Source organism: Fringilla coelebs, assembly GCF_963513975.1.
Source record: "Fringilla coelebs genome assembly, chromosome: 3".
NCBI classification, from domain to species: Eukaryota; Metazoa; Chordata; class Aves; order Passeriformes; family Fringillidae; genus Fringilla; species Fringilla coelebs.
The window spans coordinates 29,893,246-30,014,569 of NC_140030.1; the positions used below are offsets into that span (position 1 = coordinate 29,893,246).

General features: G+C 38.1%; 2 protein-coding genes across 6 annotated transcripts; both read left to right on the forward strand.

The window, feature by feature from the left end:
- Window positions 1-18,365: 18,365 nt before the first annotated feature.
- On the forward strand, window positions 18,366-98,450 carry FAM135A (family with sequence similarity 135 member A). Of its 4 annotated transcripts, none has more exons than XM_084203330.1 (23): window positions 26,908-27,455; window positions 30,606-30,684; window positions 33,323-33,420; window positions 37,136-37,237; window positions 57,017-57,096; window positions 61,282-61,424; window positions 61,540-61,610; window positions 61,921-62,094; window positions 64,377-64,503; window positions 64,865-65,018; window positions 67,803-67,880; window positions 70,064-70,113; window positions 71,866-72,021; window positions 77,673-77,746; window positions 78,037-78,191; window positions 78,436-80,749; window positions 82,723-82,883; window positions 84,520-84,611; window positions 86,679-86,776; window positions 91,986-92,137; window positions 93,102-93,212; window positions 96,208-96,321; window positions 97,063-98,450. In XM_084203330.1, the coding sequence occupies exons 4-23, from the start codon at window positions 37,161-37,163 to the stop codon at window positions 97,266-97,268; spliced, it is 4,587 nt and encodes a 1,528-aa protein (XP_084059456.1). In that variant the 5' UTR covers window positions 26,908-27,455; window positions 30,606-30,684; window positions 33,323-33,420; window positions 37,136-37,160; the 3' UTR covers window positions 97,269-98,450. The 4 variants fall into 4 exon arrangements, with proteins under 4 accessions (XP_084059454.1, XP_084059457.1, XP_084059456.1 ...); XM_084203329.1 differs by having other exon boundaries at window positions 33,323-33,402; window positions 37,117-37,237; XM_084203328.1 differs by lacking the exons at window positions 26,908-27,455; window positions 30,606-30,684 and adding an exon at window positions 18,366-18,764 and having other exon boundaries at window positions 33,323-33,402; window positions 37,117-37,237.
- A 3,555-nt stretch (window positions 98,451-102,005) lies between these two features.
- SDHAF4 (succinate dehydrogenase complex assembly factor 4) lies at window positions 102,006-112,020 on the forward strand. 2 transcript variants are annotated; one of them, XM_084203742.1, is made up of 3 exons: window positions 102,006-102,115; window positions 104,452-104,604; window positions 108,355-112,020. In XM_084203742.1, the coding sequence occupies exons 1-3, from the start codon at window positions 102,076-102,078 to the stop codon at window positions 108,462-108,464; spliced, it is 303 nt and encodes a 100-aa protein (XP_084059868.1). In that variant the 5' UTR covers window positions 102,006-102,075; the 3' UTR covers window positions 108,465-112,020. The 2 variants fall into 2 exon arrangements, with proteins under 2 accessions (XP_084059868.1, XP_084059869.1); XM_084203743.1 differs by lacking the exon at window positions 102,006-102,115 and adding an exon at window positions 102,143-102,269.
- The last annotated feature ends 9,304 nt before the right edge of the window (window positions 112,021-121,324 follow it).

The window sequence follows — 121,324 nt, forward strand, 5'->3', positions numbered from 1 at the left end:
GAATAAAAAGATTAAACCCAAAATAGATATGCTGCTGGCCAAAACAAAACTGAGGAAAAAATCCATAAGTAGTCAATACAACAGATATCTCTTGCACTGAAGGTCAGTCGTCTGTGACTCTGATGGCATGTCAAGAAGAGTGATTTGCTTCAGCTGAAAAGAAGTCTGACCATAACTGAAATATAGCCAGTCTGCATTAAATTTAGATCCCTTTTTTCCCTCAAAAAAAACAGGAGACAATCTGTATTGTGTACCCACAGGCATAATAAAGAACACAACAATTGAGCATGAATTAGAGAGCTGAAATAGCTTTAGGCTACCTATGGTTGGACTACAAAGACATAGCAGTGGTTCCTAAAACCGTTCAAAACAGTCATCATTAAATTACAAGCTGCATTCTGGACTGGTGTATCACCTATAGCACTATGTCAGCACTGCAGAACAAAGAGATGTCTCTCCTTTACCTTGGCCTACTGGCCTCCACACCAATGCTACTTAATGCCAACATCACACACGGCTTTTTGGGTCCTCTGAATCCTCCTTCAGGATGCTATTAGTGGTGCCAGAGTTTGTGTCTCTTTAATGTAATGGAATTCTTCCCCATAATTGCAGAATATACACACAGATCAAACACAGCATCAGCACTGAGGTGATGCTTCAGCTAAAATAATTTCCTGTGTTGATGAGAGACTCATACTGTATTACCTACATCCTTACTGAAATATGTGTTAATAGAGAACAAGGGAAAACATGGTGATAAAAAACAATGTCTTTCACTAAACTTTTATTAGAGGAAGTTTCAGAAGAATATGCCAGGTTTCCTTTTTCAGTAAGGATGTTCCCCTTTCCCTTTAGCAAGCAAACATCAATTATACTCATCAAAAAAGGGATCTAATGTGTCTGCACCATCTTGTTCATTGTATCAGTTTGTCTGTGGTGTAGTAATTACTGTAGCATCTGAGCACAGCATCAGCAATGACAGCTTTAGCCTAGTGTGATGAACAGCACATTGATCCTCCTCACATGAACCTCAGCCCAAGTCCATTTCAAATGTTTACTCACATCTTCCTGGTCACCAGCCTCAATTGTTAATTCTATTTTTGTCACCACAGAAGTGACCTCCAGCAGGCACTGAATACTTTTCAACAAATAACCCTATCCTGGTCCCATAGGATTCCTGAGTCTGAGTTTGTGATTCTTTTTTCAGTTAAAACTCTGAAAAAGTTTTAACTGAAGCTGAGTGGAGCTGCCAGAAGGAAAACATAGCTGGCCACCAAGAGCCATGGTATTTACCTGTCTACTGACAACATGTTTTTCCTATGGGAAAATCAAGTTTCAGTAATTGTTACACTATCAAACTGTTCTAAAGAGTATTAAAGAAGAAGACTACGCCCTGCTTCAGGTTTAATCCTGTTTTTGTTTTGTTTAGTTGTAGTTTCTAGGCATAGCTATTTTGAAACGATGTTTTTAAAGTATTTGGAAAACAGTGAAATATCTTCACTTTCTCAACTTACCGTGTTGTTTTCCATTCCCCATCAGTCTACTCAGACTTAGAATAAAATTTCCTTTGGAAACTTCACTTGTGAAACATCAGGAAGATTGAATGTACCCAGCTACTCAAGAGAGTAAGATTAAACCATCTCCACTAAGCTGGTGCAACTCCAGTTGAAAAGTTCATCATTTCAAAACCAGGTGTCTTATTGAACAATTTTACTCTAAAATGCTGGATTAATGAGTTTGATATATGATTTCAGTGACTAACTAGACCCATGGCTCCTACCAATATTGCATAAGAGTAATTGTACATGAATGGCACATTTTTCTGATGTAGTTTTGTAGTGTTCCAATTTATTAAACTGCCAAATGATAGAAAAATAAAACTGGGGATATGGAGAGGAGAAACTGAAATGGGTATTTAAATCCCTTGGACTGTATTATCATTCTGACATTTTAAGACAATGTATAATTGCGAAATCTGAATTTCATGAATGTTACAAGAGTTTTGCAATTTAATTTAATCTTTATAATAAGTGAATGCAAAGCATGTTACCAAATATATTTAGTTGTCAGTGATTTATATTTTGTGACTTCTCTACAAGAAGTAGACATAAATTGTGTTTATGGACCTGAAAGAAAAATTCCTGTATTTATCATGAGAATAAAATACACTTGAGGCTATTTAACATCTATAATTGTTTAAAATGGCTCTATATATTATCTCTTTTGTATTATACCTTTACATAATTTTGCCTCTGAAATTCATAATACATACAAATTTCCATTAAAAGTTTTATTAAAAAAATAGGATAATCTTTGTGATGGATAGCCAGTTTCTCTAAAAAGTATTAATGATTTTCTGCAGAAACAGATAGCAGTGCTCAAGCGTAATTTAAAAAAAAATTAATTAATCATTAGGAGTTAATCTTAACCGTGCAGAATTTGGACGCAAGAACTCTATTAGGGAAGTGCATTGATTTAATTGCACTTTTTATACTCTTAGTCAAAATGTCAAAGGTATGCTCTGAATTGTATATTATCTGATGGCTTGATTACTTGCTGGTTAATAATTGTATCACTCATCTGGAAATACTCTTCTGACATTTAGCATTACTGTTTGCTTTTAAAAGTGAGATGTGATTTAGCTGAGACAAAGAAAAGAACATGAAGTAGGAAGCATATGGAATTAATTATTTACTGTGTAAATCTACATTTACATTTGACTGTGTTAGACCAGATCAGCTGGGGTTTTTTAACTCCTACTGGCTATGGGTGTGGATGATGCCCTTTTTGGATTCATCTGCCCTCTGTCTGCCCTCTGCACTTGCTCCCACTGCTGCTGATCTGCCAAGAGACCTCCTCACATTTAGAAGTTCCAGCTCAGCCCTGATGGTTTGGATAGCCAGGCTAACAGTTTTGTCACCGTCATTTTTTCTGGAAAGATCCCCTTGTCCAGGATTCTTCTCCTGGGAAGCTGAGAAGCCTCAGAGAAAAAGGAAAACAATCTTATCTCATTTGCTTCTCCTGTGTTTTGCTGCTTTGGAATGTGGTTGAAGTTTGTTTATCCAACATATGAATTGTTTTAACTTATTGGCCAATGACTGCCAAGCTGTGTTGGACTCTGGAGAGAGAGTCATGAGTTTTTCTTTAGTATCTTTTAGCCTTCTGTCCCTATCCTTTCTCTATTCTTTAGTATAGCTCAGTTTAGTATTCTTTAATATAATATAGATTATAAAATAATAAATTAGCCTTCTAAGAACATGGAGTCAGATTCATCATTCTTCCCAAAGACAGGGGACCCAGAAAATACCACAGTTTAGGTCACCACATTGTCCAGACCAACAAAAAGATGCAGGGCTAATAACATATTACTGAAGCTAAGGCCTGCCACTGCAGATGAGAAGTGCTCACAGGAGCTCTTGCTGCAGAACATGGCAATGCCTTACACAGAGGCTTTGGAAAGGATACATACCCTCAGCTAAACTTTCATGTAGTCTTCAGGATTTACTGTGGGCAGGTCATAATCTGGCTGAATTGCACCTTTCAGTGATGATGTTCCCATCCAGACATAAAATGTTTTGGTCATAAAAACCCTGACAATGTTGTGCAAGATCTAGGTGGGAGCTAGCTCTGAATAGAAGAGCAGAGCACAAATCCTAACATGCTCTGAGTTCTGCACTGGATGGCTAACCATGCTGGATCTGAGTTAGAATCTGCTTTGAGCTGTCTAGGCTTGTTCAGCAAACAGAGAAACTGGCCTGCAGGCCTGCTGACAGCACAAAGGAAATTTCAAAGCTGAATTTGGTTGCAACAAATATTTTGTTTGGGGTAGTATCTTCAACATAATAACCAGTCTGGAGAAGACAAGGGTCTAGGATATCTTATAGAAGCCTTCCAGTACCTAAAGAGAGCATAAAAGTGAGCTAGAGGGGAACTTTGCACAAGGACATGTAATGATAAGACAAGGCAGAATTACTTTAAATTTAAAGACAGTAGGTTTAAATTAGATATTAGGGGGAAATTCTTTACTGTGAGGGTGGTGGGACACCAGAACAGGTTGCCCAGAGAAGTTGTAGATGCCCCATCCCTGGACGTGTTCAAGGCCAGGTTGAATGGGGCTTTGAGCAGCCTGGTCCAGTGGAAGGTGTCCTTGACCTTAGTAGAGGAAGTTGATGATCTTTAAGGTTCTTTCCAACCCAAAAAAATTATTCTATAGAATTATTATTCTATAATAATGCAGTTCCATTTTGTACTACAGAGTGGACTTTCAGCAGTTATTATTGGGCATGGATAGACAATTTTCCAAAACAATTTCCTATCAGGTTACAAATATGCTGCATTCTATTAATTTCACTGTTTAGTGGTTAAGATTAGCAAATAATTTCTATTTCCAAGGCAATTAGGGGGAAAAAAGTGATTGTAACATCATATTTCTTGTCACTGCTACTTGTTCCTGTATGGATGGACATAATAGGGGGAAAAAAAGTGATTGTAACATCATATTTCCTGTCACTGCTACTTATTCCTGTATGGATGGACATGATAGAGGAGAAACATTACATTCATGTCCTTAAAAATATTATGTCTAATATATTATGTTGCAAATTATAAAAATTAATAAATTGCCCCAAGTAAGTAAATCGAGAGTCTTCCAACTCTCTAAGTCATACCTCATTTCCCACAAGATCTCAGTAGATCAGGGATTCAAGTTTCACTGTGGTGCATGACATCCAAGTCCAAGCAGAGAGCTTGGAATTGCCACTGCAGAGCTCCTCGCCACAGCACCATGCCTCAAGATCCGAGAGGTGCAAACTAATGATCTGTTTTCCAGTAATGATGTGTTTTCCAGTATGATGTGTTTAGACACATCATAGTAAATGATTGCAATTTAAATATTTCCTATTGTTATACTGAACAGTATGTCAAGCAGACAACAGATCTGCTGATTCTCCTCCTCCAGCAAGCTGAATTAACATTCATCCCCCTCTCATTGCAAGAGACTGGTGCTGCATTACCACAGCCTAGTCAGATAATTTAAATGCAGAGCCAAGATAAGATAAGAAAAAGGGCAGAGTCATGTTTCCAGTTGCTGCTTTGCAAATCACGAAGTAGAATCTCTCATTCAAAAGAGAAAAAAAAAAAAAAAAAAGAAAAAACCCCCAAAGTAAAAAACAGCAAAGCAATTAAAATGAAAAGGGAAAGCTAGAGCAGGAACTGCCACATCCCAGAATTACTTACTGTGTCTGTCTGAGTTCAAATGTCAAATTTGCTACTTGAATGGTGTCTCAAAGGTGCTGTATATCACCGAGTAATTTCTGCACTGCTTTCTCCTGCCACCTTCTACCAAGAGGACGTGTCAGAAAATTAGGCCCAAGGTTTTATTTAGATAAATACAGGAGGATGCATATTAGGCTGATGACAGACATAATTTAATATATTGTTCTGTCTTTTCATCCATACTCAATGCACAAAAGTTATTGTGAAAGAGCTTGGATTAAACTCATCCAACATGGGTAAAATTTGTTGCCAGTACTGTGATGCTTGAGGATTTTAAAATATATTTTAGTTTCTGAAAATTTATGTACTTTTTGAATGCACAAAATAAACTTTTCCTGTTAGTGGACACTAACCACCACAGCAGAAGTAATTGAAAATACACTGTGATTATGATCCATGAGAAAACAAATACAACAATTAAAATAAACCATGAAAAGTGAGAAATTAAGTGGATATATTAATTTCTGTATGTTTTATATAAGAGTTTAACAGACCCTCCTCCAAGTAGTAATAGAAAACTTTCAGAAGACCTTTATCCATATTAAAAGCAAACTATGTTACTGGAAATTATATCCTATAAAATATAGAGACATAGAGTCACAGAATGGTGACTTTAGGTTGGAAGAACCTTAAATATTGTCTAGTTCCACCCCCTTTGCATTTTATGATCATCATAATCAAGTGGTTTGGGTTGGAAGGGGACCATCTAGATCCCACTCCCTGCTGGGGACAGGGACATCTTCCACTAGATCAGGTTGCTCAAAACTCCATCCTACCTGGCCTTGAAGACTTCCAGGGTTGGAGCATCCACAGATGACTGCTCGTTCTTAAGCATGCTAAGAAAAATGTAATTTATAATGGAAAAACCTATAATTCCCAACAGTTTGGATTTATTATTAGGAGTTGCAGAGGGGAAGTCCAGCAGAGGTAAGGCTGTCTCAGTCCCACATCCATGGGGGACTGCTGTCAGTGGGACTGAGCATATACACCCACGTGCTTCTAGGTGTGCATGCACATTTAAATGTGATAACACGGCATCAGAGGAAAAGAATTAAGTAATTAAGTAACTGGTACTTGAGTGTGTATTTCACTGACTTGGGTTCACTATGTGAAATGCCAAGGTGCTCTAGCTGGCACTTATGCCATTTTCACTCTCATCTCTTCTGGTACCTTTTCTGATCTTTTTCTCCTGTCTTACCTGGTGGTTTCACCCATGAAGTCATGACAATATCGTCTTCTACTCACAGTACATAATTTTTGTGGCTTTTGTGTTACAGATGCAAGATGGAAGAAGTGACTTCAAAAGGTTCCAGACCTGGGGGAAAAGGTTAATATGGCAATAGTTTATTTTGGTAAAGCCTCAGCATTTTTTAAAGCTCAATAATGGTAATTTGGAAAATGTACTTCAGGAAGAAAACAAAGGGGTTTTGCTTTCCTTCCTCACTATTTCCATATATAACAGGCAGTAAAGAGGCTGAAAGGTATAGCATACATGAGGTATAAGAGGCTGAAAGGTATAGCATACATGAGGTATAAGAGGCTGAAAGGTATAGCATACATGAGGTATATTTTTCATAGGCACGGAACAAACCGTAGCACTCGGTCCATTTCCAAGGAGCAGACATCAGAAAATGAATTGAACTGGTAGGAGAGGCAGGAGAGAGGGAACACCTTACAGAATAATTAAATCTCTGCTAATAACTGCAGGCCATATATATTTGGGTGTCTCTTCTCCTTTGTTTTGTAAACCTTGTCTTCTTGGTCACCTCACTCCAACATGAAGAAGACCTTACACAGTAGGACACAAAGAGGGCATCAGCTCTGAAGAGAAAGTAATTGATAATTTTATCCCATTCTCTCCCCCTCCTTCCCTCCTTTCTCCCTTTCTTCCTCAGAAGACATTTTCCTGCTGTATCTGAGTGAAGTTCTGATAACTGGCCTCCCCCTCAGAACTTCACTGATAATGTATGCTAAATCTTATTTAATACTAACTGCAGATTATTTAAGGCACAGAGGCCTGATCCACTGCAGCAGCATCACATCATTAATGTAAGTGCAGTGATTGATATCTGCACTCTGTATCTGCATTTGGCTGTAACAAGCAATTCAGCTAAGAGAATGCATGCACTCTAACCCTTGGTATCATCACTCACTGCTCTGTGGAATGCTCTCAGCCAATGTATAGTGAACATTAAAATATGAAACAGTTTAACACTTGGAAACATTTCCCAGTACAACTCAAGCTGACGTGGCAGGGAAGGCACACTGAAGGCCTGTATTCTTTCCTGTTTCACTCCTTTCTTTCAGAAATGCCGCAGTGAAAATGGGACACAAGCAGCAGTGGGGTCATGAAATTTTTGCCATGCTGAAACTTTTGAGGGGGGTTTAATCATTGTGTCATCACTGCTCAGAACTGTGCTAGTTTTGCTCTGGAGCTCAGCAAAACAGAATGAAATGAATTGGCCAACAATTGAGTGTTGGTAATTCAACCATTGGCCCAGCCGTCACAGATGTTTTCAAGGCAGCTCATGTTGTGCTGCTCACCAGCATAGTCAAAACTAGAAATATTCCCCCAACAGTTGTCTTTAATTGGGTTAAAATGAATGGGTTATGGACTGAATGCATATGTATCACCACATATGAAACTAGCAAGCACAATAATAGAAGAATCCTTCGGAAACTTGGGGGCTACTGTTCTGTGTGAAGGGATTAACAGAATACAGGATGCCTACAATATCCAGAGATCTGTTATTAGGTTCATGCCAATACTTTGTTCTCTGCAGCATCATAAATGATGTGTCATGCCAACCCTGATTCTAGGCAACCCAAAGAACCATCTGCTGCCTTGATTGCAGACACCTTGTCCTGACTTGTGCCAGCAGGACAAGTGGCAGCATAATGGTGCTCAGAGTACTGTGCTGGAATGTGATCCTGGACAACTGACAACAAACTGGGTCTGTTTGCTTTCTTGTTTGGATACTGAGCATGATTTCCCCTTCACAATACCTTTGTGAATAAAGAAACAGCTTTGCAGCCACCAAATACTTAAAGCTGTCAAAGGTGCGTTGTCTGTCTCAGCAAAGATGATAAGGAACACCTGTATGTATTTTAATTCCCCATCTTATCAGTAACATGTTGAAACACATTCAATGATCTTAAAGTTCACTGGTGCACTTGCCTTGTATTTAAATACAGCATTTTTGCAGGCATCCAATGTGAGTGAAATAGCTGTCTGACTGTGGTGAAAAATGAAAACATTGCATATAAATTTGTCACATCCTGATTTTACATTACTTTGACCTTATTCTTAGAAGAATATCACTCGCATTGAAGGAATAAATCCTGTTGCACATGAACCTGATAGGGGAAAATATGGTTTTGTAAAGTATAATGCAATTCCCTGCTTGCAGTACACAGCCATAACTGAGAAGTAATGACTCTTATCTAAAAAAGGAATCCATTGTGCTAGCTGAATCTCTGAGACAGGCAACTTCTGCATATAGTAAAATTCTGGAATAGAATTGCTTTCCACAGGAAAGAAATTGGAAAGTTGATTGCTAATTTTCTGTTCATTATCTTTCAAAAATGTATATGAATGTACAGACAGGGTCCCAGCAGGAAGAACAGTGTTTTAAACCTTTTTCAATAGGCTAAAACTTCATAAATACTATGATGTTCAGACATAAGCATGGAGAAGAGATCTTCCTGAAGAAAGGAGGCCATCCACCTGTGCAAGCAAAATGTTCCCATCTCTTGTAATATATTGCATTCAAACACTGTCTGCTGCTAGGCTGAAGGGTTTTCCCATCACTACAAGCAGAGTAATAGCATGAGCAAGGAATAAAGGCTGAGCAGAACTTGCCTGTAGCATGAGAAAAACATCCTCAGAGCCTGCTGCAGAAGTAAGGAATTGTATGACAACACCCACCCACAAATTTCACATTATTTGTGCAAAAGAAATGCAGGCAAACCAATCATACCCCATGCTAATGATCAATTTCCTCTTTTCCCACAAACTCACTTTCATCCTTCCTTGTCCAAAGTGAGGAGAAGGTAATTTGAACTAAGAATGATCAGCCATATGAGGGGTTGCATGAAAGGGACTGGCACGTGATGTACCTTGGCACACACGTGCCAGTTTTGAACACGTACCCATCCTTACATGAGGCTCATTGCTCACAGTGCAGTAGAGCCCGTGGCCCGAGCCAGGCTGCCAAGGCTCTATGGGGTTTCTAAAGACAGATCTATTGGCAGCAGTGCTGAGGGTGACACATCCATGTTGACTCAGAGCACAGCACATTAATCCCATCAATACTAACTCACAGCTCTCTGCACCGCACAGCAGCAAGCAGTGCCACTGGACCTATTGACTGTCTCATACTCTGCATCCTCTTTACCCAATTCTTACACTCGTGTCTAGCTATCTCAGCACCATGATAAGCCCCTCAGTGTGTAGACTGGACAATTCAGTATTGCACAAAGTGTTGCACTTTGAAGAATTAAAACATTTTCTTTCTTACTGTTGTCCAAAGTTGTATCTCAGGATCATTTTGCATCTAAGCAGTTGCATGGTATTAGTCCTGGTTCCCTATACCAGTGCACAGGATGGATGCACAACAACTTGTGTAAAACACCATTTTGATCTGACTTTAGCAGTAGTAAATTTGATTTAGCAGTGACAGGAAAAGCTCCTTTGGTGTTTGGTTTGTGTACACAATGGCAAAGTATCTCTGCAGGCATTCAGGAAAAGCTTTGTTAATGCAGACTATTCTCTGAGATGTTAATGGAAGCTTGGTTTGGACAGACACCTGTTTCTGCCTCTGTTGCTCTGGATAGGGAATGGGATGGGGAGAGCCAAGTTATTGCCTGCCATCCTTGAGCCAAGAATGACACAAGAACAGACGAGAGATCCAATTGCAAGAGGAAAAAGAGAAGTTTTATTACAAAGGATTTTTTTGGTTTATATAGACCGATACAATACATTCTACTTGATTGGCTAGTTAATAAAAAACATCTTTCTTACACACCATCCTTGAGAAGAACAGGAAAACAAAGTGGGAAAACACCACCTGCAGATTGTTTATACTAACAAGTTATCACATTCCTACAACTCCCTAAAATTCTCACAAGCCACTGTGAGAAATGAATGCTGTTTCTCTCTCCCTGACCAGGCTGGCATCCACAATTGCCCATTTCAGCTCCACTTGTTATGATGAAACTATAAAGATTACCCCCAATATTCAGGCAACCACAAACAGACAGAAAACCAACTACTCTTACTGTCTTGACCAGACAGTAGTAAAAGCCATTATCTTGACTGGAACTCTTTTGTTTACCTGAATAAATATACTGTTTTTTCCACAGCAACACTTCAATAATCCAAAAGATCCGGCAGTTAAAAAAACTGAATTAATGGATAAGTTTCACTTGCTTTGTAACTGTCTCAGCTTCTGGGTCTCCTGTTTTCCAGCCTATTTTTATAAGTCTAAGAGCAGCAATGCAGCATTTCAAATCCCAGACAATGTGAGACTTAAAATAAAATAATAAGAAAGAAAATATTTTATAGCAGACATGGTAGATGACGAGGACTTTTCTTTCATTTTATTAGTGAGTTGCAAAATTTATTTTGTGCCAGAGCTGGCTGAAGTAATACAGTAGCATAAAATTGAACAATAACTTGAAAAATATATTTTTTTTCTGTCCATGGCAGTACTTGTATGACTTTTGGTTGTGAGTAGAATTTGTGATGCCTTTGCTCATCCTTCTTTATAAAAAGAGTATTACATCTTTCCACCTTGGCAGATACCTGAACCAGCTCATATGTGAGGTAGCTGAAGAGAAAAACAAAAAAATGTTCCTCTGTTGGAGATACAAAATGGCCTAACCTAGACACATCATCTCGCTTTTCTCCAGGGCAATCAAAACCTAAAACACTTTCAGATTCAGTGGAGATGAGATGGCTTCAATGGTTAGTGAAATTTGGAAGCAGACTGCCTGTAGTAATAATGAAAGTATTTGCCCTCAGATGCAACTTTCTTTTCACCTTGGAACGACATTTAATGCTATGGAAGGGCCAGAAACCTTCAGAATATTATTTCTCATATATTAACTCAGAAAACCACAGTATTTTATTGCAGAAGCCCTTTATTTCCACTGAGTCTGTTCAAATGCCTGCCTGATATTAAAAAAACAAGATTTGTTTTTGGACTTTGCTGTTTCAGAATGGCATTTCACCTGTGTATTTCCATTTTCATACCTTTCAAATTATTATGATCATTAGGATCTTGAAATCTCAGCATTTCAGAAGTTCCTATCTAAGCAATTGTTTCTCTTTCAAGACAGTATTTTTCAATCCAAAACATGGATAGAGCTGTGGTAGATTTAAACAAATGATCTGACAGTATTGAAATTGTGCAGTATGATTTATATTTTGCAAGGATGCATTTTTTTTAACAGTTGAGGTTGTAAACTTAACAAGTTTTGGAAAGAATCCATGAAAAGACCATCAGGATATCTTAGTGATTTTCAAATTCCAACTAAATATGAAATACAACAGTTTAAATAAAAAATATCACACAGTTGTTTGTATTACTACTAAACTCCTACCAATATATTGAAAACCAAAAATATCATAGATTTGAGATGATCTACATTACATACTTTTGTACTCCCATGCTTTAGAAACTTCATTATTGACTGACACCAAAGACGTATGCGAAGCTTTTAAAACATTTCTGCTAACAGATGTGCATTTTCAGGAAATCAAGTAAATAAATGAGACTTATACTTTAATTCACCTTCAGATCTCAACAAAGCCTTTTTGCCCCTCTATTCTTCTTGGGTTTTGTTTGATTTTTTTGGGGTGGTATTTCTGGTTTGGTTTTGGGGTTTTTTTTCCTTAATGTGATTGCAATAACAGTGGTGGGGATCTCTTGTGCCATTGCTATAACAAACCAGTACAGGACTCATGCTCTTTAAACTCCAGCCTCAGGGCATACATGACTGTTTATGTCCTTGACAAACACAAAAGAGCAAAGGAGTGAGCAAAGCAGGGTTGAATCCCAAAAGGTTTTTCTTCTCTTTCCTTCCATCTTGTCACACCACACTTCTCTCTCTCTCTCCTCTTTTCAAGCTTATTATGAGAGCTGAGTGCTCATTTGAACCATCAGTCACATGCCTTAGAATAAATCCATATGGATTTATTGTATTGCTGTGCTTCCCAGCTCTCAGAAGGATATACTCTTATTTTAAAAAGAATGGTAAATCTTATACTACATAATCAAACAGAAGGTTGGGAAAGACACTTTACACAAAAGACAATGATAAATAGCAACATAGAAAGTGGGGGAAAAGCATCTAGTTGAATACTTTACTGTTGTATTAGGTTTAGTCTCAACAATTTTCATTTGTATTTCAGAAGCAAAATCAAACAATACAATAATTAATCTTAGAAATTATATCTGAATTGTGCAAAAAAATTCAACAGAAAGACAGCATAGCTCCAGAAAAACTAGATAAAATAAACTGCCCCAGACCTTAGAAAAATGCAGCCAAATTACACAAGAGAGAAAATACGGCAAAAGATTGTGGAGTTGGTATTGGATATAAAATTGTTGTGGGTATCTCATTTCATATTGCCAAAACACAAATCAAAAAGTTGTGGGGCATTTGACTTGAATATTCAGACTGACCTATCAGTACATACAGTGGCCTTGCTCCATCTGGCACCAGCCAGGTTATACTTCAAGTACTGTGTTTTCCTCCACACAAATTCTACAGAATATTAGAATTTATTCAGAAACCAGTTACCAAGTGAAGTTACCTTATGGGAAGAGCTGGTAATCCTAAACTTATGAACATGCTAAACAGAGATTTCTGGTGCAAACATCAGTGTATGGTGCTATTCAGAGAAGCAGGCTGCCCTGAGAAGTCATGAAACCCCCATCCGTGGAAGTGTTCAAAAGATGTGTAGATGTAGCACTTGGGGACATGGTTTAGTAGTGAACATGGCAGTCCTGGGTTAACAGATGGACTCGATGATTTTAGAAGTTTTTTCCAACCTTGACAATTCTACGATTCTATGATCTAGTGCACTCAATGCACAGCATAAGAGAATTGTTAATGTTAAGTGCAACCTAGGATAAAGTAAAATGTGATTTCAGTATAAGAAAATACTTAGCATTAAGGTCTGATCTGCTGGGCTATGGAATATCCTTCCAACAGCCAGGGCAGAAGGGCCCAAGGCACAAATCACTTGACACAAGACCTGACCAAAGCTGGGTGTTAGCAGGACCAAGCCCTGGGCACCACTGAGAGGAGAGTGAAATTTCAACGTGGGTGTAGCTGTGACCAGAGACGCAAGGTCCCAGCCCTCCCATCACAGGGCAAGGGAACAACTTGGAGAAAACAGTTTTCAGACACTCCACAGAAGAGTCCACCCAATACCCTGCAAACAGGGCACTTTTTTCTCATCACTGCCTAGGAGAACTTGCTCAAACAGTATTGCTGCTGCACTGTGTGATTAGTTTCTATTGCTGCCTCCCAAAAAGGGCAAGAATTGAAATTGTTAGATGTTGACATGATTATGAAGTATTACTGCATTGAGATATTTAGGTTTGATACATGGGAATTTGCTAAAGAACAATGACAGTAAATGCAAAGTTATTTCCTGTAACTTCTCTGGGCATTAGAGTTTTTAAACAAATCTTTAAATAGATTACCTTCTTAAATCCTAGCCAAAGGACTCAGAATTTTTTTTTTAATTTCCTTCCCTTATTCTCCTTCCCTTCTGCCTTTCATTTGATGAACACTAATATCAAATGAAAGCACTTATGCTGTGCCCCTGACGCTTGCAGTTCTTTCTTATGTAAAGAAAAACAAAACCAAATGCAGTTTTCTCTACAGAATCTGTCTTTCTCAGCATTTCTAACTGACTATTGGTGCTTTGTTCCAACATCCTATAGGCTATATTTCCTCCATATCTTGTTTCTTTTTTTTTTTTTTAGAAGAGTAATTAACATGCTGCATTTAAAATCCTGGTTTTTCTCTGCAAGCCTGCATTGCAGTCTTATAGTGGGTTCTCTGTTTCTCTTTTTCCTTTTGAATGTGCTTCCACCTTTGGGTCATCACCTCTACAACTACAACTTCACAATTGATCAATTGATCTCCTTTCATTAATTCTGTTCCCATCTTTACTTGCACAGTTCCAACACCTAACCTGTGTCCATTCATTTAATCCCATCTCCAGCCACTTCAGAGGTCCCTTATTTAAAGTCAAGAACTCTAAACCGAAACTCCTGTGGCTCTGTCTGAAACCACTGACAACAGCAATGGTATGAAGGTTTCCCTATATCACTGTTAGCATGCTGGGTGTCAAAAAAGCCAGTTCCTTATTTTTGCATCAACCTAATACCATGCAAGCTGAAGGTAGCTATAGCATTGAGTTCCCAGTCTTGAGCAGCCTTTAGAGAGCCTCTGCTGTCAAGAGGAAGCTGACCTTTTAAATTCTATTGCCGCATTTTTATATCTCTCATTTATTCTCCATACACAATTTGTTAATTTTCCCCCATTTGCTTTGCAATTCCCAAACAACCAAAAAATTATCACTATTTGTGATATGAGGAAAAGCAGCTTTTAACCAATCTTCTGTGAATCCTGTAAGTACTGAATTAATTTATTAAGTAATAAAGTTTAAAAGCTACTTTAGATTGTTTTGACCACATTATTTAAAGCAAAAAGAAATTTGTAAGTGAAATGCTTTCTATTTTAGTAACATACTAGCTTAATTATGATTTTGTAATTATATATTCTAATTAGAACTTTGCATTCCCTTGCAGTACACAGAAGCATCTTTTCATCCACTGTTTTCAACACACAGTTATCAAAATAGTCTCGAAATGTAATTAGTTTCTATGTTTTCTTATGATTAAAGCCATTGCAGAGGATGTTTCACACAAATCTGTTATCCGAAAATGAACGTGCTTAGTGCTGTGTATCCTATATCTGGATATTTATTTAGGGCACACAGCCAAATCTGGCAGTTTTCTAGAACTGTGTTTTTATTGAGCAATCAGTTGAACGTTCATTCAGAATTTTTCCATATTTTGACAGTTAACAAGCACAATCAACAGCTGCTTCTCTGACAGGAATCGTTCCTCCACTCATACTTACCAAGTTTTAAATCCTAGACACAATAATACATGCACCATCCCTGTGATACAATGTTCACTCCAAATCTGGCAATCTTTATTGTCCTACTCTACCCCCTCTGTTTTCTCCTCTGACAATTTTTCTGAGATTCAAGCTTTCTCTTTGTCCACCTATATAAACTTCTCAGAAGAACTGTTTATTTACACCACACTCTTCTTGAATGGCCTCCTGATACACACTTCTGCACAGTTACCAAGCTTCCTTGCCAGATTATCTACTGTGGGGCTTTTTTTTCCAGGAATCAGGATTAAGCCTCACAGAATATTCCCAGACTGGTGGTTCCACTTGGCTTCACTAGCCCTTTAGCACATTATTTCCACAGTGTGCCTGTCTATACCACACACAGGAGCAGTGCAGGAAGAGCCCCAGGCTATCACTGGAGAGGCTGGCTCTGAAACTGGAAGCTGTGCAGTTGATTTCATGTGGCTTTGCATCTGGATTCCAAATCCTGCTTCTCAGTTCAGCGGCTGGTGGCTCCGCAGCTTTTGTTTCTGAGTCTGCACAAATTTGATGCTAGCTAGAGGATACAGACCAGTATTAGTGCAATATTGAACCTGACAGACATATCCATAAATCAATAACCTATTTTTTAACAAAATCCTGGACTAGAAAAAATGTTCAGCCCAGCCATATGAACTAAGGATTTAAATTCATTTCAGATGGAAAAGGCAGCTTCATCAGAACTCAAATTGCAGAAGTGGTTTCTAAAGTCTCCTACATCATACCTAATCAATCAATTACTTCCAGGCTTCCCTATGTTAGTTATTAGTGAGAATAATCCATAAATTCATGATGGGTATCTCTAATAAGCAATGCTCATCAGTGCATCCAGGCTTGACAGGATACCCTTTTTGTGGCAGTTCTTATATACAGCACCCAAACTTTAAAAATCTCCTGAAAACAAAGACAGCTTTGGATTGAGGGAGCTGCTGTTCCCCAAGGTTGTCTTCGTTCAGGGCTGTCAGATCATGCCTCTTTACATGGACAAACAGGGAGGCAGCAGAAATTACATGGGATATGTGTGGATGTTGGTGTACCCCATCCCTGGCACTTAGTGGCACACACAGGGTTGGCAGCTGGGCTGACTGATGATACATCTTTACAAGTGGATTTTTGTGAGGGATGAAATTAGATTTCTCTAATGGCAGTTCTGCCATTTATAGGAACAAGCTGCCAGTTTTCTGCTCATATAAGTGGACAATACAGTTACCAAGAAATGCTTCCTCCATCTAACAGGAAAGAAGCCTGCAAGATATATTCTCCTAATAGCAGAAGTCCAGCCAAGGTAAAGAGAGATAAAATAACAAAAAAATTACAAGCCAGACAAGAATTTATCTGTGTGGATATATAAAAGCCCATCCAAACTGCCAGGCCAGCTTCTGGACTATTCAGCAATCACAACATCTTCAATAAAATCTGGCGTTTGAGATCCACAGGCATTATCTGGTGCTGAGCATCTTTTAGTACAAAGCTGCTGAATTTCTGAGGCAGGTCTGAGGCATGTTTAGGTGAGACCTTGTGTCAGCCATGCACAACTACTCCAGTATTTTTTTGTTATTAGAACTGACTGTGTGGGACCACAAAGCAGTTACTAAAGCCTATCGCAAAATAACCAAGGACAAAACCAAAAAATGGCAGCCACTGATAATTTCAAAACTGCCTTGAGACATTCATATGCTCCTGATAAAACAGATGCAAGTTTCATTTAAATCATTAATCTCCCATGAACTGAAATCTCTTTCACAAAAATTAAATTTCCAATGGCCATGGGTTCAGCCTGCAATAAATTTCTGCCAGCAGTACAATCTCAGTCAGATTTAACAGAAACAAAAGGTGCTGAGAACTCACAGGGATGTCTCTCAAAGCTGGTTTTGGTACTTCATGGCAATCAGCTTCTCATCCCTTTGTCACTTGTCCCAACCCAGCATCAGCCTGGCTCCCTGCCTCCACAGTCAAATTTCTGTTTGCATGTCTGGATGCTAAATCAATAGCTGACAAAATTATTGAAAGAATTATATGCAAACACTAACATAAAATTTAACATTGCTGCCACCTGACTGGACTGAAAGACCCCTTTAATTGAAAGCAAATTGCCTGCATTCCAATTCCTCTCTCTGCAAAATAGCTACAGGGTTAGGCATTGAGAAAGAAGCACACATCTGAAAAACTATTTTTATACAAATTTTCTTTACATCCAAGATTTTTTTTCAGATAAAGGCAGACAGAAGGGGAAGAAAAAGAGGATTTTTCTTCAGACAAACAATCATCATGCTTGCAATACTTCTCTGAACTAACTCATTTTCAAGCTACATGTCGCACTTGTTAATGAGATACTAATATCCAGCATCACTCCTTCTCAACCTTAAAGACTAATAGTTTTATTAGCGCCGTTTACAGCCGATTTACTTCTATTTTGGTAGCACGTACTAATAAAAAGTCTTACTACAGAAACGAGAACTTTTTCTCAATAAAGGCTCATTACCTCCAGTCCTGCACGGGCCGGCAGGTGCCCCACAGCCCGGCCCGGCCCGCCGCTGCCCCCCAGCACCCCAGGAGCCTTTTCCCCGCGGGCTGCTCTCTGCTCCGTGCCCAGGCCGGGACAGCGGGCACCGGGAAGGCAGCGCCGGCGGCCGCGGCAGAAGGCAGGCCTGCCCCGCTCACAGCGTGCGCCACCGAGGGGTCTCCGGGGAGCGGGCCGCGGGGGGAAGCGCCGAGGGCTAAGCCCGGGGTGGGTCGCGTCCCTCCCGCCCCGGGGCTCTCCCGGCCCTTCGGGGCCGCCCCAACCGGCCCCGCGGAGCCGCGGGAGGGGCCCGAGCGGCGGCCCGGCCCGGCCCGGCCCGGCGGCAGGGGGAGCACGAGCGCGAGCCGGGCGCGCCGCGGGGACAGCGGGGCTCCCGCTGCCAGCAGCGGCCGCCGCGGGAGCCGCACGGGAGACTCCTCGGAGCCGGAGCCAGGCGGCGCGAAAATCCCGGCGCGGGAGCCGAGGATGCGGCCGCTACCACCGGCCTCTGCTTAGCCGCCGGCGCAGCCCTCCCGGCGGTAGCTCCGGCGCCCGCCGCCCCTCGGCGCCGGGCAGCAGGAAGCGGCGCTCGGCCGGCTCCCAGCGCCCCCCCTCCCTCCCCGCCCAGCGCAGAGCGGGCGCCGGCGGCACGGGCCGTCGCGGGAGCAGCGAGCGCTGGCGTCGGATGCCTGCGCTACGCCATCCCGGTGTGCCGCGGCCTGGACTCCGCGGGGAGCACGGGCGATCGGCGGGCAGCGGCGGCCGCTCCTTTGTGTCCCAGGTCGGTGCCGGGGAGCGGCGAGGGGGTGCAGGGTGGTCGGGCAGAGCGGCGGGACCGTGTCCGTCCCCTCCCGGAGGGCTGGGGCAGGCGGGCACCCGTCCGTGGCCGGCCTGTCTCCGGGGCCGCGGGCATGGCGGGCGGGGGACCTGTTTGTGTCGGTGTTGCCCCCCGCTCCCCGGCAGGAAAACTGGGGGAGCCTTTCCGCAGCCCGACCGGGTGGGCGGCGAGGTGGGGCGGGGGCTCGGCCGCCTCCGCCGCGGGCAGGGCGCTCTTTCCGAGCCCCCGGTCGGGGGGCGGCTCGTGGCCGGAGAAGTTTCTGCCCAGCCGTCGCTGTTGATTGTTTATCGCTCCGAGGCGGCGCCGAAAATAGGTCAGAAATAATGTCTCGCTCGTCCCCGCCGCGAAGTGTCCGAGGGCCGGCCGTGGTACTAGGAATTGCTGGAGGCAGTGGTGCCTTTTCCCTCCTTCCTTTCCTGAGAAATACGGGAGCCTCACAGCGTTTGAAACAGAGTTGAGGGGGCGAGGAGGGGGGGTTAATTATTTATTTGTTTAGTTATGTATTTTAAATGTCGGCTTCTGCGTGCAGTGTGGAAAGTTGCTGGCCGAGCGGTAGGAATAACTCCCAGCTATTTCCTGGTGCGCGGAGGGCGGCACTGGCGGCTCCCGCCCTCCCGGTCCGAGCGGGAACAGCCCGTTCCCCTCGGAGCGCCGGCAGAGCGGGGCCGGGCAGGGCTGGGGGCGGCGGTGCCGTGCCTTCCGCAGATGCTCGTCACCCCCGTTACCGTCCCTGGGATCTCGTCAGGGCTCACTTAACCTCGGGGCGCGCTCGGCAGGATTTGCATGATCAGTAAGCGCTCTGGTGGAAATAATGTTCGTTTCTTGTATTATTTCAAGCAAAAATTCGAACAGAACCAATTGGAAAGCTTGATTTGATAATTATGCGTCGCAAGCATACTGCTTGGAAGAGAAGTTGCATAGCGTAACAGATTTTTAAAAATTGTAATAGGGGGATTTGCAATCATGTTGATGCTATAACCAAGGAGATATTTGTGCTGATGTGTTTAAACCCACTTCCCCTTTCTCCTGGTTGCAGAGAATTTTGCTGACTGAAACGTAAATAAGCTACTGTTTGAGATCTTACATTTTATCAAGTAGAGTGGACATAAATGCCTATTTTGTTTTACTGGGTTTTATTTATTTTTTTATAAGTGGTTCTTTCAACTTGCTTAATGTCTTATAAATCGGCAAAGCCTGAGGTAAAATCTACACGCACCACCTTTTGGTTTGCTTGACTGATAGCAAGTAGCAGATGCTGCAGAATCTGTATTACTCTAGAAGGGAAGGCATTACATTTTCATCCATTAAATAACTCCAACTTAGCAGCTTGATTGTGAAGATAAAATTGCTTGGCCCTTGCTAAGGGATAAATTGCACACCCCAAATCCAGTTCAAAAAAATCTCTGGTTTGCTGGAACGTTACAGCTTTTTTACAATTAAAGAATTCTGGATTTGTGGAGGAACAAATTAGGTACTCCAGCATAGTTTTTATTATTCTGTTCAACAGTTCATTGCCCATTGAATTGTTTTGTGGGAAGTGGAAAATAATCTGGGCTCTAGCTGTATCTTTGCATGTACTTTAAATGAGTGAAGCACAGAGTTGTGATCTTGTTCTCTTTCTTCCATATAACTGTACCAGTAGTTACAGTCTGAGTACCTGCATTTGGTATGTCAGAGCGCAGCTATAAATCTTAGTCTGCATTTTCCTTGGGTGGACCAATTGTTTTCTTTTTCCCCCTGTAAGTGGCATAAGTCAGTTCTTAAGCTTTCCTTTGGCAATTGATAAAAGTCAGAGAATACAAATTTGAACTCATTCTTTGGGGATGTTCTTTAAATATTCTTTAAATATCCCTTGTGTGAAATACAATCCTACACTACTGGTGAGAGTTGACTGATATGTGAAAATACTGGTTTTGGACTTAAATTAGCCCTTTATTAATAAAACTGATTTGTTACCTTCAATTCAAATTATGGTCCATTTGACCAGCTTGTATAAGGTTTGGCATGAATAGTAATCAGTAATAGTAAAGTGCACACAGCAACCAAAATCTGTCTTCAAAACTGTGATTTTGAAAATGTGCCAGACAACCCAACACAGTTGTTGATTCAATTTGATTCCATTGTGATAGAATTTACTTTTGTTTTGAGCTAAGCAAAACCTCAAAAATAACACATTGGGTTCTGTTCAGATTTCAGGAGAGCTAAGCCCTTGCAGCTCTTCTGAAGCCCCAGTGATGGATGTGACGCTGTTACCTGACACTGCAGTATTGTGGTTTTAGCATTTCCCTTGGCAGAGCATGGGTTTCATAGCTCAATTCCAGGACTGTCTCTGGTGCTTTTTTCTCACAAATACAGAATTAGTGAATTCAGTTCCCAAGCAGGGAGAGATGTGAAAACTGAGATCTGTTGCTCACTCCGACATTCCTGGTTGACTTTGCTAGTCAGTTATCTGCTGAGAAAGACACTGACAAGTTCTAGTGGACTTGGTTGTGGTTTTGAGATATGATAAGCACTCTTTGACAGGATGTTTTTATCAGTATCTCATTCTCACCAGGTTACAATCTGGTGTTTTGGTGCTCTCTTGCTGGAAGTGATTAGAATGGGATATGAATGCCACAGCCATCTGTCTGCCTGGGGAGGTGCATAGGAAAGCAAGGAATGAGGCAGATTACTTTGAGTGTCAGGGTTTTCAACTACTGCAGGTAAAGGTATGGGAACCCTTTATGAGCTCTGACTCTTGTACTGTTTTTTCCTTGAAGAGAACCTAGTTGCCTACACCAGCCTGGGAGGCAGGTACCCAAATGTTTATTAATGTAATGCTGAGAGTACTGGTGCCCGTGTCTCTCTCTTGGCCTGGTTGCTGTCCTGAATAAATTTGAAAGTTAAATCAGTACCAAAGATGGACCTCAGTGTGAGAATCAACAATCAAGGGTTGTGAATTCTTGTTACTGTTGACCTTGTTTCAGTGTTTGAAGTTGTTATTGTGATAAAGACTATTGTTACTCATCCTTGCTTGGTAACTGTTTCATCTTGTACTTTGTGTTTTCTGTCTTGAAGTCTTTTTTGTCTTTTTCATCTCCCAGTCCCTACACACTATAGGACAGTTTTGACAGAATATACTCTTGTTAGCCAACGTGGAAGAGTTGCAGTTTTTATTGTGTGGGTTTTCCTCTTCCCCTTTTTCTCTGTATGGAAAAATACAGTTTCACTAGTGCTTTGTTTTCATGACAGGAAAGATGAGTAGCACCTGTGTGTTGACCAGCCATTGTCCCTGATGGATATTTGTTTTGACAGCCTGTTGTTGTATGTCACTTACCTCTGACAGGCTGTTGCTCAGAGAACCCATAGCCTAAATAAATACTACTGTGTCAAGTACCAGCACATGAATTTATTTTGGTTAACTAAGAGCATAGCTCAGAGTTTCTTGAATTATTAATTGTTTAATTTTGTATTCAATATTCCTCCTAATGAACAAGCATAGAAGATGTGATTTTTTTTTTTTTTTTTTTTTTTTTTTTTTTTTGTTAACAAAAAGTTTGCAATCTTCAAAACTTTTATGAGTTCCTATATCCTGATAGTACAGTTCAGTGGTTACAGTGGTAGTGCTGGGTTGACATTTGGACTTGATGATCTTTAAAGGTCTCTTCCAACTTTCTTGACTCTATTCTGTGATTCTATAAGTCGCAATCCTGCTGCTTTAAAGGAATGAGAGATTGGTGAAATCTGCTCAAAAGTCACATTTTTGGTCCCTGTGAGCTTGTTACAATCATACAGTACTTCTGAAAAAATGCTAGTTCTATGTTTTTCTGCCACAGCTAGGCAAAGCAGTAAAGTATGTCCTTACATTCTGTTAATATTAATGCACCATATGTTTTCTCCTTGGCAAGACACGTGATTTTATGTTTGCTACACATCTGCTGATTTTGGCCTTCTCTAGCATTTTGCTAAGCACCTTTTGAACACATTAATTTGTTGGATACATGTCATTAAGTATTGTGTGTGGAAAAATAAGTTACTGTTGAAGTAGGAACATAATTAAATATTTATGCTTTTGTTTATAGCAAAAGCAGTTGGTATTTAGTAATGTGGTGCTGCTGATATTTGTAAAAGTCTGTTGTACAAACCGTCTTCCTCGAAGAACAATGCCTGAAACCTTTGTGGTAACAAGAGTATACAACAAAGAGTATACGAGAAAAAAATCTGAAAGGGAGGAAATAAGTTTGCCATAGTTTTGGGTCAGGAAGAAGTCAGGTGAGCAAATTGTGTTTACTTCAAGCAGGAAATTGGTGACAGTATTGTTCTTGGAAAGAACAGACAGAGAAATAAGGAACAGAATCAAATAGCACAGAGCTCAACTTACAAGTGGAACAAAAGTTGAAAATGCTAAAGCAAATGAAATGACATCAATTCTATTTTTTGTTAGATGATTTCAGTGCTTTTTTTTTTTTGTAATGGATTTTCTGTAGAGGTTTTGAAATTGGGAATATTTTTGTTGTGAAGAATTTTGAACTTTCTGTTGTGCAAGCAATTTTGTTGGAAACAAGATACAAAGTTTCACTTACCAATATTTCTTACTAAACCAAATAAAACATGTCCACATTTCTGAATTCCAAGTCTTGTATCAGAAAGAAAGAAAAGCATACAGATTTTGCTGTATTTAGCTTTCTAGTGAAGCTGTAAATGTGTTAGCTCTAATGCTACAGAATTATACATATATATACGTACGTATGTGTGCATATGGTTTGCTGAATCTTGTTTGTGAAATAAATCACAAACATGTACACACCATACCCCCAAATTAAGAAGAAATCTATAGCATTCAGCAGTTAATTTTGCAGGAGGCTTTACACTTGGCCTCTGACATTTTGAAATAACAAACTGACTTGTTTTCCAGACGCAAGTCTGCTTACTATAATCACAACCTTGTTCACGTGCTGTGACCTCATGAATTAATCCCTGTTACTGACAATGCCATAGGTCACTCATTACCTGTTGCATAAAGGATGTTGAGAGATAATGCTTTATCGTGCTTTCTAGCTATAAAATAAACTGAATTCTCTTTATGTCTTAGATTATTTTTCTAAAATTAATAAGGAAGGTTTCCCTTTCAATTTTCATATTAGAATGGTCTGCAGTACATTTTCTGTCTTCTTTCTATTGAAATTTACAAGGAAAATGTTGTAGTATGTAGAAGAAGCTGTACTTTCTCCCCAGGCTGTCAATTCTGTTATCACTTGATGATTTTTCTGCGTAATGATTGTATATTTACAAAAATCAGTCTAAATAATGTAATTAATGCTCCCGAGTTTTAGTAGTAGGGGTAGTAGTAGTTGCATATGTAGTGCTTTTAAACTTAATTATAATTGCTTGTCTGTCTATTTATAAGTGGCCCATCTAGCTTTCTGTAAATGCATATATATGTTTCTAAAAGATTTTCTGGGTAAATTCTGAGATTATACCAGCTATCAGATAATTCTAGAGCTGATGCTTTCTGGCACCTCTGACCTTCAGTCTGCCACTGTGGTGAAAAAAATCCAGATTGAAACATGCCAAGGTATTGATGATATTTGAAAGTACTGAAACAAGAAACCATAGATAGTAGAAAACATGTTTTACTGCTTTACATGTAAAACAGCTTAGAGAAAAAAACCTTGTAATGGGTGAGGTCAGTACTAGATCTGAATGTGGAAGTCAGGAGCTAGATCTCCACATTTGTGGCCATTCTTTCATGCTGGGCTTCTCTAAAAAGGAATTTAAATTTCTTCATGAATTCTTCATGCTTTTTCTAATGAAGGCCCTTGTTGCTGGGGCAGAAGCTCTGATCCATAGGGTTTTACTGGCTGTTAATTTTATTTTGCATGTCCTTAAGAGACAACCTGTGGACAGTGTATTGTGTATCTGTGAAATTGGTTTGAGTGCCTGCTAATGCTACTAATGTTAGAGCTGAATTTGAATCTGTGACTCAAAGCTCTAACAGATATTACCTGCCTTTGATGGAAATGTGTAAAAGCTGATGGAGTTTAGCTAGAGTGATGAATTTTCATGGCCAGTCACCTTGCTCTTCTCAGGTAGGAGAGGAAGGAACAATAACCTTTTGAAAACCAACCAGCCATGCTATCAGCAAGGTAGGGAAAGCCTCTGATGACTTTGGTTCCTAGTTGTTGGGCCTTTTTTTTCCCTGAATGTTTGTGCTATATTTAAGCAGTGGTACTTGCTCTAGTTTTAGCAAATTTGAAAGCAGCATGTAAGAGATTTAATGATTACAAAACGTTAGTACAAGAATTTCTAACTAAACATGACAAGTAAATGGTAGGAGAAAAGGAGTGAACAAAAACTGTTCCATACAAAACACTGTCAAAATTGTTTAAGCAGCATTGCTGATGGTTCAAGCTAATTCAGAAAACAGTTTTCTGGTTTGTTTTGATGTAACCCTGCAAGCCTACCCAATGAAGTTACTAAAGGTGATAATTAGATTTGTTTTGTTTCCAATGTGCTATTTTGGAAACAGAGTCTTGCCATTTTAGGTTTGTGTCAGTGTTTTTAACAGCTTATCACACGTCAGCATTGTTCTGTTAGTGAAATGCCATGTGGGGAGCGGGAGGTAAGAGGAGCATGAAGCCTTCAAGCTGCAACATAAACAAAAGCAGATCTTGAAACTGAATTTGTTAATGCTGCTCTACTTACCTGTTTCATAGGGACTCTTCAGTAAGATATTCTGGCAGTGTAGTGGGGGAGAAACCATGCCAGCGCTCTAAGGGAGGGTTGCAGCCTGTGGAGCTCAGATGGAGCAGGCTGTGCTGACTAGGGCAGCCCTGTCGCTCTCTTCCTCCACGACAGGGAGCAGAAGAGCTCTTCTTCAGCAAAAATGGTGCCTGTCTCCTGACACCAGATGTGTTGGTTGGTTTCTCTGCGGGCAGAGCATGTTTTTGGGCCTTTTGGGACAAAGCTGCTGGAAGCTGCTCAGCTTTCCATCCTTCTGTGCCTCCTTCTGTAAGGAAATGGCCTGCGGTGCCAAGGAGGGTTCCTAGGTGAGACGTTGCCTTCCTGGAAAACCAGGCCTGTGAGTAGAGAGCAGAACTTGTCCTGCGAAGCAGGGGGAGGTTAGACTGAGCTGCTGCTTGGGCTCTAAGGTCATGTCCATCCATGGGAGAAGTAGGGCGCTACTGTCCAGCTTTTTAGGTGAATCAAAGAAAGGAATGGAGGGTAAAAACATCACCTCAGGAATGGCTGCGAGAAGGGGCAGTTTCTTTCAGTGCTACTGAGACCTCTTTGCTTTGCTGTGCCAGGGCTGTGGCTTGTGGAGGCTGAGGGGACAACTGGCCAGGGAGCCGCTGTGTTGTGCTGCTGCACGCTTCCCGTCCCCTGCTCGATGGCACTGCTATTTGTGGAGCTGTGCTTTGAAACCGGATAAGGAAGTGATCTGATCAAGCCCTGCAAAAATAGATTATTCTAAAATGGTAACTAATTAATTTTAAAATGCTGTCCCACGAGCGCTGTGTTGGCAGTGTTAAGGGGGCGATTGTATTGATGCTGTGAAGATGTGAATGAGCACCTGAGGCAGAAACTTCTGAAGCTGTTTCTAGTGTAGAAGACTTAGTGTAGTTTCCCAGATAAAGTTGGCTTAAATTCTTGCTATGCCCTCACTCACTTCTTCAGGGTAAGGTGTTAATATAGGCATACTCTGGGGTAGATCAGTACAGCTGTTTGTGGATTCATGCTGTATTTAAACCAGTGAAATGTTGCTGTTTAAATTAAAAACTAAAAAAACTAACAACTGCCTCCCCTCCATAACCACCAATATCTTACAAAGTAACCTCCAAAATATCTGTAAAGGTTTGGTTTGGTGCTGTGGGGCTGTTTGCCTCCTACAGCTGCAGAGATGGCTGTTTGAGGCGCAGGTGTAAGCAAGTCTGCAAGGGTAGCAAAAGGATATAATTTAAAGACCTTGCTACTGATCTATAATGTGCTGCTTTCTCAGGGTGCTTACTGACATCTAGTCTTCTTATAGTGTGCATGCTAAGATCTGCTCAGTTTGTTCAAGCTACCATCACAGCTGTCCACTAGTGCTGATCAGTGTTATCTTTACTTGACACTTGTTTCTTCAAAGACTTTTTTTGCCTGAGCATTTCTCAATAAAAAAACACACACTCTGCATATTGTGTTTAGTCCCTTCTCTTCTAAACAGCTAAAAAAAGTAGGAAGTGATTAAATTTTATTGCATTTTTTTCCCTTGGGAGTAGGGAGTGTGGGTTAGTTGGTTTTATTTGTTTGTGGGGGTTTTGTTTTATTTTTGTTGTTATTTTCGTTTGTTTGCTTGGGTGGTGTGCTTGGTTTGTTTGTTTGTTTTCTGTTAAGTCAGATCTGTTTTGCTCCAGGCTTCAGTGACACAAAAAAAGAGTGTGGAACATTAAGGACAGAGCATTAAAATCTTGTGCTTGGCTGGTTTGGGTGATAACTAAGTGAACTTACTAGTTTAGATATGTTTCAGCTTAGTGCCCTTAGATTTGGAAGTGCACAATTCAAGCTGCTGGAAGTGCCATCTGAGGTTGCAGAGAAAAGTATTTCTTCCTCATCTGGTCAATATGAAGATAACTGAGCATCAAGAGATCTTAAAGCCTTGGGCCAAATTGACATGTAGGTATTTGTTTGCTACAGTTTGTTTTTGAAAAGCTTTAATGCACGTTCTGAAATACTTTCTATGACCTCATTAGGTCATGGCTTGCAGTGGCAGTCTACTAAATTGTCCTTCAACTTTGCACTTGTATCATTCAACCAGAAGTAAATTGCACTTTGTACTAGAGTAATATGGATTTGACTGTAAAATTAATGCATGTTTTGTATAGCAGAAGGTTACAGACAGCGTCTTAAAAGAGGGGTCAATTAAAGAGAGGGTCTGACACTCTTCAGTGTCAGATAATCATTAACAAAGGAAGAACAAAATAAGAATATATTACTTTTTTTCAGGTAGTATTGAATAAAAGTTGTGGGTAGTTGTTATGAGATGGTAAAAACAGTGTTTTACATTTCCAGTTTTTAGGTTTGGTTTTTTTTTTTGCCCTGAAGATCAGGGAGTTAAACTTTTAACCTAAATGTATGTGTTATAATGCTTACCTCAGTTTGTTTTGTTAAAATGGTAGGAAACTGGAAACCAAACCACAGGGAAATCAGCAACAGTGTGGCCAGCAGGACCAGGGCAGTGATTGTCCCTCTGTACTCAGCACTGGTGAGGCTGCATCTGGAATCCTGTGTCCAGTTCTGGGCCCATCACTACAACAGAAACATGGAGGTGCTGGAGCGAGTCCCAAGGAGGGCGGTAGAGCTGGTGAAGGGTCTGGAGCACAAGTCCTGTGGGGAGCTGGGGGTGTTTATCCTGGAGAAAAGGAGGCTCAGGGAAGACCTTATCACTCTCTACAACTACATGGAAGGAGGGTGTACCAAGATGGGGGTTGGTCTCTTTTCCCAAATAATAAGTGATAGAATGAGAGAAAATGGCTTTAAATTTTGTCAGGGAAAGTTTAGATAGGAAAATTTCTTCACTGGAACGGTTGTCAAACCCTGAAAAGGGGTGTCTTAAGGCAGTGGTGAGATCAACATCCCTAAACATGTTTAAAGAAGTGTGGAGTTGCCACTTGAGGACATGGTCTTGTGGTGGAGATAGCAGTGTTAAGTTAAAGATTGAACTTGATGATTTTAGAAGTCTTCTCCAACTTTAATGATTCTGTGAAAAAAGTGAAGTCAAGGATTATGTTTTTAAAGACCTAGTAGATATCCCCAAATCAGCTGCCTTTATATTGGGTTATTATGTGTTGAAAAATATAATAGTTTTTGATACAGTACTCCTGTGTATTTCTGAAAGAAATTATATTTGTAAGAATGTCCTGTCAGAGTCACTGTTTTTCTTTGTTGGCTGATCCAGCCTATCACCACCAATGCTATTACTGTAGGAACTACCAAGGAAGTGGTTTTGTGACCGCTGATCCTGGATCAGATTTACTATCAGATTATCCCCTAATGTAGCTTCGATCAGGCAGCCAAGCTATCACATTTCTTAAGTTAATAAGAGTATGCAATATATCATTTGTACTAACTTAATGCCTACTGTGGGAGGAAATACAGTAACTATTTGGCAGAAAGCCTTCCAATACAAAATCAACCTGTCAAATCTAGACTGTATTTACTGTCTTGTCAAAGAATGACCTCAGAGCAGGTATTGGAACAATGACTCAACTCTAAATTCTGCTGTTTTATTTACAGAGGACAATAATACAGAATTATTACCTATTAAAAATAATTTATTGATCATATATCATTAGATTTATTTATTCATTTCTCTTGAAACCAAGGGTTTATTTTTCTGAAAACAAGTTTACTTGTGGTGGGAGAGAAGTTGCAGCTTTCTTTTGGAGACTTTTGATTCTTAAAATATGGCAGAGTAATGACATTAAGAGTCGTTGGAGACATTTTAATCCATCCATCCCTATGAAAGTTATTTTTTATTTAATGACATTATTGGGACATGGAATTCAAAGAGAGAGAACTTTCTTCCTTTGTGCAAGTAGGAAAATTAAGTATGTTTTAAATACACTTAGACAGACCCTAAGGTTATATGAAGAACCTATTCCATTGGACAGAATCAAATATTTTAGTAAGCTTCCTTTTCCTACTTTATTAATTCTTATCTGATACATCCTTCATAAATTCAGTAGTTTATAAATGGTGAATGTAATAGGCTATGCAATTTGGCTTTTTTTAAGCCAAAATACTACAGCCTGCTATTTATTGGGTTTTTTTCCCATTTACTGTAAAATTCTTATATGCTTTTTATGTAAAGTTCCAAAATACTTTGCTTGGTTGTTTAGTATAAGCACTTTATTTTGGTTTTTCCTGTAATGCTCTTCTGAATAGGTTAGAAAAAGATAGATTGTGAGTTCATTAGTGGAAAATTATAAGCAAAACAAGTAATTAATTTACAGATTTATTTCAACATTTGCAGATGTATTTCTACATAACTACATTACTGCTGCTGTAGTTAGAGGTATTTATTTTCATCGCTGTATTTGAGGTAGCTCTGCTTCACTGCCGATTTTCATGGTCCACTCTCCATGGTTCTTGGCATCAGTATGTGGAAGTTCATTTTTCTCTGCCAGTGTGTGGGATCAAAGTGGGACAAGGTGGCTGGCATAATGTAGTAGCACATATCCTGAGCTGCTAGTGGTTATCATCAAAATGCTCCATTTTAGTTGTTTCTGACTCAAAAGCAGTCGCATTTGTGCCAGTTATTTCATACCCCTTTAATAATTTTTAAAATGTGGGTTTTATTTTTATGGGAGGTCTTTATAAAAGGCAAATAAAACATTCAGTTTGGTTTGTTCATGTTCTGTTTCTATTTTTTCTGTGCAAATTACTGTTGAAACCATTGCTCAATTCATTTTAACGAGAAAGAGGAGAAGGCATCTGAGACATGATGCTGTTTTTCTTTAGCGTAAATGTTGGCTGAAGAGAGAAGAATTTAGTGTCCATACTGGGAGGAAAAATACAGAAATCTGTAAGCATGGGGTCTGTTTTGTAGCAGGGTTTTTTGTGGTGGAGGGAGAACACATCAATAAGAATGAGAGCTTTTAGCTGTGCTCTCACAGAACTTTTCCTGTTAAAGTTTTTAATGAGGAAGCTTAGAAATAACATGTCATTTGTCAAACAGACAAAGACCAATGTTAGGATAGAAGGGAATAAGCCTAATAAGTGTTCAAGATGAATTATTGTATCACATGTATGATCTATTAATAGGGGAGAAGAAAAGAAATAAATGCAACATCTTAATGACTTCTGTGCTCAGTGGGAATAATCAAGTTGTCAGCTCAAAGTAGTGAGTATGTTGTTTTTATCAGTGTGCTGCATAAGGGATGAGATATTGGTGCTAAATTTAAAGCAAAAAGTATGAAAACTTGAATTTTAATGCCTGATTAAGTTGGTTGTTTATCTAGCCCATTAAAATGTCATCGGTATCTTGCATTAGCTTTGTTAGAATCAGACCTTATGGTTGGCTGGGAAGTAGTCTAGTCTTAGAGAACTGGGCGTGAAGAAAATTGTAATAGTTGAGTTTTGCCCTGAGCCCATGAAAATTAGGTCGCTGTTTAACTATATGTGTAGTTAGTTACTTCACCTAATTATTATAGCTATGAAGCTTTAAAAAAAATTAATTAGGAAATCCTGATGTAAAGCAGTCTGTTCTGATGTATTTTTCTAGTGATGGTGATGTTGTCTTTTTAAAATTGGGATAACGAATTGAATAAGGTATTCTCAATATTTCTGTGCAAGGATTTTGTTTGTTTGCTTGTTTTACAGCATGATGATTATGCAATCCAAAATTCAACTACCATTTCTTTTCTACACCCTCACCTTTTGAATTATGGAGAAGCAGGGTTTATTTCTAGTGCTGGGAAGCTCTAGTCTCAACCAGAACACTGTGATATTGAGTGCTGCATAGCTCTGAAAGGATTTCAAAGGACAGGGGAATTATGCTTGCAGTAGTCCAGTCTCTCTCTGCAGGGAATGCAGAGAGAAAGGTGAAATGATCAAAATAACAGACTGGTTCTTTGCAGCACCATGCTGAACTAATACATGCAGTGAATTATGCTTTTTCAGCCTCACAGTAATTAAAATAAAAGGATATTAGCTTGGAAGAGTTTTAGCTGTATGGATAGATGGGACATATTTCTTAATTGCATGCAGAAAAATTTGGCACATCTTCTGTACAGTCTTGCCAAAGTCTATGAGAACCCAGAGAAATTTAAATGAAAAACAGTGTCTAGGTTTCCAGTCAGATTGTGCTAGTATGCACACTCAGAAAGTAGGCATTAGGAATAGCCTTGTTGGTCAGGTCAAGAACTTTGTTTTCACCTCATTAGGTTTCAGCTGAAGACAGTGTCCAAGAAACAGCTAAAATTGGAATTGAAGGCAGTTCTCAGGTGGGGGGGACAAACCTGTGAGTCATCAGCACAGAGATAGATGGTGCCTGAGTTTGTGTTGGCAGGTGCTGGATCTCTGAGCATACAGGAGAAGAGGACTGGTAAAAATGCTCAGGGGTGGTGGTGTACAAGGCTCCTACAGCAACTTTGAAGAAAAATACTACTTGAATGTTAAATGAACAGCTAGAAACAGACTGGAGCAAAATGAATGCTTTGTTCTATTTTCATTTGTAGGTTCTTTAGTTTTACTTTTGATTTCCACTGAATATAAAATACTAAATCTAAGGCTACAAAAAATGCAGTTCCTCAGAATTTTGCATTTTTTCTCTCTCTCTCTCTCTTTCAAAAAAAAGAACTCAGTCCTCTTTAAAAGAGAACTGGTATGACACAGGTTGTAATGGATTGCTAAACAAATGTAATAAATATTGCTGCCGTATTTATGTGGCATTATGGCTTCAGGATTCTACTGTCTTATTATTGAAAACTTGAGGTATCAAAGATGTAATACCAACATGACATGCGCAAGTGAAATCTGTTTTAAAAAAATCCAGATAATGTTTTTTTATGTTCTACTTTCTCTGTTTTCTTCCCTCTGAAGCTAATGCAAAACCAGTTCAGTTTCACAGCTTGCCCGCACAAGCTGTGATAGATTTTTTCTTTGTATTTCTCTGAAATATACTTACAGAAAGATGCAAAGTTCCTTTAAGAGGCTAGAACTAAGTGTTCTCTTTTCTGTGTCTTTGAAATCTAAAGGTCATCAGATAAAAAAGAGATTTTGCAATTTTTTTATTGTTTTTTTTAAGTACCCTTATGGTTTCAGAGTGCAGGAGAGATGAACTGCTTCTTAATAAACAGTTTTAAGGTAGTGGTTTATCAGGAGCTCCGGGGAGAGTTTCAGAATATTAGGTGGTGTTGACCTGCCTGTAATGTTTGCTCTAAGAAAGTGGGTTCATGGTCTTCTTGTTTCCTGAATTTTGGCTCCTGTGGAGAAGGGACATAAGATTTACCAGGAGAATCTCATCAAACCTGTTCTTGTAAGTTGTCTCCTCCCTGGTGGGTACCATAAGGCTGTGTGGGGGCTTGAGCTGTGTTTGATGACTCAGGCCAGAATATCCTCCTACCTCTTTGGGACTGTGTTGCTCCTGGAGAGCTGAGAGTCTATCTGAAGACTGAGGAGGCTGTGGGGTGGCTAGAGGTGTACCAGAGTCCTCTGGGAGCCTAAAATTCCGTGGTGAAGACAGGGATAGTTTGGCTGGACAAAGCAATGTCAGCTTTGCCAGAGTATTGGCTTCATGAGAAGTTATATTTTTTACTTATTTTGTAAAAATACATATCAGACTGCTACACTTTAGGAGAGCTGAAAACTGCAGTGGAGGATCTAAGGTCATTTTGGAGAATGCTGGTAGGCAGTTCTTGTGTGACTGTTGTTAAAGGTTGTTATTAGAATGCAGGAAAAGAGAACGAAGTACATAAATACTAAAACTTTCTAGAGATGTTGCTCTTAGTAAAATGCTTGTTTGTTTGTTTGTTTTTCAGTTCAAGCAGTATGTTTTTGACAGCAGAGAACTGGAAGACTGGTTGATTGCCATACTAAAATGGAGTATTTACCAGTGCAGGTAAGACATTCTTTGAACGTCTTTTTGCAGTTTCATTTCTCATTTTTTCGTTTGCAGAAGTGTTGTTTTGCGGTTCCCAGTGCAAATAGCTAGATTAATGGCAGTGTTACACAATCATTGTTCTGAAAACAAAGCTGGTTTAGGAGGTTATTTATTTTCAGTTCACTCTCAGGTGCTCTGATGCCGCTGCTGTAAAGTAGACTAAAATGATCAATTTAGAAAAAAAAAAAAACAGAAACAAGAAACAAAAGAAATGTCCTTTTTCCTTCAGACAAACATTAAAAATATGTTATCCTGTGATCCACTTTGTATTGTGGCCTCAGGAAAGATTAGTTTGGATAACTAAAGAAAGTGGTGAGGTGATGTGGGGACAGCATGCACCAGCCAGGATATATAGGAGATTTTCCAACCTAGGAAAATAAGTAAACCCTCAGAAGTATGAAGAAAAGGAAGGGTTTGGCCCTCAGTGTAGGATCAAGTGGCTTTAACTGACCTTTTAACTATTGGAAATGTTAAGTCTCAGTGCTCTGAATACTTTTGAATATAGAAATGCTGTTTGGATTATAAAAGTTAAGTAGCTACCAAAAGTTTAGAACCCCCTGTTCTAATTTATGTATTAAGGTATTGTAATTTATTATCAGACCTTCTGGTATGGGTTTATATGCTGCATTAAACTCCATTTCTCATGTAGAGAGCTCCTACTAAAGGATTCTTTTGTTTCTTAATGCAGTTTATTATCTTGGTTTCCAAATGCTAATGATGTGCTTTAAAATACAACAGTAAACTCATTAAATATTAAATTGAGTTGTGGACTTTTGTTGTAGATGAACTTTCTGGAGTGCAGCTATAAGTTTGACAGGAATCTATGCAACAAATACCTCCACATAAAGGTATTTGTTGCATGGATTGGCTTTTGTATGATTAGTGTACAAGCTTAAGACATTGTCCAAGTTGAGTTTCTCCTTTAAAATATTTATTCACTGCATAACGCTTTCTATTACACAGTTCACAGAACTATAACTGTTCTGTACTGTTTTACTTTGCACTGGTATGAAAGACTTTGGCAGAAAAGTAGTGATGTGGTTTATGTCAGCCCAGGACAGTGAATGTTCCCCTTCTTCCACTTTAAGGCGCACGTGGGACAAGCTGAAGTTCAACTAAGCAAAAGCTATTCTCAGTGGTCACCCTGGTACCTGCAGTACACAGCACTGCTTGCTGGATGTGCTGTTCTGTGAACTGTGCCACAGTATTTCTTACTGGTTTTGCAGTTGCTACTGCAGCAAGGCATAGACACTGGTTTTTTCCAAGTGCTGTTTGTAGTTGAGCAAGAGCTGTGTTACTGGATTAAAATGCACGGTCTTGTGTCATGCAGGCCTGTGGTTGCTGGACCCTGTGCTTGGCCTGCAGGGAAAAATTGCCTGCTGGGCAATTTTTAGTGAACTGGCTGGGAGTGCTAAGTAAGCTCAATAGAGAAAGAAAGGAGGGAGTGGCCCCAGCTAGAGCCATATTATACACAGGAGGAATACCACGAGTTCACTGGACAGTCCTTTTGGCAGTCATGCAAGATATGGCTCTCTTAAGTTTTCGGGTTTTTTCGTTGAATTAACTCATTCATAAAATGGACCTTTGAGCTTACCTAATTGGACTGGGTCTGGGTTGTTCTGAGTGTTCGTGCTGGGGACTTGAGAGACCATGATCAAGGCCCAACAGCAACTTAAGGAACAGTCTTCCTTCCACTTAATGAAGGCAAACAGTTCAGGGAGTTAGCACCACCCATTGTGTCAGGACACCAGAGCCTTGTCATGTCTTCCTCTCTTGAGAATGTAGTTTCATCAAAATGCAAGTTGGGTGAGATTGCCCCATGGCATCCTTAAAAAGATAAAGATCCTTTTGCTTTTCCTTGAGTGCTTTAAAGTGGCTTCCTTTTGAGTACTGGACAGTTTCATCCATAGTGCACAGGGTTTGTTGCCCAGCAGCCAAAGGTCACAGTGGATCTAGGATCTCTGGATCTCTGCTCTGTGGCAGGTCAAGTTTCATTTGCAGAATATACACTTACATTTTGGTAGGTGATTCTCATGTGATAATGCAGTATTGCAGCCCCAGAGAATTACAGTGCAGAACATTTTGTATCTAGCTTTAAACCACAGAGGACATCCCTATACAGTACTACAGACAAAGCAGTGGAAGAGGGAATTGCTGCAAAGCCCTGTAGGCCGTCACTGCCAGTCCTAGCACTACAAAACTGTAGCAATACTTGTGGCATCATTCAGTTAGTCTGTTGAAGTCCTTTGATTGAAATTCAAATGATGACAAGATTTTTTTAGACAAGCTGGGTTAATAGCATCATCTAGATGCTGTAATTTTGATCTTGTGATAAGGGCCCTTGATCCAAGTTCTTCATGTTGTCCTAATGCAGCAAAATTCCTCTTCCCCTGCCCCTGTTACATCAATAACGTACTGTTCCTGTGTTTTTGTAAAGTGCATTCAGAGTCCCTGTATTGGCTGTTAAACCAAGCTCAGAATTAATGTCTTGTTTAGAATTTAAAATCTACACGTGTGTTACAGTGCTTGAAGTCTTCCAGCTCCTCTAGAGTGAGTACAGAAAGGGAAGTCTTATCTTGAGTCATATTCTAAGACAATTTAGTTGGTAGGCTAGAGGTTGTTCCTCTAAAGGTAGCTTTGCTTTCAGCTGACTAATACCTGCTGCAACCATGACTTTTTTTGCCACCTACTCTGTTTCAGTCTCAGTACTGCCTGCTACTTCACAAACACCCAAATGCATGTTCAAAATTTTAGAAACAAAAAAACCCATAATCCATTCAAGCTCCAGACAATGTCTACTGCTTCTACATCACAGCCAGAAAAATTGACTAATGTGCATGAAGTACAGCCTGCTCAAGTTGTTTTTTTTTGTTTTTTTTTTTTTTTTGTTTGCTTAGCCCTCAAGCCATACAGTGCTTGCAGAAACTGGGAAGTTTGAAGACAAGTGTTTGTGGAAGGTGTAGTCTGTTTCATTAATCTAGTGTTGAAGGGAAACCAGCAGAACTTAGTAAAATCTGTAGGATTTTAATGTAGGTATCAGCAGGCAGTTGTAAAGTAGCAGGAACTTGCTATTCTGTGGCTGTGAAGATGGCAATGAGAATTATCACTTTACTACAAAAAAAAAAGAATTACTCAAAATTGGCATGTTGCCTTCCTTAACTTCTGCCTTCCCCTAGAATCTCTCTGTCTAAAGCCTTACATGGCCTGGTCAGACACTTTCTCTTTATGGTTTGGCTACACTGTAATTCAGTTGTTGCTGTCCTCATGCAAGAGTTGAGGCTCTGCTGCCTGCCTGGACATTCTGCACCAACAAGGGCTGGAAGCAGCCCATGCTCTTTTTCTCCTTGTCAGAGAGTATTTTTCCCTCTCCAGCCAAGAACCCGAGCAGAGCTGCAGTGTGTGTACCAGTAAGTATGTAGGTACCAGTAAGTGCCAGGATTGTATTATGCTGACAATGTGTTGTGATGCTTCTCTGATAGCACTTGATTCCTTCACAAGAAAGGTACAAGTTACTGTGAGCTGGATTTGGTACATCCTATATTCTTGTTTACCTCAGGGCCTGCATATTTAAGGAAGCTGTGAAAAACTGTGTGTAAGCATTGTCCTTTTTAGGACCAGATGTGCATTATCCCTAGCTTGTGTTCTAAATATTTGTTTTCTCTTTGTTTTCAGTAACTAAGGTGCTGACAAGTTTTGACTTCTTCATCCTCATAAACATGAGTGAAGTTCAGGCTATGGTAGAATTCTCTGTGGAGCTCCACAAATTCTTCAATGTGGATTTGTTTCAAAGAGGGTAGGTAGAATGTTCTTTCAAACTTTACTCCTTTGGATGGCTATTGTTGGAAAGACCTTAATGGATACTCTGTCTTGCAGCATTGCTTCATGTATTACTGACTATTTTTATAGGGATGTGATTTTTGTTTTTTATTCTGTATTGGAAAGTCATATTCTTTCTAGGATTTAATTGTAAATATTGAAATAATTTTTCTTAAAACCTAATTTTTAATACAATTTTTGTCTAATTGGAGATGAGGGAAAACCTGTAGATATGGAGAGTACATTATATTCTTACCCAGGCCTTTACCCTTGCATATGTTGATATCTGTAACCCTCTTGTTTGAAATATGATAGATGTTTCTCTTCAATATTTAAAAAATGGTCTTGCCCCAGTTAACCTACTCGTTTATCAGTTTGGCAGGGGAGAATTTCATCAGCCTCTCTCCTCTCACTGTGCTGTGCCTCCAGTTACACGGGATTCCAGGCTGCCTCTTTAGACTCTCCTGACCTCCTCTTACTTCACCTTATCTCTATAGAAGTCTTTTCCACATTCCTTTCATTTGATATTACGTGATTGTCCTAGATTACTTTCTAAGGTCCTTGTTTCCCATGGCTATGCAGGAAATAATCCTTTGTAGCTTATTCTGGAGCTATTAAAGATTATTGGTCCTTTAGTGTTGTGGTACATTAGCCTTCTGTCAGTCCTTAAGTAGATGACAGTAAAAATGCATGTTAAGAGTTTAGGCTGTGTTAGTGTTTGCAGAGATGGAACAAGGTGTATCAGTGTTGATTTATGATAGCTGCTTTTTCCAAAACATTGTAGAGTAACTTTCCTCAGAAATAGTGTTAAGAAAATACATTTGTGTTTTTAGCTTTGTCTTAGTTCAAGACGGGGTGTGTGTGTGTGTGCATGTGAATATTGTTTTCAGTACAGTTAAGGGGTTTTTTTGACAGAAGTGATGACCCATTTTGTTTGCTACTACATGCAGTCAAAGTATATACAACAAATCAACGCCTTTTTAGGGAAAATTGTAACTTCACTCTTCATTGGAAGAGAAGGAGTAACGAAGGTTTAAGAGGTCTGTGAAAACACTGAGAATATTCTAATTACTTCAACAAAAAAGCACGGTGTTTTGAACTGTAGCCTTTTTTAATCTTTGAAATCAGTGGGCAAGGAGAGAGTAGAACATGGCAGCACATTTACTCTAATGGAGAACCCAAAGGGAAGAAAGTGTTTGGGTTGTCTTAACCTTACAATTCAAATGGTTCCTCAGAAAGGTAGTTGAGAAGCAAAGCACAGCAATATAATTACCAGTGCTTTACCTGGTGTATTTCTTTTTAGCTTACTCTTGCAGTAAGCTAAAAAGCAGTACATTCACAGGGCAAGTTCAGACAGGAGAATGCTGACATAATGAGAAAAGTGACATGAGGAGATAACAACTTCTCTGGTTTTGACCTGAACCTTAAACTCCAGGCACATTCCTGTAGAAATTAGTGTCAAGAAGAAGAGGGAACTTCCAGAATCATTTGACAGACCAAGAAATGTGACTATTGCAATTAATTCAATTTGGGTAGGCTGCAGTATTTTTCTAGGAAACTGTCTTTGTGTTTATTTGAGACCATATGTAATACTTCTGTTGCTGCAGGAGCTCTTGGATAATGGATTGAATAAGCAGAAAAGGAAATCTTTAGTTTCATTGTTAGCCTCCTATTTTTTAGCTATCACTGTGTTTAGCATGGTTTGTCTTGCCAAAATCAAGTGTAGAATTGATTGTATTGTGTGCTTTCAAGCCTGCCCAGCATGGCATGCTTGTCTCATGGAGTTAGAAACATCATGACCTTCTGAACTGTGTAGAATAAAATGTCAGCTATTGCAAGTAATCACATCAAGTTCCTTATTAGAACTTAGAAGATTTTGCTCCAAAAGTATTTGTTTGCAGAGTGAGTCCTGATTCTCGCTCATTTGATTACTGGAGATGTCATCATTCCCAACCTAAATTTCCTTCTGATGAATTTTAGTTGTTTTTCTTAACAGCTTTGTCTAGTGAATCACTATATCATCTGAAAGTGCACCCTTATGTATTTTTTATGTCAGTCTTTTGTCCCTTTTATTAAATATGAACTAACGTGAGTTTGGTCATTGGAATTTGTGGCATATTCCCCATCCTCCCTTCCTTTTCTGTAGAGCCCACATACCCTAATATCCAGTCAAACCCATTTTACTCTCTTCTTGCTTTTATACCTATTTGAAGAAATCTGCCAACTCTTGCATCCAAAGTGTCTCATATTTTCTTGGATTTGTATCTGTAGTGGCACTACAATTGCCAGAAGCACTTACGACTGTGTTTACACTAACAATTAAATGGGGTATTTAAGGAGCGAATTACTAAAAGCAGTGTTGGTGTCCATACATCTGTGTGGTTCCATGGTTACTTCAGACTAGATTTTAACCTCATCTTCTGATGAGGACCAGATATTTTGTAAGATGAGTGTAATTTGAAATTGTTTGTATCAGTAGTTGGCTCAAACTGTTTTGTGCCCCCAGGGGCTGAAGTGCATTTTGTGACAGGTAGATCAGAGTAGTTCGACTTCCTTAGGGGACATCCAGGTTCTATGACTAGAAAGCTCTCAGTGAACTGAACCAGCATGCAGCAAACTGGTGTCATTGGGAAAGTGCCTCAAAACCACTCTTTTGAACTAAACTGGTCTAAATAGTGCAGACTGAGCCAAAATTTCTCATAGTATTTTACTCAAGATCATATTTATATGAAGGGTTGTAACTATGTTATCCTCCTAAGTGACCCTCTAAAGCAGACTATTTTCTTTACTTCAAGATGACTTACTATTCCAAGAAGGGGTAACAGACAGTGCCTTGTAATAAAATATTTGTCATATGTATCCAATACAGCTATTTTGTTATGTTTTCTTATAACTGTGCCATTTGCTTTAGTCCCAGCTTGTTACAGGTGGCTCCATTGGTTTATTTTTATCTGTTATTACATTGAAATAAGGCTTCACACAATTTTTGTTTTGAGCTAGTGAGATGTGATGATAGGAATTTTTTCCCAAACAGTGATTGATACAGTGAGTATTTTGTGACAAAATGAATTAAAGAAATGTGTTTGTTTGGGACCTGTGAGAAAGATAGTCTGAGATAGTGAAGTTTCAGGCTGTTTTATCATCTTAGGTCATAAAAGTTCACACCAGTAAGGTGGGGGCTCAATAGTACTGATCTTCTATAAAGACAAAGGGAAATATAACATAGCTTGACTGCTATGTCAAGTGGAGAATGAGTTGAGTGGAAAATTGGTTGGATGATTCGGCTCAAAGAGTTATGATCAGTGGTGCTAAGTCCAACTTAAAGCTGGTGACCAGTGGCACCTCCCATGGACTGACACTGGGTCAGTAAGAATGACTTGGGTTGGAAAGGGCATTAAAGATCATCCAGTACTAACCCTCCTGCCATGGGGGAGGCACCTTCCCTTAGAACAGGTTAGAGCCCCATCCAGCCTGGCCTTGAACACTTCCAGGGATGGGGTGATCACAGCTTCTCTGGGCAGCCTGTTGCTGTGCCTCACCACCCTCTGACTAAAAGAATTTTTCTAATATCTCATCTAACCCTACCCTCCTTCAGCTTAAAGCTGTTCAATTTCAAAGACTTTGCTGTAAGAACAGGTTGCTTACCCCTTCATTTACATACATTTTGTATGTGTTGTCATACATATATATCGTGAACTGAGATATAAATGTGTTCAGAATGTCTCATTCCAAACAACTGGTTACTGAAAGTGCCTCAGTACTTTGTAGTGCTCAGTTGAAGTTCCCATGTTCCACCATGGGGTGAAGGGTCCTGCTGTCTAACTTGGGATGGTTACACCTTTTCTGTGGGTAGGAAGAGTTTCCTGGTAACCCTCACTTGTGAGATGAGATTTTAATTTATTGGAGCTGTGTATTGCTTTTTTACTTGTAAATGGCAAATCTAATGAGCTAAAGAGACTTAGCTAGTAGTTTGTAGTTTAGCATAGTGCACACATTGCTGCAAGATCTGATTTGAAAAGAGCTTTCACCCACATTTTCCCCATCTCTGTGCATTTTTATAATCCGAGTGTTAAGTTCTTACTTTCTCACTAATCTTTTGTTACTTCGTCACTAGTATGCATGCATACACAACTGGCCAAAGCTGGGTTTAGAGTACTAATAGACTTTGTCTCTATGTGTTTTGCCTTTTTTTTTTTTTGGTACCATTTTAATTTGTAAGGTACAATACCTGCAGTTTCATTGTGGGTTTCAGAAAAAGAACTTCCTAATGTTTTTTTTGGCAGTGTAAATTTGTTGTTACATAAACTATGAGGAAAGGAAGTAAAATAAAGTAATAACAATAGCTCTTTATTGCATATTTACTGCTCAGTGTGTCTTAGTTTTCTTTTATTTGACTTTGTTTTGGGTTAAAAGATTCTTATAAAACCTCATTAAGAACTTATATTAGTAATATATGTCTACCACACTTCTTTAAAGTCTTTTTTCTTTTCACTGTTGGGTAACAGATGGAAGAATAATACTAAATATCTTCCACAGGAGAGACTTTGGCAGATTTTAACCTAAAAGGTACTTTTGGAGATGTATCATATCTGAAAGGTTATTGGTAAGATCGCAACATAAGTTGCTTGTGAACCCAAATCCTATTAAAAGTCAAAGGAATTTAAGCTTTAGAGACTACTGAAAATTTTGCCTTATGATATTCTTCTGTTCCATAGATTTCTGGTTTTCCATGTGTAGATACTCACTGATGTGTCTAAGCAGCATTGACATTTTATGCTTTCATGCATGTGGTTGTGTAATGTAGCTTAAAGGAATCAGAGTATGAAATTTAATTAATCTTATTATGATTACTCAGTGATGTCTTGAGAAATAATGCAATATATAAAAAGTTGCATTGTTTTCTGGACCCAGTGAGTTGCCTACCTTAATTTTAAAAATTTTAACAGGAAATTAAAATTCAAAATGTACCCTTCCAACAGGACCACATTTCTTCATCCTGTTTATGTCAGAAATGAAAAGGTTTTGTCCTTAAATGAAGAAGTAGCCCTTGCTAATGGTTTGTGTTGCCAGCATACAATCAAATAACAAACTCTTGATGGACAGGGAACATTCAGGTTCACCTCTTTGGTTTTCTTTTTAATTCATACAGCTCAGACATACTTTTACTTTCAAACTATGTTTCTGTATGACATATTTTTCTGGAAATAAGTGTTGTGAATTGCCTTCTGACAGGATAGCTTATCTTTTGAAGTATTGTACTATGATCTTTACTTAATGTAATGCATTTTTGCAAAGAAAGAAGAAAGCTGTCAAATTTGTCTAACAGTTGTAAGATGAGCTCTGTTCTTCAGTTTATAGTTTTACAGTAATACAAATAGCAATTATACAGGTTTAAGATTTGGAAGGCTAGGATGTAAACTCAAGAGAATAATCTGTCCAGGAAAAATTATGCAAATATTTTCAGTGTTGGAATTTTGTTGTTTTGTTTTGGTTTGGTTTTAAGTGGATCAGTTTCTGATTCTAGTTTGTCAGTGGATGCTCACGTGCAGGTCCTGCTTGGTTTGAGGCAGGAAAGGGTAAGACTGGGAATGAGCAGTGGGAAAGTCTTATTTTAAATTGCCATTGCTACAGAAGTTGAAATTTAGTATCATCAATCATCCTATTAGCCCCTGGGATGCGGGTGTCTGAGACACCAATGACATGGTCTGGTCCCAAAGAGCAGAACAATTTAAAAGACAGACTCTTGTCTTCTAAAATATGATGTCTTATATTTGTTGAAAGTAGGGGTTAGAAAAGTAAGTGGAAAACTGATCACTATTTCCTTTGAGTTAACGGAGAAATTAAGGTTTTTTGAAGCACACTGGGTAGAACTGAAGACATAGGTAGGTTGTTCTGCTTGTCTTCTTCAGTTATCTGAAGTGCCATGCCTGTATTAGGAGACTTCCAGCCACACAGGGAAGCTTGTCTGGGGGTCACCTAGAGCCACTGTAAATTAGACTGCTTTTGAATCCTCCTCCTTGCTCTTCTCCGTGGTAATTCCTAGAAGTCCATACTCCAGCTTAAGAAACTAAATGAGATCCAGATGCTGCAGGTTTTAGCTGCATATTCTGACCCATAAAGATGACTGTACAGATGCTTGTTTCTTCAGTCATTATACATAGAGGTATAGCTAAGAGTTGGTAGTTGTAGTTGTCCTGAGGGTATATTTTTTTTCCTGTATCTCCCCATATTGCAAAAATATTACTTCAATGTTTTCTAATGTTCATGGGTACTCATTGCATCTTCTAGACTTCTCAGATATGGGGTACAAATTTCAAATCACCTGAATTTTATTCAGATTTTAGCTCTTACATTAAAGTAATACTTTTGGACATTTTAAAAATAACAACTTTTGCAATTGAAATTAGGATTTTGCAATGGAAAACATTTTCTCAACTCAGAATTAAAGCTGTCTAATGGCATCCCATCTCCTTCAGGCATTCAATTTGGCAAAATTCCATTTTCTAAGAACAAAAAAAAGAAGAGCTCAGATGCCTAGTTATGCCATCTTGCTGCCTTTCTGGACCTGACAGTGCTGTGGTAGGCACAGCTCTTTGGTGTGATAGTGATATGGCATATTTTGCTGTTCTTTGAGATTGCTTTTGGAGGGTCTCTGTAATTCCTTCTTTCTTTATGCAATTGAAGAAATAGGGGTCTTGTGTATGTAACACCAGGTACCATTTCAACACTGCAGAGTAACAATTGTACCTCAGCATGCCTTACCATGCAGTCTATCAAGAGAAACATGATCAATGAGTTTAGTTTAGTGAGGAAGTAAATGACAGGGTAAGACAGGAATGAGTATAAAAGGATTTTATCTGGAGAAGATCCATTCTTTTATTCTGTAGAACGTATAGCCCTCAGCTGTGTATAATATGAAGGTAGAATAGGCATCGGTGTTAGTTGAAGGCTTCCACAATAATGATTTCTTGAGTATGCACCTTCTTTTTCTAAACTGAGTTTTACTGAGTTCAGTATTATGGAGCGGCATGGGACAGCACTAACAGTTTTAACTTTGCATTGAATACTTATTTAGTCACTAACATTGCTACTTTTGAGGTTCTTTAAATTCTACCCTTATGTGTAGAAGCTTGTAACTTGTGCATAGGCTTACAGTTCGGACCTGGCGCTGTGAGGTGGTAGCAAAACCCAGAAAAATCTGTCATTCATAGGTATTTTGCCTTATTTATGTGTACTTGGTTAATACACATGATAGTTACAGCAGAAATATGATTCTTTAAGTTAGTTTAGCATCCATAGCTATCTGAGGGAAGAGAGAGAGAAAAAAATGCTTATCCTGTGTTTCAAAGTCTTGACTGCCTCACTACACAGAAGACATTTCTGGTATGATGTCTTTTTTTGCCTCCTTTACTGCTCATACCTTGATGTATACCGGTATCTGTAATCACAAACAGCACTTTACGGGATCATCACAAACTGCAGAGAGCATATAGCTTTGTTGAAATAGGGAACCAGGCTCAGTCCTACCACCAAATGCAGACTCAGACTTGCTGCCTCCACTTCAGTCAGGTGCTTGCTTCAAAATCTCTTCCTCTTTTACTTCTTATGCCTCCTGCCAATTACTGTGCTCCACATAAAGTAACTCATTAGATTTTTGAATATTTTTTTAACCTTATTTCACCCCACTCCACTTGTTTGCCCTATCCTAGGTTCTGACTCACATTGGCCATGGGGGAAGAAGCTTAAAATACCTCCAAATACTAGAGGCCCTCTAGACTGGACCATCGTGTTCATGTTTATGCATACGTAACTTCCTTTGTTGATTTGCAAAGTTTTAAAATTACTTTAAGAATTTGCCTCATATTTTCTCCAAAAATATGATTAATAGCTTAGATGAAGTGATCAAGATCTGCTGCTAATTGTTTTCTCTATTTGTGTATTTTTACTGCAAGAAGTAGCATCCAAGTTATTGGAGATGATCAGACTGGGGAGAAAAAAAGAGGTGTATTTTTCACTTGTGCATGTTTCTTTGATGTGGATGGTTGTGCCTGAGCTCCGGGGTTTGTTTTTGGTGGAGAGAGAGGGTGAGAGTATACCCAGCATGGCCCACTGTTGGTGTCATGAACCCAAATCTGTTTTGAAATAGCATTCTCATCTTACGCATTTATAGTTGGCCTGAGCATCCACCTGCCAAAAGGTGTGATATGCATTCTCCTGCTTTGTTTGCTTCTGCAATCAGGTCAGTCGGATGGGCTTGCTTTTGACAGCAGTATAGTCAGAGAGTGGGTTAAACTGGCAGGAACACAGGGTTAATGGTGTAGATCTTACAGGTATGGAGATCAGCTGCCTGAGTAGGGTGATCCTGCTTCTAATGCTTCCTGTGAGCCTGCAGTCATGCTCTTTCATCTTATGGTTGGTCAGCTCAAAGTGGTAAACAAGCAGAAAAAAAAATGGCAAAACCAGAATCATTCTGGGTTATATTTTTTAAAATCTCTGGTACACATCAGCATCAGATATTCTGTCAGTGGTGATGCAGGAGTATAAAGTACACAGGAGGAATGGGATGCCTACTTCTGTCACCTGCTAGCTTTTGGGTTGGTTTAACTGTAATCCTGGACTACATCCTGAGAGAAATGTCCATAAAAGTTCCAGCCTCTGTGTTAGGAAGATGTTTCTGGCATGGGAGAGGCCATTATGTCAGTTTGATCTGCTCAATGACAGCAGCCCAGAGATCAGTATGTTTTGAAACAAAACCTCTGTTTGAACTTTTGCATTCATCTCAGTTGGCATCCCTGCCCCTAGGATACAGAGTTATGACAGACGTCAGGTATGTCAATTCTAATTTCCCTAAGCCCTCATGTAGAGATACAGAGCTTGTCTGGCAATGCCAGTTTGCAGTTTCCACCTCCCTTGCTGCTGGCAGCTTCGTGCCACTGCAGTGCCCTGCCCTGTGGGTTGTGCTGGCTGAGCTGCTGGTTCTGACCAGTGTCCAAACTGCTCTGCAAGTGGTGCATTGGTGTAATTGAGAAAGGTGTCAGATGTCTTGCAGGGGGAAGAGTTGAGCACCTGGGAGGACAGAACAGAGGAAAAGGGGTAAATAGAATTCCTTAAACTTCCTTTCTTGCAGAAGTCTTTATATTGTAAAACTACAGTCTAAATTTCAAGACATTATTCTTGACATTCCTTTACTATAAGAAAGGATAGGGTTTCCCAGATGCCAGCTTACTTGACTGGCACAGAGAAGGAATCAGATTATTGCAGAAGTCAGAGAGATCCAGCTCTGGTGCTTGGCAGAGAAAGGGCCCCTAATCACATCCAGAATGCCAAGTACCTTTCTGTAGGTCAGCTCTGAAAGGGGGAAGGAGGAGATGATAGAAAGGCATCCAGAGCAGCAGAAACCCTCAGCTTCCAACTCTGCAAGGAGAACTCGGACTCTTCTTCAGTGGATTTTGCAGATCTCAGCTTACAGGGAGCAGAGCAGTGGTGGGAAGTCAGCCTCATAAGGGGAACAAAATGAGTTAGATACACAGAGACATGGAAAGTTTGAGGCCCCTCAGTGTATGTAGAAACTAAATCATACAATCACCTTGATGACCATCTCTGCACTTCAGTCATATCACTATGGTTAGTGCTTCTTCTATGGAGCTTTTCTCTTTTTCTGAGTATATTCTCAGTTTTCATCTCATAGGACTTTTGCATGCCTTCCTTTCAGCAATTTGTTTCCTACCTTTCCTGAATAGATTCCTACATAAAATTAATTTCAAAATATTTTGGATACCATTTGAGGTTTTCCACAGTGCTTGTTACAGTTTTCTCAAAACAGAAACCTTTGAAAAATGAAGACTTTAGAAAAACAAATTCTTTTTTTTTTTGCTTGCTTATATAATTTTTTTTTAACTTGTTGAACAGGTTCAGCAGGTACTATGTGTCGTCAGGGTATCCAGCTTGTGGAACCTGGCAAGAGAAAAAGGGATTTGACCACTTAGTGTGTTTGTTCTCCTGTAATTTGTTTCATTTATTTAAACTGGCATCAGAAGTTGATTTCTTGTGAGTGTACTGGATAGGGTAAGTCTTAGGAGATGGAAAATACTGTTGCTGTAGGAGGTGGCTCTATCATGTCAAAAAGTCTGTTCAAGAACAGTAACTCTTCTTTTTTATGAAGGGAAAAGAAGTGGAGTTTTTGCTTTCCAATCTTGAATGTTCACTTTACTCTTTGACATTCATAAGCTTTTAAGATCATCATAATTTAGAGAAACAGGTCTTAGCTTATGCAGCTAACTTTTCATTACTTGCTTGTGACATTGTTCTGGTAGTATTCTCTGAGGTTATTTCATAAGATTTATGTTAATAATAAATGTATAAATACAGTCTGCAGGCAGCAGTTCTGCTTCTCAGTCATTTTGGAGTTGAGACTCTTGAAGTTAAGGAACACTAATTTACCAGAAGTGGCAGTACAATTTCATATTATTTCTGAGTGCGGAGCCCCACCACTAGCTCAGCCTTTCTTAAGCCCCTGTCATGTCACTGGGGGAACAATTTCTCCTCTGGCTGTGTGATCCTGCCTTCTGTTAATAGCCCCTACTGGATTCTTCTTCTCCCTTTTCAGGTGGATGAGCATGTTGGTTTGTTTTACCATGGAGCTGATGGAAGATCAAAACTTAGTTGAAGTGGGACAAAAATATGCAAAAGAGATTTTAGTCTGCAAAATGCTTCTACCTGGGGCACTACTGACTTTAGGTGATTTAAATGAATCAAGAAAATGTGCCTTGCTTGAAGGAAAAAAGACACTTCTAAATCTGAGAGATTACTTTTCTTTCTTAGTATGCTAATAACATCTCAGAGCAGTATGTTGTATTTGAAACTACAGTGCTTCAATTTAAAAAATTAAATGACAGGAGCTAATATGACTTTCATGAATGACACAGTTTACTACAGGGGAAAAGATGAAGATGTTGGTAAGGGATGAAAGTGTCCTACCTTTCTTTGATGCATCTTACATAAGATACAGTAGTTCACAAGGGCTCTTTTGTCATGATTTTTTGCAACAGTTTTCTTTGTAGTATCTGATTAAATGTTATCTCTGGTTAAATGTTCGCTATTTGCTATTAAAACAGAGATTGCCTTTCATTAAAATAAGGTGCAAAGTGAATTACTGACAGATGAGAGGAACAGAATTGCACAGCTGCAATTCTTACAGCATATGAAAGACTAGTGAATGCCAGAAAATGAGTTATCTTCTGGCCTCCCATCTGCTGTGTTTGCTAAGCTTTGATTTCGAAATTAACATGTTGTGATATGTCTTAGTAAAAACTGATGTCAGTTTGCAAGGGCTGAAGTTATGAAATTGTGACCCTGTATACTAGGAAAACCTAGCATCCCAGTTTTCTCCCCAGAGAACTGAAAAGTTCCAAGCTACAAAGTGGTTAAACAATTGTGATATATCATTTGTAAGGCTAGTATGCTGAATCAAAAAGTCAAACAAAAAATACTTTCAAGCTAAATAAATATAGTTTAAAAGTTCCTATAAGAGAATATGAGAAATCATTATTCTTGAAGATAAGTTTTATGGCATTGTTGTACTTTAAAGATGTAAGGAAATTTGGTATGATTTCTTCTTCTCTTCAGTAAGAACAGGAAGTAAAAGAGGAACTGAAGTTATAAACATAGACTAATATTAGTAACATATATTTGATTAAATAAGAACTCATCTAGTACTGCATGTTTATGTGTCTCTTTTAAAAAGCAATACTTACCTGAGACTGTTCCCCTTTCAAGTTTTTTAATAGATGTTCATAACCATTGCAGGAATTCTGCCTGTGTGTTTTGTGGAAAGAACATGGTGAAAAGGCTTTTGTAATAATAAGGCAAAATCTCCAGTTGCATTTACTTTCTGCTCTCCTGTTTTACGTATTTAATCCTGTTTCATGTATTTAATCCTGTTTCATAACAAGCTGCTGTGACTTAGTTGAGGTATTAGTCTCCCAAATAACTCTCATCAAACTTTTGGACTAATTACTATTTTGTTTATATATAAGATTAATTTTCAGAAATGTGTGCTTTAGACATGTGAAGTACTTCAAAACAGTAATTAACTTTCAAGGAAACTTTCTTTCAAATGAATGAGAACCTCTTATCTATTTCCTGTAAGTTTGCCCATTGTGTTATTTATCTTAATAAAAGTCAGCTGGGAACTACATGGATTTTTCATTGAAGGGATTGCTAAAAGACTTTAAACATAGGGCATGAAAGCTTTCCTGTTACTCAAGTATCTGAATTAGAGTTTCTCAGATAAATCCCACAATTAAAGTGGAATGTAAATCTCATATTGGTCCCTATTAGAAGTATTTATTACAAAGTGATTGCAAGATACGAATCTTTCTGTGCATTCTATACTTGTATTAAATAATTCCCTGTCTAGATAAGCCCTGTAACTAGTTTGGTGTCCATTTGGTGTTCTGTGGGCCCCAACTGGGTTTGGTGGGATTAAATTTTTATAGATGACTGTGCAAGTCTCCTGGTGAGGAACAAGTCCAACCAATTCTGGTTTTAATTTTGCACTTCAATAATCAACATTTTACTGCCTTCATTCTGTCTTTCTCTATTCTCTTATTTCTGTTCCATTGCACCTTATTTTATTTCTGTTATGATTTTCCTCTTTGCCTGGATTTCCTTTTACAGAATGCTTAGGAGGCTACAAAAAAAATCTGGCAAATTAGTGGTAACGTTTAAGATAGAGTATTTGTGTTCCACAATCATATGGAATGCTTTAAATGTTACAGGTGTACTCAGATTGCCTAGAAAAGTACGTTGGTGTTTATCGCTATTGGCTTGTAACGGTGGGAAATGCTAAATGTCTTTACTGCTTTTAAGATTTGTTTTATAAATCTATGGAAGAATTAGGGATGTAGGGTCTCTCCAGTGGCAAGGGGCTTATCTTGTAGAAGAGAGGGGTGTTGAACAGAAATAAACTAATATTTTTTCTCATGGTTGGATCCTTTCAGTATTTTGCTGACATTGCTGACTGGCTGCAGTGGGAGTTTCTGTTAGTGCCCGTTTGCTACCGTGGGAAGAGGTGTGATCTGTAGGACACAGCTCTGCCAGGGTCAGTCTGAATCTGCCACCACGGGACTGCTGTCCCCAGAGCTGCCTGTTCCTCTGGAGACTCGCTCTTCTCTCTGTTTTCCTTGCAGTTCCTCATTTCACTGCCACATTCCATATTTGCAGAGCAGTGCTTCATCTCCAGCTCTGTTTCCTCCTGCACCAAATGAGTCCTGCTTGCCTGAGCCACAGCTCACCTTGGAAAAGGAGAAGTCTTAGTGGCGGTCTGCAGTGGAGGGTGTGTTTTTAATAGGGCCCTGCACTCAGTAGATACCAAGAGCTCTCCTGAGGTTTTGCATATACAGAGTCACAGCTGTTCTTCCATTTGGTTAACTGATAAATTTAGAATCTGCCCTGCAGGTGACCCAATGTGCATGTGAGTTTTACAGTCCACAACATTCAGTGCTTGCTCTTCTTAATGTGACTGAGCACATTTAAGTGTGCAGTGAGTGCAGTGGGATTTAGGGAAGAGGAAAGCTCAGACTCTGCTGTACACGCTTCTGTCTTTCCTCTTCCTGGTGAGAGGAACAGCAAAAAAGTTTTACCTCAATGATGAAGTGTGTTCTGAAGCTTTTTCAGAATGTACACTTGCCTTGGAATGTTCTTTAGCTGACAAACTAAATGGTTTTTCAAGTAAAGTCTTGTGCAGCTATTGCCATAAATACTCATATGATTTTTTTATGCATGAGATTTTTTTATTTTAATAATGGTTGTACTTTACTGCATTTGCATGCATTACTCCCTGTAGTTCTATATGGGAGCATTAAAAAGTCAAATCACTATTACTTCCTACATTTCTATTTTTGTCAGTAGCAAGATACATTCCAGTTATTGATAAACCTATTTCCTGCTCAGATTATAAATTACCATTTTCCACAAATGTGGTAAAAACTCCCTTAATGCCTATCTAAATGAAGTTCCCCCATTATGGGGATAAAAAGAGGAAACCTATCAATATTCCTTTGTGGGAAAGCATTTTCTGGCACATGCCAGATTTTTTAATCTTCAAGATTTCAATACAACTTGAACAAAATTTAATCCTTTATACAAAGGATGGACAGTAGAGATGTCCTCTGCCTACAGGAGAGCAGTAATTCTAGCTATTTATTTCAGAACACCTTTTCCTAAAAGGTCTATAGTAAGGACACTAAGCTCCAGAAATCCTTGAACCTTTATGGTTATATCATGGTTATATATTTGCATGTAATGACATTGAGGACCAAATGACGTAAACAGACACGAGCAGGCAGGTGCATATATTTACTAAAGAATGACTGCATAGGCTGGGTTTGACAGAAATCACTTGGATATTTATAAGCTGTCCACTTCAGCTTTGCTTCTATGCTGTCTCAGTAGACATCTCAAGTGTTTAGACTATCTCCCACATTGAAGCAAAAGCAAAGGTACCTTTTGGGGGATGGATATTAAACTGTTTCAGGATAAAGGTTTTTAAGTAGCACAACTTGAGCAAGAGATCTGGTATTCATCCTAGACCTCATGTCTGTTGCCAAGATAAGTAAAGTAAATGCTGTAAGCATTTAGAGAAGGAGAGGTTGGCAAATTTTCAGAGGTGATGTTGTAGGTCATCTTTTTTTTTTCCTAAGTCAATGACATTTGAAATTTTATAGGAAGTAAAAAATGCTGCCTTTCAGAGAAGCTGTTGAGAGGGATTTTGCCTGTGTAGACTTAGGAAAACGAGGAGCTGAAATATGCTCTATTTCCTAGGTGCGTCTGCAATTTGTTCTGTGTACCAATACCCAACCATATGTGCTTTTTACTGTGTTGTCTTGAAGTTATCAAGCTGGAAATTGCTGAACCCTGTTTTTCAGCATTCCATTAACTTCTGGGATCATAGACTGATTCAGGCTAAAAGGGATAGTAGCATATCATACAGTTCTGACCCTCTTCCTGCTGAAAGGAGGGTCAGAACTTGATACAAACCATGTTGCTTGGAGCACTGTCCCCTCATGTCTTGAAAGCTTCCATAAGGGGAGATTCCATAGCTCATCCATTCCAATGCTAAAGTTTCCTTAAGACTATTTTGAGTTTCATTTACTCAGCCTCCCTCTGGAGCCTGTCCTTTAAATCACATCGACACCCATGAACATCAAGGTGTAGCAAGCCACTTGTTGCCTTGAAAAAATGGTTCTCAAGACTCATTCAAAATCTGTTCTTGGTGTAGTCAGACCTTCATCCAGCTGTGTTCCCTACACTGCTTGTACTGCAGTGACTCATGTTAAGAATCAACTTCCTTAGCTGCCATTGCAACCCAGCCTTTTAAAGTGACAAACGCTAGCTGTGTCATCTAAGATCAGATTATCTTGCTGAATTGTCAGGTGCTGATTCTTAACATCATGGCATAGTCTGTCAGGGTACTTTAACAGTTAATGTATATCAGGCTCTTGCACATGATTAATTTTTTAGTGCATTTTCTGTCATACTGTAAATTTCTTGGTGGTATTTTTGTTGGTTTGTTCTTTGTTTTGTGAGATACAGGGTAGTCTTGCTTGAGCTAATGGCACAAATGGTATTCTGAAGGATATTACTGTTTTTTACAGGTGATTCTTACAGTATACCACCTTTCTGAATACCATTAATTCTTTTCTTCAAAACATAGTAGCTTTAAAGCGTCTTTGTCAAAATACTTCTGACTTTTTTGTTATCTTAAAAAATCAATGATGATGTGGCAATTTTAGTTCTTTATCTGAAATGGTGGTTTTTTTCATGCAATGCAGTCAAAATAGAGATTAAGGGAGAGATTGTAACTTTTTTTTCAAATTATTCTTTAAAAATCTTTATGTAAAAAACAGCTAGTCTATGCTTTAAGTACCCTTGCACTTTTCTGGAATCTTAATGCTGACTGCAAAGCTTGAGCTATTTTCTCTTTCTAGTATTTCTGCTCTGGAAAACAGTTTTACATAGAGCTTTATATGAATCTGAAGCCCCTGTCTCTGTTACCACCAGAGCATATGTCTAGGTTGCTCTCACAATCAGGAGTTGCAAAAGAACCAGACTGGTGCAGGATCAGTTTGATAATTCCCCTGTCATATTCCTGGGACTTAGAGATGCATGTTAGAGAAAATGTGCTGTACCGAGGTTGGGCATGTGAGTCTCACTGGCTTTGCTTCAGCACGGGCCATGCTCTGAGATGTTTGTACTGGGCTCTCCCTTCAGTGGCTTCAGGAAAGCAGTGCAGTATAGACGCACCAATGGACCCGGGCTGCTGTGTCTGAAAAGTTCTAGTGGTAAACCTGCAGCTGTGGGATTAAGTCTGCCATGTTCCACCATTTGGAAGAAGCTGGACTGGGGTTGGAAAGCATTGGTAGACTGGAGTTTACTTCATTGATTTGGGCACGTTTGCTGCACCTTTGGTTGTGTGATCTGTAGCATTGTTATCATATGGAATTTTCCACTACTCAGGATACCTTCATTCTCCCATTACATTAGATAGTGTGGAGTTGATACATGAGACAGTGGAGAGCTGATTGTATTCAGATCTTATTTATAGAGTGTTTTAAGGATATTTTGGAGAATTGAATGTGATAGGTGAGTAACAAGTCCTTGATACTGAATTGTTATGTGTAGGCCCAAGCAAATACCATAGATCAGGTTTATGTGTCAGTTGTCCCGATGAGAACTGAGCAATGTTTATATTACAGCCAGGAAATAATTGAAAGTGACTTGGTTTTGTTTTGGTTTTTAATAGAAGTGGAAGCATTGCAACACAAAGTGACTCCTGGGTTGAACAAAAGATGACAAGATGAGGAAGGCAAGGCTTGGGGAAAAGAGTGATGAAGCTTGATTCATTTTTTACATTACTTTTAAAATTTGCTGTCAGATGAGAAATGTGTATCATAGCTTTAAAGAAATATTTCCTTATTTACAAATTGCAAATATAATACCTTTGTGAATCAAGTATCCTGTTTCAGTATAATAGCTCTTCATTTGCAGATAGATCCTTAATGTATACAGCGTTTAAAGATGAATGACAGTGAATAATTCAGGTAAATACTGTGTAGGGGGCTGTCTTTCTTATTTAAATACCTTACTGCAGTTAAAAAATTTTGTCATCTATCTGGGCATAAGATTTTGAATTAGTGTTTACATATTTGCCCTTAGCTGAACTCTTACAAGATTTTATTATTCAGAGTAACAGGTGAATGTTTTATGTTCTAAACTGCTTAAAGTAAAAATCTGCTGAAAATCTAAGCCATCTGTCTCAAACAAGCAAACAAGACACCTTCATCTCCCTATGGAATCAAATAAAAACATCAGGCAGGTAAAGGGTTTACTGAAGAAAAAGGGTAGAATGGTCTGCTCTTGATTAATTGCAAGCAAACAATAATAAGAAAGAAAGGATGTCCTAACAGCCTTTTGGTTTCACAAATTACATTTTAAGCATGAACAATTCTATTGATCGTTTTCTTTGAGGCACAAACTGTAAACAGTCACTTAATAGTATCTCTAGGGTGAATGAGCCTTATTGGATTAAGTAATGGGAATATTCCATTGCACCTTTTTTCTGTTCAATGCTCAGTTTTTATTTGCCTTTCCTTTTACCTTGTTACAGTCCTTATTCAATAATCTATCCACACCTGATAAAGTTGTTAATCCTATGCTCTGCAGAGCTGTCACATGCTGCTAAACATCAGGTGAGAATTATGCAGATTTTGAATTTTTAAAATTCTAATAGAATGACAGTTTGGTATGAATAATTTGGTAGGCTAAAACCAAGGTGAATTAAAATATGTAGCATATCTCTGAACTTACTGAGTTATGGTTTAATAGAAAACTGCAACAAAATATTTCATGTAAACCATATAAATAATTTTACATTCTTTTAATACATGAAATAACAACAGTATGTTTTATCATGATAGGCTGGTCATTAGGGCCATGGGATGATGCAGCCAGTAGTGGTAAGGCATCAGGCTCTTGATGAATGTTTACTGTGGATCCAAAAATGACACTGTGAAGCTGGGGCTGGTGGAAAGTATCTCCTTGCTGAGGCTATTGTACATTATCATGTATCATGTTTCTTCAGTATCGGTGAAATGAGTCACTAATTGAACGATGGAAGTCTCGTCTGACCCAGAAAAAAAGGAGTGCATCACTGTACTATGCTGCATCCTCCTGGGTTACTGTTGAGAGGGCACTCTTAATCTTCTCAATTCTGTATACTCTTGGAGAATATAACAGTGAAAGATTAATGTTAATTCATATTTCTTTAACCCAATACAAAATGAATTATTTTACTATTTATTAATCACTTAGAGAGTGTATTTGGAATCATGTTTTACTTGTTGGTTTCAAAAAATGAAATATGTAACTAGTAGCTTGCAATAGTTTAAGTTTTGCTCTGCTTTTTAAAAGTAGGAATCTCTTAATCTCTTACCTCTAACAATGTTACTAGTTCATTATAAAGCATTCTTTGATATATAAGTTTTAACAAGACTAAAGTTGACTTTTAATTTTGTGAAAGAATTAAATTAAGGGATTTTTCATTGGCTGATTGTTAGGCTAATACACATCAGTCCCAGATGGGGAGCTTCAGTTGAAGTGTTAGAAGCCAAAATCAGAAAACCACAAACACATTGGTTTGGGTTTGGATTTTTGGGGATGATGCAAACCATGACTGTGATTGGGTGTACGCTGTGAGTGAAATATGAAGGGTAAAATTGTACTCCTAAGGGCATTTAGGACCATGCTCCTCCCAAAAAAGGTGGGGTTTTCTTCCTCTCTGTACCTGTGTTTGTGCTGCCTCCCTTTCACTGGTCCTGGTGTTTGTGGAGCTGTGTGGTAGGTCACATCAGCTCACTGAGGAGCTGGAGCTAACTCCTCAAACAAAACTCAATTATCTGAAATGGGATGAGATGGTTAGAATGTGTCATCTAAGGGTATTTGTGGGTGTTTGTGTTACGTAGATGCTTCCATTAAATCAGTCTGGTGACAGTTAAGGATTTCTTAGATGAAAATCAAAGTTGGAAATGGTATGGAGCTGAATAAGTTGAAAAGTGGTTTAGAGATGGGGTAGAGACCCCAAAGACTTGTGTTGGGGTTTTTCTCAATTTTAGGCTTGAAGCCTGCAGTTCCTGGCTTTGATAGCATAAAGGTACTGTCATGTTTTGCTTAGTGTGACACTTTATTGGCACTTTTGTATAGCTGGTGGCCACAAACCAAACAGGGAGTGTCTGGTAAGCGGTGTGTTTTCAGAGGATCCTGGAGGGGGGAGTTTTACAAACTGCAGTTTCACCTCCTTCAGTGTCAGAACTGATTATAGCAGTCCTGTAGATGTGGTACGTGGCAGATCCTTCTGAGATGACTGTAGTGCAGGTGATAATCTTGATTTTTCATTAATACCAGTTTCCCAGTGTAGTTTACTGCAGGTCTTAACAAGTATTTGCCCCAGCTCTGTGGGGTATGGAAAAGCTAGTGTTGGGACTTATTTTTATTCATGTTTGACTACTACTTTGGTTAATAATTTAAAAAATAAAATATAACAAGATAAGGGTCAAATAAGACAGTATTAAGCTGCCTTACAGACTTCCTTAATCTGTTCCTCTTTCCCATTATCCATTCCTGCCTTTACCAGTTTATCTGTATATGGTAAATGAGATGTACTGTAACACACCTGTTGGAAATCACTCTTTTGCTTTAGCTTTTACCAGATTCGTGCATCTATGAAAATTCCTCCAAGAATTCCACACATATTGGAAGCTAGTTTGTTACATGGAACTGGTAAGTGTAAAAACTTTTCAGTAAATTAGGTCATTATCTTGCCTTGCTAATTGAGGAATTACACTTTTTGTTATAAATTTTTAGAACTAGTACAGAAGTGATTTTAATTTTGTTACTAACACAATGCAGATATATCTTGTTCTTAACAACAGGACTTAAAAGTTGATTACAGAATTTGTGTTACTGTTTTTCATCTGTTGATTGTCTCTGCTGGTAACAGAACACGGTGATTCCTTTATATGAATGTCTTCTGTTTTTTTCCACTGACCAGCTCAGTCTTCTCCATGTTTCAGGCTAAGATGACCAAGGGCAGATCTAAGTAGATATCTGAAAGCAATGGAGAATTTCAGATACAGACTCTTACACAGATTGATAAGCCCATTCTTTTTCTAAAAAGAACACTTTGAAAGGATGCAGTTTTCAAACTTAATCTGTTGTTCTCTAGTGGTACACTTGAAAATTGATTTAACCTCCTGAACAGATTTTCCTTATCTTTTTTCTTTTTAAAGCCTGTAATTCACTTTTGATTTCTGTGTCCATGCAAACTAAATCCAGAGAAACCTGTTGGGGCTCACCTAATTCTGTGTAGGCCATACCTCAGCATGGTGTAAAAATGTGAAAAGTAAAGAATTAATTAAGTTTTCAAATCAAATGTTATGTGGAATTACGGGAATTTCAAGAAAGAAAAACCTGATACAGTCTGAGAAAATGTAACTGAATGTAGTCTGATAGGATGTAACTGAATCTGAATTTTTGAGGCTACTTTGAAAGTAGCTCTGAGTACAGCAACAATGTAGATACTGAGTTTTGATCAAGCTTCCTATATATTTCTTGGATTTTTATGAAATAAATGAATAGTTCTGATGAGCCAAGATTACTCCACTTCAAAGGCAAGTTTAATGTAGTTTAGAGAATTTGGGTCTGGTAAACATCCTTTAGTAAAACACACTTTTTGAGAAGTGACACTGAATAATATGATTGATAGTGCTGGAAAAAGGAGTTTTTCCATTTCATGGAACATGGAACCATCAAAAATATATTTTTGAATGGTCTTAGGTTATTTTTTCAGAAAGCTGCAGTCTTGTTAGCAAATTGTGGCATGTGTTAGCTCTTGTTTCCTGTTACTAGGCATAAAGGGTATAAACATTAAGACTGCAGTTTGGTGTGAGTTTAGATCAGCAGTTCTGACAAGATAAAAAAAAGCAGCACTTGATTCCCCTAGCCACTCTGTCTTACTCTCGTATTGCTCTGTGTGTTGTTGACACAAATGTTTGATTTGGTCTGGAAACTCAGCTGGGGAACTCATTCAGCTGACAAGCAGCTGTTTTACAAAAAACCCAAACCCCTTCAAACCCAAAAACTGGAGCCCTTTTTTGATCAGTTTCTCAGTTTTGTTTTTCAGGTAGTTACTGATAATGATTGTCCCACAACAAAGCAGAAGGAAGGGTACAGGCTGGTCAGTGAAAGGGGGTTAGTTTGTCCTTCTTGTGGACATGGTAGTGCTAGGTCTTGCCAAGAACCTCTGCTTTCCATTTCCATTTAGCCACTTGCTTGATTTAGCAGAGCTAGATGCTGTAGGCTCTCGTGCAGCCCTCCTGCTCTAGGAGGAGAATAGCTGATAGCAATTCTGAGACTGCTGCTGTGTATAGAAAATAGCTGCTATTGGTCTCAGCACAGCACAGTGCTGATTCACTGTGTGAAAATGTTGCTTGCTGGCCACAGAGGAGGCTGATCAGGATCCCCACTCTTGGGAATGGTGTCCTGTATTCATCAGGTGCTTCTTTCTGTACTTCCCTCTCTTTTCAGTCTTTCTCATACTTGCCTATTCTAAATCCTATTTGCTTTGTCATGTCATGATTTCCCCACTCCTGTCCAAGTAATTTTGCCTACTTCTAGCTCTCCCTGGACTCTGCACAAGTCATCTGCAGTTTCTTTACGTTGGCTCTGTTTTCCCCTCTTCTACAGACCATTAGTTTGATCTCTCTCCTCCTTTTATTTTCCCAAGTCAAATACACTATCTTAAGTTTTTCCTTTTTTCAGTTCATTTTTACCTCCTTTCACTCCTTGCCCAGCTCTTCATGCAGTCCTTCATTAATTTAAATAAGGGTTTTTTTCCATTTCTATTTCCCACATCTTTTAGTAGCTCATGAGAACTGCTTGGGACGCAGCATGAGTGTCATTACAGATATGATAAGGCAATTCACTTGCTTTAGCTCCAGTCTCGTGAAGGTCTTTTATTATTCTTGTAATTTAAAAGAAGATGTAGTTGTGCTGCAGAAAATGAAAAGAAAAACATATGTATTTTTAGCCTTTATGAGGTTGTTTCAGATTTGAGGATGTTCTGAATTCCTCCTTCTCTCAAAAATTCATGGCTGGTTTTCAGAGGAAAAAAAAAAGGGGAGGAAAAAACAGCAAAGGCAGGGTAGGAAGGAATGAGATGTCTGGTTTTATGATGCAAGAGTAAATTATCTTGTAAAGTATAAATCAATAAATATATATATGTAAATAGATATCTAGTAAATTTATATGCAAGAGTAATAAATATGTAAGAGGAAATATGTAATTTATATGCAAGAGTAAAAAAAATCCCCCTTTTTTTCTCTTCTATTGTGGAAACGGCCTTTTGTGTGGATAGAAGCTTAGGAATAGTCCTGGCCAGTCAGTCCATCATTGATTTAAAAGACAGCAGTTCTGCCTTGATGACCCCACATTTGTGGGACCTTGCTCCCCATGTGGAAGTGGCTCAGCCTGTTCCTGACTCAGCTTTTGCTCTGCAGCTCCTCTCTCCCTTCTGGGGGTGCCGGTTTGTGTTACGCTGAGGTCAGCAGAGCTGGTGGCTGTAATTCAGGGTTGGACACTGCAGAGGAAGTGGGACCTCAGCCATTTGTCTCCATTACTTCTTTTGTTTCAGACAGGAGTGGGAGATCCCTTTTGCTGATGCTGTGCAGTTATATCAGATTATGTGCCAAGTGAAACCATACCTGCTCTGCCCTTCAGCTGTAACAGATGACACAGATGGATGTAAGCTGAAAGTGGCATTATTCATAGGGGAATTACACTGTAATGATTCAGCCTTTGTAAGCACTTTGTCCAGGACACCTAAACTGATGATATGTATGAAAACACTTCAGCAAAACCCAGTATTTGTACATTTTTGAAGAGAAGTTGAATTAAGATGTTACTAAGAGTGGGAATGTTTGCCAAGGGCAGTAATATTCTATCAGAGGCCCCAAAGCTGTAGACTGCAAACTTCAGAATTTTTTTTTCCTCTTGTGGATTCCTTTGAAGTAGTTTATTAAGAAGAATCAAAAGAATTTTAAAAAATCTTTGGCACCCTCATTTACACAATTTCTAAGACATTTTGTCTTGGAAGACATTGATGTTATTGAGCCATTTTTTAAGAGGAGTTGTAAGTGTCAATATTTCTTTTACTTCTGTTCTTCCAAGTTCCAACTTCTTTTAGGTTTTTTTCAGAGGATAGTACCCATTGTGAGATACTTCCTGTGTGATAATCCTTTGCTATTATGACAAATATTTCCTCAATTACTATTTTAAATCATTCCCTTTCTCATTTCTTCTTTAAGTCTTTTAACTCTTTTTTCCAGCAAAAGATTTCCCAACCATTTATCACATTTTCTGAGCTCTTTGTGATGAGTAGCCTTTGAAGTGTCATATTTCATATGCAGTGCCAGGTTCAGATGATAAGCTCAGAATTAGTTTGGCCTGAGTAGGATGCAAAGATCTTGAAAGAAAGAACAAACAATCTCTGTTCTTGATTGATTCACTGGAGTGGTATATGTCAGTTAACCTCTTGGCCTCATCTGTAGGTAATTTTGTTTTCAGTGTGGTTAAAACCTGCAAATTAACATGAATGCTAGATGAAACAAGACAGAATTCAGGATTTTATTGCAATTTTTGATGCCTAGAATGTCTCCAGTTTGTAACAAAGCAAAAATTCTTTAGAACTTATATTAAAAGCAAATTATATTAAAAATACTGATAGTGTTTCTTGGAAACAAAATGTACCCCTTCAAACTTCATTAGTTGCTGACTGAATAGAAAAACACTTACATTACTGATGTTGTTGCAGTTTTAATAGTAATCATGAAACTGATGGAAATGATAGTTCCACTTATTAGCTGCTCTGAGTTTTCCAGTTATATTAATACTTGTTTCTCTCTTTAGGTGCAACAGATCTTGCCTTTCCTGCTTCAGTCCATGACAATATAGTTTGCAGTAAAACATTTCAGATTCTTTACAAAAATGAGGAAGTTTCTGTGAATGATGTGATGATTTTCAAAATAAAAATGCTGTTAGATGAGAGGAAGGTAATCTGCTGTTCAAATTTACTACATTCAGATAATTTAGTCTTTGTTATATACAATTTGAATTAGTACAAATAAGAGACCTGAAAGATTTCATGCTTCTACAATTTCTTTGTAGATTGAGGAGTCGCTTAATGAAATGAATTTTCTGCTAACATTAGATTTACACTTCACGGATACAGACTACTCGTAAGTTTAAATATAGAAGCTTTTGTTAAAGCAAGAATATATGTTAACCCTTTAATCTGTTTAAATCTGTATTATTTATAGGTGTAGTGTGTTTACATTAGACATAAATGATGGTAAAAAATAAATTTAATGCTGAAGTCTATTAAGATTTCATAACTTGTCTCATTCTATTTTTTTTTCCTCTGGGGAAGATGCCATTATGTTCCAAAGTATAAACTTATGATAAATTGCTGTTTGAGTCAGTTATTAATAACTTGCACTTTAAATATGATTCTTCTAATTGTATGTTGTTCTGTCGATTTCTTTTTAGACCGGATGACCTGAGCACACTACAGCCAATTAGTAGCCGAACTTTAAAGTTGCACTTTAACCTACACCAGGGCCTTCATCATTATGTCAATGTTATGTTTGATTACTTCCACCTTTCTGTCATATCAGTTATAGTCCATGCTTCTTTGGTTGCTCTGCATCAGCCATTGATAAGGTAATCTCTCACTAATAAAATGCAAATAAATTCTTGAATGTCGGAATTGAAATGTTATAAAACCAGAATAATTAGGAAGGAATTAAATCTATGGACAGTATTGTTTTCTGTGATGATTTTAGAATTCAGGGCCCAGAGGGATGAGGAACTTTTTGTTTTTAGAATTATCTGAAACAATTTTTGAGGGTTTTTTTAATTAGAAATAAGGGTGTGTAGTGTAGAAGAGAGAGAATGCCCAAGGCCAGAGAAGTGGAGGAATGTATAAATATCTATATTTATATGTGTATATTTATATGTATAAATATTTATGATTTTTTTTAATCAGGAAGATCTGCTGCACACTCTACACAGTGACTGAAATAGCTGCTGTTAATAGAAAAAGGGTCCTTTCCATGAACTATCTTCACACTTTTCAGTTACTACTGGAATGGCAGTGATGTCTGCAAATGATATATTTACCATTTTATTCAGTAAATAGAACTGGAGAATTAACTTTTCTCTTTAAAAAAGATTTTGGCTATTTTTTGCTGGAGCCTTTTAATTTCATCTACTTGTGTAAACCTTTGCAATCTCTGTTTCTTTTGCATCTCTCTCTGTGTGAAAAAGGATTGTACAGTCATTTACACATATACAGTGTTCTTTGCACACCTTTTCTTTAGCATATCTATCTTTTCCTTCTTTCATAGTCTCCAAATACTCCATGCTACTGCCCTCAAGTTTCCTCATATTCAAGGCCAGTCTGTGCCATAAATGCCCAGACCTCTAGCTTCAGGTATTCCCAGTCCTTGTGCCTGTCTTCGCATCATGGAAAGCACTATCTCTGTGTATGTTAGACAGCTGTTCTGTGCTGTAGGGCAGTGCTGGTCTGGAGGATTCAGCTGACTTTCATGGGGTTTTTGTCCTTTTTTTTTCCCCCTGCAAGTTGGTTTGAATTGTTTTGGTAATGTGTTTTAGGCATGGTTATATAGTAAATGAACTAACACATCTGAAGAGATGGCACAACTTTATTTGGGAGAGAAACAAGTACTGAGAAGGTGGGAATTGTTGTTGTTGTTGAAGACATAATCTGATAAATGCACTTAAATGCACTTTTTAGTACACTTAAAGTAGCATCATGTATGTACAATGTACACGGTCACACTGTCTCACAAGTGAGATTCAGGCATTTAACGTATATTAATCATTTGTTGTTAGAAAGTGAAAAACAGGTTTTGATGCTAATTTTTATTCAGAAACATATTTGTCCCTACTGACCTTTTTAAAAAGTTGCAGTAAATGTGAAGGGTTTTCTATGCATTTTTCCTCAGTTTCTGGCTTTTCAAGTGATGATACAGTAATGCTATTTAATTTTAAACCTCAGCTTGATACAGTTTGTGTAAGGAGATACTGAAACAAAACAGCATCTTCTATGCTGCTTTTGTTATCTTGAGAGTAGGGTGTTGCTGTGTCCACAAAATTATTTTAATTATTCAAGTTGTCCTTTATGATGGGAAGAGGAAGAAACTTTAGAATTTACAGTGTTTTATTTCAGTTGAGCTCCCCCATGTAGCAAATATTTGATGGTTGTGTATCCAAATCTGGCTCGCTTTTCTGGAACACTTCTCTTTGAAAAACCTGAGAATTACAGATGTCACTCCTCTTTGTCCTTTGGGCTTTCATGGGTGACAGTTTGGTCATCTGTTTGGATCATGCTCACGTTATTGGCACCTCTTCCTTTCCTAGGGGTGGTCATCACTTTTTGAGTGTTTTCTTCTTCTGAGTAGCATTCAGATTCACCTTCTGTTGGGAACAACCAGTGTTAACACTTCCCTTGAAAGAGAAGATAATTCTACTTGGGTACAGCCCTGTATAATCTACACTTTTCTTTAACCTGTAATTGTTAATTTCTGCCTGTTATCTAACAGGCCCTGCTTTCTGCATTCATTCATTTTTCATTCATCTTTCTTAGTTTTTTTCACAAGGCTACTGTTGCAGGATACTCTGTTCTTCCAGGAGTTCAGGATAGGATCTCCTCTTCAGCAGGCAGAGGTTAGGCATCCTTTAGGAAAACAGCAATGTCAGTTTGTGTAACAGCTTTGAACTTCCTGCTACTGCTTCACTTTTAAGAGGTTAAGTTCTCACAGCAAAATACACAGAAAATGAGTACCTTATACCTGTTATAGTTCAAAATTTATCTTTCTGGCTTAAACTTTCAGGAATATTGTTTTAATTAATTGAAGTTTGCATTGGAAGTAATGAGGAACAGTATGTTCAGATTATCAGTTCATTTGTGCTTTTTGCAGTTTTCCTCGCCCCGTGAAGAATACGTGGTTGAACAGGAATGCACCAGCACAAAACAGGGACTCTGTGATTCCTTCTCTTGAAAGTGTGGTCTTTGGCAATAACTACACAAAACAATTATCAGCAGACGTAAGATTAAATATCAGTTTAAAATTTTATTTGTATTCTGTGGGGAGGTGTGAATTTTATCTTTTCTGCAGGAATATTATTTGATAAAGAATGGATTCTGTTAAAGTTGTTTTGGGGTGGCATGTGAAAAGGGAAATGAGAAAAAAGACTTTTGTTCCAAAAGACTATGTTACCTGCTTCAGGAATGTGCATATGGGAAGCTTACAATATTAAGTGTTTGACCTCCTTTTTTAATGTCTCACAATCCATTGAAAATCACAAAAATCAAGTTGGTGAAAAGAGGCAATTGCTTATCTTTTTAGTCACTCTGCTAACACTTCATTTATTATACAAAATTAATATGTGCCTTTTTTTATTCTAGGGTTGCAGTTTTGTTGTTTCAGAGTCTTTCCTCAGCCATGCTTATAATTTCCACTATACACTTTGTGCCACTTTGCTGCTTGCTTTCAAAGGGTTACATAGATATTTCATTACAATCACCAAGGATCTCCCCTCTTCTCACCGAATTGAACTGGGTATGTTCAATTTCATAAAACTTTTCACTTTCTTGTGAATGTTTATAAGACCTCTTCGAGATTAAACTGTCATTGATGGCATATCTCTTACATCTAAAATGTTTTTTGCTTAAACTGATCTGAAATTTAATAACTGAAGAAAAACAAAGGAACAACTACTATCTCATCTCTAATAAAATAAGGAGATAACAGCCTTAATCTATGGAAATATACATTTTTCTTCTTGGTCTTGATTTGCTCTTATTTCAAATCACTGTGTTTAGTGCTGAGAAAGTTAGAGAAGCTCCTAATCCAAGTAGCACACTGCACTTTGTTTGTTATAAGGAAACATTGCATGTTTGTACAAAAATCTAAATTCTGTAAGCTTTGAGGAGAATATTTCACTGAAAACTTACATGAAAAAAGACCTACAAGAAAAAACTGCTGCTGGCTTAGTTTGTAGTTTAACTTTTTTAACAGACTTAGTTGCCATGAAGATTTCTAGCTAACCATGTGTGATAAAAGTAACTGCAGATGAATTACATGTAATGTATGGAAATGTACATGTACATTTATTTTCTTTAGAATGAAGCTATATTAGAGAGCCTGACCTTGATTTGTGAACTAGAAGAGCAGTGGAAGTAAAGGAAAATACATTGGCATTGTAAAGAACAATTTAGACTTTTTCCTCAGCAACCATATGCTTTTTTTGTCATGTTCTACTAAAGAAAAAAAGATCATTTGGCATTTATATGGATTGTAGACAATACTTACTTACTTTTGTATTGTTTAATTTTATCAGTGTCAAAACTAAGCACAGTGAAACAGTAAGGCTGGTGATTGAGATATGAAAGATATTTTAAAAATGTGACGTGATCAGTTAGTGACTCAAACAAAGAATGTTTCACTTCTGTATTACAAAATAAAAAGCTATTTGTTGTGGAAAAAAATTCAGGAAGCATATTACAAATCTGTCCATAGAAAAATACTAGAAACTGAGGTGTTTTCTTTATAGAAGCAAAAATACTGCTGCTGTTACTGCTACATTTTTCTGCCAGTTATCTTAGTTTTGATATGGAGGGAAACACCTTATTAAAGGAGTGACTCAACTCTTAGTTTTCCTTGTAAGGTGAAAATATACTTTTTCTCAAACCATAGAATCAGAGGCTCATTTAGGTTGGAAAAGACTTCTAAAGATCACGAAGTGAAACAATTAAGCCAGCAACACCATGTTCAGCACTAAACCACATCTCCCAAGCATCACATCCACATGCCTCTAGAATGCTTCCAGGGATGGTGACTCCACCACTTCCCTGGGCAGGCTGTTCCAATGCCTAACCATCCTTTCAGTGAAGAAGTTGTTCCTAATATCCAATCTAAGCCCCCTCTAGTACAACTTGAGACCATTTCCTCTTGGGTCACTTGTTACCTGGGAGAAGAGGCTGACATTGGCTACACCTCCTTCAGGCAGTTGTAGAAGAGCAGTAAGATCTCCCCTGAGCCTCCTCCTTTTCTCCAGGTTGAAGAACCCCAACTCCCTTTGCTCCTTCTCACAGGACTTGTGCTCCAGACCCTTCACCAGCCTTGTTGCCCTTCTCTGGATTTGCTTGACCAGCTCAATATATTGAGTTTGATGGCACTATTGTTGTTCTAAGGATAGGCTTAAACTATCTTGATACTTAAATGTTTCAGATAGGATCTTCAGTTCCCCTAAAATATTCCTTCAAAATATATATGTAATAGAAAAAAGCTGCCATTGAGTTGCATACTGGCAATGCAATATTGGGTTGTATCTTTCAACCACATTGAAGTCACCAAAACCACTCACAAGCTTCAGTGGAACTTGAATCAGGCCTTTTCTCATCTACATGGGTAATTTAGCTTACCTTTAGTAACGTAGTTTTGAACAGACATGCTCACAATAAATATCTGAAGAGAAAATTTCAACTTAGATTTAACATTTATTGTACATAGCCTACTGACAGTTTGTTTCCTGTGGGTTTAATTTTTTAAGTCTCTGTTAGAATTACTTGTTTTTTCATATTTATAAATATCTTTTTAATTTATTTCGGTTATTTTGTTTGTACATTGATTGGGACTATTGATATAATTAAAAGTACTAATAATGTAAGCTTTAATTATTACTCACATTTTGCTTATGAAAAATAATACCTGCCATTAACACTAATGTTTCTAAAATCCATCAGCAGTTAACAAAAAAAAAAAAAAAAAAAAAAAAAAAAAGCTATGTTTCTGCTAAGTTTCTGTAATGAAATTGAGGCTCACAGGACTTCACAAAGTACACTATTGTAATTTGCACCTTTTTTTTTTAAATTTTTAAAGTAAATAATCTTTTTATAGTGGATATTTTATCTTCAAAGTTTAAATAGGCATTGCAGAAGAGAATATCCAGTCCTGTTTAAACTGCAGAATCATCACTTTTTTGTTTAAGATAAAATTATTCTCTCTTTAATTTTGTTTCTTCTGTTTGCTTTGCTATTTCTCTGTCATAAAATTTTAACACAAGGCACTGATTTTGCAGAAGCATGTGAAGAGAGCTGTTGGACTCTATAATTGAGCATTTAAATATTACTGGTTTCAGGAAATAAAAAATACTTAATGTGTATCACAAGTGACACTTAATCTAGAAACTACACTAAAATGATTTGTTTTCATGTACTGATCTAACTGCACTAATTGCTAGGCTAGCAATAAGCTCTTTTACTAACTTTAAGGCAAATAATAAATCACAAGTGAAAAAAGGAGTGTAGTAACTAGTCATGTGTGTACAATCCCTGTAACTAGCCAAGGCCAGCATGCAGGTCCTTTATGAACGCCTTCTCAGAAGAAAATATCCACGATCCCAGAGATTCGCCTACCTAGGTATGTTTCCAAAGCAGGTGATATAATCCCTCAGATTTTTATTGATATTATTAAATACTACATTCTTATTAATGATATAATAAAATGTTACTCCTTTTGTAAAAAGAAACAATTTCAATATTCAGCCATAGCAAACATATGTTGCATTCTGAAGTCTGCACAATTGAGCTACTAAATTTTAGGCTGGGTGTAGATGATAAAATGAGACATCATTGCTGTTTTTTGGTTTAGTGTTGTTCTACCTTGCAAAACAAAAATGAGTGAAAGTTCAGTCAGTCATCAACATTTAAAAAACAGTTTAAAAATTTAAAATTAAAAACATTTTTAAAATTATAGCTTCATTTAATGCAACACAGACTCATGATTTTTAGCTATTTAAAGATAATTAATGCCTTCGTTTTCTGAGAAATCTTTCAGATTCCTTCTGGTATCTCAAGACTTAATTCTTCCAAACACTCCACAAGGCATTATCAGTGTTTAGGGTGCATTTGTCCATATCTACATGGGCCAGTCCTCCCTCTGAAGAGTCAGTGTGGGCTTGATGCTGGTCAAAAGATTACAGAGCTCTTTAAGCTCAAGGAAGTTTCTGTTGGGAAAAGGATAGAATAGCAGGTCATTACCTTAATCATCTATAAGTGTGTTTTGGTTTTAATATAAAAAGGAAACCAAACTGGTTTTTAGCAGGGCCAGCAAAATTGCATCAAATTTGCTGCATTAATATTACTGGTGTAGAATTTAAGTGCCTAATTTCCTTTTGTGTTGTGTAAGCTCTATTCTGTCTTCTCTTTTTAATATATAGTATTGGGGTATGAATATAGTTAGGGTTTTTCCATAATTTAGATTTTAGATTTCAGGGGTTTAAATCTTGTTCCACAAGCCTGTTCTCAATTGAAGTGTGACAAACAAATAATCAGTATGGTGTCACAAGTAAACCATTTAATTTTTTCACTAATGACAAGATTTGTGTGGCTGTACCAAAACTAGTATTACAGCTTAAATTATTTTCACACATTTTCAGAAAAATTACCATGGAGTGCTGTTTAGCAAAAGTTTCATGTAGTTTCTTTAAACAACTTTTGTCAACTTCTTTCTGAGAACATCATACATTTCTGCAATTTGCTTTTGTGAGTTGTGTGAGTTAATTTGTGTGCCATTAAGTTCAAAGCTAAGCATGATGAATGCTGTTAGTTCAAAATCAATATATACTTACCAAGTATAGGTAGCATAATTAGAGAGAAGTTGAGTATACACACTATTGCTGTTCTGTAAACCTTTGTTCATTATCCATACACTGAAGTTACTGTTGGAGCTTTCAAGGCATATTTTGTTGCTATATTTTCAAGAAATATTGAACATTTTTGCCCTTAACACTGTGTTTCAAAAATGAAATATAAATTCTTGTTACAGGCAATTTTAGGGTTTATTAATTGTTCCCTTATTACTCATACTTCAGATGCAGAAGGAAATTAAACATAATACCAAATTATTATTTGATTTATCAAAGCCCCCAAAGTAAACAGGGCTGTTTAACAAGGAAAAACGTCTTCATGAAGGAATATATCTGTTCTCTTCATAAATGAGTCATTCAAAGTTCAGATCCAGTTTAAGCTGCTATACTGTGTTAGACTGATTTGCTCTTAACAATGAGCTACTGAGAGAGCGCTTAAAGAACGGTTTTATTAAATAAAAAAAATTCCTCATACAACTAAAGATTTGTATTTATATTCATGTGTCTTATAAATTATATACCTTTAGAAAAATTATATGGGAATAAGGCTTCTCTAGAAAATCTGGTAGGAGAGGAATTGTATTACCTTGGTTTTAAATGATGACATTGCTGCTGAATAGCCGTGGATAATCTAAAAACTATTATTATCTAAACTACAGTATTTTCAAATTTATTTTTGAATACAAAATTGTTGTCCTTTACAAGGTGTCATGATAAGCAATCAAGATAATTGAAATTTTTTTCTTAATTATGTTCTGTCCTCAATCTCAGAAATTGCTATGAAGAATTTTAATGCAAGTTTATAGTTTACTTAATAACTGTGGCACTTAATATGGCTTCAAATTTTATTTGATGAATTCTTTTTCATGTGTTAAAATTGTTTTGTGAGATAATTTGTTTCACTCTGCAACTTGGAAAGTACATTACTCATGGGTATGTCCTCTCATCTTTCCAGAAAACATAGATGTAGAAATTCGTCTTACAGAATTGTGTGAAGAAGTCAAGGTACAGGGCTTTTTTTCATGTATTAAATAAGTGAAATAATGATAAAAGTAGAATGTGCTGATTTTATATGCTACTTGGGAATAAACTGTTTGTTTATGGATGGGATGACAGCATCTATGTTTTTTGCCAGCACTTATTTAAACTCTTCCTCCAAAGAGAAATTGCGCAACTGACACCAAAACTGAACTGTTGATCTGGTGGCTTGGTGTGTCAGTGGTAGCTTTGTAACTATTTATATCATGAAACTGAAAGTTTAGAAAGGTGGATTACTTGTATGAAATTTTTTTTGAATTTTAAAATTCAAAATTACTTGAATTTTCTGCAGTTATAATTTGATTTTTTGGGATTTGATGGTATGAAATAACAATGATGCAAGATCAAGCGCTAGTAGATTTTACAAAGGAGATTCTGCAAGTCATCCCCTCATCTAAAAGCACTTGTTCTGGTGCTGTCTCCTTTTCCTGTTTTCCCTACATTCTTAGGGAAACACTGCCTACTTTAAATGGCTTAGATTTGTCTCCCTATCTCTCTCCTTAGTCAGAACTAGCCCCAGCTGAATAACTGATTTCTTGGTCATGGCGAAGTCTGAAGGACAGGTTTAAAAAACTTCTTGAAAGTTTATCCACCCTTTGCTGGCAAGTGGGCCCAGCTTGGAAGCTCACCTTCAGTTACTGCAGTAGTAGTATAACTGTGGGAAAGTGTAGTGTGGCCTTTAAAAGGATGTGATTTGTGTAACTGGAGGCAAATTCTGCCCTGCTAGATCTCTATGGGCAACTAATAATCTTACTTGATGTGTTAAAATAGTTTTTATATTTACATAGCTTCTCTGAATTAGTTTCTCCCTTAGCTTGCTAAACATTTTCTTTCTTAATTCTATTTTGTACAATTCTTATCAAAAGTTTCTCTTATTTCTCTTATTATTGGTTAAGTTGGTGTTTCTGTAGTCCCAATCCTTTTTTTCTACTAGCTCTGTAATATTGCTAGAGTTGGTTCTTTACTATCTTTTCATTTTAAACCCTTTGCCTCAGTGCCTTATGGGCCTACAATGAGTTTCTGAAAAACTGTGCTATTTTCTAAAATGGCAGGGAACATAAGCCTAGCTATCTACAATTGCTGTGGAACTGTATCACAGGATTATGTTACATTGTAAAAAAAGCAAAACTTGTTTCACACCAAATTTGTCCTGGTGTGATCAGGTTCTAGGAAGCCTATGCTATAACACTGCTTCCTGACTATGCATAAAATGTATGTAGATACATAGCATCTTATAAAGGCTATTGTGAGTAATAGCTATTCTGAAATGGAGAGATCTTTATTAACTTCTTATGATTTTATCAAAGCTGCACCAACATAGCAAGTGTCAATTTTTGGTTTCCTGATTCCTCTTCCTTTCAGGCCCACAGTATTTTTATATGTTAGAAAATTAACAGTTGCACTCAGTTATCTTTGCCAAAAGTGGAATTATTGCTTTAATGTTTGGACAGGAGTCCTAATTCTGAAAAGCAACGGGATAATATTTAATACAACATAAAATAATCTATTACTGTTGTAACATAGATTGATCTAGTGTCTTGGTTTGAGGAAACTCCAGGACATTCAATTTTGATACTTAGTTGAAATGATTCTCATTTGGAAGCTGCTTGTTAAATTAAAATTCTCCCTAACATAAAGTATACTTTTTATTGTTATTATTCTTGTGTGCACATTATGGTTTTACCAGTGAATCACGTAAAGATTTTTTCCTGACTTCAGAAAATGGAAAATCCTGATGAACTGGCAGAACTTATAAATATGAATCTTGCTCAGCTTTGCTCACTTCTGATGGCTCTCTGGGGGCAGTTTCTGGAGGTCATTACCTTACAAGAGGAGGTGACAGCTTTGTTAGCACAAGAGCATCACACATTAAGAGTAAGTATTGACCCAGGGACTTTCATATGCTTACTGGGACACATCATTATGGCAATGTTTATCACAATGAGCCTCCAGATTACCATTTTTCTATTTATATTCTGGAAAGCTGGTTAGAATTGTAAAGGGAGCTGTTGCATTTCATTTGTTACCTTGTATATAATGTATAATGTTGCTGGAATATAATGCATAAAACATATTGTTTATGAACCAAGTAGTTCATTGTTCTTTTGAATAAGAAATGCAGTTCAGAAGACAAATTGCAGGCTGTGGAATAACATATATTTGTGCAGACTGATGTATTTTTCTGTGGGAACCATGTCTAGTGCCCACCCTACATGTTACTTGTCTGCATTTAGGCTGCCTGCTTATATCATAAACAAAATGTATTTCTTTCTGAATTAAGAGTTTATGATGTTAATAAGTTTTGAAAAGTCTTTTACATGGGAATTTGTAAAAGAAGTGTATGTGAAATGATCTGGCACATGAGTGTGTGTCTGTGTGTACTAACATATCTGTAGTGCTGTTAGTCTGTCTGTGGGTGTGTGCAATTGCTGTGAGCTCTGCAAGCAGAACCACAGCAGTGCTCTTCCCATAGTGAAATATAATCATGTATGGGGTAAAGCATTACTCTTACTTGATCAATCACATTGTTTAGTGAGGAAATCGTGGTTGTGGAAATAGCCTGTTATGGAGAATAAATGGAATCTTTCAGAAAGAATGCAAAGGGTTATTTGTTTGATGTGCTAGCCATGAGAAAGGTGTCATTTTATTGTTTCTCTTACTTACCTTTCTGTGGGTTTTGTGTAAATACTGGAATCCCTCAAGTTAACTGGTGGAAAGTATGAAACAAGAATATTGTTTCATTTAGCCTGCATTTGCATGCTGGTATGTTAGTTTGTACAAATTTATATTTAATAAAACCAAAGGAAGTAATATATAAATTTTTACTGCTCCAGAAAAGACTCCACTAATAATAATGTATTTATCTTCTTAAATGTGGTTCTTTTAAAATCTGTGATGTAAGTTATCCTCCTTGGGTCATAAATGCCTTAATTATTGAGTTTTCCTGCAATTGTTTTAGGGAGTATAAATCAAAGTATTTCATTATACTATGGGAATTGAGATATTGCACATATTAAAAGTATTCCTGTGATGCTTTCCAGTTTGAAAAAAATTAAAATAGGAGTTCCCTTCCTCCCTATGAAAGAAAAAAGGTATAATTTTATTGCACATCTGCATGCCCTGCATAATTTTGAGTTGCAGTTATGCTCACTCCTTTTGTTATCTGTCACTGTACTTTGAGGATACTCTATAGTCAAAGACTGGAGAGGAGATGCAAGGTGTGGGCAATCCTAAAATTACATTTTTATTTAGTGCCTGATAGCAGAAAGCAAGCAGGCTGACTCTGTAAGAATTGCATAATACAGCATTGAGAGGGAATTTTTACCTGAGCCAACTTAGAACCAGCAATGTGATATTACTTCATTTTTAAATGGACACTTGTTTTCTGCACTCCAAGGTAATATGAGTTTGTGTGAATACTTTGCAAATATATGTAATTAAAATATATGTAAGAAACAAGTGCTCCACTGGGCTTCCCATTTGGCAGTAGAGCAGGAACTCATAATCCATAAATTCAGTAAACCTTTAAATGAAAAAAAGATGCTAAATATCAGCCTTCTCTAAGAGTGTGTTCAGTTGTTGGTTTTGGACCTTGTTTTGCACTGCTTAGTATAATAAATTTTAACATTTATTAATAGTGTTCTGAGAATTTATATTCAGAGGGATTGTATAAACATCCCTCAGGAAATCTACATTGATGAGCATGTTCCACTGGAGCCATTATCTGCACATACCAAGTGATGCAGGTTTTCTGGGTATTGGATTTCATTGATATTTAAAAGATGATCTACTAATTCTCCTATTTGGAAACTATACATTGACATTTAGAGTCATGGAATTTTTAAGGTTGGAAAAAAAGACTTTTGAGGTCAAGTCAAACTATCAACCCAGCACCACCATGTTCAGCACTAAACCAGATCCCCATGTGCCATATCCAAATGTATTTTGAACACTCCCACAGATGGCGATTCCACCACTTCCCTGGGCAGTCTGTTCCAATATTTTACAACTCCTTCTGTGAAAAAAACATGCTAATATCCAATCTAGACCTCCCCTGGCACAACTTAAGGCCATTTCCTCTTATCTTTTCACCTGGGACATGGAAGAAGAGACCAATTCCCACCTGGCTACAACCTCCTTTCAGGTAGTTGTAGAGAGTAATGAAGTCTCCCCTGAGCCTCCTTTTCTCCAGGCTAAAGATGACCCACTAATTCTCCTCTTAAGAGACTTAACCTGTCCTTTCTGAAATAAGAAACCTTTTTATTTTGGAAATGGATACTTTGATGTGTTCGCTACTGGATGCTAAATCTCATTTTATCTTTTCTTCTTGCAATATTTCCAGACTATACCTTCCACAGGAAATTTCTCCCTGGGACTATTTACTAATGAACCCTTTTAGGGAGTGATTACCTGAGTGGTTAAGATACTTGTGTTGAAATACCCCCTAGAAAGGCCTGCCATCTGTATTTGGTCAAATGACTTTCACCCTCTTTGCACAGATGCTTATAAACCAGGTATAAAGTGGTTTATAAACTCTTTCTGCTGAAGAATTGTTCAAGTATTGAAATTATTATTTTAATAATTTTACTTATGTTTACTCTAGTGTTTGACTATTTAACTATTTTCAAATACTTGGAAAAAGCACTACACTAAAAAGCGAGGAATACTTTAAAATTGGACATCCATCTACTACATGGATCATACTGACCAACCTGATAAAGTTTACAAATGTATTTTATTGAAAAAAGTGCTCAGAATATGTTATTTTACATTACAAAACATTTGAACACTAAACTAGTTCATCTCTTTATTCTGTAGTGACATCTTCTGGTAGGTTTGAATATATTCTTCCAAAATAATTTCTTTCAGTTTGATTAATCCTAAAATAGGAGAGCTGTAAACTAAGATCTCTGACTGCTATTCATAAATATGCAGACACACAATATGTATTCCACAGCAGTTTTTATACACAGTTCTTCTGTTGCCCTTGGGAGAACCATAAAAACCATGCCTCTGGGAAGTCTAGAGATTAGGTGTAGCAGCTGCAATTTCCTCCTGCAAAGTCCTTGTGGAGTCAGCCAAGTCAGTGGTTCCTGCATCATTAGCAGAGCTGGCAGTCACTCTGGTTCTGCAGAACCTGGTTAACAGTGTCCTAGCAAGTGCCTCAGTCCTTCAGTAAGTTAAGCACCTATTAAACATAATAAACTACTGTTGATTGGGGTTCTTTTCTCTCATTAATAAGGACTTACGTGCTTTAGGAGCTTGCTTTCAACTAGTTTTATACTGTTGCTATTCTACATGAAGCTGTCTGGAGCTGGTATGGAGATTTTCTTCAGAAGCACTGGAATTACTTAATTACAAATGGGATTTAATGCCTTTGTCTTCTGTAGGAGAGAGTGCAGTATTTTAAAGATCCACCCTCCATATAACTCCAGTTACGTTATGTGGTGAAGTACTCACATGTAAACTCAAAACTACCATGCTTGCTTCCTGGGAAACATCTGTGTGCCCTTTTTTTGACATATACCACAGACATCTACTAATTTGGCAGTATTCCTGTAACTATTACCTGGTTGATTAGGATCTTTAATTAATTTTTAAATTGCTTAATTTAAAATTATAATGTCCACTCTTCATGATTAATTGTTTTAAAATCTAGATTTTAAGCAGTAAAATTATCTGTTAAGTCTATTGTATAACAGTCTTCCCTTCTTGGAGGAAAGGGTGGGAATTATCTCTGAAAAAAATCACGTATTTGCAAGGTAGATGTCTGTTTAGAAAAGCCAGCAGGGAAAATGCAGCAAATTACTTGGGAACATCAATTCTAATCCCACATGTGTATGTATAAACTCATAACAACAAATTCTGAAAGAAAGCAAATTGAGAACTGGCAGGAGTGGAAGTTGCATTTACAGGTAACTGTTGAAAATGCTTTCTTTTTGCTTCAAAGCATTTTCCATAACTATTCAGAGATGATATAATGACTAAGATTAATTTCAGGTAATACAGTACAATAAATTCTGGGAAGCTGGGACAGGACTTAAAGTTTCTATTGCAAGTTAGAGATTGGGGGTAAAATGTTTGTGATTTGGTATTGGGTTTTTTCTTAAGCAACTTGGAAAAAATTTTTCCTCAGTTCTTCTTGTATTAAGAAAACAAAAAAGTGTGGAGGCTACAGAACTTAATCCAAGTGGTTCTTTCTCAAAGTATAGTGGGCAGTGTCTCAGGAGGGAAAATAAACTCCCATGCAAGTGCTTATCTCTGAACAAAATTGAAGTCCTGAAAGTTTGATATTTGCCAGTTCATGGACAAGATTTTCAGAAAGCCGTGTTTGTGCTCAGGGTGGGGGCAGATGCTGGGTGAAGCTCTGAGTGAGAAAGCTGAGGGAACTGAACCAGGTCTTCACACTTGTTGCCAGTTTCACACTAAAAAACTCCCACAGTCTGTTCAGGAAGTTCCATCATTTAAGGGGAAGACCCAGAGTATATTGAAGAAATAGAGGTGTAGGAGGTCAGGAATTGCTTGGTAAACAAATTACTAATTTGGTAGGCTAGCATGTAATTCTCTAAGTGGGATAGAAATTTTGTTTAAATTGATACAACCAAATTAATCTTAACAAATAAGCTGTTGCCAGCACCCACTGCATAGCACATTCTCTTTGGTGTGCTTTTTTTAGATGCAGGTAATTTGGCAGTTGCAAAAATAAAATGCATATTGATTGAATTAATATTTATGTAGAAAATTGGAAATGTGAGAAGTCTTGTACAAAACCTTTGGGGTTTCTAGATACTACATTTTCAGTACATTGATTACGCTTTCAATTGCAGTGAATTGCTGTATAATTCACATTCTCTATTTTAACATGTATTTGATGGTAAAATATTGATGGTTTAACACATTTGATAGTTAAAAAATATGCTCTCATGTGTTATTAAATACCACTTTGATGTTGTATTGTTTATTGACCTCAAACATACAATTAAGTCTTTAATACAGTGCTTATAATTAATGTACATTCTGTTACTGTCTTCATCATTTCCAGCTGAAATCTTTGCAAACAAAAGATTTTGTTGCGCAGTAGTTTACTGTGGGTTAGAGGATACTTATGGAAAATTTGAAACACTCCTCTATATTTTGAGACTGCAGAATATCTAATGGGTTTCTGCTTCTGAAGGTAATGCTTAGGCTCATTCAGAAATTGAAATTGAACAGTCATTTCCTTTCTTCCAATTGAAAATTCCAATAGTATTTTTGTATGTTATTGGTTGAGCCTGATTTGGATGATTGATTTATTGGAAATAAAGTTGCAGCAGGCAGTTGAGTCTAATATAATTCCCAGTTATCCAGAGCACAAAATTGTTTCAGCCACTAGTCGTCTGTGTCACCCATCCAGAATGACCAACTAAAAAAAAAGTAACTGTCTATATTATACATAGAAATAATACATTGATGCATAGGAATGCTGGTGGATTTTTAAAAATTATTTGTAAGGTAAAATAAGCTCTACCTTCATTTGAATCTTGCAGGTGCGCAGATTTGCTGAAGCATTCTTTTGCTTTGAGCATCCAAGGCAAGCTGCTCTTGCCTTTCAAGAACTACAGTGAGTAGCCTTTGAAATTCCACAGTATATAGCATGTAGTACTGTAGTTACTGTATAGTTTATGTTGTGTAGAAGTAGCACTGCAGAAATAGATAAGAAATTCATAAGAAACTTTTGTTCTCAATATAGATTTAAAGTACTGGTAGTTATCTAAGAAGTTATTAAATAATCAAGCTATAAACAGTTAGTAGAAAAGCTTCTACTAAAGTGAATTAAACGGTTGGTAATTTCTGTTAATGTAAAAATAAATAGTTCTGTTTTTTTCATGGAGGACTGCTTCCTTTTTTCAGTGCTCAAAGTCATCTACAGGTGTGTGCAGCTATCAAAAACATTTCCTTCTGCAGTTCTCTTCCACCCCTCCCAATTGAATGCAGTGAACTAGATGGAGATATGAACTCCTTGCCTATTATCTTCGAAGATCGGTATTTAGATTCAGTTACTGAAGGTAAACACAGCTCACAGTACAATTTCCTTTTGGAAGAAATTAGCAAAATTATGTAAAACTCGAGTATTTTTTAATACATTTCTTGCTGGCTTTGAAGAATTACATTTATTTGATAGAATATGGGGTTTTACCTTAAGTTTTGAGGATGTGTAAAATTCTATAATTGCTTGTGTGTTATAGCATCACTTATCTGCATAATCTTATTGTAAACATACTTTCTCTTTTCTCCTCTTTTCTGTGGAAGATTTGGATGTACCCTGGTTGGTAGCTCAGAGTGTTCCAAGGGCTGAGTCCAATAAACTGGATAAATTAGAAGCTGAAGAAGGTTTCGTTGCTGGTTTTAGTAGCCCAGAACTGAAAATGAGACCTGCTGGTGCCTCTGTCTTTTGGCATTCAGAAGCTGAAAAGATGCTAACAAAAACCTTCAAAGGGAAAAATGAAGATACAAATAAATCCAAAGCTAAGGTTGCTAAGCTCATAAAAACAATGAAAGCTGAAAACACCAAAAAAGTCGTTAAACAGAACTCAAAGGACTCTGTGGTGTTAGTAGGATACAAATGTTTGATAAGTGCAGCACTGGAAAATGCCTGTAGAAGGTTAGATGGCGATCCTTCGTACAGTGCTAGTGAAGGGCTGGACCCTGGAGTAAGTGGAATTCCTTGTGATACAAAGGCCTGCATCAGGCAAATAACTCGAAGAGACCTTCCATTGATGCCATATGATGAAATGGCTGTCAAGATTGAAGGTGACCAACCAGGTCCAAGTAGTCCTGTGCACTGTGAAAATGAAGCTATTTTTGACAGACTGACTATCTCACAGACAGGTTCTGGAACTGTTGAAGCAAATAGTGCTTTACAACACAGAGGTACGCTTGAAGATTGTCATGGAGGTCAACCAGCTTCCTCCTGTTCTTCAGGAGTCAGGACAACTGAGGTCAAAGCGAGTAATAAGAATCTTTATGAAGAGGAGAAAGGAGTGGCTCACACTGGATCATGGGCTAAGTTTCTGCAAGATGAAGAGCACAAAGAGAATTTGTTGACACCTAATATTCAGTCTTCAGGATCTGGAAATAAAATTAATTTGGGAGAACAGGATCTCATGCTTGAAAAGGAAGAGGTCCACGAGAGAAACTGTCAGCATACTAGTGACATATTGATAAAAATGAAAAGCAATCCACCTACTCTATCAACAAAAGAAAGTCAAATCTCTGCAAGTGGAGACATGACTAAATTACCAGATGTTAGTGTGACGTATGCCTCTTCTAGATTTTCAGATTCAGGTGTAGAAAGTGAACCAAGTTCTTTTGCAACTCACCCCAACCCTGATCATGTTTTTGAAAATGTTCATGGACAAAGTGCATACAATGGTGAGAAAGCATTTCCTCAGCCTTTACTAAAACCAGACTGTGCAATAAAAAACACAATTGAAAGCCATTGCACTGAGAGTACAAGTGCTGTAAGTGAAATACAATCATCCCTGACATCCATAAATTCACTTCCTTCAGATGATGATGAGCTGTCACCTGATGAGAATTCAAAGATATCTGTTGTACCTGAATGCCAGCTAAGTGACAGCAAAACAGTATTGGATCTAGGAGCAATTGACTTGACAAAATGTGATGACAGTAAAGCATCAAACACCAATTTGCAGCAACATCTTGTTGTGTGTTCAGGGCACTTGGATAACAAAACTGTGTCTATACATTCCTCACTCTCAGGAAAAAAAGATCTGTTACACTTGGTTGTTTCAGATGAGGGCACACCTACTGATGTGGAAAGTTACAGCCCACAAACAGGCCCTGACACAACCTGCAAGGACCCTCAGGACCTTGAAAGGCCTCCTAGCGCTACAGAAGAAACAGTTAAATTGTGTTCAGAAACAACTTGTATGGGTGAGCCATCTGCTGTTTCAGGTTCTTCATCTGTAAATGCAGCAGTTAAAAAAACAAACAAAGGAAAACATAATGAGCCTTTAGAACTAAAGGACACAACTGAAGAACTGTCAGAAGCTAAAAGTGAAACTGGTACAGATAATCCTTCTCCAACTGGTAGTGCTGACATGGTAAGGCAAGGGCTTGTTGAAAACTATTTTGGCTCTCGAAGCAGCACAGATATTTCAGATATTTGGCCTGTGAACAAGAGCAACCCTGTTAGCCCTCAAAAGGAAGCTTATGAAAAACAAATTATTTGTTCTTCCCAACAAGATGAGGAAGAAGAAGAGGATCAAGAAATGATTGAAAATGGGTATTATGAAGAAACCGATTATAGTATATTAGATGGAGCATGCAGTGCTGACCAGGATCATGGCTTAGCAGGAGAAAGAGTCCTGAGATCTGAAATGATCGACAGTGGACACCTGCAAGACATAATGACTGTGCCCCCTGTCTGTACTCCTGGCTGTTTGTCTTTCCCTTCTTCTCTGAGAGACTCTCCCTGCAATGTTACCTCTTCTTCAAAGAATAAATCTGATGCAATTACACAACAGCCAGGCAGCACATCCTACAGCTCAGCTTCAGCTGTTTCCTGGTATGAAAGCTCCCCAAAACCTCAAATGTTAGCGTAAGTGATTGTTTTAAAACAAGCTTTTTACTTTTAGAAATTATGTTAATATAATAGAGAAGGGGAAAAGAAGCATGGTTGGGCTTCTGGGTAGAATGCCCCAGAACAGTGTCTTGTTGATTCAACATGCCCAAATATCAGCATGTTCTAGATGTTCAGATAAAAAGTGTCTTAGCACTACACTTCTATGTGTTATCTTGTAATTTCATGTTTGAAAAACAAGCAAAACAGGATTTTTCTTTGTTTAAAAAATGATAATCCAGCTGAAGAGTGATGTTTAAAGGCTACTGAGCATAAAAATGGGGTTTTATGAAATAAAAATTGTTAATGTAGTTAGCTTGGCAAAATGTTTTGACTTTAAAAACATAAATCCAAAAAAAATTGTGTAACTGGTTGTCCATCAGATTAGTTAAGTGAAGCAAATGTGTAATGCAAGCTATGGTAATGACCTTATTTTTAAATCTTGATTTCAAATATCAAAAATGTAACACCTCAGAGACCATAGTGCTCTTAATTACACTGCAGTTTGGAGACCAGGAAAGCCAAATTTAGAGGAATGTCAGGGATCCCAGATTGTACCTCTTCTTGCTGTAAACATAGGAGTTTCCCTGATAAACTCCTGCTGCTAAATAAACATGTGAAGCAGCAGTTTGTGTTCTATTGGAAGTAAAATGTTGCTATGAGAGAAAAGAAAATTTAAAAGAGGTAGAAACAAATGCTGAGAAGATAGTTTGTGAAAAGCAGCTTGAGAACAGAAAGAGGAATAAGCAGTCAGGTGGAGGAAAACCGGTTACAAGTGGCCAGAAAAGTAGTTTCTGAAATACTGTATGGTGGTACTGGTGTGCAATGGGAAAGATGAAGAGCAGTGACTACTCAGGCTGTTCTGTAACAATAAAAGAGAGCTTGGAATAAAATCAAGGACTTGGCTGTGGGAAGAGCAGAGTCTCCTGGAATATGAGATAACTGTGAATCCAGACGGTATGATCTGCTCCATAAAGAACCACCCTTGGTGTGTTCAGGAAACATGCCTTAAGTACAAACTCAAGTAGCTTCTGTTGCAGAGTGATAAGAGCAGCTGTCAGCAGTGGTTTCTGTTCAGACTGACTTCATTGAGGCCTGCTCTTGCCAGTTAGTGAGGAAGGAGCTAAAGATAAAGCAGGGAAAAAAGAGAACAAAAGGTAGAATGGGAGGAAGACTGTGAACACGCAGAAGAGGATAGGGTACAGCATGATGCCATGAGGGATCATGCAGAACAGATGGATTAAGGAAGCATAAGAATGCATAAAGCTTTATGTGCTGCAGGGAAACTGATATGCAATTAGGAAGGCCATGCACAAAAACTAAGCAAAGTGGAAGAAAGAGAGAAAGGAACACAAGGAGCTCCTAGCATGTGAGGATCTCAGCTGTTAAAAACCTTATAGTGTATACCTTCACAGAATAGGTAAAAGATCAAAAGTCTGGATCTGGCTGTTTCGGAATTAAGTGCCAGTTTTTCAGCCTTCCACAGGAACCTTACAGTGAGACATTACAGCACTGACTCCAGCTCTCTTCTGACCTAAGAAATAGGCTTGGCAAGAAGTCAGTGAAAATCTTAACTTTGACTTCCAATTGATTATAATTTCTATAATTATTTTTTTTTATTGTGTGGAAACAAAGCTGTTGCTTGCTTAAGACCACAATGAACCCATCATCTTTAGTGGATTCAGAAATACTTGAGAGTTTGCAAAGCTGAGAAGAGAGTAGAAGTTAAGATATGGTTTTTCTTAGAGAGGAAAAGGGGCTATAGGAATCTGCAGTAAAAATGTTCTGAGGAAATGGCTTATTTTGTGCAAATAGTAATTTGATAAATTTATTTTCCTTCATATTAATTACATAGAATACAAAGCAATATGACAGTAGAAAGCTGTATCCTGGGAGACCCCACATTTATCTAGCAATAGTAAATGTATAATAAGTATTTTTTTTTATTCCAGTTTCCTACAGGCTAAAGAAGAATTGAGGCAACTTAAACTTCCTGGATTTATGTATAGTGATGTTTTCAAACTGGCTTCTTCAATACCTTATTTCAGTATGGAAGATGATGAGTGTTCAGAAGAAGGAGTACATCTTATAGTTTGTGTCCATGGCCTAGATGGTATGCTGGGAAATGTGATATTGTACAAGAAAGCAGTTCAGATTACCAGTGAGATTTCGCTTTGGTCATTCAAACTCTGAACTGAACACCTGAAATAGGTTCAGTGGAGGGAAATGGGAATCAGACATTGTACTGCTGCACATTTGATAATGTGATCCATAAAATCTTTTAAATTAAGAATTCTGTCTTTAATAAAACTTCCCTGCACATAAATCTGTTTAATGCCATAGTTCACATTAGGTACATCTTTCAGGTTTTTATGTCGTAAAGGAATTTGTCCATGTTGTGGTAATAGAATGGAGTTACTGACAAAACAGTTTTCTTTATAATTGCTGTGTTGTCAAGAAAAATGAAATATGTGTATCTTGTTAGGAAAAAGAAATAGTACGTGTAAAACGCAGTCAAGTGTTTATAAAGTTTTAAAAGGTTAAGTCACTGAATCACAGTGTGGTTGAGGCTGAAGGGGTTCTCTGAAAATTGTCTCGTTCAACTTCCTTGCTCAGAGCAGAGTCTACAGATTACCCAGGATGCAACCCAGCTGGGTTTTTGAATATTTCCAAGGACAAAGATTCTGCTGTGGTAGAAGTGAGGAAAACCTCATTTTAATTAAAAGGGTTATAAAGTTTAAGTACCTTGAATATCTTCATCTGCTTTTAGTTCAAATCATAAATGTATATTAAGAAACAATATCCCCTCTAGCTTTTGTGTGTTTTTGAGACACTTCTTAAATTAACAATGTAAGGAAACACAAGAGGGCAGTAGAATAGAGTATTGGACTGCACCAACTACACAGGCACCTTCTTCATTTTTCAGATTCTTAAGTTAAAAAAATTAAATTACAGCATAGTTTTTCTTTCCTCATTTGGGCAGGAAGCAACCTTTGTTAAGTACTTTTAAAAACAGGACTCAGAGGTATTCTCTCTTACTAGTGAAGATATTCTCGTGCTATTGCATGTAGAGGCGGCACAAAAGTTAACTTGATCAAGAAGCCTGTTAAAAAATGTGTTTGAAACCTTAGGAAGGTCCACATAGTTGGAATTTTCTTATGAAAGGCGAGCTTATACAAGCTATTTCCTATAAATGACAGATGTAAATAAAAATCCTGAAGGCACAAAGGCTCCCTTTCTTCAAAAGCATCCATGACTACTGATGTGGAAAAATCTTCAGGATGCTAGTTAAACTAGCATTTGTTGTTTTGGGTATCACAGTATCTAAAAGTATCTTTATCTGCTGATAGTTCACCCTGCCTTTTCATTTTATGAAACACTCCTTCGCTGAATTCTTTAAGCTCACTTTGAGTTCTCTAATTTGCTTTATCAAAATTAGTTAAGTTTCCAAGAATGTAATGTTCACAGTGCTATATATCAGTTGGAGGCTAAGACAGAATCAAGCAAGACTTCCTACATCCTTGCTTTTTTAAGTGTTTGCATCAAATGTCATTTTCATAAACCATTTTGTCACTTAATTTGACATTGTAGTTTATCTTTCAAACCTTACTGAATTTTAATTAGGGCTCAGGCTATAATTAGCTGTGTTTAAATATAAAGCTCTGCCAGAGATTCATTTCAGTATTCTAAGTGCTTTTATTGTGAGTTAGCTTTGCAGAATCTAACTCTTGATTGTTTTTTTCTTGAAGGTAACAGCGCAGATCTAAGATTAGTGAAGACTTACATTGAGCTAGGGCTGCCTGGAGGAAGAATTGAATTTCTTATGTCTGAAAGGAATCAGGTATTTGCCAACTAAAAAAGAATTTTTGTAAAACTGTGAACAGTGTAAACCTTCAGAGATGTTTATTTAATTGCACTACTGTGTTTACCACATTTTGTATATTTTTATTGTATTCTCACGGAATCCATGATTTGATCTGTGGCTTGTGTCAAAGTAACTACAAAATCTTGTATGGTATTGAAGGTAAATATTTTAAGGGGTAACATTTGTTACTACAAGTTTGTTGTGTGTACTGTGTCTCCTAAGTTCTCAGCATAAGCAGTTTAGATTGTGGATAAAATATGCTCAATACTAGTGGTAAAAATGGTAATAGTGAAAACTGGTGTGTCAAGAAAGGAGATGTGTTATTTCAGAGGATCTGAGAAATACAAAATTCCTGTCACTTTTTCTTTTGTCAGCATTCTGCAAGATCTACATCATAACACTGAACAAATATCAAATTACCTCCTGTTAAACTTTTGTGAATTTTATTATTTTCTTATGAATTCAACTTGTCAAAGCACAAAAGACCAATTTTTACTTTTTGTCTGTGTGTATGTGTGTATTACATATTGTATTAGATATACTTCAGAGATGAACTAGAACAAAGTCTTGTCAGTGGCTCAAACAAAAGCTTCATTTAGTGCACTTGCATTTTTCTGGCAGTAGCTGCTGGGATGCTTTGTGAAACAGGCTGGACAGGCACCAAGCCAGGCTTTCTCTTCTCTAGCCCTATAGTTTGTGTCAGTCAGCAGCTGTGAGACTTTCTGATTTGTGGATTCCATTGAGACCACTGAACCTAAACCTAATAGCTGCTGACAGACTTTTTTTCTTAATGTTGGCTGATTCTTTTTGAATCTTTTTACTTCTGTATCCATAACATACAGTTGAGATTAATTCTGTGATTTGTATACATTAGTAATTCAGTTGCAAATAAGGAAATGGAAGTAATTTACCTTACAGTTTGTTTTGGAAAAAAATACTCGATAATCATTCCTCATTCACTGCTTCAGTTTTTATAATTTTTTTTATCACATATTTTATAAACAAGTACAATTTCTCCCTTAGGAGGCAACTGGAGAAACTTAGTCCATTTATTATTTCTTATAGTTAGATGTAAAAAAATTCTGTTCATCCATGCTACCCTTCCTGGCCCGCTTGAAACTTCTTGTCATTTCAAATTGAATGATCAGAACTAGACAGGGCATTTGAGATGTTTTTTCACTATGGACTGACAAAATGCTATATTGCTATTTTCTTTCCTTGCTTTCCTAACGTTGCTGATTATATGCAACACAGACATGTAGATTATTGTTTGCATATACAGTTAGGGCTGGTTTTTCTCTGTGTGACATTTGTTTTCATTTCTTGCCATTTTATCACCCAGGCATGCAATAGTATAAGATTCTTGTGAAATTCTGGTTGGTTCTAGATTTGACTCTGGATATTTAGTTTTGTCTACAAACTGATTTTTCATCTCCTTCCCTTTCCCAGGTCATTTATCAATATGTTGAACACTACAGATTTTAGCACAGATCCTTTGGAACTTGCGTTAAAAAGTTCTAGGCAGGCTTTGCATATCTCTTTTAATTTCTTACTGCTGATCATTGGAGAGAATCAGCTATGAACTGAGACTAAGGCCTGAAGGATTTTGTTTGTTTGTTTCATTTTGAATAACTGGTATTACTGTAGACTGCTGTTGCAGTACTTAACTCATCTCTGTTTCATGGGCAGTGTGATATAATTCTGAATATGCAGTTTGGTCTTCTGTTTCACTACAGATAATCTTAAGTGTAGAGAACAGTTAAGAAGTAAGGCTGGGTGTGTAATGTTAAGATTTGTTTTGGTGTTTTAGAACAAAGTAGTCTTACAGTAAAATGTGTATCACTTTATTCCGTGTTACAAGAAAATAACATTAAAATTTATAATAACTAGCTGTAGTGTTTGTATTCAGAGTTAATATCAATGCTTTTATTTCTGTGCTGTTGATCAAAACACTGGGGAGAGTAAGAATTCAGACTGAATGCAGAATGTATATTGCTGCATTAGAAAATACAGTTATTATTTTTTATTTCTTTTATTTTACAGAATGATACCTTTGCTGATTTTGATTCCATGACAGATCGCCTTTTAGATGAAATTATACAGTATATACAAATTTATAATCTACCCCTTTCAAAAATCAGGTAATATCTGTTCTATACTATTTAAAGAAAAAAACTTAAAACTAGAGCCCTGGGTTGTTTTAAACTGTGATGCTCAGGAGCAGGCCAAAAGAGAGATGAGAAAAAGCAATTTGGGATGGGGGAGGAGTAGGGGAAAGGAGGAAATGGAGAGAGAGGGAATTGCCAGATGAAAGAAGACTGAACAATGTTGTAAGCTCATCTATTGGTGGTTTTAGGGCAGAGGTTAAGCATTACATTTAAGGAATTGCTGTCTTTTGCTTCTACAAATTCTACATAACAGAGTTCTGCAGAAAAACAGATAGTATTTTGAGAAAGACAAAGGAACCTGGAATAGCACTATGCCAGGATGAAGTTAGCTTCCTTCTGATTTTATAGTCCCTTCACCAAGTATGATGTGGCAGACTGTCTTGTCACTCCTACAGGGCATTTTCATCTTACTGTGATGTTAAAGGGCAGCTGCATGAATATATATTTCTTTTTTTTTTTGTGTGTTCTGATTGTTTCATCTGCTAAAGAGCATGTTTTACATCTTCTTAGAAAGCTTACCACAGTCTATGCATTTCTGTTTTCTTTTCTGTTCATATTTACTTCCAGGGAGTACCTGTTACATTTATTTTCTCAAGGTAGGGTGCACCGTTACCTTACTAACTCAGCAATGTTGCTGGAGTTACATCATCAATAGATGAAAGGAGCTAATTAATTCAAGCCTGACTTTATCAATTTGTTTACGCACCTTCAAATTACACATCCAGAAGGTTTTTTGACTTGATAGTCACATGTGTTTCTGACAAGTTTGTGCATTCACATGTGTTTGGTAGGCCTTGTTCAGCTGGAGGAAGCATCTAAAACATTTAAACATAATCTCACTATTTAAACAAATGTTTCTGTTTTGAGATAGGCAAGATTTGACATGCTTAATTTTGTCTAAACTGTTGATTTAAAAATTTAAAAGCACTGTGTGATCATATTTTTGTTTCACAGGCTATATGGTGTAGCATACAAGGGGTAGCACCGTTGATATGGGAGAGAAGAGTTCTGTAACCCACCAGCATACACCAGGATCTTCTCTCCCATGCTGTTGTCTGAAGGCTGTAATGAGCAAACCCACCCATTTACCTTTTCATTGTTTATACCTGAGAACTGAACTCTTGTTTGCTTTTGATTTGCTTCTCTCATAAGACTTTTGATTTGTAAATATTTTTCACTTTTATTTGTTACTCGTCACTTGAAAGAAAAAAACAAACCTATGAATTTTTATTTTAGTTTCCTTTTTAAGGTATATACTTGTTTTGGGCCCTACTGAAGCCAAAGTTTTCATTTCCCAACTTAAGCTTTTCTTATGAGAAAGTTTACATGAGAGAGCTGTTAGAAAGGCATGTGCTTCTATGCAAGGCCTTGAAGGGACGACCCAGAAAGCCTAGGAAAGTACTGCTGAGAAATCCTTTGCTCAAGAAGCCAATGCTTTCCTGCCTCATTTTGGTTCTGCCACTGTAGAAAACAGCCCTTGCAGTAGTTACCTGTGGTGTCCTGAATGATGCTGGTTTCTTTCCAAAAAATCTCCCCATCTACTATAGGAAGTGTTCTCTCTTTGAGTGTTGCTCCATAACCAGTCAAAATAGACATCAGTCTCCAGATTTATGATTTTATATGACAAAAAAAGCCAACATCCTAAGATGCTCAGATTCTGTCTTGTTTAAGCAGTTGGACATCAGCATCCCAGGCTTCAGTATAAGGACAGTAATGTTCATGGTGGGAGTTCCAGCTTCCTTGGCCTTGGGTCTGGATAGATTAATTTCATATTTCTGTGTCTCCAGTTGGCACATATGTTTCCCATTTATTCTTTTTTCCCTCCCATTCTCTGTTATCTGTAATGCTGACTTTTTCTCCTAAGTTACACAGCTGTGTTCCTGCAGTGACCATTAATAGACTGTTGGGCACCTCTGCCATATGATACCTGTACCTACAGTCATAAACACCACACTTCATTCTGGCAATACACTGTTCAGGCCACAAAGAATAACTAACTTGTTATTAATAGAAACTATAGTGAAAATAACACAACTTTAGACTTGACTTGGTAGTTCACTGGCAGATGATTCTTGTCACAGCTTAAACAAATCAAAATCAGTTCAGGTCAAGATAAGTCCAGAGATATTCTGAAATTCTGCCCTGTATTCAGATAAATGCAGAATCTCAGGAAATGGTGAAATCTACTGTGCTATATTCCTGTACTGAGAAAGGGCACTCCCTGTACCACTGGAATAGTGTCAGCTTCAGTAAACATTTTTGGCACCTGCAGAGCTAATACCAGCTATTGCAGCAACTCACTAACACGTTCCTTCATCTCTTAGCAAAATCTCTGTGCTCACATCAAGCATGGAACCAGCATGAGCTGGAAGCTTGATTCAAAACAAATGAATTAGCTTTATAAAAGAACTGTTTAATAAAGAATCACAGGAGGCTTTAGGTTGAGGGGACATCTGGAGGTCATTTGGACCAGTCATACTAATGCCACCATCAAAGTTAATGCAACTTTGAAGCATGTCAAATTGCTGAGTCATACCCATTCCAGTTTTAAGTTTCTATGAGGATGGAAGCCCTCGAGGTAACCAGGCAGCTGGGGAATAAAGCACCTGCACTTATAGTGTAGTTTCAGAAACTGTTTTGCACATGTCAGGTCTTACGTAAATTTCTGATGACTTATATTGGACTTGGACCTCGGTAGATTAATCAGCTTGTCATCCTCTTCCCTAAGTAACATTGGCTCATTTAAAAAAAAAACCAACAAAAGTTTTAAATGCTATGTATATATTAAAACATCTGTTTGTTGTTTCAGCACCTCATTGATTATGGATCTTAATTGATTTTTCTTCCTTCTATGAATTTTTATAGTTGGACAGGATTTTTGTTTATTGGCACAGAATAATGAGGTTTTCCTGTGTCTGATGTTCTAGTATGATCTGAATTGGTAGACTTGTATAATAAAGCATGTATAAAAACTGTAATTCTGTTAACTTCAGTGTTTTAGTAATATATTCAGAAGATTGTAATATTGCCACCTAGTGTTCATTGCTTTTGCAGAGCATCCCATGAGTAGGATGGATTACATTCCTGTCTTACACTTTCAAGACCCTATTTGAAGGATTTTCTTTTTCCTCCCCTTTTTGATTTGAGCAATTTTTAAAACCTTTCTCTATTAAAAAACAAATTGAAGGCTTATTATGGGTTCATCTAAGCATCTGAATTGGATCACAATGCATTACTGTAACCTTTATTGTATTTCTAAGGCTTTTCAAATTGACTGCAACTGTTTGGTCTTTGAGGTACATTCACATAGCTGATTGTGAGCTTTCAGTTTTCCTCAAAATGGATCTTTCATGTTTTTGAAGTTTTGGTTAGGTATGCCTGTACTCTTGGAGATGATAGAATTGATAGATGCATTGCTGTTTTTTTGACAGAAAATGCCCTTTGTTATGGTACAGTATAAGAGTTTCTCATCCCCTTATGACTTTTAGTAAATACTGTCTGAACTGTAGGAGAACTGTCAAGAGAGTATCTCTGCTAATATTCAGATCTTCTTTAGAAAACAATCTGTTTTACTCAAAAGCAGTTACATCACATAGATTAACTTCAGGATCAACTCAATTTCTGTGTTCATTTACATGTTCTTAAAGAAATCAGTGGTTTTGTTGTTCTTGTGTGGATTTTTATTAAAACTATTCCTCCAATGGAATAGTTTTATATTTTAGTATTCAAGAGAGCAGCTCTGTGTTTTGTTTTGCAAATGCTCTGCTGTTGTGCTGACACCACAGAGGATACATAATCTTTCATTTCAAAATTAGTTAGGCAAATATAGCAAGCTCAAGCAAAGAATTTCTCATACAAATAATACTGGAAATCTAGTAGTAAAAGCAACTGCGAAGAATATATATGCATGTTTATACAATGTATTAATAATGAACAAAACCCCTTTTTCTGTTTTGAAATAGAAATGCATAATTATTTTCAAGTTTAGGAGTTCAGGGTGGTTCTGCCATTCTATAGCCAATTGTTTGAATTTTTTTATTTACCTACCTTTAAATTGGTATTTTCCAATTTTTAAATAGTCAAGTAATCTTTTAGCTCTGCATTTTACACAGATGTTGCAGGAAGTTTTGTTTTAGCTACTGTTGTTGATGAATGTAGTGATACAGAGCAAACAGGAAGGATTATCCTAGAAGTATAATACTGTAGCACATATGTGATCCAGCAGTGATAGTGCTGTACATAATTTTGGATGGTTTTCTGTTTTCACCATATCCTGGGGTTGCGTCTGCAATGCAGGAAGGCACTTTTTCTTTCTAACTTTGTGAGTCTGGTCTTCTTTATGTCAGGGCCTAATCTGGTGTGGTCCTGATCTCAGCAGGGATCTGTAAGCATAATAACCAGAATTGCTTAATTTCACAGTGTCCGTTTTAAAGAAATGCTTTATATAGGCTTGCCTTTATGACAGTAAGCATCTCACATTAAGTAATAGTTATCCTTAGATACAAGAAGCTAAAGAGTTCCATCTGTGTTTCCCTTAAATTGCTTAACCAGGGAAACACCTTAAAGTACTATTGTCCTGATAGATACATATTCTTCAATAGCTTGCTCAAGCTGATAATCACTTCTTTTGGTTGGTCTGCTAAGCAGATCTGAGATGTTGCTTCTGTTTTTAAATAATCAGGTTCATTTAAGTAATGGTGTTCCCCCCTATTAGGACTACCTTCGGAATCTGTCTCCACTAGATTGTTTCAGGAATGCTCATACATCTATCATATTGAGTGCCATCACATGCCAAAGTAATGATAATTTCAGTCATGCATGGCTCATAAAATATTTTCTTATTAGTTAGTGCTAAGAAAAATGAACCCAGAAATTATCTTGGGTTTGGGTGGTAGATGCTGGTGGAAGGATAGTTTGGTTTTGTTAACTTTTCAAAAATGCTGTATTAAATATTTCTGGAGGAGTTCAAAACATGTTTGTAATGAGTTTGTGCAGCTTGAGAGACATGGACAAGCTATGCCTCCTGAATGACATAAAATACAGGTCTGAATGGAAACTTTTCATTAATTTTTTCCTATGCTCTTTTAGCATTTCATAACACCAGTTTTCTTTTTCTCTGTGCAAAGAAAAAAAAAAGTCCTGCAATAAAATTCCATGTTTTATTGCTTTTTCTCTTCAACAGCTTTATTGGACACTCACTGGGTAATTTAATAATCCGTTCCGTTCTCACAAGACATCGATTTAAGTATTACCTCAACAAACTTCATACCTTCCTGTCTCTGTCTGGACCACATCTTGGTACCCTCTACAACAGCAGTGCTCTTGTTAATACAGGTGAAGTATTATTTTCAGTAGTATTAGTTTAGGGGAAATCTTGTATTTGAAATGAACTTAGTAATTTCATGTGGGGTGCACATTTCTGCATTACTGTGATTGTGAGAAACTGCATATTTCACTGTCATAAGCAGAGAGAAGGGTTATAAAAATAAAGTGTCAATAAAAGGATGTGGAAGAGGTGATTGGCTTAAGTATTTTCCAGTATGTTTGGTTCAGATTTTCTGTTGCAGCATAAATATACTCCAGTTTTAATCTGTTGAGCTCAATTTATAATAAACTGAACTTGAATGTACTTAATCTGCCAAACAATTATATAAGATACATTAAAATAATTCTAAACTATTGTGTCTTTTCTCTCTCAAAAATGCCTTACAACCTGCAGTATGTTTCTGCAGATGTGCATGGTGAGGGAGGTAAAATTTCCCGAAGTCAGTTAGCCACCTATTATTATTATTATTATTATTATTATTATTATTATTATTATTATTATTATTATTATTATTATTATTATTATTGACTAATAAAGAGAAACAACCAAACAAAACTATGGTATTCCAGTGAGAAGATTCTGCTTCCTTTTTTCAAGTTACATTTATTGAGTTCAGTTTAGAAATTGGAGAAGTAATGCCTGTTGTTTTTTGAACATCAAAATGTTCTAGTATTATACAAATTATTGAAATAGAATGTGTATATACTGGCTAACATTTCTGTATTTGCACTTTCTGGAAGTTTTTTTTTGTGGGCAGGCTATGTACATTTGTGGAAATAAAGGCTTTCATGCTTCATTGTGTAGATAGGAGAGAAAAAGAAAATTTAAACTGTTTCTGAGCTTGACAATGCTTACATGAAAAGTAAAATGAGCATCTGAGAGACTGTTATGAACTTTACATACTATACTTATGTTTAATCAGTTTTCATATTTTATTGTGGATCTGTACTCATGTTGTACCTAACAATGCAGGACTGTGGTTTATGCAGAAATGGAAGAAGTCTGGTTCTTTATTGCAACTGACATGTCGAGACCATTCAGATCCACGACAGACATTCTTATATAAACTTAGTAAAAAAGCAGGTAAGCTTTGTTAATGCTTCCTATTTCTTAAAGGCAACTGTGTATAAATGTGAATAGGAAACAAAAAAAAAAAAAAAAAAGAACGAATTTTCAAAATTTTCAAAGAGCTCTGTTTCAGTTTTAATATTTAAGAGTTACTTAAGTCCTGTATTCTTCAAGTAAAGTAAACAATGAACCTTTTCTGTTGCAGAGGTAGGGTATTACTTTGAGGCTTTCCTTCCTAACTAATGAGCAGAACTTGAGTGCAGCCACTATACCAATAAATGGGGCATTTTTAAAATATCTATCTATGAGCCATTAGGTGATGAGTCAAGTACATTCATACTCATTTAGGATTACCTGTCTCTGTATCTGCCTTTCTTATCTATACTATGTCTTTTACCACATTAAGATGGTCAGGGAAAACAAAAAACTTATTTTCATAAAGGAAGGAGAAGTTGTACTTAGCCTAATAGCTAAATCTCAGATTAGATTATTCATACTATATCATTCTTACAGTTTTCTCTAGGTTGAATATCCTTATTTCAGCTGTTGGCCAAGAATGCGTTATGCCAGTGGGTAATATGCCAGCAGTGGGGTAGTTTCTGACAGGCGTATGTGAATGTGCATCAGTCAAGCAGTTGTGGAGCCAGAGATGCTTGTTCTGTTTTGTGAAAAATCCAGGGACACTCCTAGATCAAAATCTTTCTAGGCTGTCACAGCTGGAATTTTTTCAAGAGCAACGAAGTACAAATATATGGGCAGGAAAAGACTGACATATAGCTCTAGAGGTGCTTGAATATAAATTTTACGAGACTTGGAAGAAGCAGAAAATAATAAGGAAGGAGCAAAAAGAAAAATCATAGGTAAGATAGGAATATTGATCAAAAATTTATTTTAGAAAAACTTGGGGTTTTTTTACCCTTCTCTTCAATATCTACTATCTCGAAGTGATTTTGTTGATGATACAGTAATATTTAAAGCTGAACTAGTATTTAAAGGTGAACTCAATCTAGTTTTACTGTCTTTTGAAAAGAAATGTTTAATAAAATGGACATGTGAGAAGTTACACACTGGATGCTGAGTAAGATGTGGGACCCCTGCTAAGACATAATCAGATTAATTAATCAGTTGGCTTTAAAAAAATTCATATTCCATAGTTTTTATGTGTATGTATCTCAACATGGCTAGAGACACTGTTATTTGAGTACTATTGTCTGTTGTAGAAATGTGACATATTTTCTGATGGCAGACCTTTATATGACACAATTTTTGAAAGACCTGGATAGCATCATCTCAAGAGTCATAATGTGCATTTCAGATTTTGTTCCCCCTAAATGGTAGAAGGAATATAAAAGTCCTCAGGCTCAGTTTCTGGTTTTTTCTTTCTTACCAAAGAGATGGAAAGAGCTGTATTTTGGGCCACAGCCTCAGCTACACCATCTTGTTTCCAGGTCCTTCAGTGAGGTCGGTGTAAGGGAGAAGGAAAGGCTGGGGGAGATAGGAGAAAGAGATGTGAAAAATTACTGATATTAGATAAGGAGAAAAGAAAGTAAGTTTTATGCTTCCCTTATAGAGAAGGAAGAAAGTTTTCCTTTGAGGGGTGAGTTAATGTACTGTATGTACTGCATTGGCTATGCTTGACTCTCAGAAACAAGGTGCATTTGAGATTACCCAACCTGCACAATTCCTCTTTTCAGATTCTCAATACAGGTAATTTGTGTGCTGGTCTCAACAATGATTCTAAACATAAGTCTTTCCAGAAGTCACTTAACCCCCGGGTACATGCAAGAGATTGACAACACTTTTGAGAGGTGTAGCCGTGAATTTCCAATGTCTGTTGATTTTTGTAATCATATAGTTGATTAGGGGTCTAAGATGAAGAAACATCTTCATCTAAGATGAAGAAACTGCTTAATGTGGTGTCTTCTTTGGACATTGGCTTTGCATCTGGGAAAATCCCTAAGAGAGCAAAATCTGAAACTTGCTGTGGATCCAGCAGGTGGTGTTTTGAGGGTCAAGGTCTCAGCTACATAGTTATATGGTGGCTTGTGACTCTAGATTTCAAATTTGCCAAAGAACATACATGTTAAACACATCCTGTTGCTTAACCCCAAAATGGATGAAGAATAGGTAAACAGTAAAACTCACTTATCTTGTGAAATACCCTATGTACTTTCTTTGCTCCTGCTGAAGATTTTGATCAAACACTTATTCATAATGGAAGATTGATGATACTTATGTCTAAAATTTGATATTCAGAAGGGGCTGTTCTAAGGGAAACTATTTTCCTAAAGTGCTCCATTGTGTTTGGCCTAAAGCAGATAGGTAGCACCAGAAATCTGCTGCAGCTTTCTAGAGAAAATGTAACAATTCAATGTCTTTAAGGGCTGTAACTCTGTCATTACTGAGGGTTCCTACCTTTGCATCGTTCTAGAATGAGCATGCTTGTTCAGGAATTAGGAAGTCAGGGTTTAGTTGTAAAGATTTAATTATACTTTGAGGTTGTGTTGGGTGGATTCTGCACCTGTGCTTGAGCTTATTAAACCTGACAGTGAGGCAGTGCCTTAGAGAGGCACTTGCACTAGGTGGGCTATATCATGTATGTGGTTCGTGCTAGGCAGAAGTTCTAATGCACCTGTTGTCTGAAACATCAGTGAAGACAAGGCACCATCCATTTTTAGGTTTCTTTAAGCCATGTGGAGGCTTTACTCTCTTCTGTATATCCAGAAACCAACCACTGTATTCCTAAGAAACAGATGTAGGTTTGAACCATACCCAGTTTAATGGGAAACTCTAGAACTGAGCCACGACCATGCCTATTAAATATATACAGAGGAAAGGCTAGTACCAAACATCTCATTATTTTGTAGCTCTACCTATCATAATTGTTTTTTCTCCCTTTTTGTGCAAGATCCTGTAATAAATTAGTGCCAAATATCAGTTGTAAGATGTTTAAGTATTCAGCAGTAATAGATCAGAAGATTTGCTATAAGTGATACCTTTTTTCTTGTAGGTCTTCATTACTTCAAAAACATTGTGTTAGTAGGATCTCTGCAGGATCGTTATGTTCCTTATCACTCTGCTCGCATTGAGATGTGTAAAACAGCTTTAAAGGATAAACAATCAGGTAATAAATATCCTACAAAATAAACAAGCCACTCAGGTTAAAACCTCACACATACCAGTCTCCTCCCATTTAATTTTGACTGCTTAAACTGCAGCGCCTCTATTATGTGTTTAGAAACTTTGGGCTTACTTTGTAGTAGTAGCAGTAGAGGGAGAAAATCCACATGGATGCTGACTTGCTTTCTGTATCTGTCCTCTTCTATTGCATGCAGATGGAGATGAGACTGAACAGGTTTCTAGCTCACTGACTTTGCTGAAAGTTAGGTGAGATAGACACAGCCCTTCCTGTACTATTTCATGAACAGGGAAGACAAATAATTTTGATTTTTGAGGATATCAAATTGTAGCATCAAGCCCTAGGCTGTATTTAGCTGTGGCTTAATAATAGCACTGAAGAAAAAGGTAATTTTTCCATAATCAGTTAGGGTCAGTTGTCATACTTACTGTTGAGATATCTTAGCACAATTGCATTCTAGTATTATATATTTACAAATAACTTACGTAATGCAATAAATTATTACTGATAAGTGCATTCTCACTATGAATGTACAAATACTGAAATGCATAACTTCAAATTATTTTTCCAACATTTCTAGAGAAATTAAACTTTCTTTATATTCTATCCTAACAGAACCTAGCATTACTTCTCTTACTCTGGAATGTATTCCTTCTGAGTTCAAGGTCAAAGAATTGTGTTTGTTTCTGGCAATTCACACAGTACAACTTTTCTTTTCCTCTACAGGACCAATTTATGCTGAAATGATCCAGAACCTGCTTCTGCCAGTTCTTCAAAACAAGGAATGTAATTTGGTTCGTTATAATGTAATTAATGCATTACCCAATACAGCAGATTCTCTCATAGGGAGAGCTGCACACATTGCTGTTCTTGATTCAGAAATATTTTTAGAAAAATTCTTTCTTGTTGCTGCCCTAAAATACTTTCAGTAGAGAAAAGCATTGTCAGAGACTTGGTAATTACCTCATTAACAGATGAATTCAGATAATGTGTGGTGTTAAAGTATAGCTGCAGCTGTATTTTAAGAGATATTTATACTTTTTATATGGAAGATAATTTATATCATCCACACTTAGGGCTTTTTAACATCAACTTTACTTTCTAGGTAATGTGACTGTGCAATATTTTTTTATTTTGTTCTTTTTACTTTTCTATTACTTTTTCTTAATTTTGGGTACCTAATTATTTGGAGATTAAAGCACAGTGTGTACTTTTGTTTGGTTGGTTATTGGCTTTCAGACAACAGAAGTCGATGTTACTTGGCTACATTTTACAAGAGGCTTTAGATGCCAAAAATAAATTGGATTTTAAAATTCTAACAATGTCTTACGTGTTCACTTGTCGTATTTTAGCACTGTAGGAAGTTTAACTGGAAACACAGTGAGCTGCTAAAATACTGGATATTTGAAAATTACTGTATCTGCTATAGCTTAACAGTTTTCTACAAAATCATTACTGTCATTGTTAAATATGTTATGCCTGTGGGAATATATTTTCTGCTGATCTCAAAAACATGTTAGTTTACATACTCAAATTTTATGACTGGAACTTTTCAGAAACAAATGGCAACTAAGGATTTTTGAATGGTCAGTGATAGCTGCCTTCAAATAATTGGGGTTTTGCAAACTGTATTAAGATGGTTCCTTACTCAGTTCTTCAGATGAACATGGACAATTTTATGTGGACTTCCTTGTATATACTTAAAATAAGTAAATGTTATAAATTTCTGCAATACTTTTATGAATTTAAACAATTTTTAAATATTGTTAAAATGTTTTATTGACTATAAAGTATTGTAAATAGAAATCAATACATCTTCAAATGAGTCTATTGTAAAATTTACCTGTTTAGTGACACAGATAAAATGTTTTTGATATATAGGAATGTTAAAGATCTGACTTTCTACTGGTGCTGAATAGCATTGTTTGGTTTCTTCTTCCTTCTCTTTTCTCTGTTTCAAACAATCATTCACTAAAGGTGGGGGAAAAGAGTTATATGTGCATTCATTCATTGTACACTAATTGTAATGAACATTTTTTGAAAAATATAAATTTGTTGTATAATGCATGTTTATTTTTAGCATTGTGTTATTGCATCTGGTGTTAATAAAATGAACAAATTACTCTAATGAAAGCAATTAAAGAAACTTAAATGTTCTGCTAATTACCAAAATTCTGGGGAGGCTTTTTGTATATAATTAATAATTTTGTACTTTTGAAATTAATATAGCAATAATAGTTGGAGTTATTATATATAGAGATGAAATGTCTATAATAATAGATGAAGTGATTTTGCATTTGCCATGGAGTGTTGTATAATAGTCTTTGTAATATATGGGGGGTGTTCCCTATAACTTACAAGATGCTGAAATGAGTTGAGTATCTGAGCATCTACAGTTCAGCACTGTGTACACTGCAGTGTATTTTATTAGAGTTGTGTTAGGCAAGTCCTTATGACACAAAGGTATCTTTAATTCATTCTCACTATAACAATGCTTATTTTTATTTTAAATTTTGGATTGTGATGTTGCTATTAAGCTCTGAATGTTTACATTATGTTCTGGTATCTCAACTGTCTTTTATTTAACAGTATTACTGGATTTGGCTACTGTCTCAACTTTGAATAGCTGTTGAAGGTAGCTGAAGTTACAAAATATTCCTTGATTCACAATTAAGACTTTAAACTGTTCTTAGGAAACAAGTATTTAGATGGTTCTGCCACTATTGAAAAATGTCTGTCTTGCTTTCTGTCTCTGGAAATCTGAACATGTAAAGCATGCCTTTGTGATGAGGAAAGCAAAAATATCATGACAGAAATAGCCCCTTTTTTCTTTTCTTTTTTTTTTCTTTAGTTCTTTTTCTTTTTTTTTCAGGGGGGTGGTGGTGGTAAAAGTAGTTCCCATCTATTTAAAGCAGTTTGAATTAGGTTTGTTCTTTGAGAAAAATGGATGGTGCAGGACATCATGTGATATTTGCCTGTAAGTATCTCAAGGAACAGGGCAAATTAAAAGAACAGTAAATTCATTCTCTCTTCCTTCATTTTTATTGCCTACTCCATATGTGCTGTAGCTTTTGTGAGGGCTGTTTGACATCCCAAAGTCCCAGAGGAATGTGCCATCTGACCGTAGTGAGAGGTGTGATGACCCCAACATGTTCTTGAAGCACAGGAGGTTCACATTTACTTACAGACTGTATGGTCACTTGCAGTTGCTCTCTGAACAACACACACAGGCTGGGATATTTTGGACAACTGTGCATGTGTTGCCTGGCATGTTCCCCCTACTCCTGCAGTTTTCTGTCTTCTCTTTCCTAGACCTAAATACAGACCTGTATACATAAGTCAGTGTCATGTGATGCAATAGAAGCTCTAAAGTGCTGCTACTCACCATCTCACCACTCTTCTGTTTGAATGAGGGCTTCACCTTCCTTTACAGATAGTTACCTCTCCTTCATGCAGGTATCCTGCAGCTGCTTCAAAGAGAATTATGCTGCTTACAGAATGAGAGGTAAGAATGAGGTCTTAACATTCCCTTAAACTGTCAGTCTCTTGTTCCCTGAAGGCAGTAGGCTGGTACTGTTACTTCAAAAAGCTCTCAGTGATGTAATTAGGAGATCACTGCATAAAATGACATAGTGTTGGAACCTGTTTCCGTGCTGTATATATAAATTAATTCCTTGGGTTGTGTTTGAATCCTTGATACAAACTAAACTTACTGTAAATCTAGGCATTGCTATTACTTTGGAAAAAGAGTTTGTTATCCTGGAAATCACCAGGATTTGCAGCAGAGCCAATAGATTTGACATTGATGGAAAACTTACTCTGTAACCATGAAACAACCTTGTTTCCAAGCCCGTTTTATTTGCTTAGCCCTGACCAGGTGTGGTGTTCAGATAACCAAGGTTCTTGACGTGGTCTCAAAGGCAGAGGGGGCATTCAGGCAATATCAGTACGCTTGCTGCCCAGGACAGTGCTGCTTGTGGTGCTTTCCAGGTAGTCTCCAAGACCAGTACACCTGGCTCATCTGAACTGACCTGCTGCAAGCTTTGTGCTAGCTCTAAGTCTTTTATTCCCTGAAAAAAGCAAAGCTAAATACAATATTGTTTGTGTCATCTTGCAAAGGAAGCTGCAGTGCAAGAGATAAATGATCAGTAAACAGAGGAAGGAAAACAAGAAAACAGTCCATTTAATCACAAAGTAGAAAATTCCTGTGGTGTATGCTACAGTTGTTTTTACCAATGTTAAGATTTATTACCTTCTTAGCCAGAAGATCTAGAAATGAATAATTCAGGAGTTACAAGTGAATTTTTACAGCAATACAATAAAGACGAGAAATATGTTTTGAAGACAGTTAATTTTCAGGTGGATAAATAGTAGCTCAATAGTCTTCCACTGCTATTTCATTCTTACAATTTGAAATTCAACATGTGTGCTTGTACATATGATGTATGCATACATGTATGATTTTTCATGGATTGTGTTAAGCATTTTAGGAGCAGAGCTTACTATTACTTGGTGTCTGCAGACAGCTTGGTAAATTTTTTTAAGGGAAGAATTTAATGTTTTTATTGTACTGAAGACATAAATAATAAGTTCTTGAACTTTGACAAGATCTGTTTAGGTTTTCTCCTTGCTGCTGTCAGGCAGAGCATTTTTTTCTGCATTCATCTTTATTCTCTCTGATCTAGAGGCCTAGCATCTTGCTGTTAGAATAAAGGAAAGGGTTTCCATTATTTTCAGTCTCTAATGTCTAATTAACCATGTTATAAAAGGCTGATTGAGAAAATGTCACTCGTAAGGCAGTCAGTTAAATTTAATTACTTTCAGTGTGTAGGCATTGCCAGATGTAGCTCAAATAAACTCCAGGAAGTGCTGCTGCTCTTTAATTTACCAGGATTTACTTTCTTAAAGCTTTCAGATACGAACAAAAAATGCTATTTTAGAGTCAGATCTCCAAGTTATCTTCTTCAGGTTAGTATCTGTGGACAGTGAATTCTGTTTTATCTAAGAACATGGTCAGCTGGAGAAGTTTAAAGAATGACAAAAAGCAAATGTTGGCATATTCAAAACATTAACTGTACTTAATTAACTGGAGCACCACTCCATGAACTCAGGTGTTACTTATCCCAGAATTAGGTTTATACTGAGCATTAAAAGCAACTTCTCTGCTTAAACTTGGAAACTGGAACGAATGCTGTCTGAAATCATGAACAGTCTGTACATCACTATGGTGTTAGCCAAAGTTCCTTCATATCCTTGGCAGCCTTTGTGCGTTATTTGAACAGTGTACAAGTTTTTATTATTAAAAAAAAAAAACAAAAAAAAAAAAAAAAAACAAACCCAAAAAACAAAACAAACCCCTAGCTGGACCACATTACACATTGAGGAGAAAACGGGTTCTTCAGCGCTAAACTCTTCACTGCATTGAAGAAAGAAGACGTCTTTGCTCCACGTTTGCCTAGGGGTGGAGAGAAGAGTCACCGCGTATTTCTCAAGCATCTCTATGCGCCCGTAGCTGCCTTCATCGGACAGTGGCTCCGCAGGCGCCGTTCCCCTCTGTTTGCCGGAGCCGGGCAGCAGCGCAGGGCCACGGGGGACCGTGAGGCCGCTGAAGCAGCCCTGCTGAGGCCGCAGAAGCAGCCCTGCCGGGGCCGCCTTCGCGGCCTGCCCCCGGCTGCAGCCGCCGCCGCCTTGGGCGCCTGCGCGGGGGCGCTGCCCGCCCCGCACGGCTCCGTCCCGGCCATGGCTCTGCGGCTGCTGCGCGGCGCGCCCGGGGCAGCGAGTAAGAGGCGGGCGGAGGGCAGGGGGGGCCGGGTTGTGCCGCGGAAGAGCTCCCCGGCTTCGCTACCCTTCCTCCCGCAGGAACTGACGAGCGAGGGGCCGGGGCGGGCGCCGCCCGGGGCTGCGGGGCTGGAGAGCGCCCAAGATGGCGGCGGGTGAGGAGTGTGACACGCCCCACCTCCTCGGCCTGAGGGGCCCGGGGGCTCTGGGCTGTCGCGGCTTTCCCCGCGCCTTCCGTGGCCCTACAGTTTCCCTGCGCTTAACCCCTTCCCTCCCTTCCCCCTCGCCCTTTCGATATTAATATTCTCGCTTGTACTGTAAACCTACTGCTGTCGGACAACTCTGTTATTATGAAGGCTTTCTTGCCCTGTCGTTCCTTCGTACTTCTTAACGACAGTAAAATGTGGTGTAAACAGTGGTGGAACGTTTGGAGAATAGCTGAAGGAAATGTGCTGTGGACCTGGAAGTTACTGGTCCGTTCCCTTCACCTGAGGAAATTCGGGTGGTTTGTTTATAGTAGTAAGGCAGACTGAATAACAGAGCCTGTCCCGCAGGCTTCAGCTTGGGCTGTTTGTTGGGCACTTCCCTCTCCTCAAAACCTGAGGTTCTGGGCTGCTGTTGATACAATACACTAAAACAAACCAGTATACTGTATGTTAATGGAAGAGCTGTTAAAAAAATTTTGTTAGATGTTAGTGCTCTATTTGGCTGTCAGGTTGGTGGCAAGATGTGGCTAATGCTCTAATCCGCTGAGCATCCTGATGTGTGCTCAAATTCCACTGCATGGATGGCTTTGTTAGGGTAAATCACATGCTGTAGGCCACTTCAAAAGATGGAATATTGCAGCGCAGCAACTTTAAAGAATTCGGATTTTCAAGTTGAGTTATATAAGTAACAAATGGTAGGGCACTGTGTAACACTGTGTAAAAGAGGAGGGAATCAAAGATCAGTTTGTACAATGTGGTTTACTAATGTTGATAGTTCATTCATCTTTTACAGAGATGTTTAATGTTGAACTTTTGTCACCTCTCTGTCAAGAAGAGTGTATTTTGGTCAAGAATATCAAGTAAATTGATCAAGGAAAATGGGGTTTGCTCCTTCTCTAGTGATCTAGAGATAATCAGTTTCATACCAGTACCTTAGTCTGATTTTTATTTTCATTTGGACTAGAATACCAGCTATAAATGAATTTTCTTGCTAGCTTTTCGATTCTAGCGGAAGAATGACAAGAAGCTTGGCAGGAGTAGAAAGACCCAATGTTTGCAACAGATTGGATCCTTTACTGTTGATAATTTGTTACATCATGCTTTACTCCTTTGGGGTATTGGCAGCAGTTGGTAGACATAATACAGTTTGTGTGGCTGTAGGGTTTGATACTGAAGATGTGGTATTTTAAAATGAATGAATATGCTGATTCTGGGAATACAAGTAAGTTATTAGTTGGTGTATATTAAGGTGAGTCAAATTGACAGTGCTTGAGAAGGCTTCCCAACTCAATCACATTAGGAAAGTAGAATAATAGTTCTTTCAGGTACTTTGCATCCAGCCGGTACAGGGAGGATTTCTGTTTGAATTTTGCTTCTTAAGAAATGTTAGAACTGCTTTAGGCACCTGTCCACAGCCAAAATATTTTTAGTGGATAGTTTATGCTCACTGTGGGCATTTACATTTGGCTTTTTTAACCTAAATGTTAGTAGGAGTTTAAAGGGGAAAAAGTTAATGCTTTTAATGAAAGCATTTGCATGCAGTTACATAATTGAACTTAAACATGCTCAAAGTTTTCCTGCTTTTGACTATCAGCTGAATTATTTTACCATCCTAAGGGAAACCCAGCTATCTTCTGGAAAACCTGTTACTAAGGGAACATTTTATTTTTTTAAACTTTCCTTTGGGAAAGTAGAAGCTTTTTCTGACTAAAAAGCTGCTGGAAATGAGCCAAGATATGGAAACCAGCAGGTTTCTTGGGGGAGGTTAGGATTTCTCCTGGAAAACAGACTGTACTGGTCTATGCTAGCATAATTACTGTTTAAGAGTCTAAAATACAAGAAAGTAACAGCAAAGATAGGTTCAAGCAGTTTAAAATACACTTTTAATGTGAACTGAGTTATACAACTAACACAATTTTCCTACATCTGTTTCTAGGGCCAAAAATAATTATCTGTGCTTATTTCTTAGGTGTTCATGGGTTGAATGTTAAATAATTTTTAGAGTTTGTTTTCCTGCCTTCCTCTCCCTCATCCTTGAAGTAGGTTTTTTTCAGAGGTGCTCTGGACAGTCCCAGCATTACTCAGTGTTAAACTCCCACATTTACGCTACGCGTGTCCATTTGCTTGATAGAGTCATCACTTCTTTGCCACTTGCGAAGCAGCTCCACCTCTAAGCCAGGAGGAAGATCTCAACCTGCTAAGCAGCCACTAAAGAAACCAAAGTTACCAGTGGGGAGGTTTGATGAACCAGAAGAAGCCAGTATGGAGAAGGAACCCCTGGAAAGTAAGTAATGTTTTACAAAATTGGAAGCCATGTTTTAAAGGCAAGACTGTGAGATGCTGTGCTGATGTCAGTTTAAGAAGGTGACAGACATTCAGCACTCTTTACATTACTCTATATTTACTCTTTACATTCAGCACATTTTCTAAGCTTACTGGTTCTGGAAAAAAAATCAGAGAGGCAGGGCAATGGGCACAAGATGCAGCAAATGGTGCACCAGGGGAGAAGAACCTTCAGAACAACCGTGGTGAAACATTGTAGCAAGTCACACAGAGAACCTGGGCTGCCTCTGCTCTTGAAAATAAACAAATTTGCCTGGGTGTCCTGACTTAGTACAAGCCCTGCCTTAGCAGGAATACCTTCCACTAGAACAGGCTGCTCAGAGCCCAGTCCAGTCTGGCCTTGGACGTTTCCAGGGATGGGGCATCCACAGCCTTTCTGAACAACTTGTTCCAGTGCCTCACCATCCCCACAGTAAAGAATGTCTTCCTAATAGCTAATCTAAACCTACCCTCTTTTATTTTAAAGCCAATCTTCCCTGTCCTGTCACTACATGACCTTTTTAAAAGTTCCTTTCCAGCTTTTTTACAGGCTCTCTTAAGGTTCTGGAAGGTTTCTAAGAGGTCTTTCCAGAGCCTTCTCTTCTGCAGGCTGAAGAGCCCCATTTCTTTCATTCTTCTTTCAGTCTGTCTTAATAGGAAAGATGCACCAGTCCTGTAATTGTCTTAGTGGCCTTCTCTGTACTTGTTCCAAGAGGTCCACCTCTTTTTTGAGTTGGGAGCTCCACAGCTGAACACAGAACTGTGGGTGGGGTTTGGGTTTTTTGTGGTTTTTTTTTTTTTTAAACAAGTATTTATGATACAAGAACTTTAAAAGACGCAATGCAAAGAGTAACTTTTAACTATTTGCAGCAAATTAAACACAAGTTTCTTCTGCCCAACATCTTCATCAATTAAGCATTAACAAGTTGATGAAATATTTTCTTCTCATTCTTCTATGTACAGAATATATTCTGCCTTACCATGTAAACAGGAAGCCAAGTCTGAAAGCACTAACATCCAGGGGAAAAGAAGTACAAACTGATATATAGTCTCCAAAAGGAAGGCAGCAGAGTGCCACTGGAAGCAGAATTTCCTTCATCTGTAGACAGTGCTTCATGGAATCCTTCAAACACATTAATGTGCCCTTCTGTACAGTGGTAATTGCTTCAATTCTTGGGATATAGCCTTGGATAAACTTGGATAAAGTAATTTTCCAGAACTGGATGTGATACTGTCTCACGAGAGCATTGCCACTCACCTCCAGAAAATTAAAAGGTAGTGTAGCTGTCACCTCTGTCAGGGGCTCCATATTCAACATCCAAGCAAGCCAGGGCCATGTATAGTTCAGTTCATGAAGATGTGCCCCTTCGTTAATTCCATAAGGCCACTAGAGTTGGACGATAGCAGCATAAAGACTAATTATTCCTTACATTAATTTAAGAAACTGATCATGTTCTTCCACCTTAGAATCCTTAATATCATACCCAAAATCCTCAGATATTTTTTCAGAGAAGTCCCTTCTTTTCATACAGGCTAAGATGGCACTTTTTGTTCAGCAGAGCTAAAAACTGGTCTCCAGCTCCAGAGTGTATTACCCTGAGGCCACCACAGCCATTGGGAAAGCTGCACCATGGTGAAAAGCTACTTCTGCTTCTCCTTTCACAAATTTCTCTGCAAGTTTGTTATTGTATTGTTGTATTATTCTTGTATTATAGAGTCATCTCCATGCAATTTCAGATTGTGGCTCACTTGAGAACTAATTCACAGTTAGAATTACTGTGTAAGCAGCTGTTTAATCCTTGTCTTTTTATTCCCAGGAAAATCAATGCCATCACTGCTTCACTTAAAACATGCATAATCAATATCTTTTGTTATTTGCTTAGGTATTCCAGGTTTGGAGCAAGACTCAAGGTCTCTTTAGTTGCACGTGTATTTTTTACATGTAACACTGGCAATAGTTTGCAAACTGCCTGTTGTATTATTAGGAAAAAACTAAGAGTTGAAGCTGGATTTAGAATTCCCAGTGCTCTGTAGCTGTCATGGAGACATCTTTTGAGCATCTGCATCCACTGCCAGCACATGAGTAGTGCTTTGATATTGGGATGATAGCATGTACAAAATAATATCAGGTGCATTTGCACCCCTTGTACTGCCAGAGGTGCTCAGATACTGATGTTTCTTTTCCTGGTTGGCATCAATTATGAAAGAGGTATGCCAGTATGTCATCCTGTATAGCCTGTAGCTGTAAGAGTTTCCTCCATCACTTTTATTTTTGTCTGCTGTCCAAAATTTCTGTTGTTGTCTTTTCTCATTTTCAACCCTACACCTCATTACCTGTGTTGCCCCCCTGGGCTGAGTTAGGGATATGGCTGAGGGATATGAGTTAGGTGTATATGTGAGAAGCTCTGGACAATCAGCATGGCAAGGGGCATGTGGGGTACTGTGACTTTATGGGAGCCCTGCAGTCTAGTGCAGGATGAGACTCAGCCTAGGATGCTGCTGTGCCACAAGTACTTTGTGGCTTGATGGCCCAAGTTAACTATTCTTAGGAGATGGCCCTGAGTAAAGGTGCACTGAGTAGTGTGAGAATGTTGGCTGAGGTACAGAAGGCTCTGTGGTATTCAAGAAAGAGGTAGTGTGCTGCTCTTTTGTAGCAGGGTAGGGGGTTGGATGAAAAGCTGGGCATGATCTGGCAGTGTGTCATTACAGCCCAAAAAACCAAATCCTGGACTGCATCAAAAGCAGTGGGGCCAGCAGGTCAAGGGGGGTGATTCTCCCCCTCTGCCCTCATAAGACCCAACCTGGAGTGCTGCATCCAGCTGTGGAGTCTTCAGCACTGTTTGAATGGGTCCAGGGGAGGGACATAAGGATGATCGAAGGGCTAGAGCACCTCTCCTGCCAGGACAGGCTGAGAGAGCTGGGGTTGCTCAGTCTGAAGAAGAGAAGGCTTTGGGAAGATCTAATTGTAGATCTAATTGTGGCCTTCTGATGTCTAAAGGGGGTTCAGTACCTTAAGGGGGTTTATAAAATGCAGGGAAGGAGTTTTCCTACAGGCAGATAGTGACAAGACAAGGGGCAGTGGTCCTAAACTGAAGGAAGGCAGGCTTGGATTAGATGTTAGGAAGAAATTCTTTACTCCGAAGGTAGTGAAACATTAGAACAGGCTGCCTAGTGAACCTGTGGGTGCCCCATTCCTGAAAGTGTTCCAGTTAGGTTGATGGGTCAAGCATCCAACCTGGATGTTTTAAGTACAAGAATAACAGAATCTTGACTAAAATTCAAGCTAAAATTAAAACAGAGTACTTAGAGAGGTAAACAGCAAGTGATACCTGGGGTTTTAGATGTTGTAAACATAAGTACAGCATATCTGAATGATGCAAGTTCTGACTTGAGAAGATGTGGTCCTTCAATGCCTCTGGACATTCAGTTGCTTCTTTATTTGCATAATAATTAATATAATATTATATCTGTATTTGTATATGTATATATACATAAAAAATATAATATATATGGTCATATATATTGCACTCCAAAAAAATGAGATTAATTTTGTAGGGCTCTGGGAAATATTTAGCTCAAGGTTGCCTTTCAAAACAAAAAAGAACTGATTTTGTCTTCGAAAATGAAACTAAAAAGGAAACATCATAAATGATAGCATCTTTATATTTGTCAGCATTATAGAAATTTTAATGGACTTTCCCTCTTATTTTAGAATTTCCTGATGGAATCAATCCTACTACAAAAGAGAGGGGTGGACCCAGAGGCCCTGAACCTACACGTTTTGGAGACTGGGAAAGAAAAGGACGTTGTATAGATTTCTAATATTGAAATGTCTGTATTGCTAATAAAATATTTCTAGTTGCTGAAAAATATAATGTACAGAAAAAATCTCACCTGGATTTGTCATGGAGCTTATTGTTTCTGTTGTGCCACCACATTCTGTCATGTGATGAATCTTCTTAATAATGCAATGTAATTAAACACAGTGCTGCAGCTCAGATTATGGAGCTGTTAGTGGCTTAATGTCTGCCTGATCTTTAATACTATTTACACTGTGGAAGTATAAGTGCAAGTGTAGTGTCTGAAATTGGGCATGTATTTCTTCATGAATGTAAAGATTTATGTGGTGTTGTAAAAGTGTTAAAAGAACTTTGCATTTCATGAACCTGGACGCCGTTCATCAAAGGTAGAACCAACTCTGAGATCTGTAGGTCACTAATATCACACAGTGGTTCCCTGATAAAAGCCCCTTTACCCAAGAACCTTTCTCTCTGTCCCTGTTGCAGTGGGTTGGGTGTTTTTTCCTGTTTGTAGGGAAGGGACAGTCTTGTCTCTGATTAAAGACTGTAAGTAGCACAATGGAAATGGAGACCTAAATTTTGAAGAGGGTCAAGTCTTGATTGTAAGTAGTGTAGAGGTGCTCAGTTTGGAATTCTAGAACACTGTCCTTTATCACCTGTCTTCTTCCTGCTACTTGCATTATCTTTTTTTTTGTAAGTGGAGGTGCCCTTTTGCACAGGGGCTAAATGCTGCTTGGGAAAAATACAGCATTACTGTCTGATACCTTATGGTCAAAGGGTACAAATTCCATTAGGTGATCTAATATTGCAGGTCTTTAAGTTATCTGGCATCAAGCTAAATGTCTTTCAGTCAGACTGAGCTCAGTTCTTGGTTCAAGAGTTTGCCTAGTCGTAAGTACTGTAGTAGAGTAGTAGTAGAGTGCAAATCTTGTGTGGGTACTTACTAATGAGAGTAAGTTGTCATTATTGAAATGTGAACTTGTGCTCTGTTTCTGTGCAAGTTCTTTTTGATAGCCTGAACAAGTGGATCTTCTCTAGTCACAGAATCAGAGAAGGGTGTGGGCTTTGCCCAGCTTTGCCTTTGCATGGTTTAACTTAACTCAAGCATTAAAGTGTGAGGGTCTTGTCACAAATCTGAGCAGCCTCCCCTAAAGCTCACTTGACTGGCAGCCAGTGGAGGAGTTCCTTGTTGAAATCTGACAGTTTGTGTATCCAATGTGTATGTTAGAGACGTAGTCTTGCTCTAGTTGTGAGTTTGGATATTTGTCTCTCTGTGATGATTCCCTACAAAAATACTGAACCTATTCAGTTATAGGTTTATCAACCAAATACCTCACTGACAAGAAAAATGAGATTAACAAAAGCCTGTTTCTCATAAAAGGTGTTAATTAATGGTAATTAGATTTTGAACCTTTAAATTCTTCAGCATGGCTTAGATATTGGAAAATTGGTTTGTATTTATATCTGATTCATTCTGGTTTCCCTTCTGTATAGTGACAGATCTTTTCAAAGTCTATTGACATTTTCCGCTACCTTAAGATAAGCTGGGTCAGCTGTTTTTAATTTGTTAATTATTTCTAGTAATGTTTTGCCTTTTCAGTTGCTGGTGTGTTGGAAAATACTTTCTCACACAATACACCATCTTTCCAAATAGGAGGTGGAAATTTTAATTGGAAGCTTCTGCCTTCTCTGCATCATTATTAATAGTCTTAACATCTTAATTCACAAAGAAGTGCTGAAATACTGCAGTTATTTTATTTTTTAATTCTAAATCTTCTCCATCTTCTCATACCACATTTTACCCTTCCCAGCACACACTTCATGAATGTTTACCTAGTTGCACTTCTTGGCATTCCTGATTTTCAAATCTAATTACTTTCCTCAGTGCCAGCTGCAGGTGCACTCCTCCCTGGATGCAGACTTACACTGTTTGATTTAGCATGTGAAGAACTGGTCTCATGTTTCCATCATTTTCCTTACATTTCAGTTGCTTATCTTCAGTCTCCCTCAGCTTTGTGATTAAGGGCTGACCCAAGTGCTGTCCAGGCCCCTGCTTGTCTTCTTTCATGCAGGTGATGACTGCTGCTGTCAGAGCCACAGGCAGGCAGCCTTTCCTGTCAGAGCTCAGGCAGGTCCAAACACTCCATGCCAGTATCCATGACATACCTGGATTTTGAAGATAATTTTGAGAGCGCTAGCATCTGTACCAATAGGACAGAGTGTCTCATGAAGGCAGGGATTTTGCTTTCCTTCAAAAACAGAATCACAGAATAATTTAGATTGAAATAGACTTGTAAGATCATCGAGTCCAACCACTGCCAAGTCTGCCACTAAATCTTGTTCTTGAGTACTACATCTACGCATCTTTTAAATACCTCCAGGGATGGTGACTCAACTGCTTCCCTGGGCAGTCTGTTTTAAGCTTGACAGCCCTTTCGTTGAAGATTTTTTTTCCTAAAATAAAAAGGCTGTTTTTAACCCATGTTATAAATAGCTGAAAAGGAATTGGTGCATGGGAAATAGAATTGGTGCATGGGATGCCCCTTCAGTCTTGAGCAACTTCAAGCCCTTTTCACCACCTCCCAGGCTGGTGCCGGTAACCAAATATTTGCTTAACTTGTTGATGGAATGTGTCAATAAGACATAGGAAAACTGAACATATAAGACAAATGATATGTAAGAGTCAAAGAGTGAATGCCAAGGGCTCCTCTTTTTTGATAAATGCCAGATTGCCCTCTTACATTGTCTGGCAATCTGGCATTTATCAAAAAGAGGAGCCCTGGGCTCCAGTAACAGTTAAGCACAAAATTCTATGGTGCTGCAAAATCTCTTGTGGTACCTGTCAAAAGTGATCAGGGAATGAATGTAATAAATGATACAATGATATTGTATGGTATAAACAATCATTTCTCTTTGTTTTCTTGCAGTGCCAGCAGTTAGGAAAGCAGCACTTCAGCACTTTTTCAGAGCTGTCTTCCTGCTCTTCCCAGATAATTACTATTAGCAATTCACTGGAATTTAGCATTAGGGTAAGAAAATGGCTTGAGGCATTAGCTATTAGATCAGCCATAGATATGGTTTTATCATAAATACTGATTGATTTTTTTTTAAGCTCTTTTTGTTACTTTAAACAGTGGAGAGCAGCAGAGGCTTTATCCTAACATTTTCTGTTAACTTTCTGTGAGACAAAGAAAAATTGTTCTGTGTGTGGAAGCAAATTCTTGCAGTACTGCGGGATGCTTGCTGCTTTGTTTTGTTTTCTTTAATAAAAATCTGTATGTTGTGTTTCTGCAGTAGGTTTTCTCTTTTAAATCTGTTTCTACTACTTGGCATAGATACATTTGGTACATTATTAAAATTATGAAGCCTTTATTGTTTGAAGGAATTGCACCATAATTACTTTATTTCAAAATACATGAAGTTTCAATTTACAGTTAAAGAAAATATTTGCTATATATTGCCTTGTTTAGAAAGTATGTATTTCAGTGTTGATTTTATTAAATTGAAACACAGGATACATAATAGAATCACAGTAAAATTACCTGTGATGGTAGCATATGTTTGTAAAGCACAACAGAATGTTGTTATAAATCTTTACTACATTTTCAGTTGACTGCAATAAATGATGACAAATTCCAGTGGTCTGTAGTGACAGATAAAATTAATGCCTTTTTATGACCCTTATTTTGGCATTCTTATTGAAAAAGCACCCCGCTATCTCGTTCTGAAATGTCAGGAAGAGAAGGAAAACTGCATTCATTTCTGAGAGAAGCAGTTTTGGTAGTTCTGTGTTTTTGTAATTCTTCATGAGTATCAAGGTATAACATGGTATCAAATATATCAGAACATAAGGAAATGGTTTGAAATGTGTTTCCATGTGCTGATGGAGATCAAAACCATGAACATTAGTGGTCACTTTCTTGCTTTTGCAACATGCAATATAAAATACCTTTGCTTAGGTGGTGGTCAGTGTTTCATATCAGACCAGCTGAGATGTGCAGGCTACCTTCTAAAGTGGGTATGGCTGTGCTCCCCCTTCCAGCTCCAAAACTCCTGCTTGTTTAGGGGTTGTCATGTGTAATTTTCTGAAACACTTTGGTTGCAGGAAGGATGTCTCAATCGAAGTTGCATCTTAGGTACAAAATGGCAAATCCTGAGAAAAGAGCTCTATTTAAAATGAGTGCTCTGAGGGGCAGAACTAACGAAGTGCTGTTTCCTATGAATGTCTGACACCCCCTGCAGACTGAGCACCTTTCTCCATGTTCTTGTGTTGATTGACATTATCTCCACTAGGCCAGGGGCATCTTTCTGCCCATTTTTTCCTGAGAGGAGTTATTTGGACCCCTTTCCCAGCCACTGATTTCTGCAGAGCTTTCAAGAGCTTAATTCTCATAATGTCTCTCCTTGACACCTTTTTAGAATAGGTTGGAATTGCTGACTTTTGAAGTCTGGGGGCAGTGCAGATATTGGCCTCCCATCCTTTGGAAACCAAGCTGCTGAATGACTTAGACCATATGTATTTTCTTCAGAAATACTCAGCATCTCTGCATTTTTTTTGCTGTGAGAATGGATTTTTTTCCCCCCTAAATAGCATCAGAAGTGCCAATTAAAGCTTGCAGCAGGAAAGTCTTTGACATGCATTCTCCAGGCATTAAATCTCCCAGTCAGCTACAGCCTTGTGCCTTTAAAACAAATCACATATCTTAGTATTGCCATTTTTAGGGTGAGAATGTTCAAAGCAGCTTTTTAAGGTCCTTACTTTATACATTAATTTGTATTAAAGCTGACAGCCATGGCCTATCAAAACACAGCTGTAACTCTCAAATGTTAGCCCCTGACAAAAGTGAGCTATGCAGTGGTGGTCAGGTTAATTCTAGAAGCCAGATATTGAACTGTAACTTACTCTCCTAAGTGACTGTTTTAAACTTCAGTGACTTATGTAGCCGTCTCTGCTTCCCTCCTAGTTGTAGTTCAGGGAGATGCCTCTAAAAGGTAGTCTTGTCTCAGTATGGGGGGGGGGTGTCATTACAGGGGATGAATGGGGGTGTTTTAAAGACATCCTCTGTACTGACTTTAAATCTGCCTAAAAAGCTGTCCTAAGCAAGATGTATTAGGTGTCAGTGCCCTGGTGGTGACAAGGGAAGCCTGGGTGTCCCTGATCAGGAGTGTGAACTACTAATTTCCCCAGAGGGGCAGGGCTGCAGTGAGGCAACAGGACCTGCAGTGCTTTTGCTGCCTGCACCCTTCCCATACACTGCTGGCAGAGAAGGGGATGTCCAGGGCCAGCTCTTAGACACCTTGTAAAAGGGAGTTACATTGTCTTAAAATGAGAGGAAAAAGGCTGAAGCTAGTCCTTCTGCCTATCCACCTCCCAAGCAAATGCCTACAGGATGATACAGCCAGGAGGGTAACACTCAATAAACTTACACTCAAGTGACTACAAGTATCTCAAACCTACAAATTAGTTGGGATGTTTTCCCTAATAAGGGTGAAGTGTGTCAACCTAACAACAAAGCCGTCTTATGTGACGTGCTGCTGAGAGGGACTTACCATCAAATATGGCAGACTAGGGAAAAAATCATATATTTGCTCAGCAAACCTTTAGTCTGTGTGACTCCCTTGTGAGAGGCTAAAGAACAAAGGATGGTGTGTTTCCTGCTACCATTTGAAAGCTAGGGAAAATTTCACCATGTCTTAAAAGACAGACAAGCAAGTGTAGGTTAGCTCAGGGAGTATCCTGCTTTTGGTTTACATTTTACCCTAGAGTTTTCACTTACAAGTTCTGCAGTGTGTATGTGTGACCTTGAGACAGATTTTTTCCCAGATGATTTTCTTGAGACAAGTCTGCAGTAGCTGTTTGGTCTAGCAGACATATTGTTTCATTCTCCTGGCTTTTTTTCAGCCTGATAATGGCAGCTACAGCTCTCTTATTATTAAATTGCATATTATTTAATTTCAATTTTACTTTTTGCTATCCTTGAAGTGGTTTTTTGATAGGTTGTACTCTTTGTTTCTCTGTAGTAATAACAGGACAAGTCATAACATTAATCACAAATTACAGGTTTCTCCTTCTGCTTCCTTTCTTTGAAGGAGATCTTTTGCTAATATGGGGGATTTTTGTATGTGAAGATCTTAGCTACAGTCAAGAAAAATAACTGGAACTGCTCCAGTGGCATTTGACTCAAGTTCCAAATTTAAGTTCATTATTCTGTCAAAATCAAGCTTTTGTGGGAAGTCAAAGATGCAAAGAGGGAGAAGGATGTCTGTAAGAAGTAGCATCAGTCTTCCTGAAAGTTTTAAACTTTCAGGAGTTTAAACCCAAACTCATTTCAAGGTCTCCTCTGTGAAGGTCACTGAGCTGTCGGGTTACATTATTCAGCTTTTTCCAGAGCACATGGCTGTGGTCCAGTCTATCCAGTCAGGACATTCTGGTATGTCAGGACAGTCCCAAAACAAGCTTTTATGGTTTCAAGTCTTAGTTTGCACAGAGATATACCATGCTAAAGTAGTACACATCTGACTGGTAGGTACATTGTAAGCTCACCTGTGAATGACTGCAGGCATCACAACCATCTCTGAAATGGCAGAGAGATTTGAGTAAAAGGGCTTAGAGAGACAGGTGGTTACCTTATTGGTCCTATTGTCATCTCCATTTTGAAGATAAAATGGGATTTATATTTATTTATTTATTTATTTATCATTATTATTTATGGTTCCTCCTTAAGAATAGAAATCTCAAAAAGGTGTCTGTATCTGCTGCTGTTTCAGGAGATGTGCTGCATCCTCTCATCCCCTCGCTCAGGAAGACTTCTGGTGGGAGAATGACACTGAACAGGTGCAGGAGGCAGCAAATGTGCATTTGGGCAGCTGACCACCAGATGGTCCTTCCTGTAAAACTTTAGAGAACTGTGGATAATACTGGGTGTATCACAGAGGCCTGCTGGGCTCCACAAACCCTGTGTGGAGGGAAAAAACCAGAATGCTCAGTGCAGGATTTGTGCAGCTACTGTGGTTCTTCAAAGGAAGCCAGAAAGCAGAACAGCACAGGTATGCAAGGAAAGAAGTCTTTTCATTTTGCCATGTTATTGAGATAAGGATGGCTGGAGAATGAGGTGACCAGTAGTGTGCTGTGTTATGGAGGGGAGGGGAGGAGAGGCAGGAGTAGGCTTCTCCACATGAACTGCACCAGGCCTGGGCTTAACCTGGATCCTGGTCTCTGTTTCTGGAATCTTTCCTTCCATCCTTGTATGTCATGGTCACTGTGACATCTAACTGATATTTTTTTATAGCCTTTTCCTTGTTGCAGCAAGTCCTGCAGGGCTGGTCTGGCTGGGATTCCTGCATTTCAGAAAAACCCAGCTGACGAAGGAAGCCCCTCAGCATGTCCATCAGCAGGTCCCTCCCTGTGTACCTCCTTTAGCCCAAAATGTTTTGAACCCTTGAACTGGCAGCTTGTGGAGGTAGGCAAATACTTGTCTCTCGCTAAGAAGAATGTCCCTGACCTGCAGTGCTGCTGCATACCTTTTATTTCTGGTCATCAGCAGAAAATGGAAAACTTACTCATTTATTTTATACCGTAATAGAAGTTTCAGTTCTTAGCTCTTTTTTTGTGTTCTTCCACCTCTGCTTTGACATGATTCCAATATTTTTTCCTGTCACAGAAATGTGTTTTTTCTTTCAGTTTATGGTTACAAAGAAATGATTATGTCTTTTCAGATTGTGTTGAAACAGGACTGATGGCAGGGAAGGATTTATGATGGTGCTGGCATTAGTTTAGACCACAGTGACACTGGGAAACATGATGTTGGTTTGTTATCTCTGAGTAAAGGAAAGAACAATTCCTTCTGGCCTTTAAGAGTAAACTAATGTATTATGGAGCTTGCTTCATCATCTCATGACTGCTGGGAGAGAATTTTTAAGGGGGGGGATAAGAAATTTGGCAAGAAATTCCTCTTAACATTTTGAGCTGCCTCATCTGTAGGAAATTCTCATCCAGCCTAATTTGGGAATAGCAGCCCAAATTTCACTTTGTAGTCTGCAGAACCCTTTCTATCTGCAGTACTTCAACAGCCAGACACATTTATAAAACTTCGGGAGTGGTCTGGATGTCATAGTGTTCTGGACACTTCTTTAAGCCCGTGTCTTGCCCATTTTTAGGTTTGTTTTTTAAAAGTTAGGCTGTCTCCAAGGAAGTTGCCTCCTCAGAAGCAGTTTTAGCATGAATATGCTGCTTTTCTAAACTCAAGGACAAGACCTGGATTTACTGTGGATCCTGGGAAGGGTTCAGCGTGCTGGAGACTGACCACTGATGCCTTGGTAATTTGTTGGCACTGATTGGCATGCAGGGCTTTTCCCTAGTCCATGAGCAGTAGAACACACTACAGTGCTTTCCTGGGGGCACCCAGGAAGAGCAGGTTCTGTGGGAAGGCAGTCAGCTGATTTCCCTGTGGACAGTAAGGCATGGGCAGTGACCCAGCATGTAGCTGTCACAGACCCCTCTCACACACCCTCTATGCTGCATCCAATCACAAATTCATCCTTTCCCATCACCTCACTCCCAGTACTTTCAGCTCTTTTCCCTAATTTCCTTGGCTACAGGCTGGGCAAACCAAAGCAGCTGCAGAGTGTGTGGGTGACCCTGCTTTCCTGCTGCCCCATGCAGATACAGGATAACCCACAGGCTTGCTCCACAGCGTCCCAGCTTTGTCCTCTCAGGGCAGATGGGCTCTGCAGGCTGCTAAGCTCCTGTTGTCCTGTCAGACACCATAGAGGCAGCAGTCTGGACTCTCAGCATTTCCTGCTGAGTGCTAATCATGGGGTTCTCCTCTCTGCTCAATAGATGTGTGTTGTTCCTCTCCATGGAAGGAAACTGCCTCCCACACAGGGCTGAAAATGAAAATTGTAACTGTTTCTAGAACATGAATATCTACATACATTTACATATCCTTATTCACACAGAGATATATATGTACACACACACCCTTAATACAGAATCATTTGCCAATTTCATCCCTGTGTGGGAGGTTGGCACTTTATGAAACTGTTTCACAATGCATCAAAACTTCATAAATAACAATTATAATAAAGTGTTTTATGTAGTAAAAGCACAGCTAATACAGTTCCAGTTTCTTTTGGAGTTTGTAAATATTCTATAGAATTTTGAAAACTGAAAAAGTTACAGGCAGATCGAGTCTAGTTTAAAAGGTAAATAGTAATGTCTCTTCTCCACTTCTGAAAAGTTGTTTAGCAAATGCCTGTTTTTGAGCTAATAAAGAGGAATACACCCAACTGTAAAAGAACTAATTGTGTCTGCTAGAACTATGGCCAAAATCCAGCTATCTGACAAAGGTGCTTTGGAAGAAGTCCTCTCATAAAAGACTATGGAACATCAGTGGGACAATTTTTTATTTCAATTTACTGTTATCTCTTACTATGGTCTGACTAAAGTTAAGCTTTTAAGTCTATGCAGTTTTTCAACACAATTAACTTTCAGACCCTGTGTTCTTGAGCAGTCCTATGTCTTGTACACAAAATAAATTGTCTAGAGACAAAACTAGACAATAGGGATAAATTAACTTTGGAAATCATTTAAGGATCATTTGATCAGCTGCTCCTTTGAAACTCTTTCTAATGGTGGTTTTAATGCTGTAATTAGTCAAGAGGACCTGTAGAGTTTGTAAGTGGGAAAAGACAGTCAATAAAAAGATAAAAATAATTAAAGAAAGTAATTTAGAGAGGAAATTTAAGATAGTAGAGACCTGAACAGCTGTACTTCTCTAGTGATTTTATTGTATGTGAGACTGAATTCAGTGTGAATAAAGATGTATTTTTTCCTCATTTCAAATATTCAGTTGAAGCCACATGAAGGCATGCTGGGTATTTCTCATTTGTATTAACAACATCTTTATGCTCTTAGAGTAGTGGGAGAAGAAAACTTGAAATGCTGCCAGATGCAGTTATATTTCTCAGAGGAGAAATCTCTCTGAGTATATCAGTCTTTTGCTTAGTTCTGTTTTCAAAATTTACATTCAGAAGTGAATCCGTGCCTTTGCCTATTCAATTTTATGACTCTTATTTTCACCTGAAATTCTAATATGATCAGTATCACATTTCTGTGATCTGTATCCTACCTTCTAATTGCATGTGCCAAAACAAGAGGATGGAGGACTGTGTCATTCTTGGTTTCTCCTCAGGTATCACAATTTGCTGTATACCTGTCATTAAAAACCAATTCCTGGCCAACTATAGCCCGTATGTCTTACTCTTCTTAACCAGTTCAGGCTTGTGCAGCTTCTGGACCTCACGGTGTTTGCTCTATTACTTTTGTTGCTGTTCTGCAATGGCCACAGAGCTGGCACAGAATACTTCCTTTGCATCATCGGTAAACTATGGGAAGAATTTGGAAAATACATGGAGCCTAATGCTAGGTAATCAACGTTCTCTGTGGTCAGCAGTGCTCAGAGGCTGTGTCATATGAACTAAACCACGTCAGTTGTGGCTGAAGTGTTTTTAAGAACTGGAAAAACAAGACTTCAATAAAGGTTGTGTATGTGAATGAATTTACTGTAGTTGGCTGGTGGGGGGGAATGCCAGCTACTGCACGGCATAAGGAATTAGGGTCTGCAGAGGACAGTAGTAATTAAAAATTTCTTTGGAAATATTCTTGTGTGCATACCCCTTACTTCCTGAGTAAGAATGAACTTAAATATGATCCATTTCCATATGTTATCCCAAAGTGTACAGCTATGAATACTCTTGGATGGTAAACTGAGATATTTTTAGAGGCCGAGAACTGCAGATACTGTATGTAGCCTGAGAAAGCACCAGAGCAAAGACAAAGAGCTGAAGTCCCACTCTGCTCTCCAGGCTGCTGACACTCTTTGTGTGTATTCGTTGTTACATCAACATGTCCCTCAAAGATGAAATAGATATCAGGAGAATTTTAGAGAAATTATTCACCTAATACCTCCCAGTAAGAAGAAAGGATTATTTTCATTGCACATACAAGACAATGCAGGTTGAAATAGCTGAAGAGAATCACTGATGAACACAAGCATCCCAGCACACCTAACATCAACAACAATTTGCTCAACTAGACACATCTAAAGAAAATCTGAGATAATGCTCTCCAGCCAGGTGAAGGTCAGTCTGTTTGTGACAGAAGTCTGCTTCTCAGACTCCCTGCCAGTCAACACCTGCAGGCTATTTCATACAGCAGAGGGGCTTATGTCAGAAAAAAGTACATAACTGGGCTCCACTAAAGGCCACAGAGGATGAGAGAAACATGGGAGGAGACCAAGAAGCTGCATCTCTTGGTTAGACTGAGGCAAACAACAAACACATGCTGTCCTTGGGCAAGTGACCTCTTGAAAAAAATCAGCTAACCCCCAGATTTTAACACATTAAACCATGTTTGTCACATTTGGACTGCCTACAGTATGTGCACACTTTGTCAGTTCCTACACACCTTGCCCAGAGCAAGTACATCTGTGTGTGACCAGAATAAAACTCAGAAGGAGCAATGTTGTCAGTGCTTGTGTGTCACCTTAAGCTCTTTTGGCCACCTTTAAGTGGTTCTTTTCTTTAATACTCGATAGCTTTTACCCTTCCAGGGGATTTTTTTTTTTTGGTCAAGGTTTCATTAACATTAAAATCAGGTTATTTGAAGGAGGAGAAATCCTATTTCATCTTCATTTAAATTTACTATCAAATTATTTGCTTTTGCAATAACAATATTTTTTCATAGCGTCTATGCTACAAGTACAATTTCAACAAATTTCATGTGCGGATGTGGTTTATCTTTGAAAATTTAAACGAAAAGAGTAGGACTCCTCACAGCAATCATTCAATAATAGCAAAGCCAACAATTTCAATTTCATCCAATATATATTTTAATGTTTTCCTTCACCCACATTTGTAATTACAAAATACTTTAAAAATATTTATGCTCTTATTTTAGTTTACCAGAAAGGAGCTTTTCCATAGCAGAAAATATTACTCTTTTCTTTTGACCACTGATAAAAAATGGCAGCTTTAGGACTAAACCAGAAGGCTGTACCTCCACCTGTATAAGCAGCACAGCTAAATCAAAGCATGTTGAGCACCTAGTGCATGCATTTTCAAGCCCAACTGGCACCCAACCAGTGGGCACCTCTCAGCTGGAGACCAGGTCTGCAGGCTCTTCAGTCTTCACCCTGGTTTTCTCAGGCACAAGAACTTCTAAGAAGAGCCTTCAACTTAAAAGATATAGAATCTAAGACACATGGGGTATTCAACCTCAGCCAGAAATAGTCAGAAGTGGGAAAACCTGCTTACTTTCCAATTCTGCTCTGCTGATGTATATTCCTAAGAGCTTCGATTCCAGGATGAGTCATGCCAGAAATTCTCCTGTATCTAAGACATCTTAAGGCTGCAGAGGGTCAACAAAGTGAGGCAGCTGCTTTCAAGTGCAGGAAGTGTTTCCTTAAACCTCAAAATCCATGCCATCTTCTAAAAATAAATGCAAAGCAGATAGATATTTCAGAAAAAACAAATGAACACCAAGCAAACACTTTCACCTTAATCCAAGCTCCAGGGATGCAGGACTTGATGATAAAATATTATTTAGCAGCACTTCACCTCTATAAATCTGGTATCACATTAAAAGGAGACCAGTACATTAAGTTCATCATATTAATGGGAAACTAAGCCATTGGAGGTAGAATGACTTGATCAAAACCAGATCTGGGTCTGGGTATTGGGGGTATTGGATTAGACCCATTTTATCCAGAAAATATACTGTCTCTGACTGCAGCCACCAGACACATCACAGGAAAGTATAAGAAAATCCATTTTCATGTGTTGACAAATCTACCTGGTTACATTACTGTGAAGTGCAGAAGG

Coding starts and splice junctions, on each gene's coding strand:
- SDHAF4 (XM_084203742.1), top strand. CDS start 102,076: ATGGCTCTGCGGCTGCTGCGCGGCGCGCCCGGGGCAGCGA. Junction 102,116..104,451: donor CGGCGCGCCCGGGGCAGCGA/GTAAGAGGCGGG, acceptor TTTGCTTGATAG/AGTCATCACTTCTTTGCCAC. Junction 104,605..108,354: donor GGAGAAGGAACCCCTGGAAA/GTAAGTAATGTT, acceptor CTCTTATTTTAG/AATTTCCTGATGGAATCAAT.
- FAM135A (XM_084203328.1), top strand. CDS start 37,161: ATGAGTGAAGTTCAGGCTATGGTAGAATTCTCTGTGGAGCTCCACAAA. Junction 82,884..84,519: donor TTGTGTCCATGGCCTAGATG/GTATGCTGGGAA, acceptor TTTTTCTTGAAG/GTAACAGCGCAGATCTAAGA. Junction 92,138..93,101: donor CAGTGCTCTTGTTAATACAG/GTGAAGTATTAT, acceptor CTAACAATGCAG/GACTGTGGTTTATGCAGAAA.